Source organism: Clarias gariepinus, chromosome 21 (genome assembly GCF_024256425.1).
Source record: "Clarias gariepinus isolate MV-2021 ecotype Netherlands chromosome 21, CGAR_prim_01v2, whole genome shotgun sequence".
NCBI lineage: Eukaryota > Metazoa > Chordata > Actinopteri > Siluriformes > Clariidae > Clarias > Clarias gariepinus.
Window position 1 is genome coordinate 15,369,257 of NC_071120.1, and position 117,824 is coordinate 15,487,080.

The 117,824-nt window shown below is 39.0% G+C and overlaps 3 protein-coding genes across 4 annotated transcripts; 1 reads left to right on the forward strand and 2 right to left on the reverse strand.

Annotated features, from left to right (window-relative positions):
* Positions 1 to 2,818: 2,818 nt before the first annotated feature.
* serinc5 (serine incorporator 5) lies at positions 2,819 to 28,923 on the reverse strand. Its single transcript, XM_053480682.1, has 12 exons — positions 28,764 to 28,923; positions 20,911 to 21,078; positions 15,242 to 15,420; positions 14,534 to 14,616; positions 13,975 to 14,068; positions 11,805 to 12,016; positions 8,334 to 8,426; positions 8,041 to 8,164; positions 7,153 to 7,222; positions 6,990 to 7,026; positions 6,637 to 6,784; positions 2,819 to 3,289 (listed from the first exon to the last, which is right to left on the reverse strand). The coding sequence occupies exons 1-12, from the start codon at positions 28,788 to 28,790 to the stop codon at positions 3,145 to 3,147; spliced, it is 1,380 nt and encodes a 459-aa protein (XP_053336657.1). The 5' UTR covers positions 28,791 to 28,923; the 3' UTR covers positions 2,819 to 3,144.
* Positions 28,924 to 32,952: 4,029 nt separating this feature from the next.
* Positions 32,953 to 45,969, reverse strand: cdk7 (cyclin-dependent kinase 7). The gene is made up of 12 exons (XM_053481654.1): positions 45,839 to 45,969; positions 44,643 to 44,702; positions 41,092 to 41,125; positions 40,936 to 41,003; positions 39,688 to 39,756; positions 38,195 to 38,305; positions 37,132 to 37,250; positions 36,895 to 36,994; positions 35,478 to 35,564; positions 34,905 to 35,054; positions 33,541 to 33,685; positions 32,953 to 33,192 (listed from the first exon to the last, which is right to left on the reverse strand). The coding sequence occupies exons 1-12, from the start codon at positions 45,902 to 45,904 to the stop codon at positions 33,164 to 33,166; spliced, it is 1,038 nt and encodes a 345-aa protein (XP_053337629.1). The 5' UTR covers positions 45,905 to 45,969; the 3' UTR covers positions 32,953 to 33,163.
* A 9,533-nt stretch (positions 45,970 to 55,502) lies between these two features.
* setbp1 (SET binding protein 1) lies at positions 55,503 to 116,629 on the forward strand. Of its 2 annotated transcripts, XM_053480914.1 has the most exons (5): positions 55,503 to 56,182; positions 65,008 to 65,136; positions 65,518 to 66,163; positions 106,241 to 109,547; positions 112,668 to 116,629. In XM_053480914.1, exons 3-5 carry the CDS (start codon positions 65,693 to 65,695, stop codon positions 113,159 to 113,161), a joined length of 4,272 nt encoding a protein of 1,423 aa, XP_053336889.1. In that variant the 5' UTR covers positions 55,503 to 56,182; positions 65,008 to 65,136; positions 65,518 to 65,692; the 3' UTR covers positions 113,162 to 116,629. The 2 variants fall into 2 exon arrangements, with proteins under 2 accessions (XP_053336889.1, XP_053336888.1); XM_053480913.1 differs by lacking the exon at positions 65,008 to 65,136.
* Positions 116,630 to 117,824: the final 1,195 nt, after the last annotated feature.

Below are 117,824 nucleotides of genomic sequence, written 5' to 3' on the forward strand. Positions count from 1 at the left end.
TTTAAACCTACATAGAAGATAATATTAAATACAGTGTTTATGTAGTTTTTAGGTCAGAAAAGGTAGAAGTTTGAGCTGTATTGACTGTTGCATTGTGTTTAAGGCGAACAGCATAAAATCTTCACAAGTTTTTATTTTCTTTTGATTGTTGGAGGCAATGCCAATGTTTAAATCCGAACCAATATGCTGAATATGTATAGATAAAAATAAGCGAAATATTATAATTTCAAAAAAAGTAAATAAAAAAAACACACAACATTTAAAAGAAATCCAGTTCAGTATTTTGTTTCACATGTTTCTCTCCCCAATGACAAACACATCATAAACAAATATTTCAGCTTCCCTATTTAAATAATTTCTCACCAATTACAAATGACCAAAAGTGACAAAACTCACAAATTTGGATCGTTTAACTTAAAACTAACTTTACATGGCAGTGTAACGTTAACTGTAATGTAAAATGTGACTTATTTACACTGAGATGACACCATGCAAGTCTTGAGCATGAGTACGGCTCTAATAAATTCAAATAATTTAGAGCATCCAAGGCACATTTGGATGTAATAATAAAAATATATATAGCAATAATAATAATAATAAAATAATAAAGCAACGGAATTACCTCGGTTACCACCAAGCTGACTGTACCTGTTGGAACCTTTTGTTTGTTTGTTTTTTGTTTAATGTACAGAGCATTTTTCCCCGATTTTAGCAAACAAAAAGAGATTTAAAGAAAAAAAATCTAATGTGCAGACCTACCTGCTCGAGTCTGTGTACAGTGTACTTCAAAACTGTGGCAATGGAGTAGCTATGTGTAAAGCTTGTAAAAGTCACTTAACTAGTGACATAATTTTCTTTGCCGAACGAGAACAAGTGAAACAATCAGGTAATTATAATCAGGTAATTCTTTCCTGATTGCTATCACATTTTCCACTACACAGCAATTTTGACCTGCAAAAATTATACAGGATGGAAAATGTGATACAAATCAGGAAATAATTACCCGAGGTGCTAGATACCTTCCAACATGATTGTGAAATTTGTCTAAAACTTGTCTGCTACAAGCTGCTTTATCTTCGGGTTCATAGTTATTACTTAAAGTGATAAATATTAAATGTCTTTAAAACTGGACTATTTTAGAAATTGTAAAGGTGTTGCAAAGACTTGTTAGCAGGAACTGCTCAACACTGTGCTATGGATTTGGGTCTATGCTTTGGTTTGATCCTCTAAGGAAGGACAAACGTCTCTCTTTAAAAGAGGGGAAAGCTGTAGGTGCACAATGTATAGACACGTTCATAGAGCGGGTCTGAATACCCACAGCACAGCACGCACATCGTCATGCATGATCTGAGAGAGAGCATGACCTCTGTACACATTGGATGAGGGAAATTCCTGCAGTGAGTGTTAACGCAGATGTGTGCTGAGCATGTGAGAGGCGCTCTGGTCTAGCTGACAACTAAAGATGTCAATTTGGTACTTTTCGGAATCGAGAGAGAAGAGGACAAATTTCTTCAAACAAGGATTAGTATAATTTAATGATATCATCGTTGCTTACTTAGTGCATCATACCAGCTTGAAAGCCAGTTTATATTTCAAGTCAGATAAGTAGATTTCGTTAAGTCTGATACTGAAATCTGAAACTAAATACATATTTAACCTTCGGCTGTTTCTCACTAGTCTTAGGAGAGCTTAAGACTAAAATGATATTTACTTTATATTATAGCCTTTCAGTTTTAATACAGAGGGGGATTGTAAATCTGGCACCTTCACACATGCATGTAATTTAAATCTAAATCTTTGCCATCGTTTTGATGCAAAACTGCTGTCTAGACGAATTATAACTCAGACAGAGCAGAATTGTCAAAAAACTCAGCATCAGAACTAGGCAGGTTAATGACTGGAGACGTGAGAGTACATCCAGCAAAATGGCCCATCGACAAAAATAATGTGAAAATGTTACACAGCTTCACAAACTTTATATAATTACTGTCCAAAAGACCTCAGATTGTGTACAGATTGACTGGATTGAAACAAAAAACACCTACTATAACAACATCTTGGGATGTTCGTCAACAGCAGCAATCCTCATCGCTCGACCCACTTAACATTCAAATCAACACGGCTGACTTGGAAACTTTCAGCTTTCTGTTCATAAGTCTGCTTCAGGTGTTCTGTTTAAATGGGCCACCACACAATGGTTTGACTTTTTGCAGGTACACCCTGGTTAAGCTGCACAGCATTGCATCAATCTTATTTTAATTGCATCTTTTTCCACTTTCACATCATGATCTTAGGGCAGACCCTTGGGGCAGGAAAACAAATTGAAGGATTCTGAAGGGCAAAGGTTAAAGAAGGTAGCGAGAAAATAATGTTGAATAACAATCCAATAAACAAAAATTCTACTGTATTTTTGGACTGACGAAAAAACAAAAACAGTTTCAAAAGCTGTAGTAACCATGTTTAGATTTGAACATAAAATCGCCACAGAAAGTCATACAATCTGCACAAGAATCGTACAAGTAGGCAGGTCTGAATATGAATTGGTCATATCATTTTAACTGAAATACATATTCAGAAGCTGAAATTTATCCAAACATAAAATTAAAGGGAGAGTGCTCCAGGAATGTTTGCTTTCCCAAACAAATTATTTTATTCGTTCAAGCTAAAAAAAAAAAAAACCTTTGAAATCATGTTCTTCATAGCTATCTATTATTTTGGTGTGAATAGTGTATAAAAATTTAAATGTAACAAACACAAAACACCAGGTACTGTAAACAAGCAAACCAAAAAAGTTGTAATGAAAAAAACATGCTCGAGGTTGACTTGCATAGAATACTTTATCTATCAAAAGATGCAATGTAACACATGAGACAGTAACAGTAAAATGAGCCTGAGCAATGCTTTGTTTTCATACCTTCATGGTTTCTACTTGCCTAATAATAATGAAAAAAAGATGCCGTCCTGATTACCAAGTAATCAAATGAACAAAAACATGTAACCAAAAAAAATGTAACAAATCTCCACTGATCTGATACTGAAGGTGTCAGGCAAGTAAAACTTTTAAAATGAAACTGTTAAGAAAAGTAACACAATCTACAAAATGTTTTAGTGACAGGGTGGATGTGATGTATTCGAAGATGGTCTTTATGCTTCAAACCTCTTTGGGAAGAGCATGGGGGCTACCAGAGTCCACATGTAGAGGAAGAGACAAACCCAACAAGATGCCATCTTGATCCAGAACACTGACCAGCTCCCTTCCAACAATCTCTCAATCTTAGCATTGTCATAACTGCAGGGAAGAGCAGATTGCACAGGAAATCAACACACGTGTCAGACAGGAATTAGCAACTGTAACTGTTTATTAAATGTAATGACTGGGGACATGATCGACTACCATGAATACGGTACTGGCCTTGGCTGATGTGCAGACAGCTGTTCTGAGTACTTGTGACTGCAGTTGCTCCTGCTCAATTCAGGACTAGAATTTCCTACAGTCTACCTAGGCCTCCAATAACGGTTTGGACTCCATATTAACTTAAAGACATCCAGCCACCTAACACACAGTTTGCCTGCCAAACATGCTCCGCTATCCATTATCACCCAAGTGAGGATGGGTTCCCTGTCAATCTGGTTCTTCTGAAGGTTTCTGTCCCCATCTCAGGGAGTTTTTCCCTTTGCCACCATCGCCCTCAGCTTGTTCATCAGGGACAATCTGATTATTTTGGTTTATACACATTTTTCACAAATTTCCATAAATTTCTTTTGATTCTGCAAAGCTGCTTTGCGACAATGACCATTGTTAAAATCTTCATACAAATAAAATTTAATTGAATCATCGTAAAACATACTGCAGATCAAATTAAATAATATTGTAAAATGAAAAGCAGATTTTGGAAAAAAACAATTATTTGTTACTTGTTGGTTGTTAAAAAGGAACTTGTTATTTGCATGTCTAAAACAAATGCCAAGACCAGGACCAGTCAAATCAAATTTCCCCACTCAAGTATGATGTAGGGCTGCATGTCAGGTATAGCATAGATGGCGATCATTACCTCGACAGTCGCTGCACAGACATATATTGAAATTCAAAAAATTTCTTATTACACTGATAGAAAATGGGTATGCAGATTAAATAATTTTTCAGGATGATAATGTGTCTTGCCACAGAGCCAACAGTGTTAAAGCTTTTCTTCAACTCAGTCCCATAACCAGGAGTCTCAAACTGACTGAAATTTTATGGTATTACTTAAAAAAAAAGAAAAGTAAAGTCAGGCCCACAAAAGTAAAGTCAGTGCTGCAAAGACTCTAGGACATCATAAAAAGTAATAAATAAATAAATACTAATTTTAATTTTTCCTCTTAAAAACTCCATTTGACCAACAGTTATACCATTAATTATATAACAGCCTAAATTAACTTGTTAGAAGAATGTCTCATGAAGCCAGAATTTTCAGCTATTAAATAAAAAATGTTTTGTGACATATCTGTGATTTGTGCCTGTGTGATAATGTAAAAAACCTGGAAGAATTTTATCAGAGTGTAGTCATTCTTTCTTTTTTAATGCCATGCCAGCTTCTATGGCTATATTCGTAGCGGGAGTCAGTTATGTTATTCAATATTAAAACTAGATGGGATGTTTAAAATTTATTTTTTCTAAAAACTTTAAAACTGCATTTGGATTTACTTGTTCTTTTTTAAGTGTCAACAAAATAAAAGAAGTTCCTTTAAGGAGTGAAAGAGTTACAATCAAATAAAAGTTTAATGGACAGCTGGGTTCTGCATGATAGATATTGTGGTGGCTTTTCTGTAGACAGTAAAAATGTGCGTAGCTTTTGAGTGACCTATCCTGCATTTTGTATAAGTCACTTGAACCAACATCGGGATTTACTTCATATTGTTTATTATTTAAGCATTGGTCTCATTCTGTTTGCCATTAAATTTTTGATGTATTCATTTAAAATTGTTTTTTGCAAAAGTTTGGGCACCCCTTGATAAATTACAAATTTGGTGATTTTTTTATTTAAGAGATGACACAATATTTTCAGCCAACACTGATGCATAGTTACTTTTTGTGCCATAAATTGAAAAAAAAAAAAAAAAAAAATAATAATAATAATTCAAACATTACTATGGCACTGTGCAAAAGTTTGGGCACCCTAAGAGTTCCAGAGTCTCAGATTCTTTAACAAGGTTTTAGACCGTAATCAGCTCGTTAGATCTGATGCATGGCAACAGCTGTCATTAGTAAATGCTAAGTTCAAAGCTTTACAAATACTTTGACTCCTCAAACCTTGTGCACACACTTGCAGACACTCAACAACCATAGGCTCCTCTAAGAAGCTGTGTAAGACTTTGCTATCTTCTTGTAGTCTTTCCCTGCATTGTGGGCATCAATAACTTATATTTTCAAAGTGTTGTCAGCTTGCAGTTTCCACAGTGAAAAATGCAATTAAGAGAGAAAATGCTGGTAAAAAAAAAAAAAAAGACAAATCAAAACCCCCATTTGACTGCAAAAAACCTGCAGGAAGATTTAGCAGACTCAGGAGTCGTGGTGCAGCGTTCCACAAGACCTTCATGGAAGAGTCAGCAGAAGAAGACCTTACCTGCGTCCCCATCATAAAACCCAACGTCAGGAGTATGCAACAGAACATCTACAGATGCCTGATGCGTTTTAGAAACAAGTGCTGTGGACTGATGAATTTCAAATAGAACTCCTTGGCCACAATCAGCAAAGGCATGTTTGGGGGAAAAAGGGAGCGGCATTTAAAAGAACACCTTGCCAACTATTAAGCATGGGGGTGATTTTATCATACTTTGGGGTTGTGTTGCAGCCAGTGGCACAGGAAACATTGCACAGGTGGAGGGAAGAATGAATTCCACTAAATAAAAGCAAATTCTGGAAGCAAAAATTACAAAGCTGAAGCTAAAAATAGCATAGCTTCTTTAACAGTACAATGATCCTTAATATACCTCGAAAACCACTATGAAATACCTCAAGAGCTGATGGTTTTGAAATGGCCATCATAGTCCCCTGATTTAAACATCATTGAAAATTTGTGGGTAGGTCCTAAAAGAACTGTGCATGCTAGATGACCAAATAATATTACAGAACTAAAACTTTTGCAAGGAAGAATGGGAGAAAATCTCAAGTACAAGAACTGAAGGACTTTTAGCTGACTATAAAAAGCGTTTGCAAGCTGTGATATATGCCAGAGGAGGTGTTACCAAGTACTGATTACGTAGTGGCCAAACTTTTGCACAGTGCCACAATAATGTTTTTATTTTATATCTTATATATCTGTTCAATTTATGACACAGAAAGCAACTATGCATCAATGTTTGCTCAAAACATTTGCATTTTTCCATTTCCAAGAGAGACTGTGTTAACATCTTTTCAATTAAAAACTCACCAAAATCTGTTATTTATCAAGGGGTGCCCAAACTTTTGAGTAGGACTATAAAGCATTTGACTGTTTTTTTATTTTTTATTTTATGGTGATTCCATAATTTGTGCCCGTTTACTTCAGTGTAAAAAGTAAAACCTAAAAAAACAAAAAAGTTGAAAGTTTAAAAAAGTTTTTCAAAGTCACACAGCATTGTGATAATCAGTCTGTAGTGAACTGGTGAAGGACTTACTGGAACCAGTTTGTGACCGTCATCATGACATAAAGTGAGCCAAGGAAGAAGACAAAATGGAAGTAGGCATAGCTGTAGACAGTGCCCTCGTTCTCATCATAAAATACATTCTGTCCTCCCACAGTCTTCTCCTCCCCATCATAATCCTCTGCAACAAATTAGAACAGTTTATTGAGCATTCACTTAAGCATGCAGTGTCCTACATGAACACCAGGAGGCACCATCAAGCTTTCTGGCACAGACTGTTAAAGGCTCAAAGTTTTTAAAATGGCATACCCTTTTTTTTTTTCTTTTTTTTAGAAGAAACAAAACTCAAAAGTAAGTGAATAAATCACGAACCAATTTATTCTTACCTGCAAAGTCAGTGCAGCAAAAGCAGCAACGTGCCCTCTGAAAGAATAATGAAAAACTCTTTAGTTAGTTAATAGATTTTCTCTTTTATTTCATTTTAATGAATCCAAAGCTTAATTCTAATATTTATGCACAGATTAATTTTTTTAGGTAAAAAGTTTAGACCTCATTTTCTTGCACTGAGTTTCTGTACACTCGTAATGCCGCTGAGCTCCTCTTTGTTGTGGAGGTCAAGCTGTACACAAAGACCAAAAAAAAAAAGTCTCATACACTTAGATAAATACAAGCCATGTCCAAGTAACTTGTAATACTGTCTTTTGAGTCCTCTTTAGGGTTTCTTCATTGCTACTTCTGACTTGATCATTTGGCAAATTTGCACTTTATTAAATGTTCTATTTCTGTAAAGCCAATATCCATCATAAAAAGCAAGCTACGAATAAAATAAAATTATCTTTTATTCTGCAGAAAATTACGTAGGTCTGGAAGAGTTTTCTTGAAATTTCTTCTGAATTTTTATCTTTTACACTCAATTTTTAGCTATGAACTCTTTATAATGGCACTAAGTTGAAAGTGCTCCTTCTGTTGAAGTAGATTTTTCTCTGCATTTTCCGTGTGGAAAAAAAAACCTGGAAACACATTGGGAAAACCATTTCAAGTTGAGCTGAGAATATAAGGCTGTCTCCATAAATACGGGCTGTGTGTAAATAGAACCTCAGGCCTTAGAGACATCTTGAATAGACATGTCTGCTTTTAATGGGAAACACATGTGAGCCTCCTCCATTTTGCATGAGCTAAATGAAGAAGGCTTTAATCTGTGCCTCGGCTTCGGCGGGGATACCCGTTTTTATGTCCAAATGAACACACGATCATAACCAGATAATTGCATGTTTATGGTGCTTTTGGAACTGGTCTCTTTACACACCCTGTTAAATGATCTGGTATTTCTGTTAAGGGAGATGCTGGGCAACTGAAATACATGGGTGGTACTATTGGGCAAAAAAATGACAGAGACATGAGAAATTAAAAGGAAGGAAAAGATTCAAATGTTAATACCATGAATAAAGCACGCAGCCGAACAAAATGGTCGTTCCTACTCCAGTCGCTATTTTCCTGTCACCTTCTGTTCCAGAGAAAGGAAAGACGCAGACAGTTTGGTTCTTTCCATCAAGCTCCATCACTAAGTGAAAGAAAGACAGACAGAAGAGATGAGATGGAAGGATGTGGTGAGAAAGATTCTATAAAATGCCATTTAGGACTACATTTCTTCAGCCACATGAACTTGTAAAGTGATACCAGCGCTAAACAATACACAAAAAATAAAAAGAGATATTCAAAGCATGACTCACCTTCAATGGGTTTGCTAGACAGGGCTGAGAAGGTGAGATACATGACATAGACACTGATGACAGCTGGCTGAAGCAGGCCTGAGGCGGGCTGGACTGCAAGGACAACACACACATGAAACACATTTTGCTTCAAATGCTTTGCTAGAAACAAACCAACCATCAGCTACACTATGGGTTTCTAAAATAAATAAATAAATAAATAAATAAAACACCTTAACTTCCTTTGATTTTAAAGGGTTTGTAATTTCACAAAAGTAGCCATTATGTTTACAACACTGTTTCTACAGCAATAATCAGCAAATTAAAAAACGGGAAAGCAGCACCTCATAGGCTACTATTCAAATTTTGTAGTCTTTTCTAATCGGGTTTATTATTTGCTCATTGTGTTTTGTGAATAAAAATTGATTGTGTGTGGTTGGCACTGCATGACCCAGCCTGGTGCCAAGTTGTTGCTTGCAGTATAAGAATTTCCTCAATTAATTAATAAAAGGAGGAGAAAGAAGGGAGACTACAATCTTATTGGAATGCTACCGCACCACACACATGTCATTATGAGTCATAGGGATGTGGGTATTTTTGTATTTGTGCCATTAGCTTCTTTTTCTGCTCTGTGCTGTTCCCCACATTGCCATGTAATTCCAAAAATGTTCATGTGTGCTGTATGAAGCAGTGATTGATAGCCTTAAACTTCATCAAATATAAACCAGCCATGTGGGTTGTGGCTTTGGAATAACAAAGAAAAATATTTTCTTTTTAGATTTAGTACAGTGCAAGCTACTAAAACTGATGAAAATACCTATGAGTTTAACCAATGAACTGCTCAAGGCATCATGGGAAACAAAAACTCATCAAAACACAAGAGAGAGCACTGAATTAAGATCAACATTAATTCTACTGTACAAAGTTTTATATGGGGTGGCGCAAGATTTTGAGGGTGATATACAAGTTATAGTAATATAAGTTTGGACACCTTCTAATTCCATGGTCTTTTCTGATTTTTTTTACATTGTAAAACAATGCTAAAGGTGTCCAAAATACGCCATAATCTCCTTTAAACAGTTGATATTGACATGTTTCTGCTACTTATACTCTGTAAAGGCTTCATAATGGCTCTAATCCGAGGTGCTTTTTATTTGGTGATTTTTGAGGCAACCTTAAATGAATTTGCAGCAGAGGTAAGTCTTGGTCTTTATTTCCAGTGATGGTCTTTATGAGAGCCAGTTTCATCAGGGTTTTGACAATGTGATTAATCCTTAAATACTGCTCTTGCAAGAACTATTCCACAACAGTTGACCTTATGTCATAAAATAACAACGGATTTTGCAGTTACAGTGGAACCTTGGATTACGAGCATAATTTGTTTAAGAAGGGGACTAATTTTTCCATAAGAAATAATGGAAACTCTAATTATTCTTTCCACAGCCCTAAAAAATAAATACATAAAAATAATTAACACAAAATATTAAGTAAAAATAAAACAAATTAACTTGCACTTTACCTTCAAAAGTAAAAAATAAATCCCGACAGATAAGTGTTTACGTCTGGGCGCGCAGGCGCTGTGTATGTGTGTGTGAATCTAAAGTAGGCTCCCCTCTCACCCTTCTCGACCCTCCCTCCACTCTTCTCACACATGCGCGAACACAACGGAAACACTGGTTTATTGGAAAAATTAACAAAAAATCTCTCTGACACTCGATTGAGCGACACATAAACGGAATCACTGCTGTAAAGTAAAAATAAAACAAATTAACCTGCACGTTACCTTTGAAAAGAATCACGACAGAGCAGTGTTTCTGTGTAGAGCAGAGAGAAAGAGTGTGTGCGTCAGTGAAGGCGAAATTAGGAGGGGTCTGTGTGTCTGTGTGACACACACAGCAGGCAAAGAACAGGCAAAGCCTTGAGCAGAGAGAGAAAATGGATTTTTAACCTCTCTAATGAGACTTGCGTTTGCTTTACACGTGCACTGTACACACACGCATACAGACACAAAATAAATTATGTTTTACTTAAACACATGTGGTCACAGTGTTATAGTAAACAGTACACGCGTGCAAGGATGTTGATTATACCAGTAAGAAACGTGCACTAAGACCCAGCAGGGGAGACGATTACCCACAATTCCTCGGCACACAAAAGCGAAAAAACTTTGGCTCAGTTGTGATCACGTGACGCTCTTCGTCAAAACAAGAAGCGTATGCGTGACAAATGATACTTGGTACTCGTAAACCAAGACATGGAAAATTGTTTTCCAAGTCAAAATGTATTCAAAATCTTTGCTCGTCTTGCGGAACACTCGCAAACCGCGTTACTCGCAATCTGAGGTTTCACTGTATTATTAATTACCTAACATCATGTATCTAGTATTGTTCTAAAATGTAGAAAATAAATCCTTGTGTCCAAACCTTTGAGTGGTATTGTATGTGTATGTATTTTATTTATAGCATGTACTGTATTTATTGATTACCAATTTCATGTCCCTCCACACACATCCATCAATAAATCTAAAATGTTAAGTTCCTCAGTGAAATGTATGTAACTGCACTGCAATTTATATTATTAGGGAATAAACTCATACCATTATGTCCAACTGCAGCAATAGCAGGATGCTCTGTCTCCCTGTCTCCACCTGTCTCATCAGCCCCTGCTACTGCCCCTTGCTCTGAGTCAGCTGGACCCTCATCTTCATGTTTCACATTCATTTCTACTTCTTTCTCTTCTCTCATTTCCTCATATCCTTCCTCTGGGTCCTTCTTTCTCTCCTGGTCTTTACTGTCTGGTTCTGTATATCTCCTCATATCTTTCTCTGCTGCCAATATTTTAAAATAAAATTCATCTCTTTTTCATTTAATTTTCTTTTTACTATGAAAGTGTCTCGTGCTTAAAATACACATATTTCATAAATGTACACAGAGGGAAAATGAGGTTTACACATTATAATAAAACTATAAGTCTAATAATGATGTAACACAGATTGTGGTGACGGCTCATGGTCATGTGTCTTTCTGTGACGCGAGCGACAGTCAGGTGAGTGCCATGGAACAAGCATGTGATAAAAATATATCCAATCCAAGTTAAATTTTGTCTGTGCCAGTTGGCAAGCACTATAAAGAGTAAGGAGAGAGAGGTAAACAGGTACGTCTCTTTTTTTTGCATTGTGGTTCTAAAGTGTTTAAATAAAAAAAATATTTATTAGAAGTGTGAGAACACATCTTAACCAAAGGTGCCAATAATTGTGAAGGGCGCTGTAGTATCTTCTTTTGGTTGTGTCCAATGAGTAAAGAGTCTTAGTTTTACAAGAAGAACAAAACATTTTATATGTCTGATCCCAGCCAAGTCTAAAATAAAATCCCAAAAAGAAATAAAACTTGTATGAAAAAAATTCAATGTATACCTTTTTAAACAGGCAAACTTCTAAATAAATGAAAAAGTAAAAGAAATAAATGCTAGGGAGTTGTAGTCATGCTGACTCACATGTCTGAATGCAGGGAGAAATGGCCAGCAGTGAGACGATGAAGCATAGACCCGAGTTCACCCCCAGGAAGATCTTGTTGAGAAAGCAGGCCTCAGGATGTGTGTAGTATAAGGCCATAAACACAAGAGCGCCCACTGCCACAGAAAAGAGCACCAATGTGACCAGGGCCAGCGCTGCATACCACAGCTTGTTGTGGTCTACTCCTGAACTCCTACAGAGGAGGAAAAAAAAAATGCTTAATTACCTGGTCATGAAACCTTTTAGCAGAAATTCTTACTTTTTTGTAGATTATTTTCTTGTGTGGTAAAATATTCTCCTTTTAATTACATGCATTTTTATGACCAATTATGCTTATACAGCAAATATGTGCTATTAAATTTGTTCACTGGAGCCATTAAATTTTTTTTTCTGATAATCACACAGACAGAAATCAAACCAGTTACAGCATGTTAAACCATACGGTCAGCTTTAGGAACGCTGTGGGTGAAGAAATCAGTTTCAGTTTTTATGTTACATGAAGTAAAGAAGTGCGCTCTCTTCCTGTTCACTCAACAGTGCCTGCTTTATTTCACAACACATCCACACACTCGTTTCCTCACAGGGTGAATCAGAGTATAGCTTTCGTCTAACACAATCGCAGGATTTACTTTTGTCCACTGTCTTAATTATTGTGAGCTTTATTCTGCTGTTTAGTTTTATAACGCATTTTCCATTGCATTGTTTCACCACTGTCAGTTTGGCTTTTACTAGCCGTCCTTCTGCCTTCTCTTCTGGAAGCCAGAGGTATTAAAACAATCCTATCTAGGCCATGTATGTTTATATATACTAAAATTAAACAGAGGTTACCCAGAAGCAGTTGGTACTGCTGCAAAAGTCTGAATAGAAAACCACGCCTTGATTAACAAAAACATGTTTAATCGTTCTAGTGGACTTTACACTTCTTTAAAACAATTAGAAAACTGATATCTGAGGATTGTGTAGTTAACATCCCTATCTCTGTATTTTAGTTGCCTGGAAACCTAACTGATTACAAACAAGTACAAAAATTCCCATGTTGGAGATGACTCCACAGACTAGAAATGTCTTTGATACAGAAAGTTGAAGGTTTGCATTAGGGTTGTAACTTTTACACATTTTTTAGCGGATAGTTGAACAGGTTAATGATGAATAACTGATTATTTATTATTATAAAAAAAAATTTAAAAAAAATCTTAAAAGTTTTAGTTAATTAGTTTAAGAAGCACAATTCCAAATAACTGGTTACATAGACAAAATTAATGAACCAAATATAAACTATAAATAATATCATAAAAAGGATGTCGAAAATCCTGTTATCTCTCTGTCTAACTCTCTCTGCTAAAATTACATCAAATCATGCACATCACCCGAACTGTAAGCGCACCATCTTGTACAAGTTAACAGATATGTGAGAAGAAACATTTTGCACAACAAACATAACCAGTTAGTAAATTTTTGTTCAAAAAATATTCAAATCTTAACTGCAAATAAGCGTTTAATTGTTAACGCCCTAAAAATGTATTATCCATGGCTTGGAAGAATCTTAATTAACTCTTGGTGATATGTTTGACAGTGAAGTGGTTGCAATCAGGGGCGTCTGTGAGCTCGCGCACGCGGAAGGACCGGCTAGCGCTTTTCTCCGAGTGTGTTACTTCGCCCCTAATGGTGCGTGAACAAGCAGTTCGAAAAGATGCGGTGGGCTGACATCATGCGGTTCGGAGGAAACACGGGATAGTCTTCTCCCTCCCGACTGGAAGTGGTAGTAGTAGCCTTAATGTGGGAGCCCCCTAGCTACGGGGAGGAATTGGCTACGACTAATATTGGGGAGAAAATTTTTGGGGGGGGGAACAACAAAAAAAAAAAAACATATTGTATAGAAACACCAGACCACCCAGATTCCTCGACTACACACCATTTCTCACTATGGAAATTATGACTGGACAGATTAAACTACCCTCCCTTAACTCTATGTAATGGATTCCAGTTGTGCTTACTTGTTTCTCAGGAAGAAAAAAAAATTGGACACAGAGATGGAAACAAAAATGTAATCATGCACATTTTTCCTGTGAATGATTTTCCTTCACTGAGCATTTCTGAGAGAGAATTAGAAGAACAATGGCTATAATTGGTAGTGCCAAAAAGTCATTTTACCAGTTCTGGTTCCATCTGTGAGCAAACTGCACCAGGAGCATAAGCTGTATTAGGAGGAAGAGGAAGCCCCCGGCAGCTCCGACATAACGCCACACTGCAGAGAGAGAGAGAGAGAGAGATAGAGGAGAGAGCACATTGAGCCATCATTATCAACAGTTCCTTTATTTCTTGACTCCCATAAACAGTCATCTTTCCGTGCTGACGACAGCTCTCCAGACTGCTGCTCAGTTCCACTGACAACTACACGATTCAAAGTTCAAATGGCTACATAGCACAGAAAAAAAAAAAACAAGCGCAGTAAATTGATTAACTTCTAAGAGCAGGACAGACTTTAATTCCACATTATATATAAAAACTTGCACAATAACAAACAACAAAGCCCTGTACATGGATTTCCTGTGTTGAAAAACAGCTGACACAGGACAATGATAATGTCACTAAACAACATGGTAAAAGCTCAGGAAATGTACATGTGGTTCTTAATAGCTACAAATAACAGGGAGTGAACAAGGGTGTTCAATAGAACAACAAAAAGTAAAGAAAATAATCTATCCTTTACCTTCAAGAAACTTTTCTTCACCAGGTAAGAAAAAGCCTCCTGCACAGCAGGCTAGCAAAGCCAAAAACTTCAAGAACCAGAATCTGTAACGATAAGAAGATAACATAACATAAAAAAAATAAAAAGAAAGAAAAAAAATTAAGAAAGAATAAAAGACCATATTTTTAAAGACCAGCTGCTTTGCTGTTCTTGCCAATCATACACAAAGCTATAACATAAGTCTTATAACTTATGCACATTATTCCCGCAAGAGAAAATGTTTTGAAGTGAAAAATATATCTTAATTGTTAACTTTAGCAAAGGCAGGTAATTCACACTGTGCATTCCTGCACTCTAACCACTTCCTCTTCCCTGTCACACCATTTGCATACAAAACAAAGATCTGATTATTGCTTAGTGAAGAGATCTTGTCAGGACATAAACCATTTCATTTGAGGAGAACAAAGCTTGCCTCCTAATAAAATTTTCTCTTGACATGGCTTTTAATTAATGCAACTATTAAGTGCAGTGGGAGTGAGTGGAAAATGTCATTTAACGAGAAGCATGAAACGAAACAGAACAGAGCCCATGGGGAGTAAAAAAAAAAAAAAAAAAAAAAAAGTCAAATGTTACATGGCCTTTTGGACCTCTGTTGAATCCAAGATGCCTGCAGGGGGTAAGAGTAAAAGAAGGGAAGCTTGTAGAGAAAACAGTACTATACTGCTTTACCCGTTGTGTACGGCTGCCCGACATCCTGTGCTGCTCCGTATTCGGATCGTGAACACGGAAAAGAAGAAGAAGAAGCACGCCATGCCAAAACAGACTTTGTAGACTGCCGAGTAACCGACCAGAGCGCTGCAGTTCTCTCCGGCATTCAGCTTTTTACAAATCTCTGAGTAAAATGGAAACTGAAACAAAATGATAAATTATTGTTTGTACGAAAAAACAAACACATTGTGTACATAAAAACAACTCTGTATGAAGAAAGAAATTACATAGTAATAAAGCATAATTGCCACTCTAAAATATCTTCATAAAAGATTCTATTTACATCAAATTATCAGTTTAAATGTCTATAAAACTAACTACAACAAACTATATACAGTGAGGTCAATAAGTATTTGATCACCCTGCAAGTTCTCTTACTTAAAAATCATGGAGGCGCTAAAATTTTCAGCATAGGTGCATTTCCACTGTGAGAGACAGAATCTAAAAAGAAAAATCCGGAAATCACATTGATTTTTTTTACAATTTATTTGTGAATTACTGTGTCAAATAAGTATTTGATCACTTGAGTAAAAAAAAAAATATATATTTGGTACAGAAGCCTATGTTAACAATTACAGAGGTCAAACAGTTCCTGTAGTTCTTCATCAGGTTTGCACACACTGCAGGAGGGATTTTGGCCCACTCCTTCATACAGATCTTCTCTAGATCTGTCAGGTACGGGGCTGTAGCTGAGCAACACAGAATTTCAGCTCCCTCCAAAGATTTTCTATTGGATTTAGGTCTGGAGACTGGCCAGGCCACTCCAGAACCTTGATATGCTTTTTACGGAGCCACTCCTTGGTTTTCCTGACTGTGTGCTTTGGGTCATTGTCTTGTTGGAAGACCCAGCCATGACCCATCTTTAATGCTTTGACTGAGGGAAGGAGGTTTTTGCCCAATATGTCACAATACATGGCCCCGTTCATCCTCTTCTTAATACAGTGCAGTCGTCCTGTCCCCTGTGCAGAAAAACACCCCAGAGCATGATGCTTCCAGCCCCATGCTTCACTGTAGGTATGGTATTATTGGGATGATACTCATCATTCTTCTTCCTTCAAACATGGCGAATGGAGTTCAGACCAAAAAGTTCTACTTCGGTCTCATCTGACCATAGGACTTTTTCCCATGACTCCTCTAGATCATCCAGATGGTCCCTGGCAAACTTCAGACGGGCCTGGACATGGGCTAACTTAAGCAGGGGAACCTTCTGTGCGATGCAAGATTTAAAACCATAATGACCTTGTCGTGTATTACTGATATTAGCCTTGGAAACTATGGTCCCAGCTTTCTTAATGTCATTGGCCAGCTCCTTCCGTGTAGTTCTGGGTTGATTCTTCACCATTCTTAGCATTATTGATACCCCACGAGGAGAGAGCTTCCGTGGGGCCCCAGTCCGTGGGACCTCTTCCATTTTCTGACAATTGCTCCAACAACAACCAAGCAGCTTGGCAATTGCCCTGTGGCACTTTCCAGCTTTGTGAAGGTCAACAATTTTGTCTCTTGTATCTTTTGACAGCTTTTTGGTTTTGCCCATGTTGGTGCACAGGTGTCTTTTTGACCGCTAACGACCTCAAACAGGTGCTACTAATTTAGAATCATGAGCAGAGTGTAGCTGGACTATGTAAAAGCAAAATAACAGGTCTTTGAGGGTCAAAAATCTGGCTCATAAGCAAGTGATCAAATACTTATTAAACACAGTAATTCACAAATAAATTGTTAAAAAAAAAAAATCATACAATGTGATTTCTGGAGTTTTTTTTTTAGATTCGGTTTCTCACAGTGAAAATGCACTGAAAATTGTAGACCCCTCCATGATTTCTAAGTAAGAGAACTTGGGTGAACAAATACTTATTGACCTCACTGTGTGTGTGTGTGTGTGTGTGTGTGTGTGTGTGTGTGTGTATATATATATATATATATATATATATATATATATATATATATATATATATATATATATATATATATTTTTTTTTATTTTTTTTTTTTTTTTTAACCATTGCCTGGTTAAAAAATAAAAAATAAACAATAAATCACCATTTCATAAGGGTCAAATTATTGACCTGCATTTAGCAAATCAAACAGCTAATAAGATTTTAAATTGGTGGAACTGTCCAGCACTGTAAATCCTTTGAAGAATAATCTAAAGAATAAATTTAAACCATCAACTTTGTTGAAAAGAAAACAATTCATGGAGATGGAGATGACTTAAATGCTTGAAGTAGCAACAGGTAGAAAGTACAACTATGTTTAATATTGAAAGTATGAGTATTTCCACACACAAAATTTCGACAAGAACTCAAAGGATTGAGACTTGGAAAAGGGGGCTTTAATTTGCTATGGAGGGATTTATATATGGAGAAATGTTAAAAGGGGAGGACATGAAGCGAGGCACCCATGATGCATAGTGCGCGCTGTACAAGCCTCTGGAGATAGTGTTAGGATCTGGAGTTGATTCAGTCGGTCAGGTCTAGGCTCAGCAACATTATATGTCAATAAAATTAACAAGTCAGCCGACAAACTGAATGTACTGAATAAACAGGTTGACACCCTAATTTTCTTCCATGGTAACAAAGGCATATTCCCGGACTTAAACTGTGAAAACATGGTTCTGGGAGCATGAGGAATCATTTTGAACCATACACTGAACACCACATTGCACACTGTAAGCAAAGCTCATTGTAATCAAATCAAATAAGAAAAGGTTATAAAAAATACTTAAAAGATAACAGGACACTAATACTGAATAAACAGAACTGGGTCTTTGAATATAGCGTTGTACTAAAGTGAAGTTAAACTAAAATTCTGAATTCACATCTGTGTCAAAACAATAAAAAAAAACTCTAATGTGGAGCATATGTTTAAAATATGATCTTTTTATTTAGTAATTTACATTTTTTAATAATAATAAAAATAAATTGGATGGGGAGAGGAAAGAAAAAAAAAAAAGGTTGTCTACCACCCAAAGCAACTGTTCTACACAAAGCAACCACATGAGCCAGACATGCTCACTTGCAGAGAATAAATGATGAATGATTAATGAACGAGAATGAATAAATTATGATCTTTTCTTTGATCAGATGCATCCATTAACATTGAGAAGCATGGGTAAATTAAAAAGTTAGAAATCCCAATACAGGTGGCCTCTTTGTAGTGTCAGGTCTTTTGAGATAACAAGTACATGAATCATTCTTGTCTAAAAAAATTAATGAATTAGGTTTAGTTCTTTATTTTAGCTTCTTACCAGCTAAAATGTGTCCGTGAAATCAGGAAAATTTCTATAAACTCATACAAAACAAGCATTTCTATGACGCTTTATTTGTACAGTTAGTGTTATGAATATTCCTAAGGGCAAAAAAAAACATTCAGAAGATCTATTTCACTTTCCTTCATCACTTTGAGGTATCAATTTAATGGTTTATACAAATGTCAGCCTTTGGCTAAGCTCGACTTTTTTTGGCTCCTGTTCATGCTTGGCATTTACACAGCAGGCAGTCAAAGGGCGAGTGGATGGACAAAAAGGAAGGTTTGGCTAGAAGATAATGGCCGGGTCCACGTTACACAGTGCTATAACATTCATGTTTGAGCACAGCATGGATTCATTACAATTTTAGGGCAGAGAGAAGAAAATAAGAAGCAGTCAGTTTTTATGTACTTTGTAACAAAAAAAATAAAAATACAAGCTCAGAGTGTTATGTTGACAGCTCAGCGAGCTCTGCCATGCCTTTTAGTCTCCTGCAGAGCTGTACAGTCATATGCACTGCTGTGGTTTGGACTGGAGTCCTGGGTGACTGCAGATAAATACTTCATGTGTCTAAAGCTAGACTTCCCCATGAGTGAATGTCTTAAAGGCTAGAGCAAAAACTTTGTAAGTTTGTTCTCATTCTTTTCAGGAAAAAAAGGGGTTAGTAATCTTTGCTTTTGCAAAGTGATAGATTTTGTGCACTTGCAAGTACAGTAAAACCTTGAATTGTGAGAAACGCAGTCTGCGAATGTTATGCAAGACGAGCAAAGATTTTTAATAAATTTTGACTTAAAAACGAGAAAGTCTTGGTTTACGAGTACCGAGTATCATGTACCATGCGTGCGTTTTTTTGTTTTGACGCTGCGGAATTGTGGGTAATCGTTTCCCTTGCTTGGTCTTAATGCGCGACTCTTACTGGAATAATCAACATCCGTGCGCATGTACTGTTACCTATAACACTGTGACTATGTGTGTGCATGTAAAACATTTTGTTTTGTGTTTGTAAGTGTGTGTACTGGTTATTATAACATGTTTGCGCGCGCCTTTCAAGCAAAAGAAAGTCTCATTACAGAGGTTAAAGATCTATTTTATCTCTCTCCCTGGGTCAGCATGCTGTTGTGTGTGCGCGCGTGTAACTTGACACCGTGCCCCCCCCCACCCCCCGCTTCACACATACACACTCTCTACACAGAAACACTGCTTTGTCGTGATCCTTTTAAAAGGTAAAGTGCAGGTTCATTTGTTTTACTTTACAGCCATGATTCTGGTTAATATGCGCTCACGGGAGTGTCATTAGCGATGTTCCTTGCTAATTTTTCCAATAAAACAGTATTTCCGTTAATGTGTGTGTGTGTGTGTGTGTGTGAGAAACGCAAATAAGAGAGGAAGAAGGTTTACTGTGTAAGATGAGAAGGGGAAGAGGGGGAGGGGCTGATTCCTCCTCTCCTCTTACTTTAGCTTCACACACATACAGCGCCTGCATGCATAAACGGAAACACTTAGCTGTTAGAATTAATTTTTTTCCTTTTTTTTTAAGGTAAAGTACAGGTTAATTTGTTTTATTTTTACTTTATATTTTGTTTTAATTATTATTATGTATTTTTGGGGGGCTGGAGAACGAACAATTTGAGTTTCAATTATTTATTATGGGAAAATATCTGATTTACGAGTGTTTTGAAATACGAGCCCACTTCTATTATGCTCGTAGTCCAAGGTTCCACTGTACATGCAATGAATAGAAATTAGTGTTTTAAGGAGAAACAGACAATCAATTTAAATGGCTTCAATTGGCTTAGATAGGCAAGTGTGTATACACAAATATATCTCACACACACTAAAGCAGTGAAAAGATAAAGAGTGTTTTAAAGGAAAGACTATCTGTAGCCCTGTTCATGGTCACATACTGAAAGATCTAAAGTGCATATAAGGTCTGAGTTTGTATGAGGTGAATTGAAGATGACAATTTGGCAACAATATAAATTTTATACAGTCAGTTCATGAAGATCTCTGTAAAAAGTTCTTGAGGTGATTCTCATTTCCCTGGAAGTTAGAAGGTCTAAAATCAGACCTGAGCACTAAGCTAGGGAGCTACAGGATCGTATTCTACTTGGCTTATTTCAATTAGGTACAAAATATTCATTCCTGTGAATTTTTATGGCCAAAAAATAAAAATGCATTCAAATAACGCTATGACACTAAAAACCAAAAAAGAAATGTTGGGATAACAGATACCAGATAGACATTGGGACAGGTGCAATTTTCATGGTGATCTACATTCAGAGATCAGAGATAAGGCTACTATATGTTGAAAGAGTAATTGGTGGCAGAATGAAAAGGCAGTTAAAAAACAAACAAACAAACAAACAAACAAACAAAAAAAACTCACATTATCCCGCACTTGCGCTTCCACTGTGGGTGACATCATGATCACACATGTGACTGTGACCAGCATGAAGTAGAGCGCGTACATGAAGCGTGTTCCTGTGGACTGCTTGATCTTGGGACAGCAGGAGCAGCACAGTGAGCAGGCTGCCGAGCCGCAGCAGCAGGCCAGCTATGGAAACACAGACATGGACAGCTTTTGATTCAGGCATAATGAAATTTTATGAAAATTAATTCCAAATGGTTAAATCATAGAGTTAAACCTGCTTAGAATTCAACAAAGTGTAATATGAAGAGGCTAGTCTGGAACAGCTGACATCTTGTGCGATATATTTTCTCTCAAAGGACAGACTATCCCTTTTCTATTGTCTAGTGACCAAATTTAGCAGACATATAATATACTAAGAACACACACAGACACACACACAGAGACACACACAGACACACACAGACACACACAGACACACACAGACACACACAGACACACACAGACACACCTTATTGGTCGTTTTTCCTCCTAGCAGCAAAAACAGTGAGCTGCTATTGGACAGCTGAGCTACGCTAAGACAAGGCTGTTACTATGAATCTAAGATTATTTGTGCAGAGTGTTTCACTCACAATGTAGCACACTCTTAGCGTGCATATGCGATTGGTATACACACAGCTCAGGAGCATCAATCTGCTTATCTCCTGTCTGCAGACAGGGGGAGGCCCAGACAAAGCAACTATGAGAACTAGGAGCTGATAGGAGATTAGCTAGTGATGCAGCTACAGTATGGACATCTTAATCATATCTAATCACTAACCATATTAGTCAACTTAGCTAAATTTAGCTAATTAGTCAATGAGAGAACCACATTCAATTTTGCCCGTAAGGTTTTGTAGTTAACACCTGGAAAAAAATCTATAGATGCAGAAAAGCTTCAAGAAATACTTAACATGATTCATGCTGTTTATTCAAAGATTTGAATTGAAAATAAACAGTTTTAAAGTTTTTCAATATTTTTCTAAAAATGGAAATAACTGTTTGTTGGATCTATAATTACTTCCTTTTCACTTATTCAAGACATCATCTTGTTAGGGAGATTGCAGGGAAAATCTGTTAAAAGCAGGGGAACATATCTCTCAACAGTAGAACAGCAGCTTAAATTAGCAGTGTGCAGGTTTACACTTGTTACTGTTCCCTTTGTGCCCTCCATTATAGTGCATGTTTGCAATGTTTTGTCATTTAAAAAAAAAAAAAAAAAAAAAAATGCAGATTTGATTTGAAAATCATTAAAACATTTTTTTTATTCCTCCTGATTATCCTCCTAAATCAGGAACATACAACGAAGAACAAAGAGCTTGATCATGTGCATACTCAAGTCAAAAGCACTGGTATATGCAAAACTTTGTATATAGTCCAGTCAGTTCCTGTTATCATGTACTTTATATCTATAAACAGTTGTTCCTTCATCAGCCCCTTTTCCTTTTTTTAAAGTTAACAAGACACAACATTGCAGCTTGTTATGAAAGAGAGTAACTGCAATGTGTAACCTCCTGAACAAGCGAAAAACTGAATCAGATTGTATCAGACCTGACTAAAATCACTTCGGTGTAAAGCCTTCAGAATTTTACTAGTGAAAGAAACAAATACTATTACAGGTTTGTTTGTGTGGTAAAGAGCTAAACCATACGAGACAGAAATCTAGTGGGTTCCACAAAGAACAAAAACGGGTCCAAAGTAACGTGACCCAGACAACGTTAGTAAATCTGATAGTGACTCCCTTTGCTAACAACAGCAGGTGGCCAGTCTGAAAGACCTCACTCAGTCTCAGCTTCATTCCTCTGTGGTCCTTCAATAGTAGGGAGAAACACAGCCAGCGTTTAAGCTCAGAAGTGGTTTGTTCGTCCTTGAGCCCATCCCCCGCAGCCTCCAACTGAGAGACAGTAATAAAACCCATACAAAGGCCATTCCCAAACCCTCTCAAGTTGGCCTTTTGTGCTTTCCAGCTGTCCAAAGAGGTCTGGGTTAAAGGTGACAGAACTGATAACCTGCTCACTGGCTTCTACACAATAAAGTCTGAAAGCTTCTCAGGTCCACAAGTCCTCTTGGATTTATAGCATTTGTTTGAGTGTTGGGAAACCAACCTGTGGTGGAAAAGAGCATGGGGGAATTTTTACAACTAGACAAAGAAAGAAAAAAAAACTTCACACTAAAACCATGCTTCCACTCTGAATGTTCTACTCTCATCTGAGCTTTCTGCTTTAAGGGTTTACATTCCCTGAAAAGGCCCACTGATTGGTGAAAAAATTCATCTTTGTAGTAGTAATAAAATAGCAGCACTAGCCTTTACCACAAAGATGATTTCCACTGCTTATGAGCTGCTTGTCATCAAAAAGATGTAGACGTTTTGCTTTTTAGCAGCAAATAACACCCTGAAAGAAGTTGCTACTTACAATATATCAGAAATATGAAAAATCATAAATTCACCAAACAAGCAATAAATCCTTCACTGTTCTGCCCAGTCCCATGTGTTTATTCACTCAGGAAATTAATCGGAAAGCTAAAATAGTAGTAGCTAATAGAATTGTACAGTTTAATTAATCAATGGGTTTCAATGCAGAACCAATTCACACTTTTTACAATTATTTAGGTCAATTTGCAAATGTTAAATGGTCAAAAACTGATTCATTCCTTAAAAATATATAACTTTAGTTATAGATCACTTTAAAAAACAACAACACGGACATCACTTCCTCTATGTGTTACCTTGGTAAGGTAAGCACTTCAGATAGCTGCTTTCAAAATTTCATACTACTGGAAAAAATATGGATTATTTATTAAAACAAACACTGTTAAATCACATACTACTGAAGTGTATATACCTTGTAAATTAATCAGATCATATTCATTAATAAGATGGATGCTGTCATTTCTAAAGAGATTTATAGTTGGTAGATTACTAGCCTGTATAAGTTCATATTTACAAATTATTGCTTAACATATATATATAGAATTATATGTAGAATACATTTATAGCATTTGTATGTCATCCTTGATAATAATGAATAGTGCATGAAATAAAAAAAATAATTTAAAATAAATAAATTTAAAAAAAAATGGTCTCATGCGAGCTCTGTTTTTTGTGCATCAGCAAGCCACAGTGACTGATGAGTAATTTTCCTTGTTCACTTCTGGCAAGTGATGAACCATTGTTCACTTTTTCCCTATACCTTTCACAATTCCATATGAACTGAGCACTTTCACTCCCTACAGTTTAGAACCTCACTTTAGACGGCTGCATGCTCTCATATTAGCTAATAGCTAACATAATCTGATAATATAGCAAGGAAACAAACTTTAATTATATATCACATCATAGAGTATCTAATGTAAGCCATTCCAAACACACTGAAAAAAAAATCATCAAGTTATTGGTGAATGTTTCGACTATAAGCTATGGCAGCATCTACTTTATTTCACAGAATACAGAAAAACTAAAAGATTTGGTTATGCAGCATGAGTCTTTTGTGTGGCAATTCTGGTATTGTAAAACTGACTCTAAAATCGATTTTTACATTTTTCTCGTTTATACACACAGTTGAATTTGGAAAGGTACAGTGGCTTAGCGGTTAGCATTGTCGCCTTGCACCTTCAAGGTCGATGATACAATTCTCGACCGTCGGGTCTGTGTGCATGTTCTCCCGATTCTGGGTGGGTTTCCAAATGTTTACACATTGGCAGGCAACACAGCCTCCTGTGTAGCAGGAAGGAATTATTATATCTATGTTATTATTGTTGTTATGTCTGTGTTATTATTTTGTGTAGAATTGTTTTTTTTTTTATTAATTAATAATAAAATTGGAATTTTTTTATTGAACTGAATGTTGCTTAGGACCCCAACCTCATGCTCATATGAGTAGCTCACACATTTTATTTAAACATATATGCTAAATTTAAGTTCTTGCCTTGCAAAATTCAAAAATGAAAAGAAGCGTTCTTCTGGCTGTTGATTCTGTGTATTGCTGGGCAGATTTTTGTATTTATACAAGCCTGGGACAATGATCTGAGTTCATTAAGAATTTGTAATCTCACAGGACTTACAAGAAGAAGAATCAAACAATAAAGCATGTATGCCTGAGATGTCATTTCATGGTCTTGATTATCGCTATACATGAGAACGACACGAGGACTTTGCTGTGTTTAATATTCATCATGAGTCTAACTGCGTGACTAGAAACCCAACTGCCTCCTTGAGTTAAGCTAAACGTTAAGCTAATCAGAAAAAACCGTTATAGCGTGTACATTTCCTGTGGATAACAGTCAGCAGCAGGAGCAGTCATGACACAAGATGTATTATTTCGCCTAATTATGTAAGACACTCTATTCCATAAAACAATCTTTTCATAATGTTAACAGTGCTATTTTTATATAATTTTATATTATAAATCTTGATCTAATTTTCTTAAGGTATAATGCACTATTATTGCAATGATTTGATTTTTTGTCATTACAAATTAAAAGTACTTATATATAGTAGCAGTCAAATTTTTAGAAACATGTTTGAATTTATTTGGATTGTTTAAAAATATATGAAATAACATATGGCATTAGGTACTGAACTAACAAAACAAATTACAGTGGTGGCTCAAATGGTTAAAGCTGTGGGTTACTGATTGGAAGGTTGGGGGTTCAAGACCCAGCACTGGCAAGTTGGCACTGCTGAGCCCCTAAGCAAGGCCCTTAACCCTCCCTACCTGTCAAGGGGCGATGTAACCTGGTTGACCCTGTGCTCTGACCCCAGCTTCCTAAGCAGTTCTGGAACAGTCCTTGCAAATATGGTATTAATAATTATTTAAAAATAAGTGCATTTGCAAAACCTATTTTGGCTCTCATGAAGACCTCAGATTAGAGTCATTATTAAGGTTTTACATTTTATGTTTTACATCATATTTTGGGCGCCTTCAGCATTATTTAACAATGTAGAAAAAAAATAAAATCAGGGAAGCCAATGGAGTTAGAAAGTGCATTTAAACGCATGCCCGGTAGTGTGTGTAAATATAAAATCTTGTGAATAATATATCAAGATACAGCTCTTTTTGATTTACGCATCATCTCATGCCTTGAAGGTGACAAATGAGTAAAAACCATCACTTACTTGCCATTCAAGACAGCATGCTACTCATTAAACAAAGCCTTGGAAAGAATGTCCAAAAGACAAAACACATGGAAAGAGAAATTAATTTATAAGTAACCGTCTCTAAATACACTATCCTTACTGTCAAAAGATGGAAACGTTTAATGTTGTATTAAATTATGAAAACTTTCCTGACATGTTATCTGAGAGAGCATAAAGCTAGACTAAAACGTATTACTTCACTGTTTACACACACAACACACACTCTTTTCTCTGTTTCAGAGACCATAGTTACACCAAACATTCAAACATCCAACTTCAGCCTCCAGATCAATGGGTTAAGGACGTTGATGGATGAACGGAGTTTGTCCTGAAATCGTTTAGTCTGATGAACGAAATGGCTTTTTCAGTTGCAAATGGGGCGCATGAGGGAGCTAAGACAGTACAAGAGTAAACGGTTTTCCTTCAGCAGCAGCACAGTTCAGTCTATGGCCTCTTGCATAAATGAGAGGTGATAGTGTGTGTGAAAGTCACAGCAGGCTAACAAGAGATAGCACTTCCCACAATGCTTTCCCACACCACTGCTGCAAAAGTGCTATGACTCTTACTACTACTGTAAGGATCATACTGTAATGATCAATCTCATGTATATAAAAAAACTAAGTAATCTAAGTATTTAGAATTAATTAAATTTTATTTGTATAGCGCTTTTAACAATTGTCATTGTCGCAAAGCAGCTGTATACATACATACACTTGTGACCAGTGACATCGGTCCCTAAAATATACTGCAAAACATATAAAAAAAGTGTGTGTAAAATAAAATTATTTAATAAAACTATTTATCAAATATTACAACTATCTGTTGTTTAACTAAAGGGAGAATTGCTAACTGTAATAGTTAAACATCTAAAAATGGCAGTTGACTGAAGTAAGTACTAGAAGAGATTTGTCTATGCAAAAATAAAAAAAAGTCATAGTTCAGTGGCACCTGACTAAATACAATTAGGCAGAAAAGTGATAAATTTGTTCTCTGCTTCAAGTCTGAAAACAAAGTGTCTTATTTATCGCCCTGCAGTCATGTTTGTCACATATTCGAACGCCTGGCCTTGCAAACAAGACTTTCCAGTTGATTACAAAGAGTCTTATTTATCACCATTCAGTCATATTTGTCACATATCCAAGCTCCTGGCCTTGTAAACAAAACTTTGTATTTAATTAATATTATGCTATATGATTAAAAGTAGAAGTTAAAACAAATGAAAAAAGGAAAAAAAAATAGCCAGTGAGATCTCTTAGTTGCACACGGATTACATCACAATTTTGAATCATGAAGCAGACTCACCAGCAGAGCAACAATCCAGGCACACTACTTACAACAATTTAAAACAAAAATCTCAAGAACACAGCAAGAACAGACTATTTGTCTAGACGCAGGAATGTATGCACCTTATAGAATACATCTATAAGTCTAATCTAAATGACTCGCAGTGCCACGTTGTTAACTGCTATCCATTATATCACATGATATAGCCAGGGATTTGTTTTGTTCTTGTACTCTGTGGCTTTAAACATTCATCTGATTCTGACTAATCATCCTTTGTAGCTCCTCAGGATCTGAAATTCCCTCATTCCACACAGCGAAGTGCCTCAGAGAGATCAGAAAAATGGGACCGGAAGGTGCGGGTGGGTGATCCTATCTCGCATTGTAGAGAGGCGTCTCGGGCGTCTGTGGGCCAGTGACTCCTGACAGGCTTAGGCTGTAATGAGCCAGCACTGCCAGCCCGCTGGTCTCCACAGCTAATCTTATGCAAACAAGCAGCCTCATGGATCCAACAGGGAAATGAAAAGACCACCCGTGGACAACGCCGCACACAAAAGGGGGCTACAAGGAAATGTGGGCCACTCAAGGCAGAAATTAGCACATTGAGAATGTCTTAGAGACCATGTTGACAAATGTTTTGTCCTAGTTTTCTGTAGATTAGTTGCATCGTACCTTAAATGCCGCCTAAGCGTGCTTCTTGTGACCAAATCTGTGTTGAACAGGAAACTGAAATACAGCTAAATGAAAGCATGAAAGTGTGAAGGATATTTCAAGTCATCATATCTGATTTTAGCAGCAGACAGTGAAGAATTCAAAGAGACAGTAATTATGTCTAATTAGAAGGGGGAGTCAGATTAAAAAGTAAGGTTTTAATGAATAATAAGGGGTTGATTTCTTGATAATAACAGACGGTGTTGTTTATAATGATGATCATGATGATGAAGTATTTGGGACAGCAGCAGTCACAGCTGGTTGTAAACACTTACAGTGAACATAATGGTGGCGCTAGAGCCCTGACTCTTACTGTAGCTTGGCAAAACACAGTTCCCACACAGTGCAGATGAAAAAAAAACGGCATAAAATACTAAATGACGGCTTTGTTAAAACCCACCGTACGAACGCCTCATGCTAGCCTGTTAGCTAACAACCAGAACAACTCCATCTTTTCTTCACATACGAACAAAAGACTCGAGTGACAAGATAACTTTCGACGCCTGAGGTGGTTTCCAACCTTGACACCACGTTAAATACAATAACAATAAACAAATAGTAACACTCGTTTCATTAACGCGTCTAAAAAATAAAGAAATACAATTTGACAGAGAACTAAAATAAATAAATAAAAGCCAGCAAACGTGAGCTCGCGCTCTTAACCGAATCCGCACGCGCACGTTTAAACATCTGTGACACTCACCTGAGATAAACAGCACGGGATACACATGTTTAACTCCTAATCCCGCTTTCACATCAACACTTAGTGAGAGTTAGATGGTCTCCTCAGAGAGAGAGAAAAAATCCCCTGCACACTACACGAAACAAACGGCGTACAAGCACACGCACCCACACGTACGCACGCACGCACGCAAGTAACGACCGGTGAGCCGCGGGCTCGATTTCAAACGCACGCGTGCTCCCTATGTAGGCGCACTATGAATGTAATACAAAAATGTTTTCTGCACCCTATCTAGTGCGCACTACATACTACGCTGAGACAATAGGTCTCAGCCCCAGAGCTTAGGCAGGGAATGGACTACGCAAATGGCAAGTTATACTACACCAGGGGTTCCCGGACCCAGCACACTCACCTCAAAAATCAATGCAATAATACAGTTGAATAAAGTCTATGTTTCCTACTTTGAAGCAATAACATGTTATACCAATCAATACATTGTCAGTTTCTTTGTCTGTTTTGCAGATCTCTACCACAATCCTGGCCAGATATTAGGGTTAAACTTAATAATTTACCTGTTCGACATCGTTGCTATGGCAACGTTTAGGCGGGAAAAAGTTGTAGCTTCCCAAATCGTGACCCTGTGTACAGAGTAAAGCGGTATACAAGATGAATGTATGAAGTAGCTGTTTAGGTTTTATAAGCAAATAAAATGCAGACAAACTGTGCCATTACTTTTGCACTAACTTGGAATGTTAACAGTAACATATTCCGGCAAATATATTTTGTCTTATGCTGCCTTAAACGTAAATGATCTCTTATGTTGCTTGTAAGTTATAAGCAAGCTTAATAAAAATACATTTGCTTATCACCAGTCATTCTGGACCTTTAACCCTAAATAGAGATTAGATCTGAATATTTTAATATTATGTTTGAGAAACCCTGTACTATGCTGAAGGGACAAAACAGCACAATGTAGATGTTTTCTTCTTTTAATTGTATGCTTCACAAAATGAAAACCTGGTTATCAGGTTTCAAAGACATTGGAAATACAGTGGAATCTCATATTACGAGCATAATTCGTTCAGGAATTGGACTCGTATTCCAAAACACTCGTAAACCAAATTTAATTTTGACATTATAAATAATGAAAAGTTTAATTATTCGTTCCACAGCCCAAAAACAAAACAAAATGAATTAACACAAAATATAAAGTAAAAAAAAAAAAATAAAATCTGCACTTACCCTTTAAAAAAAAAGTTAAAATAAATCCTGACACATAAGTGTTTCCGTTCATGCACGCAGGCATTGTGTGTGTGTGTTTGAGTCTGTCGTGATGTGCGTGTGCTATGACCGTGCCAGTTCACAAATACACACACGCTAAAGGTGAGAGAGTGAGTGTGTGAACCAGCATGGTGTCAAATTACGCACGCGCACAGGCTGAGGGAGAAAATGGATGTTTAATGTTCTAATGAGACTTTATTTTGCTTTTGATTTTTACGTGTGCACACGTGTGTTATAAGAAACAGTACAAGCGCACTGTAAACACAGAATAAAATATGTTTTACACACACACACACGGTTACAGTGTTATAGTAAACAGTATACGCGTGCACGGATGTTGATTATACCAGTAAGAGCCAGGCACTAAGATCAAGCAGGGGAGACGATTACCCACAGTTTTGCAGCACAAGAGAGAGAAAAACCATTGGCTCAGTTGTGATCACGTGACGCTCGACGTCAAAACAAGAAGCGCGTGCATGATACATGATACTCGGTGCTCATAAACCAAGACAATGCTAATTTTTAAAGTCAAAATTTATTAAAAATCCTTGCTCGTCTTGCGAAACACTCGCAAACCGTGTTACTCGCAATTTGAGGTTTCGAACATTGCACATTTAATAACCCGTGATCAAACTGACCACTAAACAAAATCAGATAAAGGACATAAGACTTAAAGGTTTAATATAAACATGAAAGCAGTGATGTCTTTTTTCAGAAAACACTTGACACGTCTATTCCCAATCTATCATCTGGAATCACAATGCCAGCCACATTAATATGTACGCTTCAAGGCACTCTCACCAGTATAATGAAAAAAATTCATCAAGGACAACACTTAACTGGAAATCAAGTGGCATCTGCTGCATAATAGCATAAAAGTCATGAATCAGTGTGGAAATGATTACATGACTAGCAGCAACAAATGTTCATGAGTGACAGGTGACAAGCATTTCAGGAAGCACTACAGATAAGAAATGTCCAGAGAACTGAACCTTGAACAACTAAAAATGGCTTAAACAAGTGCTGAACTGAGTATCATGCTGTGCACTTATACCCAAGAGGGGCTGCTGTGATTATAGAGACGGCCCTGTTTTCATACCAGGACTGTTACTCTCAAAAACAAAGGGTATTAAAATCAAACCGGACCTTGTGTTTACAAGAGACTTCAAGCATGGTACGGTGATGAGACTTTTATAAACAATGATGATCCTGGCTGAGGTGGATTGGAGCCACCATCGCAGTCGTTCCTGTTTACCAAATTGAATGCCTGATTAAAAAAAAAATAAAATAATAAAAAAAAATCAATGGATTACTCATCGCACAACTTTTAGAAGTGGTGCATCTTTCAGTGGAAATTGCACACACAATCATTCAAATGCACATTACAAGAACTAAGTAGGAAATTATTGCTACATCCCCTATACAGGTCTGACCTCAGTCCAGGGAGTTCCCGAGAGGCCAGCATTTCAGAAACAAGGCAGGTAGTCTGATCATGGCTCCTGCATACTGAGAAAACTTTCTATTTTGATGGTATCCAAGCACTAGTGAAATGCTGGGTAAGTGCATTAGTGTAGCAGGAGATTATATATAGTGAAATAATGCTGGTTTTTAGCCTTACATCTGTGTTCTGTTATTTGGCATAATCAAAAGTCCCAGTTAGACTTAAACACCCCTCATATTTATACTGACCAACCTTTTAATACACATTTAAGCATGCTAAAAAGTAGTGGTTTATTATCTTACTATCCTGTCTCCCCCAGCAGAGGATGGGTTCAATTTTGAGTCTGGCTCCTCTCAAGGCTTTTTGCTTGAACATTTCCTTAGCACTGTCTCCTTTGGCTTACTCATTAGGAACTCAAAAGTACACCAAGAAGGCGCTTAAAAATTTAACAAACAAAATTTAAATGGGTTTGAGTTCTATTTGAGAAGATAATTACCTACAGAGGACTACAGCATTTAATTCTACAAATCTACTAGTAGCTCTTTTTTCTTCAGACATTACTAGGCCACTGATCTGAAGGCTGAATATTAAAATCTTTGAGAAACATTATTAACCCTTAACCACTGAAAATTATTTCAGATAAAACATTGAAGTCAATTAATTATTCTTAAAATAAACACTGTGCATGACTAGTTTTCTGAACATAATCTGCATTAGGAATCATGCAAGATGCAAAAGACAAAATAAAATTTGAGATTAAATTTCATATCTGAAGAAAAACAAATTATGAACAAATCACAGTAAAAAGAACAAAGATAATGAAAGAATTTCTTGAAAACTATGAATTTAAATTTGCCAAATGGAAGCCAAGTTAAAGAACCAGATGAAGGATTTCTATCTAGTTAATCTTTAAAGGGGACCTATTATTTAAAATATATTTTTAATGATTTGCAGACATTCAGATGGGTCTCTAGTCAAACACCACAAGAAAAATACATTCCCTGCTGCATGTCCTCTGCCATTTTTTGTATTGCCTGGGGCTTAAACAAGCAAACTTTCTCACATTGTTAGCTGCTGTTCTCTAGCTGCAATATTTGAAAGCTAGATTAATTAAGACTAGGCAAGGCTAGTGGGTAGGTAATTGCTAATGGCTAACATAGTCTTTTTCAGTTCTTAATCGCCTTAGATTTTTTTGGTAGGAAAAAGCCTGAAAGACCAATGAAATGCTTGAAAAGGTCTTAAACATGGATGCATTCAGTCTCTGTGTTATAATTGGCTCAGAAAAAGCTCTCCCGCAGAGTACTATTTAAAGCTACAGACATTGAACCATGGCTGAAAAAAAGGAAATCAAGCATGCCAGAATGCAGACATATTTGGGAGACCTCGAGTTACAATAAAACAACTTATTGTTTAAAAACAACTATGCAAGTAAAATTTACTAACACTTGTGCTGTCAAACTTTTAAATTTAAATAATACACAAAGCCACCACGTTACCACCATAATTTAATTACATACCATGTGTATAAAAATAACAAAAAATATGATCAATCTAATCAACATAAATATGCCCGTTCCAGCAGTCACAATTAGCTCTTATATGAAAGGTTGACCAATTCATTATTTATAAGGGGGTTATCTGTAGCAGCACTAGAGGTGACATGGCTCAAAAACAGGCAAGAGTCTCCAAACCACATCACCTAAAACACCAACTTTTTCTTCAGGGTTCCTATGAAATGAATAAGAACATTAATCAGTTACTGTTTGAGCAACAATGCACTTCTAAAAAGTGTCATTTTGTTCTTAAAATTACTTGAATATTGCATTTGCATATTATTACAACACATGCTCCGGAAACTCTCTTCCTGAAATGTTAAGCAAATGTGTCCTTATGAAACCCTCACAGGCTTTACAAATTTTCATAAATGTTCATTATATAACAATATATTTATTTTTGTGTTTTTATGTTACTTGACATAGAGATACCTGACAAACAAAAATACACACAGTTCTAAAACTGCTCTAATTCTTCTATTACAGACAGACGAACCTTTAATAAGTGACTATGTATTTTCACCTTGTTCAATAGCATCTCGTTTTCTTTTAATCCCGATCGTGAGATTTTCTTTTTCTTTAAGAGCTTCTGCTGAACAGTTTGGTCGGGGAAGCTGAGGGCCTGGGGTGGGAGCTGGTTTTTGGCTAAAATATGGCATCTTCAATGCCTACAACAGACATTCACAAAGACTGTGTAAACACTTATGCACACAATCAGCAGGATACAATCCTGCAGCGAAACAATACAAAAACACATGCTGAACTTAAACACCACCTTTTATTGTACAAAACCATCTAAAAGATTCATTTATAAAACAGCACACTCACTGGAATGTGTCACTATTAATGTTAGAGACTTGTGAACGTGTTAAGCTAGAAAGGTGTTAATTTAAAGCCACTGCATAATGATGTGGCATAAATGGATCCCCCTTCTAATTTTGGAGAATCTACATTCTTTTAGAGAGAGAGTGATCTTAGGTGTGAACTCGTACCCATCAGTGACACTTTCACTCAGTGTGAGCGGTAATCATTTAATCTCATTACCCAGAGTTGCTTCTTCACTCAGTGAGCATTTCATGTCTTAGCTGCTTAATTGCTTCTACACAAAACTATTAAAAGAAATTTTTTATAAAAGAATTGTACCCATTACTATGAGTGTCAGCATGTTTCTTCTATGGAGTTTAATAGTCGGCACATCACAACAATTTTTTTTAAATAAGATTTTTCGTTAAATAACTACAAACTGATTGGAAGCACCTTATTAAAAAAATTTAATTTGTTACAGAGTTTTCCCCCTTTAATTTTTGTGTTATTTATTGTCAGACATAGAAAATTGGCACTGTTTCAACAACCTTACAAAATGCCATAACATTTATTTCCATCCAGAGTTGCATTCAGTTTGTTTCTACTGTGTACACTGCAACATTCAACTCTTATTGCAAGCATTTAGAATCATGTAGCGTGAACAGGTGAGCGATTCAAATGAGCAGAATTGTCTGGTTTGAAGTTTGATTGGCCATAAGCAGTGATCAGCCGATCAGTTTTAGATATGAATGTTTCTGTTCCGAGTGGCGCAATGAAAATGCATTTGTATTGTGTTAAATGATCAAAAGCCCAACGTGTTAAAAGCCTTCGATCTGCCTTTATTTCCAAACTCTATGAGCGAATTAGTCTTAAAGCCATTAATTACACAAGTCTTAAAACACAGCGAGCACTAATCAGTCGAAAAATTGTGTGCGTTAGAAGACGCAAGAGTCATAGAATCACAAATTAACTTGACTCGGCATCTAGGTCTATCGTATTGGGTGATGACTGGCGTTTCCCACCCCTACAGTTTAAAGCCTTAATCTAATCTAAGGTTGAAAAAAGCAGCTCTGTACTGGTTACCTTTGTGGCTGTGAGGCGGGTGCAGGGGTTAAAGGTAAACATGCCCTTCAGGAGCTCCAAAAGGTCATCGCTCGCTGCGCTAAAAATGTGCTCCAATGGTGTGCCAGGAAACAGTTTAAACGAGACGTAATCTGGAAGACTAGTCATCCCCTTAAAACAAACCAACGGTTAGTCTGTGTTTGATATTTCTTGAGAGAAATACAGTATATGGTCAGAAGTTTGTAGACACCATACCATTGTGCTTGTTAAACATCCTATTCAATATTTATTCTCCTTTTGCTTTTATAACAAGATCCATGTTTCTGGGAAGGCTTTCTACTAGATTTTACTAGATAGTCATGGCTGATTTGTGCTATTTTTGAATCAGAAACATCTTATATTTATTTCAAAGACAAAGTTCTATAACTGCAATCATGGCAAACCATATCTTCATAAATATATTAAAGAGAATGGTGTGCTTATAAGTATGTGGCAGTTCAGGGGGAAACACCACAAATGTGTTTTGATGGTCAGGTGTCCACAAACTTTCGGTCATTTAGTGATGCACAGTACTAAATGTCTAAATGTATTTACAGGCCATGTTTCTTCGGTTGGAGTTCCCAGAGTTTCAAATATCTTTGTTAGCTGATCCAGGTCAGAATCTCCAGCCAGAAAGGGGACCTTGCAAAATAAAAGAGAAATGTAATTTAATACTCTCAATGAAACACCTGTTAAGGAAAGTACTTAGCACATTAGCACATGTTGTTAAATTTGTCAACTCGTAAATGAGACCTATTTTTACCGTATAGTTTTAAATTCTACTGTTCTTTATGTCTGAATAATTCATTAAACCCACATATACATTAACGAGGAGCGTTCAAGTCTAACTTGAACTTTTGATTGTGTAGAACAACAGAACACAGATATGGGAGTAAAAACTTCCTTTACTTCTCTAAATAATCTCCTGCTAGACTAATGCACTCGTCCCAGTGTTTCAGTAGTGCTTGGATTCCATCAAAGTAGAAAGTTTTCTCAGTACACCAGAGCCATAAACCGCTGCCTGCTGTACGACTGAAACGCTAGCCTCAGAGGAATTTCCTTTCCTTTAAGGGAAAAAAAAAGTAATGGTTTAATCACCAAGAGTGTTGTGTATTACAGAACTATGCACAACCTCCCACTGGTCACCGAACCACTTTCACAGTAAAGAAACTCGGCTGGGAGGTATTGTCAACCCCCCTGCACAGTCCAGACATTACTCCAAGCCATTTTCACATGGTTTGTGCCATTGATGGAGTTCCTGGGAGGCCATGGTTTTAGATATGAGGCAGGCAGTCTGATCATGGCTCTAGTGTATAGAGAAAAATTTTGATAATATCCATGCCCTAGTGAAATGGATTATTCCAGGGAATTAGATCAAAAAATAAAACTAGTTTTAAAATTCTCATAACCATGTTCTGTTATTCTACACAATTAAGAGTCTCAAAGTTCCTGAATCCTTATGATCAAAACAATACATATATATATATATATTAAAAATACTTTTAAAAAATCTGCTTATTTAAAAGCTCTGTCTATTTTATTTTAATTACTGTACTCAAAATCCTCATCTTACAATGCTGTCCAGTCTGAATGGAATCATCATACTTTGGTTTCACCACGCATTTTAGTCATTATCGATTAAGTCACATCAGGATTCAATTAACATTGTTATCCCAATTAATTATTAAATATCACAAGTTGTTCCAGATGTAATTATATAATCCTTATGGAAAATACAGGCTCTAAATGTAAACATCCATCATGTTAAGACATAATGTGTTGTAATTCGGTTTCCATGACACTGTTTCTTTATAATTTAATTATCCTTTATGTCTATTATAAATACATTTAATGAAAAAGTAACCATCTGTTTAATACTTGTCTGTTTGTTACAAATGAGAACTCATCACAAATATTTGTAATGAGTCACATGGAGAAGAACAATGACGACCTTGAATGCTCTGTGACTTACTCGGAGTAGGAGTTCAGCTAAGATGCAACCTACTGCCCACATGTCCACTCCCACCCCATACATCCTGGCCCCGAAGAGCAGCTCTGGAGAACGGTACCACCTGAAACAAGATTTTAATGTGATTGATGTGATTCTGTTTAGCTTTACTGGCAGTATAGACATCTATACAGCTTTTATGTGGAAGTATTTATAAAATAAATAGTTAATTTGATAAACCTAACTTGGCCAAGTACATACCTGGTTACTACTTGATGTGTATAAACTCTGTTAGGACTTCCAAAGGCTTTGGCCAATCCAAAATCAGCAAGTTTCAGTACCCCAAATTCATCGAGCAGCAAATTATTTGGCTTCAAATCCTGGAAAAGCAGACAGAAGTAATTACAATTTGACAAACTATAAAGTGTGTGGTAACTGGGAGATCATAACATAAAAACAACCAACTAAGTAATAAACAGGACAGAGTACACCGTTATTGGGAGAGGAAAAAAAAAGAAAAGAAAAATCTATGAGGGGTGATGCAATGTGGGCCAACATGAAACAGCGAGTTACCATCCTGATCGTCATATAACTTAACAGCAAGTCCCAGTGCATCTTATTACTTTTATACTAAAGAGCTTCATTCCAAAGATTACAATAACATTTGTAAACAATTTTTTTTAGCCATTTGATGTTGTGGAATGTCTGTGAAACAAGTTAGTCCTGTCTTTCCCACAGCAGCCACTTCTGTATGTTCTCTCTCAAAGGTGCCATATTGTGTGTCTTTTACAAGGCAACACAGGTCTCAGAGCTCCCACAATGTGTTATCGCTCCAGCAGAAATAATCCACACATACTGCATTTTTATATCTTAAACTTCTGTGTAACTCCTCGTCCGAACACACTGCTTCAGTGTCCATGTAAATAGCTTAAAAAATTTAAAACCAGAAGAAGAAAAAAAAAAGACATACAGTAGTTTATTTTTCTCATGTGTTTCTGGAGATTCATCTTTAAAAATTACCAAAATTCAAATTTAGTTAGTAATCCAAACACAGACCGTCACTGAGAAACCATAAAGCTCAAGCTCCTCTGTCCTGTGGACTTAACTTAAATAAAGAGCCTTACCTTTGACTAAGCAAACATTTCAAAGCTTCACTATATCACTCACTTTGTAAGGAATAACATGACAGGTGTATTAATATATGAAACACAGTAGGGGCTGTTATAACAGACTAAATAACATATTAAAACGAGCGCAGTAATATTAATCCATCACTCAGTGGTATACAGTATAATCAGGGGTTTTAGTGAACTTTTGGACTGACCCTGTGCAGGATCCAGTGATGGTGTAAGTACTCCAGACCCTGAAGTGTCATCAGGATGTAGGCTTTAATATTGGCTGGTGTCAATACAAGACTTGTGTCTTTTATGATGACCTGAAAGAGAAAAGCATCACATGACATTTTGCACATTTATTGTTTGAAATGAAGAGAAATGCACTGATCAGCCACAACACCACCGTCAGGTAAATTAAACAATGATGATTAAGTAATATTAAACTCATTATGGAATCATGGGCACCCAAGGGCCACATATGCCTAGCTCATCCAGTCCCATGAAAAAGCCAATGTAGCACAAAGTGAAATCTTAAATGCTGGCACTGATATAGAATTCTATCAGTGCATCACAGCTTGGTGTGTATGGGGCTGATCAGACAAATAGTTTAAGGTTGTTGATTCAGCCTCCAAACTCCCCAGATCCATGGGACGGCTTTTGGACTCATGCGCCAAGGGGCCAGAGCTGCCCTGCTGGCACAAGGAGAACCTTCACAATATTGATAATGGCTGTTAAGGCTTTGTTAAAGACTTAATAGATTTCTAACCTAGTTTCATTAGTAAACATTTAAATATTATCTTTTGTGAATAAATCTGGTAAAATAAAAGAGAAAGTGGATATTGTTTTTTTTTTCTTTCTTTTTTACCACCTTGCCAGCTTCTACAGCTATATTCATGGCGAGAGTCAGTTTTTGTTATTCAATATTAAAACTAGATAAGATGTTTAAGATACATTTTTTAAAGAACTTTAAAACTGAAAAAAGTAAATCCAAATTTAAAGTGTAAACAGAATAAAACAAGTTTATCAAAGGAGTATAAGAATTACAGACAAATAAAATATGTTTGACGGACAGAAGGGATAAACATTGTGGTGAGTTTTCTAGTAGAAAAAATTATAAAAATTATTGATTATCGAGTGTCCTATTCTGCATCTTGTCCAAATTAATTGATCCCAACGATTACTAAAAGGACTGTTTTTTGCTTTATTTTACAAACATGTACTCTACCCATAATAAAAATAATATTTATCCCCCTCAAACAGATTGTAAAACAAAACATTATTTCAGAGAGTTTCAACAAATGTTAAATATAAAGTATAAAGTCTTCCTTTTGACGGACATAATGCAAAGTGACAAAATTAATCTTTTCCTTACACTAGTTTTCTATCAACAACAGTTTGAACATAAACGTTGTATTCGGCAACCACATCACTTTCCTGCTTTTAGAGTCTGTCCCCTGGATTCATAATAAAGGCTGAGCTGGAGTGATAAAGATGGCTCCATTGATTTTTAAAGTGCTATTAGGAAACAATCTAGCTTTCCTGCCATCCGATTTGGCTTGCAGCTACTAAAATTTAATTAGGACTTGGGCTGATGCCTGAAGTCTCCTTTCTGATAATATGATTATAGAGAAGCAAAAGATATTTAGCATACCTAGGTAGTTGGTATGCAAAAAGAAAATGTTTGAGAAAATCTATTGTTTACCTCTAGGTCAGTCTCCATGTAGTCAAACACGAGGCTAATGTTGGATTTGTGTCCGAAGGCATCGAGGAGCTGCAGAAATAAGAAAGGATTTTTTTTTTTTGTTACAATTTTATGCAGCCAAACTATGAGAGTAAAAACTACCTTTATTTCTCTATATAATCTCCTGCCACACCAACGCACTTATACCAGCGTTTTACTTGCACCTGTATATTATCAAGGTAGAAAGTTCTCTTAGTACACTGGAGCCATGATTAGACTGCCTGTTTCACGTCTAAAACGCTGGCCTTTAAGAAACTCCTTTAATGGCCCAAAAATGTTACAATGGCTGGTTTCAACAGACAAGTTATCTTGTGATTTTCAAGGATCAGGTGTTTTAATCCCCGAATGCTCATGGAAACGATTGCAGTGGGGTCTAAGTCACCACAGCCGGGATCGCCATTCGCAGATGTTTGACCTTCTTGAAAACGTTTGCAGTTCTATAAATGCCAATTGGTTTACAACTTCAGTCATGGACATTTCAAGTCCCGGTTTCATTCATCTCTTACATCTTCAAAATACCTACAAGCTTTGATCTGATATATTTACACCACAGAACTGTAAAATTTATGATTCTACCAGTATAGCTTTACCAGAATAATAAATGTAACATTAATGTTTTAACATTAACATTATTATTTCTATACGAACGACTCATTCCCAGGTAATATATATGATGATCCAAGTAATCTAAGGATCATTTTAAACAGTTTTATTTATTAAAACAACATTCTTAATCTGCTAAGAGATATTTATACCATTTTTATGAAAGGCGTCTGCATGGTAGAGAAGACTACACAGTCCAATTAGACAATTTCAGAAAGACAGATAGTCTTCAACTTTAAGAGAGAGGATAAAAGAGAGGGCTGATGAGAGAACGACTCTTTATTGCTGCAGTAATGAAAGTGATAACAGGATGTAACTTGTCATGCAGAACTTCAATAACATTAAATTAGACCGTTAAAAAGCTTGAAATGAAGCTCTAAACTTAACCGCTGGCAAATCGCTGAGTTATAGGACGTGATAAAGACTTTTTGACATGACATTATGGGAAAACTATCATTTGAGGAGTAGTAACAGTAACTCTGCCTCATCGCCGTCTGCATCACACCGCCAGGGTGTGGATTATAGTCCTACAACGACACGCTCTGTGGGTTTTATTCATTATATGCAGTAGTTTGGGTGGTATCGAATATTTATCCAGGCACTTACTCCAATAATATTTGGATGACTCAACTCCTGCAGCAGCTTGATTTCTCTGAGGGCTGTTCTGTTGATTCCTGAAAGTCCAAAAGTAAGATAAAATTATAGGAGGGGAAAACAAACCGAGGAGATTAATATTTTAATAATTTAGCTCTGTACACAAACCATCTTTTGCCTCTGTTCTGTGTCCGACTTTAATCTGTGAGGGAAGAAAAAAATTATAATTTTTTTTAAATCACCGCTTACCTTACCCATGGACTATTAACTAGAATTATCACTAATCCTGGTGTGTTTTTACACATCATCCTGTATCATCATATGTAAAATAAAAGCTTAATATGTAAAGATAATATATTAACAATAGACCAACTGAATAAACAGCGCTGTTTATTCGCACTTTCTTTCTGAATTTTTTAACTTCCTAATGTTTCTTTAAAACTAGTGGGCGTCCCATGTGATCGTTTTTGGCCAGGTACAAAGCGGTCAACTGCTGATTGTGACTCCCTGTAAGTTTAAGGATCATGTTTATTTAACTATCCTACTGAATAGACCAGGGTGTGTATTCAAAGATGATACAATAAAAAACTCCAATCTTTGAGATTGACAGTGACGAGTAAAATTTTAATTTGACAGTAATTACTGACTTTATTATTCTCTCATTGTCAGTAGAAGTAACGCGTGGTCTATTGTTTGCAGGATTGTTTGGATCTTTTTTATGTCTCATCCACTATTTTCCAGTCAGTGTTTATAAGCGGAATATTAGAGTCCACGTTATCAGAATAAAAATGCATTATGCAAACACCTGAATCAGATCAGTCCGACCCAAACCAGCCAATTCAATAGGTAAACATTAGCCATGAAAACACTTGATCTGATCATTTTTCTCTTGTCACAATTAGTTTATCCTTGTCGTGCTAGTTTGCCCCATGTGGGGGTAAAATTAGGCGATTTGACGAATTTCATGGAAAGAAAATTTGCGTCAATTCCTGATCAGTAAACAACACTTTCTCTAACCTGTCTTTATTTTTATCCAGTAGGTCTCTGGCTAAAAAAGGAGCGATGACCATTTCATATGTAGTAAATGATCTAACCAATCATAAAGCAGAAAGCAGGATCGGAAAAGATAAAAGGGAAGCATAACCTCAACCTCAAAGCTGTAAAAAAAATATATATTTTTCTTCTTCTTGTGTAATATTTACAGAAGATTAAACATCACAGCCATCAGATGTCGAAAACGTTTGAATCTATAACCGAAATGATTCGGATTGGATTGAAGAAACGCTGCCCATGTAGGCATAGCTAGTGTTAGGTCCACAGTGGCTTAAAAGGGTCTCTGTGGCTCAAAACCCTCAGCACCTGCAAACTTAAATACCCATAAGGCAGTGCGTGTAAACATTAACTATTTACTCTCTAACACGCATGTACACCGAGGTTTCTGCATAGCAACATACTGTATGTAAGGTCTGTTAATTGCATATAATATATAAACCTTACTGCATATAATGGCAACAAAATATCTTGTAGGGATGAGAATATGGTTATACAACCCAAGATTGTCTAAGATGAAACATGAATAATTAGAGAGCTTTCCTTTATCAGCACTAAGCCACGAACATTTGTGGAGCAAAACAAATAGCTAAGTGTTTAGCGCTAAAAGGAGGTGGAAGAACCTCTTTCAAAAATCCATTTGGGCCCTCAACTTGCTTACACACACACCTGACATTCTTATTCATGCACCATCATTAGAATGTTGTACATTTCTTTCTTTGTACACTTTCTCACATGGACAGTCACCCTGCTTCTGACAGACTGCTTTCAGCATTTTTATATCACTTATTATTAAAAACAAATAAAATAGCTGCTCTTATTTTATTATATTCCATATTATATTGTTATACTTTTCACATTTTATTTTATAATTTTTTTACTGTGTAATAATTAAAATAGAAATTTATATTATGAATATATATTTTATTTCGTAAATTAAAGTTTCACTTAAATGTTAATTTATTCCAAGTTCTATCTTTAGCTTAATTGCAAAAAACAATAATTTTAAGGGCAAGGAAAATCGCAATAACACCAAAAAGAATATAAGAACCTTATACAATATTTAAAAAACTCCAATAACATTATTTGATGATGTGATTAAATAATGTGACCATGTATAATGTGCAATAATTGTGCACTTATTTCAAATCTGGTTGCTGTAACATCCAAAAGAGTTAGGACAGGGGCAGATTAGGACTAATAATACTCTTAACCCATAGAGATCACAAGGTGATGAAAAATATGTGCTGGTAATGGAACATGCAAAACAGTTGTCTTATGTTATAGTATACAAGAAGTTTCAACGAAAGGGTTAATGCTTCTAGAGAAAGAATGGGCAAAGCAAACAGCAAATTATACAATACTTTCAATGTTAGTACACAATAACATTGTCAAGAAATTCAAAGAAAGCCATTAAATCTCAGTGCGTAAAGGATTCTGAATCTTTAACGCCTCAGACATCTATACCTTACAAAGCATTATGCTTTTGTAGTGGATGTTATGATACGGTACCTTTATCCAATAAAACCACTAATTGCCGCATTTACAAATGATACTTAAGCCTTAGGAAAGCCATACTGTACATCAATACTGTCCAGAAGCATCTCATCTCATGAAGGTCTCATCTGAGATGGACAGTGGCACACTGGAAATGTGTTTTGGGTCAAAGAGTACAAAGACCAGGCCCAAAGGCAACATCAGTTATAGTATGGGGGTGTGTCAGTGCCCGTGCATACTCTCAATATGGGTAGCTGGGAGGAACCAGTTACCCGTAACAGGACGAATACACATACCCCTGCCTGTGGTAAACCAGTTATGGCAGGGGTGAACCGCATACCTTGGGCAGGGGTTAATAAAATGCAAAGTATGGCAACGAAGACCCCATACAACTGTACAGCTGAAGACCTGCATAATAGAAGAATGGGGGAAAACGCTTGCTAGCTAAACTTGACCAATTTGTGTTTTCAGTACGAAAATGCTTAAAATGTGTTATTATTAACAGAAATAGTGACATTACAAACTGGTAAACAGTCAACTGTTCCAACTTTTTAAAGGGTGTCGCAGCAACAGGATTTTACATAAGTGCATATTTTCAACAAGCAATTAAATTCACATGGCAAATCATCAATTAACATGCTAAGTAAATTTTTGATGAAGTGACTGTCCCAACTTCTTTGGAATTGTGGTTGCAGTATTTAGTGTAAAATTTTCATTTATAGTCTAATTTTATGTTCAGTGAAATTTTTCTATTTAAAGGCTACAGACATTCATATACAGTAAGCATTTCACTGCACATGGCCGCGTATGTGACAAATAAAAAATTTATTTGTATTTGACATGAAATGTTGCACCCCATTTGGTCAGGTCATAAGATTCTCATCTTGACTATCAGGACAAGTTCTACAGCTTTACGAAGGACACGATTTTTTCTGTTCATAAGACATTAAAAGAAGGTACTCGATGTAACCATGGTTCTACAAGTAATTGGAGGACCAAGGACCTGGTCACATAGTGATGCCTTGCTAGTGTACTCTTGCAAAACATGTTTTGGTCCAAGTCTTACCTAGAGTGCTTACTGAGGATTTAAACCTGACTAAAGCTTTTATAATAGCAATGAGACTTAAGGTAGACATACATGTACCCATTAACGTTATTGTTAATCATCTTACCTTTTTAATTGCAACAATGGTATTTGTAGTTTTGTCTCTTGCCTTGTAAACTGTAGCGAACTGCAAAGACACACAACATGTAAGGCAAAAACAAACTGACAGAAAGCAAGCTTTTTCAGATCAGGGGAATTTGGGTGCGAGGCAGGGTACACCCTGGACATGGTGTCAATCCATGGCAGGGTACACACAGACACAAACACTACAGGAAATTTGGAACGCCAGTGAACGTAATCTGCATGTCTTTGGACTATTCGAGGAAACCAGAGGAAACCCACAGGGAGAACATGCAAACTCCACAAGACAGGACTCTAACCCGGACCTGAAGGTGCAGGGCGACAGAGCTAAGCACTAAGCGACCATACCACTTGTTCATATACAGCACCAGTCAAAAGTTTTGGTACACCTTCTAATTCACTGTTTATGGTCTTTATGCTCTAAAGCCTTCATAACGGTTTCAATCTGAGGTGCTGTTAATTGGTAATGTTTGAGGCTGGTAACTTTAAATGAACTTGTTCCCTGCAGCAGAGGTAAGTCTTGATCTTACTTTCCTGGGAAGATCTTCATGAGAGCCAGTTTTATCTTGGTGCTTGTTGGGTTTTGCAAATGCACTTGACAATAGTGTTCTTGCAAGGACTGTTCCAGAACAGATCTCCTTTGTGCCTTGATAGAACAAATGACTGTTGTTGTTGATTTAGAATCAAGAGAAGATCATTTAGAGTTACCAGACTCAAAAATCACCAACCTACAGAAACAGACCCAAGACGAGAATCATACCCTCGACCCTGGGGGTGCAAGGCCACATTATTAATGAATGATACGTAAATAAATAAGACGTTAAACAAAGATCTGCAAAGACACTTCCATCACTACTTCTATTATTGTCTCTTTATTTGCATGACCAGCCTTTGGGTTTTTAACTGATCCACTAATAACGTGATATCTTGAGACGTGTAGGTAGGTATTTTTCACTCCTAACATTCCCATCAGTTGGAAAGTTGCTCTGTTTTTGGACAGATAACATCAAATTAAACTGCAAGACTTACAGAATGATCTTCATCAAGAGCTGATCTCTGTAACTCTATCAGAGCTAACGTTACACCGCTAAGCTAATGCTGTTAAACTGGCCAGATTTCACTGCTATATTCACACCTGCATGACATTTGAAAGCTCGTATTTCTGCTAACGGCGTAAGTTACCTGACCCTCTCCGAGAAAGTTTAGTTTTTCATATCGTTTAGCTCTGGACTTGACATCCAAAGCCATGTTTTCGGTTTCAAACGGCTCTTTGTTGGACGCGGACCTGCTGCTGAGTTAAAGTCCCCCAAGTACTTCCGGGTAAAACAAGAGTCCCCAGGAAGAGGAATATGGGATATATATATATATATATATATATATATATATATACACACACACACACACACACACATCCAGGTGTCTTGTTTATTTTAAGTCTATGCAGTATTTTTATTTGCTTGTTATATAATACGTATTATGGTTATATTAATGAATAATATAACCATTGTGTTATTATTGACGTAATGTTTAAAGTTACATTAAGTTACATTATATTTGGAAAATGTATTATTAAAAAAAAAACATATTATAAAAAATTTGTTTTCCCCTTATATCCATTAGCCTCCATAGTCCCTAGTTGGACCTCAAATTTTTTAGCCGTCTTTTAAAAACATTTAAATCAATTGCTTTTAAAATGTAAAGCAATGTGCAATTGTCATTTTGTGGAAGTAATTTCAACTTATTTATAATCTTTTACTGTCCATTTACGAAAACAACTCATCTCATTAAACTCTATTAATCTATATTTTGAAAGATAAAGAAAGATTTCATACATGTTGTATAAATGTTGTATGAATGTATACATGTTACAACCATGACCACCCTGTTAATGCTTTGTTACAAGGTTGACATTACACTACTGTATGTGTTATTGTTGTAAAAGAGACTATAAGAGGTAGACAATTAATTTCTAATGAAATTGTTGAGGTAAATATATCAGATGTAGCATATGTTAAACATAACATTAACATATCTCTTAAAAAAGACATCCCTTATTAGTAAGAGTTATATACAATATCTACTAGGGTGAAGATTAGTAAAATGGGACAATTTTAAAAATCCAATGTCCTCTTGTCAGATTTTACTATAATACTGTATTACATATGCTTTATGTAATATTAATGCTGCATTTAACAATATTACATAATTTTAGAAAGCTTAGGTTGTCGGACAATAAAAAAATGAAAATGGAAAAATATGTCCCTACAAACCTCTATTTAGAGGAGACTGGTAAAGTGGGACCCCATACTGTTAAAGTGGGAAAGTTAAACTTTTTTTTTGTTTCGTCTATCCTTTACAGTTTTGTATTCAGAGATTTAATCAGTTGTTAAACAACTCAGACAGCTTCCATGTCCTCCATCAGACCAGTAGGGGGAAATAGGATTGGTTGTCAGAGCAATTATTTACTTTACTGGTACAACATTTTTTATTGTTCAATGTAATGTAGTGAATAAAAAGTTAACCTGTAAAGAAAGAGGTGTTCAAGCTTCTGACCTTTTTCTGGCTGCAAGAGATTTAATGTAAAGCTATTATGTATACTTTTATATATATATATATATATATATATATATATATATATATATATATATATATATATATACTGAATATATAAGTGGATGTTGAATGCCGAATGTTGTGTTAGTTTATGACTTCTGATGTTGCCTTTTGCTGTCATTAGTATAAAGACTTAGTTCTTTGTTAATTTATGGTGTTAATTTCTTTTGTCTTTGCTAGTCAGCTAATTAAGTGTCTTAGTTAGGTAGTTTGTGTTTATTAATTTTAGTTTGTTCATTTATGTTGTATGGGTGCAACAACATGGGCCAGGAGGAACATTGTTTCATTTCATTGTGCACTGTGTGAAATAGTTAAATTGACAATAAAGACCGTATTGACTTACAGTACTTGCCTTGATGAAGTCCTTTATTCTCCAAAACTTGCTGGGTCTGGCAGAGCATAGACTCAAAAAGACATCCACACTACTCTGGTGTCACTCGTTCAGTCCTTGCCTGCTTGATTGCTTCCTGAAGATTAGCCATGTTTCCCATTAGCTTTGTGAATCCCCTAGTTTTAGCCATTTTTTCACAGCTTCTGAAAATAAGTCCTGCCAACTGTTTATTCCATCTTCTTCCTAAACCAGTTGATCCTAATTAGCACATCTCTTTAGCCAGACCAATTGGTGACATATTCCATGGTGACATGATACAGGTTTTGTTAAATCTTTAGGCCACCACTGTATGCATATTAGTAGTGTATATCTTAATAATAAGGTGATCTAACTGTATTGTAATTTTGAAATGGTTTCAGCTCTTACCTTGTGCAGGGATGAGAGCTGTCCTAGACAATTTAGACAGGAGGTTTTAATTATATGACTAAATGTTGTATTTGTTATAGTGAATATCCATTGCGTTCAGCTATTTACATTAAAATTAGCACACTCTTAAATTAAGCCATTCTTTATGCTGGTAACTTTATGTTTTAGCTTTATTACAGCCAAATTCATAAAAATTAAATTTTACCAAAATGGCTTGGTTCAATGACATGGTTGCTTAGTGGTTAACACTGTCGCCTTGCACCTCCAGGGTCTGGGTTCAATTCCTGCCTCAGGGTCTGTGTGCATGGAATTTGCACCTTAGCTTCATGCTTGGTGGGTTTCCTCCGGGTACTAAGGTTTCCTCCAACAGACCAAAGCCAGCAGATTAGGCTTAAAGGCATTCCCAAACTGCATGTAGTGTGTAAATGTGTATGTGTGTGTGTGCCCTGCAGTTGGCACCCTGTCCAGGATGCACTCCGCCCTAAGACTGGTGATCTGTGTTTTTCATACATCCTTTGTGAAATTTGCTGAATCTTTTTACAACATTTGGCTGTAACTTCTTATTTGCCTTGTCTATAATAAAGATTTTGAATGATGTTTTAACATTTTTTTTGAGAAAAATCAAAGTTTTCTTTGATGGGATAACTAGTGGTTTTCATTTCTTATCTCAGGTTTTAAGGGTTGTAGAGTTAGTGGTATAATGCAATACATCTGCATTTAAATGTAAAAAAAAAAGTACTAAACTGTACATTGCTTTGCAACGGTTAGGAGGCATTTTTTGTACTAAGAGTTCATCTATTACACTAAATAAATAAATGTGGTGCACATTTGAAAACATATAGAGGTACAAACTGGGGTTTAGTGGTTAGCACTGTCACCTTGCACTTCCAGGGTCCAGGTTTGATTCCCACCATGGGTCTGTGTGCATGGAGTTTGTCCTCCCCGTGCTTGGTGGGTTTCCTCAGGGTTCCTCAGTTTCCTCCCACAGTCCAACTACATGCAGATTGATTAACATTCCCAAATTGCGCGTATTGTGCGTGTATAGTGTCCAGGATGTACTCTGCCTCGTGCCCTATGTCTCCTGGGATAGGCTCAAGGCCCCACTCTACTCTGTACACAGGATACAGATACAACATGTGACTCAAGGTACATTTAATGCTTTACTCTAAAAGCTAATTAAAGGTCCACTACAGGCATGTATTGGTAAAAGATACTGAAAATCCAGGAATTAAAAAAAAAAAAAAAAATGGAAATAAACAGAATGTCTAAACTGTCAATAATGCAAAATAAGATTCAACATTTCACTTGGGTTGAGGCTGATAATATATATGTGTAATGAAAACCATGGTGTTAAAACCAAACACCACATTTTCACTAGTGCTCTCAAGCTTTTAGACTCCACTGTACATACAACAGGAACAAAACCCTTGATGGTGTCACTACAGCAACATGGAAAAGTACACTTTGGTCCTGTTATTTCTGAGTGCACAACAAAGGGTTCCTCTTCTAGAGAAAAAAAATGCTCAAGAAAAAGAAGAAGGAGAAAGAGGAGGGGGTTGGGGGGATTATAAAAAGGAGTCATTTAGTGTGGTTGGGATGTTTAATTCTTCATTCCTGCAGATGGTGCTAGTGTACTTCTGAAAATAAGCATACATTTTACATAGAAATTATTAGGCACTCAATATAGATAGATAGATAGATAGATAGATAGATAGATTTTCATCATGCCAATCCAGCATTTGGCATGAAACTTGAAGCTTTCATGTATTGCTGAAATTTCATCAAGAACATGTGATGTTTGTTTTTGTGTGTAATAAGCATAAAGTGTGAACTTGCAGAATAATCGCACCTTGTTAAATAGTGTTAGAAGCCATATTTTATATGTTAGGATTTAACATTTAACCATCTCAATCGAAATGTGCTGTCTCAGTCACAAGTCAAATGAATAACATGACAACATTACATTACATAATCAATATGGCATAAAACTATTTAACAACCTGACAGGCCCTAACTATGTTTTTGTTTTGTTGACTTTTTTTTTTTAACACACTGATTGTATGCATTAATACAGTATATATCAGATTTAATGTTATTACTCTTTGAAATACAATTCTATCTGCAATAAACCATTTCTAAAGGTTCAATACCTTTTTTGTTTGACTTGTTTACTGTACACTTTATAACACCATCAGAAGTTTCCCATCTTAACAGGAAGTGGTTGGCCCTGGCTCTTTTCTTTAGAGACCGCCCACTTCCTCTGACTTTGATAAACACATTTGTGGTTTAGTGCACTAACCCCATCAGATAAATTTCCCCAACTGCAGTTCGATCCTGCGTCCTCAAATTACAAAATGATTTTTCTGTGTGGTTTCATGACACAAATGCATTTTGCAACCACCTAATTGTAACAGATTGGTTGAACTAAACCTAAATGCAATGTTTCATTTTCATATACAGTACGCCAAAAAACTACACCGCACCAAAACAAGTATTAGATGCAAAATGATGCAATTACTTGGTTTCGTGCTTAAACAAAAGGGCTCCAACGTTTTCTTTTTCATCTTTTTTGTTAGCGTGCAATAACAAAAATCTCAAACCGACTAAATGAAACAATTTGCACTGTAAAACCTGTGCTTGTTTGCATGTTTGTCATATCAATTGAATCTCTACTTTGTGTGCTTGCTGCATAAAGATGGGTTAACAAAGCTTTGGTACAGACCACACGACACAGATCAGTCTACATGGATGTAGGTTTTAGTCATTTCACTCCCTGTTGAGCTTCGCAATGATTCATTCCATGACTGTTAGGTTTGCTAGTGAGTGAGTAGATGATAATCTGTGAAACCAAATCGACACACAAGGCTCTGCACATTCATTTCGATGATGAGTAAGCAGTGCCTTCTAAAAGCTGACTGCTGCCAAACAGCTGTCTTGTTTAGACATCACCATCATTATTTCTCTGATCAAAGTTGCATAGTTTCACCCAGATTGATTAACATGTCATCATGCAGTGTCGTCTATGAAAACGGGGTTATATAAATTCATTCATCCCTTTAGTAATTTAGAAACCACTGACATTTTCACTTCAAGGTTTAAAACCTCTGTTTTGCATACGGAGAAATTTTAATTGCATCCTATTGTTTTAAGTAAATTAATAGTCACTTTAATGTTTTTTTATTCTATATTCACCAAAAACGGAGTGATAATCTGGAAAAATTACAGATACAAATGCTTGCACTGCCTTTAGACTCAGATGTCTGGACACAAAATATTGTCTACCCTTCTAATGAACTACTTACATTCATTGCAATGTCTGGTTCATACTGTATGACTCACCCAAGAACTTTTTTTTCTTTTAACAAAGGAATCATACTGTATGGTTTAAATAAGGAAACACACTGCTAAAATCAATATGTCTCTTTGTGTTGCTAGAATTAAAAATGTATAGTCTTATGCAGAGCACTAGAGTCTCTGAACTCCTTGGATGCAGTATCCATGGCAACATTTGCAGAGGAGAGAAAGAAAAAAAAAGAATTGGTGGACCTCTTTGCATCGCTGCCAGTCTCAGTGATTTCCTGGGTTTGACCTATGAGGATTATTTACTAAGGTAGCCAACACATTGATTGGCTGTCAAGGGAACAGCAGCTGACCTCTATATTGAAGAGGTCTGAGTGTATCATTACAAAACCCCTCCTAATCAATACACATCTCAGGTATAAGCCCATATGAGGTCTGCAGGGTGAGAGAGGTGATGCATGTAGGCTGGCATGAAAATAGACGATAGAAGAAAATTAATTAACCTGTCAGCGTTAATTCTTTTCTCATGAACCTCTATTACTCTTGTTAAGTGCCTTAAATTGTGTTTGTATCCACACGGCAATAGTTCTGCAGTCATGGCCTTCCTCATGAATAGATGTAAAGCAATATTATTGACTAGCTTTTGAAAGAATATATTGTGCAATAAGCATTTTACACAAAGAGCATAATAAGAATAATTAATATCTTTTAAAGATAATAAATCTGCGGGTAAATGTTTGTGTTTCGTATAACCATACCTTTATGTCTGTAAAAGTTATTAATGGAAAACTCCACACCGGAACACATTAAATATACTGTCTGACCATGAAGCAACCCCAGATTATAACACTGCCTACAGAGGCCTGTACAGTGGGCGGTATACATGAAGGTGCATTGCTTTATGTGTTTCACTTCTTACCTTGATGCACCCATCATTCTAGAATAGGGTTGATCTAGACTCATTTCTTATGGCTACACAGCAGTTTAGTCCTGATCCTGTGATTTCTCATCACATTATGTCTGCGGAAATGCCCTTACTTTCACTATTAAACATAGCTGTGATTTCTACTCTCGATTTTTTATGATGCAGCTTCACCAAGTGTTTAATTGAGCTCCATTTATCTATCTATTCATCTATCCAGCCATCCATCCATCGATCTATCTCTTCTTAACTGTTGTTACCCGGTGTTGATTTGACCAGAGATCACTGCCCAAGCATCAACAACTTTCCTCCAAGTCTCAATTTCTTAGCATACAAAAGGTGGTTCTCTCGCCGTATTTCCTTGTATTGTGTCATTCCCTTCTTTCAGTTTCAACCAGATGCCCTTTCTACAGAATAAAAAACATTGTGCCACCACCAAACATTATTGAAAGAATGTTGTTTCTTCAAAGATGAGGACTGCGCCACACAAAGTACTTTGATTTTTGGCCAAGATGCTTTATCTTGGTATGATTTGACTACAACAAATTTTTGCACATTGTAGATAGGTCACGCTCTCAGACTTACTTTCAGACACACTCCAGATGTACTTTTGCATGATTCTTTTTGAGTAATGGCCTTTTCCTGGCACCCTCCCACACAGGCCAGTTTCATAAAAGAATCTTTTACTTTTGACTGGTGTACCTTTACTCCGCTTTCAACCACTGAAATTACTCTAGCTTCTCCAAAATGATTGTTGGCATGTCTGTGGTTTCCCTCAGGCGCGGACACTGAGTTTTGTTGGGTGTCTTTTTCTAGACAGTCTCTGTGTGGTGAGATAGCATACTGTTTTTGCTTCCAAGATTATTGATTCAAAAAAGCTGTACTTTTTTTTTTTACACTTGGGTTGTAGAGTATGTTCTTTTCTCTCTCACATAATGGTCCAATGGTAGACCCCAATTAGTATATGTTCAGTAGCATCCTTGTTAAAGACTTTTTTATCAGTATAAACATAGAGCTTGGGGTTTAAGCAACTAAGCAGTTTATTCCACTTTTTCAAATTCTATATAGTAAAATAAAGCTTTGGCCAATAATAGTGCATATTAATTCACAAAAGTACTAATTCATGAGTCAAAGAATATTCATAATGTTCAAGGACTTTAAATAGTCTAAATAGGGCTTAGATAGCTTTCGAAATAGTTGTCTCAACAAGGGGAACTCTTTATATATAGTACCATTAAAGTCTCCCCTTTGGGGGGACAAGCCAAGGAACCCTTTATGTTGAAAGATGATTATCTTTTCCAAGTGTGAATGTGTAATGAATGACATTCATTACATTCACATTTTCAGCAACTGCTTTATCCTGGTCATGGTTTTGATGGATTTAAGACAATGGACAAGGTGGGAGAATTTACCACGGATAGGGGTAGTCAGGGAACTACTTTTTTTTTTTTACAATCTCTAATGGATGACTCAGAGAAAAGGCATTTCAAACCTAAAATGTTAAAAAGATTGCACATGTTAATGCAAAACCAGTATCATTTGTAATGACTATGTTTTTAAATATACAGTATTGGAGGTAAAGTGGGCTGGGTCAGTATTGTAGACAGGATTTTATTAAGGTTTGCATTATTTATCTGAAATCTTCTAATAAGTTATGAAATACACATTGTCTATGTTTAAAAAATATTTTACCTTAACTTGCATATATATTTGTAAATGCACAAATTCGTCAAAACCAAATACCACTCCAATCATGGAATCGGCCATATCATGATCATATTGACTCAGAGCTGAGCACTTAGGGCTCATACTATTGTAGTAAAAAAATTCAGATTTACTTTTACATTACGTTTTTTCTATAAAACTACATGTGTATTTGCATAAGGTTTTCTCTTAGTATTTTTCATCAAAGATTAGCATATAGGTTTGGATCTTATTTTGAACTTTCTGGTTTATGAATCTGACTCATGCAGCAGAGTGTGCATGTGTGTGTATCCCTTTTGTTCATGTCTAAGGACAACTTTCTGTTTGCAACAAATAAGGTGTGGTGTTTAAGGGACAGCGCCATTTGTCAATCAACTCAGAAGACCTTTTTCGTCAGCCTGTCTGCTGATGTTACACCCATCTTTGGCACCTTTACCAGTGCTGCAATAATGGCCTGGTGCCAGAGATAGAAATAACAAGGCAAGGAGCCATAAAATGTTATGCACTATAGCCTCTTTATAAAAGGGCAGAACGACAAAGCAAATTCTTGTAACAAGCAAGCAGTGAGACTTTTTTTTTGCCAGTGTTTATGTCTTGTTATCTCTTCCCACACTCCCCCTTTAAACATGTTTATAGTGCTTGTGACACTTTAAGTATAACAATAATAGCAAGCAGATATTGAATAGAGAATAATTTTACAGGGTCTGTTAATTCACTGTGTAATTTAGTTCAGTTATCAAATTACTATTGAAATATCTTTAGTAAGAAAAACAGCTTGTAGCTGATGTGTAGTCTACTAACTACACTACACAGAAAAAATATTTGGCCAAATCTGTTGATTACTGAATTCGGGTGATTTACTTAGGCCCCCAACCCATAGTGAAAGGGCAATCTTAATGCTTCAGCATACCAAGACATCATGGACATGCTATGCTTTCAACTTTGTGGCAACAGTTTGGGGAAGACCCTTTTCTATTTGAGTATGACTGTGCAAGCACTATAAAGACATGGTTTGATTAATTCTGTGTGGAGGAACTTGACTGGCCCTAGCACAGAGCCCTGACTTCAACCCCATCAAGCACCTCTGGGGTGAAGAAAGGAGATTGCCAGCTTTAGTGTCCAACATCAGTGCCTGACCTCATAATGCCCACAGAATGAATGGTCACGAATTCCCACAGAAACACTCCAAAATCTTGTGGACAGCCTTACAAGAAAATATATATAGGCAACTCCATATTGATGTGTATGTATTTGGATACAGGTTTAGTCAAATGCGTTTTTTTCTCATATAGTATAGCTACTAATCTTAGTCAGTGATACCCATTAATTAAGTAATACACAACTGGTCTGCAGGACTGCTTAATACTTAGGAAAAAATAATAATGAAAGATTGGTTGCTATTTTATTTGTGTCGTTAAACAGGTAATTAATGGTTTATTTCTTAGCGTTAGGATTTCATTAGCCTCAGGCTAACGCTGTGCTCCAGAGCGGACAGGAAGTGGCGCCAGTGAGCAGCGCGCGCGAGGACGACTCGCGCTTCAAACAGAATCCCAGCGCGTGTTTCTGCAAGATCATTATCAGAAGAAAAAAAAAACTGCTGCGGGACTCGACACGCACTCTCTCTCCCTCTCTCTCTCTCTCACACACACACACACACGCACGCACAGAGTCCAGAGGAGCTAGACGCGGTAGCGGAGTCTGATCGAACTCGAATAGAAACCGAGGAAATACCAAAACTGGATTTTTTTTTTGCACGGCGCTATCCGAGCGGGACTTTGGATATTACGTTGTTTTTTCCCCACCGCAGTGGAAAAGGATCCACTCGAGTCGAGTCGATCCACCCCCGAGTGTATATGATTCGCGCGAGAAGCGGAGCAGTGCAGTAGGACGGTGGTGGTGGTGCGGTGGTGGTGGTGGTGTTTTCCCCCTGCAGATGAACTCTCGGTCCAGCTCAGTCAAAAAAACCCTGCAGCGCGCACAGCTTTCTGCTTCACTCTCTGCTTTCTTGCAGCATCCGACTTTCGATTTGCAATCCTCTCCGTCTCTGGTAATCGATTGGTCATCTGTCGTTTCGGGTTTTTTTCTCCCTCCGTTTGACGCCATTTTACCCTCATAAACACCGTTCTTTAAGAAAAAAAAAAAATCCGATTGCGAAGTTGTCAGTGATCACATTCATGTCACCGGATGGATTTGCTCTTAAGGACGTGACCGAGCGCTTCGGAAATAATGGGTAAGTTCCCGCACATCAGATCTGTGAACATGTCTAATCGATCCGGTCCGAGAGTGATCAGAGTCAGAGCCCGAATCTGGAACAAAAGTTTATTTAAAAAATATATATTATTAATAAAAAACAAAATAGAGTTTTTAATTGTAGACTCGATTAGATCAGTGTTACAGTGTATCTTTGTGCGCGAGCTGTTTGTGCATGCGTGTTTAATATGTAACAAGGAAATGCTACAATGTAACACTTTGCATTGGAGCGATACAAAGCGATGATCTTTGCCTTGGTTCTGGAGGAGGAGGAGGAGGACGGGGTTTTGCAGCATGGTGTGCGCAGGGCTCCAGTGTTTACAGGCTGCACAGGATCTCTTCGTAATTTACTGTCATTACGCGTAGGCGCGCAAATACCACACCGAGTGTCATTTCCACTAGAAGCCTCAATTTCCACTAGAAGCCTCAGTGTGGGCTAAATTTCCACACCGTCCTCCTCAACTAGTGGCATTCATGTTTTTGTTTGGTTTAAAGCGGAGAGAAATTGCATGGAAGGATATTTTTATAGTCTATTAATTATAGCTGACCCAATGGAATAATTCACTATGAAGATGGCTAACATCTTTCTTATTTATTTAGAATATGTACACACTGTATATAATAACAAATAGCTAGACTGTCATAATGTTACCTTTAAACCCCGCCCATTTTTAATACTAAAAGGGGAGGAGTCACACCCAGGTGTGCAAAACCCAAAGTCTGCAAATATAACTGTGGAATCTTTGTCCTATCAAAAACACATGTAGTAGTGATGTAGGTTTGAAGACTGAACATGTGTCCGATTTCATCAGGATAACCGCTTACCCTGGTCAGGGTCATGGTGTCATGATGGAACACACCCTAAATAGGATGCCAGTCACATGATGCCATGCATACATATTCACACTGAGGGGAAATTTAAAACAGCCAATCCAAATCCGGTGGCATCACACCGCCAGGATCAGGGTTTGATTCCCCTCTCTGGTCTGTGTGCATGTTCTCCCTGTGCTTGGTGGGGTTTCCTGCCATGCAGGTTAGGTTGGTTGGTGTTCCCAAATTGCTTATAGTGTGTGAATGAGCGTGTGAGTGTGTGTGCCCTGCCATGGATTGGCACTCCGTCCTTGGTGTACCCTCATTTCCTAAGTCTTCTGGGACAGACTCTAGGACCCCTGCTACCCTCTATACAGAATAAAGCGGTATAGAAGATGAGTGAGTGACTGAGTATTGTTATAATGTTTTATTTAGACCCCATCTATTTTTAATAATAAAAGGGAAGCAGTCACAACAAGGTGTGCAAAACCTGCAAAGTCGGCAAAAAGTAACTGTGGAATCTTTGTCCTATCAAAAACACATGTAGTAATGTGTAGGTTGGAAGACTAAACATGTGTCCGATTTCATCAGGATAACCGCTTACCCTGATCAGGGCCATGGAGTCTTTACAGATCCAGGGAACACACCCTAAATGGGATGCCAGTCACAAGATGCCATGCATACACATTGACACTAAGGGGAGATTTAGAACAGCCAATCCCAATCTGGTGGCATGGTGGCATAGTGCTGGAGGTGCACAGCACTGTCGCTGTGCACCTCCAGGATCAAAGTTCAGGTCTGTGTGCATGGAGTTTGCATGTTCTTCCTGTGCTTGGTGGGTTTCCTCCGCGTACTGTGGTTTCTGCCCACACAGATTAGGTTAAATTCCCACATTGCCCATGGTGTGTGAATGACAATCGGGCATACTGCCACAGAAATGACTGTATATCTCTAGGGTGGGGAGTATCTGTCGCCCCATGTGCTGGATGGCATGTGGATGGACCAGGGAGGTGTTGGAGGAAACCTGAGAACTCAAAGGCCTCCCAGAGAACACATGAGAAACATGCAAATCTCATCAGATCACTTACATTTTAATTCCAATGATAAAAAATAGGAGGAGTCAAGGATCAGTGCTTTGATTTATAGTGGCTTTTGCATACAAGTAACATCTGATAATCTGATATGCTGCCTGAAATATGAAATATCTCTCGCTTAATATAAATGTTTGGTATTTTGGTGGGTCCACCTGCCATCAGGCACATCGGGCGAGAGATACTCCCCACCCTCGAGATATAGCCATCGTTTCTATGGCATTTACTCAAGGGGTCGGGTTGCCAGCCTGACACCCAATGGTCATTCACACACTTAAGGCAATTTGGAAACGCAAAGCAACCGGAGGAAACCCACCAAGCACAGGGGAAAACATCCATGCACACAGATCAGAGTCAGGGATCGAACACCGACTCTGGAGGTTTAAGACGACAGTGCTAAGCAAGCAAGGCAAATATTTAAGTATAAATTGATATTGAGTGTCAGTATCAGGGATAGCACTAGCTTGAAATGCTGGATTAGTGTCTGTTCTTCACCTGATCCACCAAGACACCTGTGAAGTTATCTGACATGACATTGATCTCAGACATAAACAGAGGACAGCAGTTTGTTTAAATGCACACTTCCATCGGTTGAGGTTTCACATAACCAAGCAACGGAAGCTTGCAGATGTAATGTCTACCCAGAGCTGTTGAAAGACAAATTTGGAATAATGGCATCCTTACAACATGGTTCAGAGGAAAATGCAGTAGTGTATAAAAAAATAGATGAATAGAAAAACACAGCTATTACATGTGCATTAATATATCCTTGTAGTAATAAAGTCTTTAAAGCATCGAATACATTTATTGGAGTAGCAGGACTGCGTAAAATATGATGTAGTACATGAACATCTGGTTCAATATTCACTCATTGACTTACAGTAGTGTTCAGGGGATATTGTTAATTAAGCTTGTGGTTAATGATAGGAAGGTTTTTTTTTTTTTTGCCCCTGAGTTTGCCCCCGAGCAGTGAGAGTCCTGCTGAGATGATTCATCCAGTTCAAGTAACTGGAGTTTTATAAGCTATGGTTGCTATAGCCTTGGAGATGGAGACTAATGTTATGTATTAGCCCGGGGCAGGACTGAGGCATGCATGAAAATGATTTACATTGTTTGCCGTAATTGTAGTTGCCATGACAACCTGATTTTTCTGCAGTACACGAGCATGAGGTTTTGCATGACTGGAACATGTGGGGGCCATTAGTAAAGGTGATGGAGACCCTCATATTGCTGTTTGAGGAAGGAAGAGGAGTGTTGAGTGCACTGTGATAATTTGGCGGCAAGGTGGGCGTTAACCGCCTTCTTATGACTATGTGAAAAGAGCTCATGAGCAGGTGTTTAAACCCAAAGTGAAAGAGGTTCCATGAAGTTGATTTTTATTATGGATGTGAGCAAATATGAAAATATTGTTGGAAATGAATGATAAGGCTTAAATATGAATGATGAAGATGAGGTTAAAGACATATCAGAGCCAGAATTCACAGGTGATACTTACAACACTGGCATTCCTAACTCTGTTTTTTTTCCCCTCGAAGTGTTCCAGAGGCATAGTGGTAAGGTTCTTTCCTTCCTTCCTTCCTTCCATCCTTTGTTAATTTATTAAATTTTTCCATCCTACTGCTTATCTTGTGTAGGTTTGCAGGAGTCTTGGAACCTATCCCAGGAAGCTCAGGGCCACCCTGGATTGGGTGCCAACCACAAACTCACACATTTAATCATACACTGCAATACAATTTCGAAAAACCAATCAGCCAAGCGAAGCACCCAAAGGAAACCCATAATGCGCAGGGAGAACACCACGCACACAGCTGTAAGGAAAACCCCCAACCCTGGAGGTGTGAGGGTACAGTGCTAGCCCTCTGAGACACTACCTCTGAGGGCGTTCATATTTAATTATTGATAAAATCTAAAATATGGAAAAAGCTTGTCCTTTGCCTATTGTAGGTTGAAATCTTCATACAGATAGGGATATTTGGAGCACTAAACAGATGCAGATACAGGCATCGCGTTACTACCGTAACTCCTGGAGGTCAGGCCGCCTGCTAAAAGACCTTATTTCCACATATAGCATGTTTGATTTGCACTACAGGAATGCAGCACTGTTTGACTAAAGCACAAATCCAAGTGATGTTTATATGTGTGGATAGATCTCCCTCTTTCTTGGCTGGGATGAGTTTTGCTGGAGGACGTCCAAGTCCTGACAAGAGACAAAGGAAAAGCGGGAGATATCCAAGGACAAATCTCATTTTTGGCAGCCGCTCCAAATAGACTATCAGAGCAAGAACACCTTTTGGCAGCGAGACGCGGGGGAGGAGGGGGAGGAGGACGTTTTTTTTTTTTTTTTTGTCTTTTTTTTCTCAAGCCATTTTGTTTTCCACACTGTGGTTGGAATTCTTTTCTCATCACATAAGAAAATCTAGCTTAACAACAGTGCATTAGTTATGCTGCTAAATGAAAAGTAGACCACAAAGGCTTTTAGATAATGGCACGAGAAGAGAAAAATAATGGCACTCGCGCATTGCCGGATTTATGGGGAATGTGTGGATTGTTCTGCATCACTGGATTATTATGGGATGGTTTTTCTTAAACGACAAATTGATTGAAAGGGTTGAAAGTGGTATTATATTTTAACTTCTGTGTACTGTAAATCATTTACTTTATGTAAATGATTTACAAATGTAGGTTTGACCCTGAATCATATTTTTCTTTGATTAAATCGATTATAGGCGGCACGGTGGTGTAGTGGTTAGCACTGTCGCCTTGCATCTCCAGGGTCCGGGTTCGATTCCTGTCTCTGTGTGCATGGAGTATGTTCTTCCCGTGCTTGGTGGGTTTCCTCTGGGTACAAAGATATGCAGGTTAGGCTAAATGGCGTTCCCAAATTGCCCGTAGTGTGTGAGTAAGTGTGTGTGTGCCCTGCGATGGATTGGCACCCTGTCCAGGCTGTACCCTGCCTCGTGCCCTAAGCCTCCTGGGATAGGCTCCAGGTCCCCGCGACCCTGAATACAGGATAAAGCGGTATAGAAGATGAGTGAGTGAGTAAATCGATTACCATTGTTGTTTTCACCAATAGAGTCAGATGAGCTTTCCTTTTTAGGAAGATTTCCCAGCTGTTTTTCGCGTTTGTTGACCGGCATTTTTGCTGAGTTAGCTTTTTTTGAGCAATGCTTTAGTCATTTATATTCAGCACTCAGATTCCATTCCAGCACCATAAGCCTCTGAATCATCCAGATTTGCCAGACTGGACAGAACGTCATTTCCCTGTCCACGGCTTTCGTCTGTCCGAGCTCCAAAAACAAAAGGATGTAATCACGGACAGCTACGATGGTGCATGGTAGTCAGGTCTTAACCGACCAACGTCATCCGGCCATGCAAGCCGAGATGGATTATATGTTACGCTTCGACCTCTGACGCATTGTGTACTGTATTTAGCTGGTCTAAGCTGCAGTTTTGCATCTGCAGTGCATTGCCTCGATGGCTATTGAGGTCTGCCTTGAACAACTGTGGCTAAGAGGGATGAATTGGGTATTTAGAAGAGGCGTTTATTTGGCTTCTCTGAGCGAACTGTCGCTCCACAGAAGCCGATCTCTATACAGGCCAATGCGGTCACTTCTCCCTAGGTGGTGAGCTGCGTATTCTCAAGAAAGTTCTCGCCAAAAAGCTTTTGAATATGTCATCAGGCTTGTGGTTGACAAGGGTTCGAACGCTTGCCCATTGACGCTGCTTGCGATGAATAGACTGTAACGAGACAAGCCTTGACTTGACGGTTGTAAGAGAGAGCTTCCTGTGTTATATCATCTCCTAGTCTTGTTAATAGCTAGCAGTGGTATTCATGGATTTGTATTGTCTGCTAGTGAAATGTGAGCGTTTCACTGAGCAGTACAAAAAAGTGTTTTAAATAGGTCTTCTGCCTGTTCGGCTCTGGAAACGGCTTCCTTTGGCATCTCCTGTTCAAAGGAGATGGTGTTACACCTTGAAGATTTCCCCAGTATTTATGACTGCACCGGAGCAAAGTGTGAACATGTCGACTTTTTTGGCAGAGCCGCTTTGTTTTGCGAGGCTCTCTTAGCGTTCTCTGTGCATTGCCTTAAAAGGGGCTGAGTTACTGGATGGAATCTTTTCACACTCACAGTATGAGTGATAGCCAGGCCCAAGGAGGAGCAAACACTGTTAGTCTGCTTACTTAATCAGCCCCATTCTCATCTTCACGCCTTTATTTACCATCAAATATTTTCCAAAGCTTAGCAGAGGGTTCAACATGCTATTTCGTCTCTTTCCTAATGCGGATTTTCACATAGCTCGAATATTGCTCTATGCTTCTTTAACGCTTATTTAACTCGCTAAAGCGTCCACGGCATAGCTAAACCGGGTACGTCACGATCGTGCCAATTAAGGGCTGTTTTCTTCGTGGCGGGTGCACCGAATGTATGTTCGGATAATTGCAACACAAAGCTGTGATCGTCCTAATTGAGATGCGCCCAGAAAGAGGATAGAGCAGATCAGTGCACAAAAGCCCTGAAGGACAAGCGTCTGAATGTGTTCCCTTTAGAAGCAGCCAGAGGCGACACTGCTGACACAGAACTCTTTCGTGCAATTAGCAGGAAATCCAGCATATGCCGCTGGCATATTTGTGAAAATAATAAACCTATTTTTGAACAGACTGTAGTCTTGGACAATTAGCTCACAGTCGGTTTGCCTGCAGGGCCAGATAGGGGTTATTGTTATATAAGCTTTGGGCTCAGATCTGATTGATATTATGGTTATTAGAAAAAAAGGACGATTCCAAGGCTAGTTTGCACTCTGAGTTGTTCTAAGAGATATAGCCCTCCGTCTATACAGTAGAAGGGTTTTTAGCTATCTATAAAAAAAACAAATGTAACTAACGTTTCCATGTTCTGTCTGTGTCCTTACATCTTGTGTCGTATTTGCGTTTAGATCCAGTTAATGCCTAGTCCAATCCAGTCCAGTCCAGTTAAGTAAAAGTTTACTGTGTTCCCTGGATGGGGCAGGTGTGGCTCAGTGGTTAGAGTGTTAGCCTAGTGATCAGAAGGTCACTGGTTCAAACACCAGCTCCACAGTTGCCACCCTTGAGCACGGCCCTTAACCCTGAACTGCTCGGACGTGTAGTGGAATAAAATGTAAGTCGCCCTTGGTAGGGGTGTCCGCCAAATGCTGTAAATGTAAACAGATGGGAGGGATGTCTCTGAGCTAACGCGTGTAGAAGAGGTTAGGTAGCAGTTGCCTCCTGCTGTGTATCTATATTCTGCGAGCAGAAGTTTAGAAATTCAGACATGCGGTAGCTTCAAGTAAAATGCAAAAAATGCAATGATTGTTTTTCGACACGTCAAACACCTCCACCTGAACTTTAGATGACAAACAACAGGCTACATGCATTATGCTTTTCTCGATATATAAACCTACCCGAACACCCATGACTCCACAGGAAGCTCCGCAGTAACAGACTTCTAATGATGCATCGCGGCATGAACGATTTATTAATGGTCGTGTTTGACTCATGGTGGATTGGACCAAGCGTTACACCATTACGACTGTCATGACGGGACGGATAAACGAAGATGTTTAGTCTAGTGTGGATTCAGGCACTCAGGTGATGGCTGTTGTTTTCAGTAGCCTCTCGTCTGTCACTTGTCAGACAGCTGAAAGGGAAAATGACGCTAGAGCTGTCAGACACTTGGCCAGCAGCAGTTAGGCGGGATGAAAGATTGAGCTCTGCCAGCGAGACGAGTCAAGTCCTTAGTTCTTGGTCAATACCTATCAATGATCACACAACATGGGCTCCACTAACGGAATCACTTGGTTCATGAAAAAGAGAACCGTGGGGGCTGTTCCTTCAACGGTTCATTGCAATTAATCGAGCTGTCATTAAAGTGAACTGCCATGACATGCTTTGACTTGTTGTTTGGTTTAACTCCGAACATTTCAAGATGTTGTCCTTTTTTGTTGTTGTTGTTGTTGTTGCAGATTTAACACTAATAGATTACAGAAAGAAAGAAGAAGATGTCATTTAAGCACTATTATACTATCTTCTGTTTTAGACCCTTAAAACATAACATGCATAAATGTATTATTTATGTATTGTATATGTGCAGTATCTTTAGGGTATGGGTTTGAATCTCATCTCTGATCTGCGTGTATGTGTGGGGATTTTCCATGTTCTCCCCATGCTTTGTGGGTTTCCTCTGATTACTCCCACAGCCCATGTTCCAAGACATGCGGTGTAGACAGATTGGCGTTTAAAATTGGCCATAATGTAGAAATGGATGTGCGTTTGTGTGTGTAATGAGTTTGCACCCCATCTATATTGTTCCCTGCCTTGTTGCCTGAGCTTCCTGGAATATACTCCAGACGTCCGATGACCCCCCACACATGCATGCATAAATATCATACCATATATAAACAATTTAATATAATATATCCATGTTTCCATTTGAAAGATACATATTAAACATGCAGGGAAGGTTTTTCTCCCAGAACCTATTGTATATATTAAAGATTAAAGATCATAATATCCCAATAAACATGATGAACAGATTGGACACACACACACACACACACACACACACACACACACACACACATGTTAATGAATTTCACAGGGCTTCAGCATGTTCTGCACCAGTCCTCTTCCTCATCCTCCAGACATATTCAGACATGGTGTTTTCTCCGGAAAACACCTTGAGAAATCTCTATCCGTACTTCCATGTTTCTTAGCGTGTCTGGCCATTCGTGGCCCAGCGAGCTCATGGTTTGTATCTGTCCCATCACTCACACTATAATTGGCCCCAAGGAAATGAGTGAAGCTCATTTATGCTTCCCTTTTGATGCTTAGCAGCCTGCAGCGGACATGTTGTGTTCAGGCCTAATTGGTTTTTTTTTTTTTCAGGTCTCTGACTGTGCAGGTTGTGGTCTGTCTGATGTCTGAGAGGTGTTTATCACTGGGCTAGAGGCCTCATTTGTTCACTTTCACACCACGACTGGGGTTACTCAACTGACCACCAAAGCAAATGAGCTGGTCAGTGATGTAATTATGGGGTCTGTGAGTTTGCCTGGGGTGAATGATGTTCACTGTTCCAGTCATTCCAGCGTAAGGTAGAAGCTAAAACCGGCATTTAGATTAATTTGTTGTTTTAACACAGGGACATTTGTCTTATTAGACTAACTGATGTTGCCTGGTTAATGGGAAATGATTATACAGTGGGGCGTTTTCATGGCTGCACTTCCTAAAGCTCTATTCACCAATGAAGTCTGGTGTGTTATTAATTGCACTCATTACAGAATTGATGAAGATCTAGTCCAGTGTCTTTGATTACTGTGGATTCCTCTTAGCCTGTTTTTTTTTTCCTTTTTCTTTTAATGGAAAGGCACGCTTAAACTGTTTTTCTTTTCTTCACAGTCTTACGCCAGGAAATGCATACATTTGCAAGATTTGTACGATTCAAGGAGCAATAGAGTCGAGATCCATCACATCCCTTTCTGACTGAAGACGATCCACTGTCACCGGCACCCCCTGCGTGTCATCTTGGCTCCCTCCTGGTTCCTACGTCTTGAAGCAAGTCTTGGAATCATTGATGGAGCAAAGGGACCTAGTTCGCACTGCAAGGCCCAAAGGGAATGAGGAGTTCTTCTCCACCGTGACCACCATCAACAGGGCCGATCTTACCGAGGTGGGCCTTCTGACCACCCCGGTAAAGGGGCTTGGTCTGGCTGGCGAGCAGCAGGAGCACGAGGAGGATGAAGACCTCGGCCTGGGTAAAGACGTGGACGCCGCTTCCAACGCGGACAGCGAGAAGTGGGTGCAGGGAGACAGCCTCGAGGAGCAGGAGTTCTCCATCAAAGAGGCGAGCTTTTCAGAAGGCAGCCTCAAATTGAAGATCCAAACCACCAAGCGGGCCAAAAAGCCACCTAAGAGCCTAGAGAACTACATCTGTCCACCGGAGATCCGTGTCACCATTAAACAACCGGGCGGCCAGAAGACGTCGAAGCATGGCAAGTCCAGTAAAGGTGGAAAGGAAGAAGAAATCGGACCCCCTAGAAAGAGGGTGAGTGTTGGTTAGCAAAAGTGGAGGAGAAATGTCTCTCATATGCCTGTTTGCTCTCATATTATCACTGGGGATGCATCAGATACCAGTTTTCAGACAGAGTACATATATGACTACATGTTTTTTAATACACGTCATAATGTTTTTTTAGTACATCATACCGATACTGATACCGGAAAAAGTAACAATATTAAGCAATCAGGAATGTCTTAGAGGAGTTATTGCGGCGTTTTAAAGATGCCATGGCATGTAAACAGTATCTGTGATAAAAAGCATGGGGGGATTCGATAATTCATTCAATACTCAGTTGTGAAATGCATCCAGATCACATTTCATTCGCGTTGTCTGTTCATTAGCATGGCTACATACACTAAGATTACACTGCCATGTAAATGACTGATACACGATACCAGTATAGATATGGACGCGCCCCTAATTACCGCCTCCGTAACCAGTATGATAAGACGTTACATTTAACGCTTGAGTAAAATGTAAATTTTTCCGTAGTTAGCAAGTGTATTTGTAGGAGAACATTGCAAGCTGTTCTCGTTTTGTGCGCTTTTATCCCTCCGCACTGCTCTGACCCTCCGCTGTGGCAGAACTCATTATAGAACGGTAGAACGATTGGCCTGTTGCCAAGGCACAAACCACTGTTTTCTGCATGCTGTCATAGTGTCTGTAACTGTTCAGCTGGCTGCGTGTCAAATGAAGGGTGTCCAGCTCTGCTGTGGCGCAATGCAACTCTGCCGTTAACCTTTCGTGGCATTTAGACTCAATGAGTTCATTGACTTACATGTGGATTAAGTAACTGCAGGCAGGCTCTTTTCTGGGGGATTTTAGCCTTTTGAAACATTCATGATGTCATGAGATATGATTTAAAATATGCATAGTCGAGTTTCACTGTCTCGATAATAATAACTAGGTTACACATCAGGGTTTACATGTTTTAAAAAAGTTGGACACATTTAAGTGGAATTTAGTCTAAGAATAAAACCAACCCTGGATTACTCATGGATTACACAACACTTAGTCTTAAATTATTCTTGGGAATATTATTATTCTTTCGCATTATTCTGGGGCAATTTTTTATTCTTAAATCATCCATTGTAATGTTGGTCAGTGGAATATTTTATAAGACAATATTTCCATATAGCACATGATTCCCTTTCGTCTCAAATTTAAAAAAAAAAAATTTTTTTCCAAACCAAAAGCCCAATTTAGTGCACCGCAGTGCGCTTGTACAATTTTCCAAAACATACATCTCGTCGACTCGTCCTTGCCAACTTCATGGCAGTAAAATGGCAAGAGTGAAGAATTCTGGGACAGAAGGGGAGGAGTAGCTGGTGCTCCCACAGTCGGAGCCTGTAATTTGACCATAATTAGGAAGAAATTGCATGCTTACTGAATGAAAGTCAAAGTGCAGGCATCAGCATCTTTCAGTGAGCTTACCGCAAGCTCAAATTGATTGCCTTCTTTTTATTCGATAACGCTGAGGTACTGCTGGTGTACAAATGCCCTCCAATGGTGTATTTCGAAAAAAAAAAAAAAAAAGGCTTCCTGTTCACTTATACATATGTATCAGCTGATGCAAATCTATACCCGGGTTTTGAGGTTTCGGAGGTTTCAATATATGTGTGTGTGTTTGTGTGTGTGTGTGTTTAGTATATTGTTTGCTAGTGGATGAGCACTATGGATGAGTAGGTATTGCACTAAGCACTGTATAGGGACACATATATACAGGACCAGTCAAAAGTTTGGATACAAGAATGGATTTATTTCCTACATTCTAGAACTATAAAATAATAAGTAACAATAACAACAGTCGGTTGTTATTTCAAGACATGAAAGTCAGCTGTTCTGAAACAGTCCTTGCAAGAACAGTATTGTCAAGTGCATTTGCGAAACCCAGCAAGCACCATGATGAAACTGGCTCTCATGAAGACCTTCCCAGGAAATCAAAACCAAAACTTAAAAGTTCATTGAGTTACCAGCCTTAAAAATCACTTATTAACCACACCTCAGATTAGAGCCGTTATTAAGGTTTTATAGAGCATAAGTAGCAGACACATCTCAACTCAATATCAACTGTTCAAAGGAGGTTGTTGCATATTTTAGACGCCTTCAGCATTGTTTTGCAATGTATAAAGAATTAAAATCAGAAAAGGCCATGGAATTAGAAGGTGTGTCCAGACTTTTGACTGGCAGAGTAGGGTTTACCATAGAGATGTAACCGCCAACGAAACCTTGGTGGTCAGTTTTGCCTTCAAAGCTTTTGATGCGCTTGGAGGGGGAGGGAAAGAGAGTGACCAAAGAGGGAGAGAGGGCATTAAAAAAGAGAGAAAAGCTCTAGGAGCAACAGGGGCTGGAGGCGGGAAGCCTGAAGTGCAGCTGTCTCTTTTTGGCAATCTCCACATTGACCAGAGACAGAAGGTCAAAAAGGGCAGAAGGAGGAACAGAGGAGATGTTCCCTCTAAAGGAGTGCCGTGTCTATAGAAAAGCCTTCCAAGGAGGTGTGAAAATGCCAAACCCCAGCCCCCTTTTACACACACACACACACACACACGTAAACCCCCACTCTCACGGTAGAGATGAAACCCAATTTACTCCAGTGACAGACAGTGAAATAAATTCCTCATTTGGAAGCGCCCTGAGTCCCATGCTGGTCTTTTCAGTTTCATGGGCTTACGGTGTAGAGGCCAGCACCTCCTCACATCTCACAGTTCCAAGCTGCGTGGGGTCAGGGGTTAGTACGTAATTGAAACCGGCAAAGGCTTGCTGAGAATAGGGCTTTACCTCAGCTCGCTTGGCGCGTGACAGCTGCTACCCGGAACAGCCTCCTTTCCCTCCCCTTGCTAATGAAATCATGTTGCTGAGGCCCGCGACCGTTACAACAAAACTGGCCCTTTTGATGAATTAGCCCGATTCGTTTTTACAGGGATTATCGGTGGCAATGCTACACTCCTCTCGATGCTTTGGAGAGTTGCTGTGCATTAGGGTAGCTTGGAAAATGAGCAGAATTTGACAGTAAGGTTCTTTGCTCACACAAAGGTACCCTGTGACTGCAAAGCCAGAAATAGCGCTCTGTTCTTGTTGCTGGCCTTGTGAAAAGGCCCGCGCCTGGCCATGCAATTAGGGATTTCGGAAAATGCAGAGGTCGGGGTGCTCTCTGTTCGGCGTTTTCATTAGCTGTTCACAGGGTGTTACAAATGGCCTGTTTTGTATTTTTATTTCTTTTTTTTAAATTTATTTCATCGGTCAGTGACTGCTCCTGTTTGCTTTAGCTTTTTTTTTACTTTTTAAAAATATCGTACAGCATCAGAATCACAGATCAGGTTAATAAAAAATGGATGCGGATGTCCAGCGAGACTCACTTGTGTTGAAGTGTATCTTGTATTAGTCTCCAGTATCACCCCTGTGGTTTAACACTGTAGAGGGTTCATTGCGATGACAAGCCGGATAGAAACCAGATCGATGTGTGTGTGTGTGCTCACTATATATAAGGCAGACGGGGGGATGTTAGCCCCAGTGCTGCTCCGTGTTTGACGACAGCGCTTTGATTGTCAGTCGTTTCTGCCGCACTGCCCGTGCTCAGTGGTGCGCATTTGTCAAGGGGAGGGTGAGATTGAGGCCAACTGACCTAACACTCCCAGGGCATTTTGATAAGAAACCCGAGTGGGTCATTTCCTCTTTCCTGTCTGTCACTTGTGGGAAATGTAGGGCTATATCATGCTTCTGAGTCAAGTGTAGCGCTTACACCAGGCAATTTCATGGGAAATATTGATGGAATTGTTGACCAATTAATAAACGTCTAAGGTGCCCACAACGGACACTTAGCTTGCATGGTAAAGTCGTATTGATTGTTCGGTGCACAAAAATCTATGGTCTGTGGTTAATCCATCAAATGGTGTATTCCAGTGAAAGAAAGGTGGTTCTGAGCCACACACTGACCCAATCATCTGACTAGCAAGCGACAAAGCAAAAGAAGACCATTTCTTTTTATGTACATGTACCATGTGGGGCTGAGCAAACATGTGTGCCAAACATGTTTCTCAATTCTACACGAATAAAGGATGTCATAGTATGGCAACCAATCAAACTGTTGGCTCAGATGACCATAGTGCACCAATCCTATGGTGTGTATGGTCCAACAGCTCCCTATTCACAACCTTCAGTAGTTCCCAAACAGTTCCTATTTCGTAGACTTTTTGATTCAATTCAGTTTCTGATTTGATTCTGTTCATTGTTTGATTTGTCTGAAGCAGCTGTTTTGAAGCACTTAAATCTACTTAAAGTATTTAATAAGCATTCAAATGCTGTGTAACTTGTTTGGCGAGAGTTTAAAGTCATTTACATCTTAAGGCCCTGGGTTCACTTGATCCCAAAATCTGGTTCATTTTGATCAGTGAGAACACAATTGTTCCAGGATTGTGATCCGTGCTCAGGTCCGCTGGAAAAGGTGATCTCGGGCACAGTACAGCATACTCAGGCATGGCTAGAATCAGGTATGACATTGTACCTGAGAATGGAAGTAATTTATGGCCTTTCTCTCTCGTTCTCTTTTTCTCACAAACGAAGTGGGTGCATACTGCCACTCACTGTATCTGAGATTGTAAATACACAAGTGTACCCACGAACTCGGAACAAAAACAACGTGAATGCTGACTAGTGGGGGATGAGGGAGGGGAGCAATCATCCCTGGTCACTGTACAAATCAGTCGTGCCTGAAGTAAACCCACCCCCCCCAAATGTCATGTATCTCTTTTCCCGCCAATCTTCTGCACCAGTCCAGTAGGTGGCAGTGCCTGTAAACGCAAAAGAAAAAAAAGTGATAATCTTGCAAAATGAGAGTATCTTTCAAATGGAACTTTGTGGAAGATGCAAACGCTTTGTATTTTTAGCCGAAGCTTTTATATATGTTTGAGGAATTCTGCTAATTTTATTTTACTACAGCTTGCAGCCGTTTTAATCGCACAGCTGTGTTTATGAGCGGTTTAGCTAGAACAGTTAGCATGCTTTGCTAATCTGGAAATAAAGCCTAGCATGATGCCTAGTATGTAATATGCAAATAAAAATTCCCAAACTGTTTTAGAAGCCATACAGTACACAAATGCTAATAGTGTTACTAATGTAGACAGAGAGTGAGGCAAATAAAAATCCAGACAGATTCCTTCCTCGCGTTACTAATATGAAGCTTCTGCTGGCTTCAGTGTGTGGTTACCCAATTTAGCGTTTTCAGGTCAGCATTCTCACGTAAAGCATTCCTTTAAGATTACGATGGTATACGGTTACACCTACATGGTTAGACTTACAAACAGCAGCCTAGACCCAGGTGAAGGTAGCGGACAGAAACAAGTTAAAGAAATCTTTTTTTTTTTTTGCTACTGGGTTAAATGTTGCTTTTGTGTAATAATGATTGGGGAGTCTGGCAGGGAGCAGATGGGCTAGCTCTCTCTCATTGTGTCTGGCTCTCTCTGTCCTCTCTCTCTCTCTCTCTCTCTCATTCTCTATCTCTCTTTTTTTCATTTTGGCTGAACTAATATGCCAGATGGTGGCAAAGAGGAAAGGCCAACAAGTGAGCCTGGGCATATGGGGAGCCTGGTTAAAATGGGACCCCACTGTGGTGGGGGATGGGCAGGAGACGTGTGATACAATAGCAGGTAATTAAGGGAGGGACTTGACTTCACAGCCGAGCCTTTGTGCATGGAAAATATTTTTCGGAGAACCCGCCGTCAGTATCAGACAACACTGCTGTACGTTAAACGATTTCACTGATTTTGCCCAGTCGAGCATGATTACTTTCTCAACGCTCACATCTGTGTTTGTCTCCTCATTATAGAGGTACCCTACTGAACCGAAAAGAAGTCAAACGCTTGACAGTACCACGTGTACTGGTCAATTCGAACTGTCTGATTTATTTTTTTCACTCGATTTTGTAACATGATACATATGGCATCCTTCTGCTGTGAAGCGCTTTAGTGGTATATTAGCTACGTTTGATTTACTGTGATAGGTAGCCATATGTTTACTAGACTGGCTGGCTGGGTTTGAGTGATTCACCACAGTGAGGATGTGAGAGAGATGGATTTCGTGTGTGAAAGCACAGATATGAACACCCCGGAGATGACAATGTAACATCAATATTGTTTAAAACTGCATTACTGTACAGTTTATTTTTTATTGTTTTTATACTGTTATTATTTTTTTAACACTTACTGAAACTACAGTTGTTCCCGCAGTTCATAGTAGCAAGTTGCTGATCGGGCGAATACTGAATGATTAGTTAATTTGTCTTGTCAATTCTTTATCTGTGTGCATGGCCCATAAAAGTATTGACTTTATCCACAATATGCTCTTTTTTTCTAGTTGCTATCTAAGCAAATCTAAATACTGTGATATGTGTCTTGTATCACCAAATGTAAATAGTTAAATATTGTGTATATCTTTAGCACAAAGAAAAAAAAATCTCTAATATCTAATAACTATGTAAAAATGACTGACATTACAGTAAGGATAAAGGGAACAGAATTTGTGTATGTTGATTCCGAGGTCAAAACCTTACAGCATGTTTGCAGTTTTTACCTTAAAGGTCCCATTTTTTTTTACTATTTCTCAAACAACTTAACACATGCCTCAGAGCTCCCTCAAAGTGTGCACTTGCATTTTTTCATTCCCCAAACTCCCTCTGTGTCACTCCTCCTCTAAACACACTGTTTCAGTGTCAAGCCGCGCTCTGAGAGAACAGCAGAGCTGAACAGCAAACCAGGGGAAAGTTTCCCTTATATGATGTCACATTAGGGAATATCTAATTGGCTCATTGAAGGACTGGCCTGTACAACAACAAAAAAACGGTAAAAAAACAAAAAAAAAATGTATTTATACGCACCCTGGAGACCCATCAAAATGTTTAAAATTGTCTTTAAAGACAAAAATGACTCGATGTTGAATTGAATTTCTTAATGTGCATGTTAGTTATTTTACAATTATTTGATGGTTTACTATATTTCCCATAATGCCATGCAACTTTCTGAAGATTTTTGTGGCAATGCGATTTAGCCATCCTTTAAGAAAAGTGATGCAGCAGCGCTTTAGTCTTTTAGTCCCGTAGTCTGTCCAGCTCTCTCTTCATCTCATGTCGCCCCACTGCTCAAACAGATAAGGTTGAAAAGCTTTAACATGGATGCTAACACTGTTATCTGCCCCATTGTGCTTGTCATTTTGTAGACTGATACCCAGCCGTCTTCCAAAACACCACTCTATAGCTGCAATGCATTCTGGAAGTTCAAAGCCATTGTTTTCTGTTTTCACTACTTCTTTGCTGAATTTCTCATTAGTGCAGCACTGAATGTCTATCATACAACAGATTACATTCTAAATGATATCTATGATGCCTTATCATAAGCATTGACTTTCTTATGTGCACAAGCTGTTTCTCAGTAGTTATGTCTACATGCAGTCTAATAATCCCTTAATAATCGGCCTGATAACTGAAAACATGAACCTATGCTCCTCAGTCAGAAATAATGGTGTTTCTGTGTAATTGATTGAGGCCAATAATTGTTTTAACGAATTAAAGAACAAGAAGAAACTTTTTATCTTAATACTTTCAGCTATAAAAATGTTTGTGTATTAAACTCTCCTGGAGCAGTAAAGCAGACTTGTGAGGGGAAAAAAAACACAACACATTTCATGTTACACTTTTTAAAATCAGTTTTAAATAACTGCGAGGCTGGATGAGCACTGAGATGGATGTCATGCTAACATTTTGAGGCAGATGTGGGACACATCTCAGTAAACTTGGCTCGGCATCAACATTCATGGGGGGAAAAAATAAATAACGTTTATTAAAGCCTGCATTTTTTTGTGCATTTATTCCCAGACTGTTGCTTTTAATGCTGTTAAAATTAGTATAACGTGTGCATTTTTGATATTATTTTCAACAACCAAAGCATCCTCATCAGGAAAATATGAACCATCGAGAAGGTCACAAATTCTTCTTCCTGTTATCTGTTTGATATCACACTTGAATAGGGTTTGTGCTGAGACATTAAATTTCAGACTTGTTAAAAACATTACTCGTGCGATTAAAAAGCTAAACTTGCTGACTTGACACGTTTTCTCTCATACTTGATATGGTGACATTGAGACTAAATCTTGTTCCTAGCATGTGCTTTGCTTTAAATCTGGATTGATACAGTACAGCGTACATGCATATGCCTGTACAAAATCCTTAAACCATCCCTCATTTCTTTCTATTTTGCTTTCAAAGGGCCAGACTTGCTTTACTTTTAATGTAGGCTTGAGGAATACTTTTCCAGGCTTCCTGAAGGACTTTTCGACTCTCATTTTCAGTCCAGTCCTGAGCAGCTTCAGCTAAAGCTCCAGTTTAAATAAGGCATAAATAAAAAAATCAGCATCTTACTTGAGGCATGAACCAGTAAGAATCAGATGCAGGTGATGAGAGATGATCAGACTGGTGATTCGTATACTGGTGATGCTGAATACTGAGTGGTTGCAACAGACGAGAGGGGAAATGAGATTGCTGCTGATGTTTTCTATTTCTTTAATTGGAACTACATTATTTAATTACATTTAATATAAAGAAATGAAGGGGTGGCCAAGACTTTTGCATAGTCATGTACATCCAGGTAAGGATACATGTGAACAGTTCTTTTCAAATCTGTGCAATCATTCAGATTGATGAATAGGCTACATCCTTTGAGTAATCTTCCGACCGATGTGCTGATCTGCCTGACGTATGTATCCGAATTTCTTCTCACCTTATCCAGACCATAACTAGCAGTAATACAGTCATCAGCAACTACAGACAAAGTTTCCTAAGCGTCTATATGAATACAATATTTTCCCCAATTACTTCTGATTTAAGCTTAAGGAGCTCGCTTTTTTATTCGTTTTACTTCCTCATTACATGTTCATCTACCTCTCCATCAGTGGGAGCCAAATTTGAAATCCGTTTAAGCGCGTGCAAGGTGTGATAAGGAAATCCCCTTTCTAAGTTTGTCGTATCCCTGCTGCCCTTATAGGCCGGCTGTTTTTTTTTCCCGTCTGTGCACCGATGGCGTGTGGCCATGTGCTTATCTCTCTGTCGCACAACCCCTGCTCCTGAAGCGGCACTCCGCGTCCTATAATAAATGCAGTGTAATCATTAAGAGCTTGTCTGTTGTAGTCAACGGAATATTAATGCAGCCACGCTCGCCAGAGTCGATACGGGACTCCCACAGGCCCCGGATTCGTGGTATTTATAACAAGCTATTTGTCTTTGAGGGAGCAGCGTTGGTGACTGGGGAGGAAATTGTAGGCAGTTGAGGGGTCAAAAAAGTGACCTTTGTGTGGAGGAGAGTTACCGAGCAGGGCAGTGGAATGATCTGAACAAGGCCTTGCCACGCTTATTTATTACTTCCCACGGTTTTAAGTCAGTACATTTGGAATCATCTGTAAGAGAGGGGGAGAGTGTGATTTGTTTTATGTCTGGCTAGTGTAGCACAGTCTTCTAAACCTGTTTTAATCAGCTTAAAGGAATATTGCCATGCTGCACGGATTTAAAATAGCTCCGAAAGGATTTTTCATTTGGTAAAATCATTACTCCTAGATGCCGGACGTTGATTATATACATTGGTGTTTTAAAGATCTTCCAGTTAAAACCGTTTTTTTAAGTAGATATATAACCATTTAAATGTAGCTAAACATAACTACAGGGCATGAATGAGATCCATTACTAAGTCCTTGTCTTTAAGCTGAATTAAGTAAATGAGTCAGACCAGGCTGCGATGGATTGGCACCCTGTCCAGGGTGTACCCCGCCTCGTCTCCTGGGATAGGCTCCAGGCTCGGTGACCTTTTATACAGGACTAATGCAGGATAGATGATGAGTGAGCGAGTGAGTCAGAGCAAGTATATATGGTATATAGTTAAAGTCAGTTTAACAAATGTTTGTTCTAGCATATTTTACCTTTTGGAAATTAAAACACCTGAGAAACATTACAATACTGTACTTTAAAACATCCTAGTGGTAGCATGGTGGCTGGGTGGTGAGGACTGCGTTCAATTCCCACCTCAGGTCCACTCCGGGTTCCTCCCACAGTCCAAAATCATGCAGATTATATTAATCGGTGTTCCCGAAATTTCCAGTAGAGTGTGAATGAGTATTGTGTCCTGCAATAAATTGGCACCCTGTGCAAGGTGTACCCCCTTGTGCCTAAAGTCTCCTGGGATAGGCTCCAGGCCACCGCACCCCTGGACCGAATAAGCACCATTGGAAAATGAATGAATGATGAAACATCCTAAACACAAAATAATGCAGGTCATAATAATAATAAAAATTATAATAATTTTTAAATAACAAATGACATTTCATCTCTTTAGGATCTCTATATTATTTTATTATTTCCATGTCATGATTGCTTTTCTTGGCTTCGCTGTTTTACCAGCACTTGCCTTCAGAAAAGCATGGCTCCAAGGACCCGCTGAACTCGTGCATCGTTTTCACCGGTGCCAAAAGTAGCAAGAGAACATTAGAAAGAACACAAAACTCCTAACTTATGTGTGAATTTTGGCACATTTAATAAAAATAAATCCGTGAGGTAAATAATCATTCAAATGTCCAGTCTTGTCTTCCACTGATAAAAGTGAGCATTTAGTAGCTAGTTAACTACAATGTCTAGATCATTTGAATCGCAGGACAGTTTAAGGTCGTCATCTATCAGGACATAAGGTTGTCTCATTATAAATGTAGACATTTATAATAATGTGGAATGGCATTTCTTGGCCATTCAAAAAAGTATTATTTCCCATGTATGATTTTAAATGGTTTAAAACGACTGTGTGTTCGCTAGTTAGCTAGTCATATTTTCCTGTGAGACTGATAAAGGCAGCTGCCTGTTTGTTGTCCTCCTTGCTTGCCTGGGTTTTAGCAGAGCCTGGCTTTATTTTTTGGGCCACTGAACTGGAAGGAGGCATTTTCTTTCTCTTTTCCTCTCTGAAATATGGGGTTAGGAAGCAAGAGCGAGAGAGAGAGCGAGAGAGAGAGAGAGAGAGAGAGAGAGGGATTTGAGAGAAATGGGGGTGTAGCAAAGGCTGCGTCTGTATGATTTACTACCGCTGAAAGACCAGCTGTCCCCCTGTGTCTGTCCAGCCTAAAACCCCCCTCCACACACACACACACACACACATGCACACACACCACACACACGGCCTGCCCAGGCACCCTGCCATTCCATGTGTTCCTCCCACTTGAGGAGACACTACCATTGCTCTCTAATAAAGCCATATCTATCAAGCCTGTTCATTACCATTGGCGAAGATGCTGAGCTTTGTGCATGGATGTTAACACAGTCTCAGTGACTTATAATGGTTAGGCTGACACACACACAAATTAAATGTCATATAATATAAAAACACCTTACTGTCACGTAAATACATTTTCACCTTAAAAATAAATTAATTTAATTAATCAAAACAGCTAACCAACCAAGCAAAAAAACAAAACAACAACAACAACCAACCACGCCTAACTAATAAGAATTGGGTGTACACTAGTGCACTTTGTGATTTCCTGTTAAAGCCTGGAGTGTCTTAAACATAAAAAAACACATATATAAACATGTGAACACGATGTGTGTGAGATTGTTGTGCTTTGCTTATTAGAACAAAATTAGGGACAGAAATGTATTACGCAGCCAACTAAACTACATTAACTAAACAACCAAGCGTGTAAGCTTTATAAACAAAAATGTAATTCAGCAGTAATTTTTAAATGGCTATAAATTATATCGTATTGCATTGTAGATTCGGTATAAACAAGATATTCAGCCAGTAATAAACATAAAGGTTGGAACTGGACTACTTACATATTTATGTTTTTTTATGTTTTTATTTATTTATAACCTTGCCCCTGCCATGAATATAGCCATCCATGCAGGCATGGCGTTAAACATTAAACACCTAACCTTAACTACATCCATGCTATATAATTTCTCCGACGTATAATTGCTTATTTTTGTGTTTATTTATATGTAATTTAAAAGTATGTTAAAAAAAAATATGACAGACATATACTCTATATGACAGGTTTATTCCAAGACATTTGGCTCATTATTAAAAAAAAATGAATATAAATTGAATAAAGTAGAATTTTATAGTGTTAAGGTGTCTTTCACTGCCAAGCGTGTACTGTACCGGAAAACATCTTTCTTTAGCCCCTTTCACACAGGCAGTTGCGGGACTCTGGTGCCTTCATTGAGTCTCGCCGTTTTCGGTGAAAGCCATGGAGATGGAATGGGGGGAGGGGGAGGTCGTTATTTCTGCACCTTTAAGCCGAAAGAGGAGGTAGTCACAGAGGCGAAACGAGATCTGTGTAAAGCCCTTTTCACACTGAAATCGCGCTGTAAAGGCGATAAAAAGACGCCCTTGATATTGCTCTTTCCTTCATGTTTTGCAATTCACATAGAACCCACAAATTTGGTGTTAAGCCCCAAGCTTTCAAGGAGCACTCAGCTTTTCGTTATCAGAGGGGTGTGGCGTTTACCACATCAGAGGCGGCATTTAGGGTGCCATGTACAATATGCATCGAAAATACCGCATATGTCATTGCTTTTAGAACAACAAGGGCAGGTGAATCGAGTTTTTGGTGCTGTCAGTACACATTTACATCAGTGTGCTTGTGCTTGGAGCTCAATTTCTCTCAAATTCTCTCTTATTCCTCATTGACTCTTACCTAAGCTCCCTTCAATGACGTTTTTAGTTTAGGGCCCCGGGATGGTTTTTAAGAACACTTGACTGCAAAGTCTGGTTAATTTTGATCAGTAAGAACGCAATCGTTCCGTGTTTGCCTAAGTCCGATGGAAACGGTGGTCTCAGGCGTGGTACAGCGTACTCGGGCACGGATTTAGTGGTCAGTCGTACCTATGAATTTAAGTATATTGCTGTTTTGATGCAAAATCATCAGTGCCATCTGTCTTCTCCAAAATCTCAGTGTGCACATAGCACATGCCAATCTTTTTTTTTTTTTTAAGAAATATCAATAATATTGGGCACAATGCGAAATTAACCTCCTTGTTCTCTTCTTTTATTGTGCTTAATGGCAGCTACAACCCAAGTAGGTGCATACTGCCACCTGCTGTATCGGAGAGTGTAAATACTAAAGTGTACCCAAGAGCTGACAGAAAAATTTATGTGAACGCTGGCCTTAGGGGAGCGGGGAGGGGGATAGCGGTCGTTCCTGGGCATAAGAGAAATCAATGGTGCTTAATGTGAAAACGCCGTTAGTCCTGTCTTGGCTCCTATTTCAGAGCTCTGGTGACCTAACCAAATCATAGACAAATTTGAATTCTTGTAAACAATCATAATGAATAAGGCAGGATTTTTGTAAATATATCATTAACATGCTGACTGGTCTCTTAGAAACACTTAAATGTTTTAAATGCAAACCCCCCAAAAACCTGGCACTGCTGATGAGTCTCAGTTGATCCTACAGTTTATTTTTGTTGATGCTGCAGTTCAGCTTTAGCACTAATGAGGTGCAGTGGGGACGTCTGATCTACTCTTTATAACAGTTAACTGTTGTTTAAACCTGCAGCCGGCTTGTCACAAACATCAAACCTAATATTATTTCAGGTCTCCGTTCCGTAATTCTCCCATTTCACCCATATGTCGTCTTGCCCAATCAATACTTCTGCTTCCAGATTAAAGTCATTGTGTCCCCGGTTCCGCTTTCATACAGAACACCAAGGCGCAACAACGGCCCAACATTCCCACCTTGTACGGGCTGTGTGAATGGGCTAGAGAGGCGAATTAAGATCTAATCATATGGAAATTAGACAAAGCAAAACCTGTAATGATCTTAGATGAAAGCGAGCTGGAAAGAAAGCAAGGTTTGGAGGCACTTTAACTTCAGAGCAGAGGATCAATCTTCATATTAACCATCATATAACAGTTATGTAATTGTCCACGGCTAGCAAAAGCACCTCAATACCAAGTTCACTTGCCATTATTGTGTTGGAATCGATGGCATGTCGGTCATGTCCAACACATACACTAGACTCCATCTACTCTAGTACACGTCATATTCCTTTTGATTCTGGCTCACAGGCATTGTTCCCTGAAGGCGACTTTACAGTATGACAGATGTGTTTCGGTGTTAATTACCTAAAGCGGGCGAAGGTGGCATGTTGAGCCAGCAAAATGAGCGATATGTGTTATTGGTGTTGTTCTTTGGATATCGCTGGTCTTGTTAATGTTGGCTGTGTTTGACCATACTGCAGTCTTGATGCCCGTATACAGTTGATGATTTTTTTTGTTGATGTGGAAGTGTGTTTGGCTTATAGTCTGATTGAAAGCTGTATTTTTTTTTATACAGTATCCATTACCTCATATGTTTAGGTCCACCAACATCTGTCTCTTGCCCAAACAAATGGTTGCACATGTGCAACCAAACATGATAAAATCGGACTGTAACCATTCTACATATGGTGTAAAAGTACAAGCTTTTTCCTTTAACTGAGCTGTCCATCTGATTATTAACTGAGTATTAGGTTGCATTTAAACATGGAATGTCCAAAAGTATGAGGACATCTGAACATGATACCCATATGTGATGTTTGAACATTTTATTTGCAAATATAATACCCTCCATTCCCCTCAGATGGCTTTCTGTTAGATTCTGGAGTGTGGTTATGGGGGGGATTTTTGCTCATTCAGCCAAAAAAAGAATTAGTGAGGTCAGCTACTGATGTTGGATATGAAGTCCCGCGGGGCAGTCTACATTCCCGTTGTGGTTCAGTAATGTTTAGGTCATGGCTCTGTGAAGGACACAGAAGTTTTCCATTCCAACGCTGATACACTTTTGTCTTCATGGAGCTTGCTTCGACAAAGACGTCTTTGCGACAATTATGTGCTACTAACATTTTGACAAGAGATGGTCACAAACTTTTGTGTGCACTTTCTTGTAGTATGCGAGTGCAAAAAAATTGGAATTGTTGTGTGTAATGTATCTTTTATAAAAGATTCACTATTTTTATAATGCGAAGAGACCAGAATTTTCCCTTAACAGAAATGACACTAGCGTGCTTACGGTACCTTAGGTCTGTTAACACTTCTTTCATGTCTTCGGATGTATCAATGAAAATACTGACACACACACTGTATTTATGTACTGTACACTGCACAATGATTTCCATTGAACTGTTTTTTTTTTTTGTGCCCTCCGAGCAGTATTAGCTCAGAAGGAGTTAGCAGTGGGCTTATGTTGTTTATTATCTGTGCTCCACAGAGCAAAAAAAAAAAAAGCCTGTTTGGCCAAAGTTTCAGCTAATACTGCACAGATGTCAAATTACAGTTCTGGTACCGGAGAGATGCCTGAGGAATGTGGGAGGTTCACAAGATTGTGGAATGTGATGTTATTGGTGTTTTCAAGAGGAGTGGACATAGACATTTTTTTTTTCTCATTTCCAGAAAACACATCACGTCTTGTTTTCTTTTTCAGCATGAGAAATAGTGTTCAAATCATTAGTATCCAGGGAGTAAACCATGCTTCAATCAGATAAGGCCGAACACCACTTCAAAGTATGGTAGCTTGTTTATAATGAAAAACTTACTCTGCCAGAACTGTCTTAAGCAATCTGTTCTTTAAATATTCATCCAGTCATTCTTCTTCTTACTCACTCCAGTGCCTGATATGGCTATGACTTGAGTATGAGCCGTTTGTTGCCTGATCCGTTATGAACTGTAAGTTGTAAGAGAGCACTTTAGACCCTCAAAGCTCCCGTACTCAAAAGCTCGTCGCACACTTTTGTGTCGGAGACGGCTTAAGTCTCTCCTCATTGGTCTTGATCCCGTCTCAAATCCTGTAATCTCCTGATGTCGGACGGCTTACCAGGCTTTCCAAATTGGACCTTGCTCTGAGGGACACTCGCATGAGCGATGTGCGGGTCACACAGCAGTCAGCGTTTGGGAAAAAACGATGGCACTCAAAAGCCGTCCTGAATTGCTCAAGAAAGGGAGTAAAGCCAGCTTACAGCTACTAGAGTTGTCTGATTTGAGAGCTTTCTAAAATCTATCCAGGTAAAAAGAGTGTGATGGCCTGCTCTGAGATATTGTGAGGATTTCTTTGAACTTTATAGTCCTGAAAGCTTTTTAGCCTCAGAGCACAGCACAATGCTTCCCAAAATATATTCTGTTTCAGACCTATTTTTTATTTTTATCAAAACCTTTTTATCGAAAACTACTGCATTAAACCATTTAAAGAGTATGGATCATGCTTAGGGATGGGAATCACAAGGGGCCATCTGATACGATATTATCATAAGACCTAGGTGTCGATTCGATCTGTATTTTAATTCTGTATGTAGCACGATTTTATAAATATCCTGATTCTAATGTATAATTTATTACAAATTTACAAACGTTACAATTTCAAACAAACTTACGCGTGTGTGTTACGTATGTGTGAGTTTGAGTTTGTCACCTGTAGGATTATAGAGGAACTGCAACTTTTTACCAGCTCAAATGGAGAAATATATTAATGCGGTATACCAAATATATATATACCCAGTGTGGGTATGTAAGTTATTTATATAAGTTATCGGATAACTTATATACTAAATGTCGCTGAGTTATTCTTTAAAATAAAATAATAACCTTTATATTAAAATTTTCCATTTCTGGCAATTAATATCCATTCATACAGAGTTCGAACACATCTATGGTCCCTTAAGTTTCTAAGAGTTTAGAATTTCAGTGGGAGATTAAGACGGACACAACAGCTTTCCAGCCTCAGCATGGCTTATACCATGGATCACATCACATTTCATGCGTCTCTTAGTGTTGTAATGTTACCTCTCTGTTTAATTGTCTTTCACAAATATTACCATGAGGTGCATCTGAGCTCCCAAATGATTGCACTGTAATATGGTGTTTGCACAGAGTCCAAACTACATCACGTCTGCTTTCACAGAACAGATCTCAGATGTTAAGCAGGGTTTTTATTAGTCTTCTGGCTGCTTCCCAATTTAACATTACGGTAAATTGCTGTTGTCTGGCATTTCTTTTTCTTTGTGGTGCTCTTTGCACATTTACTACCATCAAGAGTGTGTTTCCCAGTTGTCCAGTGGTAAGCACACAGTGCTATTACTGCGGTGACGGGAGTTTAATATTCCCTCTTAATATTGTTTTGAAGTCATTTTGCGTTCGGGGCATTTGTTAATCATTATCCCATCGTCATGTAGTCACCGTTGATCCTTTAGCTTTCAAAAGCAAGCTAATAACAATGTTGTCCTGTCATTACCATGTTGAAAATCTTCACATTAACATCCACAATGTTGAATTCAGAATGATCAATTTGCCAAAACAAGCTTTCTTTGGTGAAAATTAAAAAACAAATTTGAAAGCTATTTTTTTTTTTTGGATCAGCCAATGTATAAAATTCACATATAGGGATTTTTATTCTGTTTTGTATTAAAATGTATTGTAATTTGTTGTAAATTAGGATTTATATAAATAATATCTCTAGATTATGTAACCTTTGGCTCTTTGTCAAGGTCTGCAATTTCTAGGGACTTGGTCTTGGTTTCTTCAACAGAATAAGAATGAATAAACCCTTGATAAATCTATGGTTGTGTAATTTCCTTTTCTTTACTCACTCAGAAACTTGTATTGGTACTGACAGTGAAATGAATGGCTTAACTGGGAGGCATGTATGCTAAGGAACTTCCTTCCCAGTGCTTGTCAGGTGGGACTATGTCAGGACTATGGCTTGTTAATTGGCTTCCTTTGTAAGTGACAAAGCTTGGCATGTTGTGTAAATGTGCTTCCTGCCTGCGGCGCTGCCTGGTGGCAGAGGTCTTTGTTAACCACATTCTCTCCTGTGAGGTCTTTTAGATTTAGGTGGGGGGATTGATTTGAAACAGCCTTTAATGTACTTAGTTCGGTGCGGTTAGGATTGTATGTCCGGATTTAAGTGTGTGTAACCTCACGTCTAGGTAGCGAAAATAGGGAAGAATAAGTAACAGTTGAGGACTCTTTGTTAATGGGCTTTACTTAATAAAACATTCTTTTATTATCTGTAAATCCATCACATTATGGTTTATACAGTATCCTGCCCATAGGTTCCACAACAGGGAGTGCATTGCTTATTAGCTCTGATAGTTTTGCAACAGCTAATTTTCTATTCACTCAGCAACCAAAACCTGCCGGTTGAGACACGTTGGAAATATAATGAATAAATGAGTGGCATCAGCGAGGCCAGATATCTGGTCACTGCGGATGGACCCAGCAGGCATGGGGACCATGTGGCATATTGACTTTCACTAGATCTCACTTCAAGCGCAATTGTGTTTGTCAGTGAAATGTGATCAGGCCCATCAGCTGTCTCCTGGAGATGCTCCCTGCCGCTGCTGCTGAGATGTCGGCAGACCCAGATACCATTTCACCGGGCTCGTTTCTATCTCATTCCCCAAACGAACCGCCATTGAACAGCGAGTAATTAATTGTAGCAGACACAAAGGACAGTGCCTTCCCAGAGTCAGGATGGTGGGAGTTCTGTTACTGAAATGAAAGCTGGGGGTCACCCAAGGTAGTAAGCAGGTACCTTTAAAGAGGAAAAGTGCTGAAAAAAACGATGATAATAATGGTGAGTTTGGCACTCTGAAGTATTTTATGTACACCTACTGGTCATAATGCTTATTTTAAACTGTTACTTTAGCCAGTTCATATTAAAATAATTACTGGAGCATATTGCTCCTGGATTTATCAGGAGGCAAATGTTGGTGCTGACACTAAAAAGCCCCAAGAGCTTAAGACCTTTTGTACCTCACTGCCATGGGGGATGTTAAGTATCTTAAAATGGTGTCACCAGCACTAATGGAGGAGAATATCTATGGGCTTGATTTGCAGTAAGTGAATACTTTCAGTTGAGCCGAGCCACTTTATATGCAGGATTTGTTCCCGCAGATGATCAATTACTCGCCAACCCTAAGAGGAGGCAAGAGCTTGGTGGACAAATGGAGAGAATTGTGTTTGTGTTGGGCATTGTGTTGGACTGACACCAAGAGTGACCTCCCAGAGTATTCAGTGTCAGTCCAATTGTAAGGATAAGACAGTGAGCGCCAACCAATGCAGTGGCCCTCTCAAACAGCCCAAAGCCATGAATGAGCTCCTTTCTTCAGCAGCCCATACCCTGCTCATGAGAAACTACTACCGTGCCTGGGAATTTAGATCAAAGATTTTAGAGAAGACACAGCGTGTTTTGATTCACAAACTGACAAAGAAGAATATTGTATAACATAGCGTTAAGATGTTATGATGCAATGCAGCATGCAGACGCGTGTTTTGTCTTTTGAGTGCAATCTTGTCTGGCTCACGAGGGAGCTTGACCACACACAAGCACCCAAACACGTTTTAGAAGCCATGAAAGGAAGGTTATCTGTTTATTTAATATTATGGCTTGGTCTGTTCCCGCAAATCCTTCAGTCCATAGGATTAGGGACACCAAGCCCCTTTTCCCTCCTTTTTTTTCTTCTTCACTGTGCTGTGAGCTACAGACTCTGTGGAATGCTACTTTACCATGACCTTTCACCCACACGCTGAATACGAGGAGTGGGGGAGGGAGTGCGTGTCTGTATGATGATGTTCAAAGAAGAGTGTGTGTCTATACAATCCGATTAGCAAACGTGTGTGTATATGTTATATGTGCTGCGAGGTGGGGAGGCAGCGGGTCATAAACCTCAGGGACTCAGGTGAAAGTACAGTTCCCTCCCAGTAGTAACTAACACTGTGCTACCACACCATGTCTTTAAAGACAGACACAAAAGAAATGGAAACATCCCCCTCCCTTCGCCTGACAGCTTATTTAACTCACATATAATAAAAGGATTGACGCATTTTCCATGTAGATGTGTGAACATGTCGAACTGATTTCAGTTTAGACCCGATAAGCGTTTATGTGCATGCTATATGTGTAACCAAATATTAATGGAATTTTGAGTGTTGCATTTCATTCGTTTTAAGCTAATTGCTTTACTTGTGTTTCACATTATCTAGTAATTGCTTTTCACTTTGTTTGTCAGTAAGATAAATAGGCAATGAAACGATTTACATGAGTTATTTATAAATGAGGGAGATTAGCAGGATGTCTCCTCACATAAACCTCAAATGTCTTAACTGGAAGTGATATGGACATTATGGACAAGCACGAGAAACTCCTGTAACACGAATCTACGATTTAGGAGGTCAGGCAGCCATTGGTGACAGAAAGTGGGAAGCTTACCGAGTTATAAATGTGCCAACATCTCCAGATTAGCTTTAGCATTTATAGTTTTTGCTGCATCGCTCTGGTGGATACAAGGGGTGTAATGGAAGGCTTTAGTAAGTCACGGTTTGGTACGTCCGATGGCACAGTTCAGTTGAAGTAAAAAAAACGACATGATTTTTAAAAATTAATTATGAAATGTATTAATTTATTACGAAACTTTTCATTTATTATGACATTCCCTATTGGATAGCGGGCTAGGTGGCTAATTAGGTCTCTAAGTTAGCTAGTGAGTTCTTTGTTAATTTATGTTGTCATGTCAATCTGCCTTGTCTCAGCTAGCCAGCTAATTAGGTTTCTTAGTTAGCTAGTTAGTTTCTGTTGTAAAGTAAATCTTGGTCCTGGAGGAACGTTGTTTCGTTTCACTGTGTACTAACTGTATATGGTTGAAGTGACAATAAAAGCCTACTTGACTTGACTTGAAATTACCTGCAAACTGAACATAATTTTTTCAACACATGCACAAAAAAGGAAAAAGGAAAAAAACTTAACTACTGTATGTGCTGCACTGTCTACAGCAGATAGTGCAAACAGTGGTGATTTGAAGTAAGGAATATTTTTAGAAATTATTTTTACCCACTGGTTCTGTCTCAGCAGAGAGAACATGTCTATCATGACCACTGCAACACAAGTCAATGTAGAGTTCTATTCCCAAATTGAGAATCAAATCAACATGAATGTTCACATCAAAGGAAATAAACAAATAATAAAATGCCTTACCTTTAAATTAATTACTGAATGCATGCATAAGTTAAAGCTTTAGATTAATACACATACAGACAGATTAGCTTGTTAAACCTAAAACACTTATTATACAGTTTGCTGTTTGAGAAAGAAAATATACATTTGAGTTAGCTCTCGAACATCTGGAATGTTCAGTTTTCTTAACGTTTCGAACGTTTAAAGTGATATTTGAACCTTTTCAACTGAATTATTAGAGAAAATTGCCCAGGACTAGTTAAAGCTAGACTGTATACGAATCACAGAAATGAACAACCTGTACTGAACAGTACGTGTGTATTCTTACACCCCTAGCAGATACTTGAACTTCGCCTGGCTGATTCCCTGATGAAGAAAGGATGCCCGATTAGAAAGGTGCACGTTTGTGTCTGGTTGTGGTTACTTACTCTTATTTGTATGGCCATATCACACTAATCAGATTCCACTACCAGAAAACTAGCGATAACTCAAGAGCTTCCATGATGATCAAGCCAATAATTCGAATGGCATTAAGTCAACATCTGATGCTGGCATGAACACAGGGTGTTGTCTGTGTTTTTAGGTGAAACCAGTATATCCAGAAAGCTGCCTAATCTGCTGATTAAGTTAAAACAATCAGTCTGAATCAGGGCTGTACGAAAGCATTTACCTTATGAGGTCATCTCTATGAGTCAGCTGACACCTCATCCAGACTGTGGAAGCGATGTTTGCGTGATGCTACGTGCAGAATGGCCTCTTAGTCATCGTTTGAAGGCACTCAAGCTATGGCGAAGCAGGTTGAGCATCGATCCACCCCCGCATTAGTGCTCAGAGCCTCTCTTTGGAGCAGTCAGTTGTTGATTCAATCATGATTGTGGTTCTTTCATATCTCCTGCACTCAGAACACTTGAGAAACCATTTTATTTTGTGCAACGACGATCACTTTGTGCGGGCACAATACGCACCCTGTGTGTAGAGTTTTTTTTTTTGTTGTTGTTGTTTTTTTTGTTTCTGTCCTCCCTTGCTTCTCCATCACTCTGTATTCCAATGCACAGGTTTTTTTTATCCTGCAGAGTTCTTTTTTAGGTTAGATCGATATCGAGTGGAAAAACAGCTGCCCGTGAGCCAAGTGCTGTCCTTCACAAAGAATCCATTGTTCGGTTACTCAAGGACCAGCTCTGAGCATTCCTTCTTTTTTTAATAGTTTAAGCTATTGTGTCCTGGGTCATCTCATCCTTCAGGTTGAAGCTGGAAAAGTGCATTTTGTTTTTACAATTTTAAGCACGTTGTTATAGCCAGCATGTAACTTGCCATGAGTTGTGTCATGGAGACTAAATGTGAACAGTCGGGAATGGGGATCCAGAACCAGGAAAGACTGATGCAATCTGTCTCAGACCTCTGTTTAAACTGTTAACAGTTGTACTGGTGTTTGCTACCTGCCAATATTGTGATCTTCAATATGTAGAGAAGAGACGTGTTATAAAGAAAGCCTTTAATGTGGATTGTTAGAGCTGTCAGTTATATTGCGTTCAAGATTATAAGAGCAACACGATTAATGTGGTCAAGGGGCAAGATTTAAATTTTTTTTGTACAGCATTTGTATCTGATATTTCCTATTCTACTTGTTATCAGTGAAACTTTGGCTTACGCTTTAAACACGGATTACCGTACCTATTGTTGTCATTCAGTAAGCGATCTAGGGCCATGACTGAATATAATCCTCACTGGAGAATATTTCATTTCACTAATGAGGCATAAAGTGTGATAAACCATGCTCTTAGGGCACATTTACTGTAAAAAATCAATCAATCAATCAATAAATAAATAAGGAATCATTTTGGATGCCCAGATCTGTATAGCTGCCATTCACAGAGTGCTAATAAAAGCTGAAACCTCAGGGAGAGGTTATCATGCTGCTGATTCATAAGATCATCTTTCAGGATGACCAAAATAGATTGCTCTTTCTGTGAAGGGGGTTATTTCCTTCCAAAAATCTGGCCTCTCCGAGTTCTTCAGCTGAAATTAGAACGGCCTCAAATGAATAAAAGTGGCAGCAAGAGGGAAGGAGAGAGAAAAGAGCCCTGACAGTAAATTGCTTCCTGCAGTACTTCTGTAATCACGGTGCTTTAATTACACGGGGTGTTTGGCTTGTGGTGATGCATGCATTCCACTAATACTTTGTTGTGCTTTTTATTATCCTGACATTTCACTGCCTGAAGCATTTCCACAAACTGTGGTGACCCAGGATCTTACAGAGCTTGAATCACTTCCTTTTCTAAAATGGCTGCTTGGCCTTTTCACATTTTTGGCCCTAAGGACATCGTGGCTTGCGGGGGAAAAAAAAAAGGGTTAACCGTTTCAAGTCGAGGTTACGTGATGGTTGCAAGTGTGTAGCATCTCATTCGAATTTTCCATTTTTTTTCCAGGAACATAACTGTATTTTTTTGCATCATTATTGGTGAAAACACTTTTGATTTCGATTCTAACATCTGCCTCGGTCAATTACTTGCACAGCCATTATTGACCAAGGTGAAACCCCTGAATCACTGCGCCAAATGTGTTATTAACAAAAAAAGGAGGTAATTATACATACAAAAGAAATGTAGACTTTCATTGTATGTGCTGCGTTTATCAATCCTGTGGGTGGTTTTGAATAGAGGCTATTTGCACTCATTTGGTGTAAATTGCCATTTGGAGAGCTGCCACTGAAAAGTAATTATAGTTATTCACAGACATGTTCTCCGTGGAGCTTACGTCACTTTATTTTATTTTTTGCGTGCATCATCGAGGCAGACCTCCCGAAATGCGCCGCAAATACGCGTCTGATTTAGGCAGTGGTCACGGAGGCACTGAAGGTTTCCTGAAAAATAAACTTGTCAAGATGCCACGAGCCCCTGAGCCACGTACCATCTCCCTCCTGCAGGCAGCTGTTGAATGGGAGTGTGGGTCTGGAGCAGAGTTGAATGGAGGCCTGTGGGACTGTAGAGGTGTGGTCTGCTGAACACACTCACGCTCTGAGAGGCCCACTACAGACCCAGCGCCATCACCCAGACACACATCAGGCCAGGAACACCTTAAGAGGCTGCCGCTTGCTGGCTTACTCAATGGGCCTCTTTATACTCTCTGGAGCTTAGGGGAGGGGAGACTCACAGGGTGGATTTCAGAAACGGAACAAGTGGCTCAGGAATCAAAACTAGAGTTCCAACCCAAAGTCCCACCACCACCGCCCCCCCATACACCGTCCCACCGTGCACCCCTGCCCATACTGCGACACACCTCGCCTCCCCCTTTAAGTGCCTGCTCGTCGGGAAGCACACACAAAGCCGTGTTAGTATTCATTTTGTTTGTTTGCTCTGGACCTGTCAGTCGGTCACACAAAGCTGGGCCTGATCAGAGAGGGGGAGCTCGCTGCTCAATGGAAGCCGAGGGGGTTAGAGGGGGGAGGGGCACGGAGCAGCGTTCCCACAGGGGAGGGTGGTTCTACACTGAAAAAAAGCGAAAGGGGGAGAAAAGAGGCCAAGGTTTGAGGTGGTGGGGCCACAAGGGCAGGTCCAGGACTTGCTAGGGCAGAAAGGGGGGGGGGGGGGGGAGGGTGAGGGTGAATGTTGTCTCAAAGCCAAGGGAGCTGTGTGGGGATCATATCAATCACTTTGGGTTTTGGAGGGAACAGTTATGAAAGAAAAGTGGGGAGTTTTGAGAAGCTTGCTAGCCCCCACCCCCCCTCCCCCCTCCACACCCTCCCTTTCTTTCTTTCTTTTTTTTCCCTCTCACAATCTCTATCTCTCACTCTCTCTTGTCTTTTTCTTTGTGCCGAAGCCTTCCTGGACATCTGCCCAGACCTATACACAGGGAAGAATGGAACACTCAAACCACCAGGCATCATGCCAAATAAAAAGCTGCAGATAACTATTCGCAGAGTGGTGTGTGTGTGTGTGTGTGTGTGTGTGTGTGTGCAGTCTGTCTGTCTGTCTGTCTTAAGGTTAGACAGTTAGAGGAATAGCGAGAAAGCAAGAAAGACTCCAGAAAGACTTGGTACTGTTAAATGAACAGATTCCAGCTTTTTTTTTTCTAAATAAAGAAATGTCTCTGATTTCCAGTTTGGAACCACAAAGTCAATTAAATTCAACGTTCTGCCTCTTCAACCGAACAAGATGCTTGCCAAAAAACTAAAGCCGGGGAATGTGGTGTGTCGTTTCAGATTTCATTTGTAAATAGGACGGTTTTGCTCCACTAGTATTTTTTGGCACAGATAATTCTCCTGGAGAGCCGGACCTTTTTTTTTTTTTTTTTTCAGATTTGAAGATTAATCTAAAACAATTTGAACCTCCACCAAATTCACATTAGTTTCAAATTACATCAGCCCCTATTCACAGCCATATCTAATTTTTTTGGGGTGGGGGAGTCTTCATATCTCTCCCCAGTCCTCTGGTGTCTATTGTCTGGAAGCTGCAGTGGTTAATTTGCCCTTGCCCCTCTCTCTAATAGGGTTCGGTTTGGCCGGCTGTGCTCATGCAGGTGAGGGGGAGGTGAACCACAGCTGCTCCAGGCGCACTGCACCGGGCAAAGTGTTAGCATTTAACATGGACGTAGCTGTAGCGTCCTCTCACCCTTTTAAACATCACCTTTCATTTCCCAAATCGCAAAAATTCTGATGAAATATGCGTATATAAATCAAAGTCAGACTGTTACTTGATGGTATATTTTGTATTTTGGGAAATATTTTATTTCCTGACCATTAAAAAATGTCACAGTTTAAAATAACTGTGATTTACTAAGTCGGTATGCGAAGAATTTAGCCAGTTTAAACATTTCAGGTCTCTGTTTACGTTCTCTGGCTCTAAAATGATCCCCTGTCTCCAGTCCCTAAAAAAAAAAAAAAAAGAAGTGGGGTCGATTTGAATGCATGGTTTTATTGATTTTTAATAAAACCGTAGTTCACATTATGGACAGCAATGGGCTGAAAAATGTACCAACTGCTCCTTTAAACCCTTTAAAGTTCCAATGGGGAAAGGTATTATTATTATAACCCTGTCTTAAGGGTTCAAACACTGGACAACCAGGGAAAGAGTGGATGAGAGGTCTAGATCATAAAAACGCTTCCAAATAAAATATTGACAGAATCACAGCGATCTTGTTATCACGCCAAAAGCAAAGATAGAGCTGGGCACACAGCGTCTTGTCACCCTTTATGTGCCTCTTATGCACAGTTAGGCAGCGAAAGAAGTATAAAAGGAAAATGGTTGAGGGAAAAGACAACATCATTCATCATTTCACAAGCTTGTCATCCATCTCCGCAGTCCGCTGCACAACACAGTGTGTTTTGACTGTCGGCATTTATCTCGCTTATTATGGGAATTAAAATTCATGCAAATGATCTGATTTCTTTAAGAATCCAAAAAACATTGAATGTCATTTTACTCGTGTTTACTTTTATTTGTACCACTACCTTTTTTGTCACGCTACTTTTACTACACTCGACTTTTCTAAACGTTTATTCGACACATGCAGCCAGTAGATCCATCGCATGACTGTTTAACCAATCGCACGCAGCAACAATAATCATATGTCTCCATTTGACCAATCAGGTCAGGCGGCATATTGGGGAAAAAACTTTCAGCCGGTGTTCTATAAATTCCTCCTACCTGTGAATCCATCCTACATAGGATCACTGCGCATGTGCAAACAAAAGTTTCTGCATCTTTCTCTAATTTTGCGGAACGCCCATAAATCCATGCTGCCACTAGTGGGATGTTGCGGTTAGTGTACAATCTTGCGGTACAGAATTAATCGCCAACACACGTGTTGTATTTGCATTTGCTTCAGGTACTCCGGTTTCCTCCCATAGTTTAAAGAAATACAGGTTAGGCTAATTGGCGCTCCCAAATTGCCCGCAGTGTGTGAATGACAATCTGGCAACCCGACTCTGTAGAAACAGAAGATATACTTCGAGGGTGGAGAATATCTGTCGTCCAATGTGCTGGATGACACGTGAACGGACCAAAAACAAAATAAATTAAAAACTTGCTTTTTCTGGTCATTCGATGCTTTGTTCATTGACTCATCTTTAGTAGCTGCTTTGTACAGAATCACAGTACATCATCCCGAGTCTTCCCCAGGAACACTAGTTATCAGGCAGGAAAACACACTGGATGGGACACCAGGCCACTGTGGGGCAGCATGTGCACACCTATTGACATTCTTTAGGTGCTAGACCAACTTATTATCGCCAATATACCTCATCTGCTTGTTTTAGGAGAAAACGGGGGAACCCAAAAAAGAATTCAAAAGAATCTTACCTAGACACGAGAGAACTTGCGAAAGTCCACACAAACAACAACCAAAGCTCAGGATCAAACTAAAGACGCTCACGCTGTGAAACGGTAATGCCACTCATCATCCTGTGGGGGCAATATTGCAGTCTGTGAGTGTGTGACAGTCCCACAGGTAACGAATGATCAAACTCCCAATGTGAAAATGTGCCAGGAATTAAACCAGGCTTAAATTGTATTGTATCCACTCAGCACTGAAGAGTCCAAAGAAGGATCAGCATTGGATCAGCCAGGAAGAGCAACGCTCAGTTACAATCATGCCTGCTGGTTGTGTAGGAAGGAGGATTTATGAGCAGCCCTTCAACCCAGCGCCTATCCTTGCCCCTCGACTCCCTTTCCCCCTGACACACACCTCAGTGGTACATTCCCCGAATGCTGGAAATGCCAAACGAGCACAGAACTGAATATTCCATTCGGAAGAGGGGCTCAGAGGAATTGATCAATTGCAATCTGTCTCTAGCTGTAACTGATCAGTTTGCTTTAGACACGCTTTGGTATGTGAAAGGTCAGGGGCTACGTGTCACAGCCAGCCGTGACATCATGTGAAAGCAACAGAACGCACGATGTAAAGGCGAAAGGTCTTCCTGGATCAGCTTTGAAGGTCAGAGTGGAATGTTTGCCTACGCACACCCAACACATCTTGAAATATCACTCGTCGTCAGCATCCTCTTTATCTGATTTAGCAGTCATTTCAGTGCAGGAAGGAGTAAAAATTACACTGTAATGGAACTAATGAGTAAATTCTATTTGGTGATAAATTTAGCTGTACAACATCCACCTCCAAAATTGTAGACAGTTGATAGATTGAGCAAATTTCCGCATATGCGCGGGTTACATAATCTGCCAGCACTGATACATGACATGTACTTTGCATTTCCTTTTATGTCTCACGTTTCAAATTACTGATGACATTATTTGAAGGCAGGGAGATAAATGTTGTAATTGGATCTGCAATCTGAAGAGGTTTTCATCACTTAAATGTTTGACTGAGGCTAATGACCCCTGCTGCCTGCCGAGATTAGTGCAGGGGCAAAGACATGCTTTTGCATGGGAACATGTTGACATGGCTTTCTCGAAGCAATTTTCAGCCTGTCACTTTGTGTTAATGTATTCCTGAACCCGTTTTAGCACATTCGTTATTCCGCTATAAACGACAGTAATTTAGTTTCAGCCTCTTTTTTATTTTTTCTTGTGTTTGCAAACAAAGTATTTATTGATGCCCAGTTGCTCAGACCCTGGCTGAGTTTGGCACTTCAGCAAGCCGGCACGCCTGCGAGTTTGGAAAGCAAACATGCTACTTAATGTCTGATTTGAACTGTTAACTTCACAGCAGGATGTGCAGCACTGAGAGAACCTCACTCTGCCAGTTTAACTTAACGATTAGAAAATAGACAGCCATGAGCTGCTAAAGATGTGTCTGCATACCTTAAGATTAGATTCTCTGAAATGAAAAGACTACCTAGAAGCCTTAGAATGTTTTTAAAAAATATGAGTGTGACCACGGTTTTAATATTCGCCAATAGGATGCCGTGCCAAACACCAGACAACTAGAGGCTAAATGTCAAGGGAAATGCAAGTATACAGAAACATCTCCTTATTATTTCAGACCAATATTGAAAAATTAAGTGCCTATTTTAGGAGACTATGGGCATGACATGCCCACCCATTAATTCAATCCATGCCAATCATAAGGACACACACATACACATTTTGGGCGGTTTTTTGGAACGCCAGTTCGCCTAATCTGCTTGCCTTTGCATCGTGGGAGGAATCCCACCAAGCACATAGAGAACATGCATCTAGGCAAGAATTGAACCCTTGACCCTGGAGGTGCGAGGCCACAGTGCTAACCACTACGCCATTGTGTTGTCATCATATATAGATACCGTTTACCATACCAATTCTCTCCACAAAAGTCGATAAAGGTACATCATATAATCTGATATGGAGAACATGTTTTTATGTTACAATTAATAATCGTAAATGACTGCTGAAATCAAATCTTAGATCTAACCACCTGAGATCGGATTCTACTGTTAAAGCGCCTGGTAACCATGTTTTTTTTATCAGTGTCTTACAACAGGAAGAAGTTTGGCAAATTAATTAACCCTAACGGTCCTCAGATGAGGAATGCAGTCCAATATACTTTAAAGTCAGTGTAGCTTATGAGGACATTCATCTCAAGAAGTTCTGTTGGCTTAACATAAAGGTTCTCAAACATTTCATGATTAGGGACTCTTTAAATTCTAAAGGAAATCCTGCAGACCTCCACAGACCATATATAAATATATTTCATGAACATTATATTTGAAGGTGTGCAATACCTATAGATCATGGAGCGTTTTTCTATCTACCAGCAGAACACATCAGACAGTTATTTTTAGACCTGCTTCTTTTTACGTCCTTGAGCTTTGGAATAAAACTCAATTCAATTCAATTGTCCAGTCAAAGAGAACTGGGTAATAAATCTAATACCTTTGATAATGGTGAGGTGTGATTTCTCACTCCTGTAACTACATTAATAACATTAATGCACCGTACCCCACTTTGGGAACCTGCCGATCTAATATACTAACCACTCTCCCTCTGTATTGACAAGTTCCTGAAAAAGGAACCGTTAAAAAACAGAGTCTAGGAACATGGCATTTTCTTTTGTCTCTGCCTCCCTGCCACATGCCAGCTTGGCATCAGACTGCTGCTATTTCCTTTCATGCTCCAGTCGCCCAAGTGCCACAAATGTTTTATTATTCGTGCACACATTCACGTAGCCTCCCTCGTACAATTTGGCCGCTCCATTTTGTTTGTGCCAGACACATTGTCAGAGCAACGACTTTACATTTCCTTAGCTCTCGGCTCAGACGTTTTTAATGGGCTTGAAAGCACAAGCTGCCTCTTTATTTTCTGCCTTCCAACAGCCATCAACCAGATGTGCCTTCATTTGGGAGAACTTGCACATATTGTAACTAGAATGAGCCGTCATGTAAGAAGACGTCTTACTGCAGCAGGCTGCATGATCTGCTGAAGGGTGATGCATCAGAACAAAATATACAGTTTCTTTATCGTCTTTCGAAATCCAGTGGTTCAGTCGTGAGAGTAATTTAACGCAAGTCCTACAGTCTGTTAATTCAGACAATATGGATGAGTTTGTAGGACCTGGCAGGGCAGCTCATTATTAATTAGTCCCGATGGCAACAAACACCCAGCGTGAGTAGAACTTTAAAGCCAATTGTGGCAATTACAGAGTCTAATAGTATAAGGAGCTAATGAATTGTGAAGCAGAGCTTTAGGTGGCGAACCATGAGGGTTCATTTGCATTTTACTCACTTTGCCTTCTTTTCAAATCAGCCAAACACTTTTTGAACTAAGAGAATGGGATATTTTCCCGAAGTAAGTCAAAATCAATTTCTACCCACTAGTTTCCAGTCTGCCTTACTGGATGTCTGCTAATACAGTTTTTTTTTCCCCGAGATGCATGATGCCATCTTGGTCATTAGGATAGGTGAACACACTTAGGAGTGAGCGCTGGTTGTTCTCTTCTGTACGTATAAGCTAATAGGTGACTGGCTAGTGTCGCTTTGATTAAAAAAAAAGAAAAAAAGATGTAAGCCATGCACTTCCCCCTATATAGGACAGGTCCGCCATGCTTCTCTTGATCCAAAGTCACTGTGTGTGTGAAAAGTGAAAAGGATTTTAAAGTCTGTTTGGATGGGAGCATTAGTCAGCCTTCAGTGTGCACTATAGGACCTCCATGGATGGCTACGACCAAACTGGGATTTGATCTCTTGACCATAGAAGGCATGGAGGTATTGTTTAAATGTTTTTTATATGATAAAAAAATCCTATTTGATACTGGCTTCTTGTCTGCCGTGCAAAGGGCCTGGGTTCAATTACCAGTTAGTGCTCAAACCCCAGCCGTTGGATGCAGTACTGGTCCCAAGGCTGCATTAAATGGGAGGCGTCTGTGAGGCGTCCAGAGTAAAACTTGTACAGAATGGTTGGTCCGCAGCTCTGATGCTGATGTGGTGCTGATGATCCCAGTAGAGGTTCATGCTCATGCTATCCCCTTGTTTCAGGGGATATCAGGGTTACAATTGATCACTAAACTCATGATTCGGATCATACCCCATTTTTTGTCCACATAACAGGTTGTTTTTCAGATCAGCCAAAAAGGAAAACAAAAATATAATTTTTCTTTCCAATATGAGCCAGGATGATTCATATTTTTCATTAGTTAATTGACGTGAAATCAATGTCTAATACTGACTCTTTTCCTTTAAATTAAAATGGGCAGCACTTCATTGGGGGATTTTGTCAGTGTGACCTGGCAACACTGACAAACACCTGCATGCAAGAGAGTTAGATCAGACTAAAACTAAAACTCAATTCGCATGTATTCACAAATATTGTGTAGGTTTCCATTGCGCCTCTGGCAGCTCTATCCCCTCAGGGCCGGGACGTCAGCAGCGGATCGTGTGGGTGCTGTGGGTCTCCATGGATCAGACTTGTTTGTCCGGCACGTTCTATGGATGCTCAGTCAGATTCAGAGATCCGGGGGATCTGAAGGCTCTGAGATTGAGTGTTCTGATACCTTTCTATCATAGCCAGGATTGACTTTTTGTTCAATTTGTGTTGGCTTTTCTGTTGGACCGGCTGGCTGCTCCCCACAGGCGTAGATGAGGTTTGGGTGGCCATGATCCTGTCACCACTTATAATTCATAATCAATCTTATTCAATTCACCTGGCGCTGGTGTTCATGTTGTGGTTGATCGCCGTACAGTGATGATTTAGAATTAAGTTAACCGCTGCCATGTTTCCTTTAGAGTCTTGTCCCTCTCAAGGTTTCTCATGTCATCTCTGAAAGATTTTACCTTGTCACTGTCCAATTGGATTGCTCATTAGCTATCGAAATCTCTGTCTTAGGAGTTGAGTAAAGCTGCAATTTGCAATGTGGCGATTTCTATTGTCAAACACTCTTTACAAACATTATTGAATTAACTTTAATAGGAATCAATTTCACAAATCAGCAGTTGATGAAAAGCGGATTATGAAAAGCTTCATTTGAACAATGAAAGACAACTAATACAATAGGTCAGAGCATCAATAACTAATAGGCATAATATGACTTTTGTCACGCCCTAACAATGGCGTAACTGTTTGCACATGTCTCAGCTGTCAGGTCGTCTTAAGCAGAAACCTTTGAAGTTTGCTGCAGTAACTTGTAGTTAATCGAATGCATTCAGGCATCCATGTGGAAGCGGTAATGTGGCGAACGCTGAAATCAAACGTAAATCTCGCTAACGAAAGACTTATTTATATGTGGTAAACACCAGGGTCTCGCATGATGGATGTAGTTAGCTTCTTATCATTAATAAAGATGTCTACGTTAAAGTTTAGAATTTAAAATTCCAAAGAGTGGCATGCATGTACTGTATAAAGCAGCATATAAGATGATTAATTGAGTGTGGTTAAATCTGATTGTGTTTATTGCATTGTAAAAATGCTGGAATAACTCAGACTTTTCTATTCAATCCATGCTTATGTATCCACATTTAGTATAGATAGATATGTGTAGAGATGAAGTAGTATTGATTAGGTGAAAGTTACAAAGATGATTGCATGTCTCTCAGGAGCCTTCGGGCACGAGGCGAGTACATCCTGGACAGGTTACCAATCCATCGCAGGGCACAGCAGTTAATCCAGCCTACATGTCTTTGGACTGTGGGAGGAAACCAGGGTACCCTGAGGAAACCCCACCAAGCATGGGGAGAAAATGCTCACCCAGACCCAAGGAGAGAATCAAACCCCCGAGCCCGGAGGTGTGAGTCCACCATGCTGGCCTCTACACCACTGCGCCGACCTTATACAAATTAGTTAGGTCTATCAAATATTAGTTTTAATTAGGGCTGGTTATGTGGGCATTTGTGGCTCAGTGGTAGGTTTCTTGTCTTGGAGGGGTCAGTCTCCCATCCAAAATCCCTGCCACTGGATGCAGTGCTGGTCCCAAGCTCAGATAAAATGCCAGCGATGCATCATGGATAGGATGGCTTGTTGTGGCAACCCCTCGACGAGAGATTTCAGCTTCGGCTAACAACAGTATAGGGCTATTTATGTATGTGTATAAGTTGCAAACTTGATTCCTGCTCAAGTCAGATCTGGAATGTACCCTCTAATGTAGTCCTATTTTTTGAATTTCAGGCTATAATAAAATAACAAATAATGCAGCTGACGCAGCGTGGATCTGTCTCTCTAGATATTGCAATTGGATCATTGCCATGTTGATCCTCACTGATGAAACTGGTTGGCATTTTGTCCAGAGGCTTAAAATGGTTTTAAACAAATGCCCCAGGTAATTGGAGACAGCATTTCCAGATCAGGTGAGTGACATCCTATCCGGGTGTGTGTTACTGAAGGCGACGCGCTTGCTGAAGTGTAAGGGCTATCGAACAAGTCAGCACTGGCTTTAAGCAGAGCGCGCTCTTGAAATGTTACCAGACACTGCCTTACAAATGCTGTAACTTGAGCAATTAGCTCTGCTTCTTTAAGCCGTGCTGAGACAAAGCTCTGGACATGGGAGCTTGTTTTTGGTCCTACAGATACCATAGGCACATAAAGGTACTCTGATCAGTGCTTGTGCTCATGCATCTTTGTTAATTCAAACCAATTCATTTTTATTTATGTAGCAGTCTTAATAATTCATATTATCAGAAGGCAGCTTTACAGATATCCATATAATCACATAAGGGGAAAAATACCAACTGAGACGACATGAAGGAGAAATCTTGAGGGAAATCAGATTCAAATGCAATCCCATCCTCTGGGTGACATAAACAGTAATACTGTATAACACTGTTGTATTATACAGTAGCTGTATACTGTTGTACTTCAGTTGTATACTGTAAATCCCACCGTATGCGTTATGACTGGTTATGTCTTAAAATGCATACGGTGGGATAATGACATACCTCACACGAGATTTTGCTGCATAGCTCATACACACTTGCACGTATACATATGAAATCCAGTACACATTTAGATCTCACTGAGCTGAACAACTTTCACATTGCATGTCATGGGCTCTAACAGGAAGTCAGTTATTTTAGGTTGTTTGCTAAATGCACCCAGTGCATTTTGTTATAGTCCTCCTAGGGGTTTTTACGATCAATCTCAAGACATTGAGGATGCTAAATGTTGGAGGTATTTTTGATATCTCATAACCTCCTGGCTAATAACCTCCTGTGTGACATTATATTAAGTGACATCATATTAAGTGACTTCATAGAGTGATGCTTTTTTTTCCAGCATCTGGGGCTTTTTCGTCTAAGCATAAAATTCCCTGTTTTCTAAAATTATGTCATAATGGTATTGGTATGTTCCGTTCAAATGCATGTGCCCACAGTGGCCAATGTCCTTCTGGTGTGCTTGGGTGGCGATAGCGCAGGGTGCTTGGGCCCACTTATCATTGCTTTCAACTATATTTATTACTTTTGAGCTATTACTCTGATTATGAGTGGAACATTATGGTCCATGTAAATGCACCTACTGTATATATGCTCTGTACATTCACCCTAATGCTCTAGGCAGCCGTTCTATCATATTCTCATGGATTTTTGCTCAGCTTATTTGGATAGACATATTTGCCCACCATATTCACACTGGTTCTGACTTTTTAACCTTGTATAATATCCATGTAATCTTTTCCATGTGACTTGAGCATAGATTTTAGCATTTGTAATCATAAGTCACGTTTAGCGCAATGTGGTACGGTGCCATCCACAGGAACCTCACAGCACACTTTATACTGTTCATACAAGGCCATCCTCTTAAGTAACAAATGGTTCTTAGCTTAAGGAGGCTTCAAGCAGACCTAGTATATCAGGATAGACCAGGCAGGGCTGGAAGGCAGACAGCAGGAGTAAAATATGCAACTCAGCATTGAGAGACAAAGAGAGAGTGCACGCAGAGCATAGTATTATGTTATAGCGCTTTAGGGGGCTGTACATTGCACACAGAGTGCAAGCAGTGACTCTGGCATGACTAGCTATGACAACATAACTGATACCAAGAGCCAGAAGGTAACACAGGCATGAGGGCATCCTAGGACATAAAGTGGCCTGCCATTCCACCATCAACAGAGTAAATGCATGAGGGTGGAAGAGCCAGAGCATCTAAACACCCTAGTTTTACGAAAACACTTTATCCTACTGAGCCCTCCAGATTGCCTCCTTTACTCAAGAGAAAAATTATTAACAAAAGGCGTTATTAATATAAAAAGCTTATCAGGCTCGACTTAAAAGACTGAGGCTGCGTCTGAGTCCCAAACACCACTGGCCGACTGTTCGGTAATTGTGCGGTTTTGTAAGAAAAAGGTCTGACCCCTGCTGTAGTCCTTGTTATTCCATTTGCTGGCTTTAGATGAAAAAAAAAAGGTTTAAAGAAATGAAAAATACAAGAGAGCGAAAATAGCTCTGAAATGACTAATGATTAAAAGAAATAATATTTTTTTTAAAAGTTACGTTGGGAGAATCTTCCAACAGATGATTGCAAAACAGGTTTTGCTCCACCTTTTATTCCATACTGACTTCCTGTGGGTTTTTTTTTTTTTTTGGGGGGGGGGGGGGGGTTGGGGTTCTTTGTATTGTATCCATGCGTATTTGGAAAAGGTCAGAGCTTGGCCGGGGACATCACGTTATGAAAGCAGACTTGTTGACTGTTCGACTGTCTGTCTGTAATGCAACGAAACAGTGCTTCTCCTAGATAGGATTTAAGCCGAGACAGAGCAATTTTTGGCTGGACTATCGGTTGGGGAGGGCTGTGATGACTGGCTCAGTACATTTCTGGCTATTTCGAGTGGCTCTGACTCATGGTATCCCTTGGTAACCAAACACACAAGAGGCCAATGAGTCTTTGGCCAGCTTTTTTGGCTGGACAGAGAAAGAAAGGGGGGGGGGTGAATAAAGTGAACAACAAAAACTGACAAGAAATGAAGGTTTGCAGGAGCAGTGTGGGGGGGGGGGGGGGTTAGGGGGGCTAAGGAAAGTAGCAACAGCATGCCAAATGCAGCTTATTACCATGAGAGCAACCGTAATCTCAGCCGCCTTTTCTCGGTCTGTTTATGCGCTCTGTGTCTGACTCATCTCCCCGAGATGGGCTTAGAGAGAAGCAGGGGGCCGCTACGATTTTAGCGCACATCGAGCCAAAGCACCCGGTGGCCCTGCCAGAACTGCCCTTCTGTCTACCACAGATAGGAGGTCCTCTTTAGAGAACACAGAAGTCATTTATTTATGACTATACCTTATTGCTGGGAAGAACCTCGGTGTCAACCTATCTGACAGAAAAATGACTTGTAAATGTGCAGGTTCATTACAGTCCGAAATCTGATGCTGCATCTCAAAAAGCATTGGAGAATTTGTTTGAAATTGTTTTTTGGGGAAAACAAAAAGATTTTGTCTTTCTAATTTTCTAGTCTAGTAGTCTGTGTGAGCCATGTTCTTTCATTGTATTATTTATTTCCCATCTGACATGCTTTCTATTTGGTAGGGATTCAATCATAGCAGTGTCAGATTATGAATGAAAAGGATATTGTCAGTAAGAGGAAAGGGAAATCATCATCAGATAATAATGACGACTAGGAGACGGGCTTTAAGAAATCTGCTGTTCTTCATCTTGTGTCATTCTCTTCAAATTGATGCGGTTTAAATGGAGTTTGAATAATAGGCTTGACATCTTCAATGTAGATGTTATGCAATCCTGCTGATATTGCTGTGGAAACGCCGGGTGGGAGGAATATAATGCCATCTTGGCAAATTAAAGGGCAGCCAAGAGACTTGGCATGCTGCAGCCGAGACTGTATCCTGTGGGCCAGGGAGATCACAAATTCCTCGCAGGATTACAGGATTAAGAATCTGAAAGTTGATGCAGTTTCTCACAGATGGGGAAAATAAAAAGGACACGGCTGGCAGAAGGGTGAAGCACCATTCTAGCATGCCCTGCTTTAATTAAAAGCTACTGATTGAATGATATTGGAGAAGATTAGAGCGAACGATGACTCCTGAACACACGCATACACACAAGCCATCCTTGGACCCTTTCCCATACCATGCTGAGTTTATAATAACTGAGCGTGATTGCAGCAGCTGCATAAGGTAGATAAAGGTCCTGTCTGTATTCTTTTGATGAGAGGGAGGATGAGGAGTTGCTTGTGTGCTGATTGCAAATGTGAGGAATGGCAAAGAAAGTAGTTGTAGATAGTGCTAGAAGGTTTACTGCTCGAGTTTTTTTTTTTTCTTTTTTTTTTTTAGGTTTTACAGATGGGCTGCCAAGTTGCCTGTGGATGCCGATGTGGCTCTTTCTTAATACTGCAAAATCTTGGTTTAAAGATACTATCTCTCAGGGTGACATTCACCCCCTTCTTTCAGCTTTTAGTAGTGTTGCAATCTGAAACTGAAATGGACTTCACTGGGATACGAAAAGTGTCTCTCTGTGTGGTCATGGTGGTGGTGAGGAGGGCAATACATCAATGATTAACACATTTTTTTTTTTAAAGAGAGCAGGTAAAAAGGTATTTTGGTGAAAGCTGTGATTGGTATATAATTTTTAAAGGTCCTACCCATATTTTACTCTTTCTTTAACAAGTCAGCACAGGTCTCAGAGCTCCCCAAAGCATGTCTGTTAATGCTCCAGCTGAAAAACTCCTTGGATTAAGCATTTTCTCACACCTCATATTTCCATCTCTCTGTTCTACTCCTTTTCTGAGCGTGCCGTTTCAGTGTCTAATTAAATGAGCTACAAATTGGCTGAACCATGCTATATCAGAGAACAGCAGAGGACACAGCTGAGCAACAAGCTAGGAAGGTGATTTTCTTATATAAGGTCACATTAGGGATGAAATCTAACTGGCTTGCTAATAAAAAAAAAGGAAATTATTGACAAACTGCAGGGAACGTATTTTAATTTGTTGTTTGTTCAAGCACACTGGAGACCGATGTCTTATATCAGAATATTATGTCTAAATATGACTAGGAAGGCAATTTAGGAACACCACTTAGCGTACTGGATATCTTTGGACTGTAAAAAAAAAGGATCAGTCATTCATTGGATATAGAGAATATAGCACTCTGCCTAGATGAGACTGTTCTTTGAGGGGTGTTGTTGTCAAGATGGTTCTCAAGGGTTTCCCAAGCATTGTTTTGCGTCCCAGTAAAGTCTATTTCTGAGTTTGCAAGTAACGGGGTTTGCGAGTGTTCCGCAAGACGAGCAAAAGTTTTTAATTAATTTTGACTTGGAAAACAAACAAGTCTTGGTTTACGAGTACAGAGTATAATGTATTACGCATGCGCTTCTTGTTTTGACGCAGAGATTCACATAATCACAACTGAGCCAATGGTTTTTCTCTCTCTTGTGCTGCGGAATTGTGGGTAATCGTCTCCCCTTCTGGGTCTTAGTGCGCATCTCCTACTGGTATGATTAACATATTTGTGCATGTTTACTGTTTACTATAACACTGTGACCAGGTGTGTGTGCGTAAAACATATTTTATTTCGTGTCTGTTGGCGTGTGTGTACAGCGCGCGTGTAAAGCAAAAGTAAGTCTCATTAGAGAGGTTAAAGAATCATTTTCTGTCTCTGTATCAGTCTGCTCTTTGTGTCTGTGTGCACGCAATTTGTTTTATTTTTACTTTATATTTTGTGTTAATTATTTTTATGTATTTATTTTTTGGGGCTATGGAACGAATAATTTGAGTTTCCATAATTTCTTATGGGAAAATTCGTTTTTAGGTATACAAAAATGTTTTGAAATATGTGCCCGCTTCCGGAACGAATTGTGCTCGTAATCCAAGGTTCCACTGTAATGTATTCATCTTTTCTGGTTGTCAATTCTTATGACTTCTTTCATGTTACTCTTACAAGCATCAGGCTTCAGGCTTATCTGAAATGTTTACAGTGCAGGGACTTAAACACACGAGACTCCAAGATACTAAATGATACTCTTGTGTTGTAATCCGAGTCGTGCCACAAGAGACCGTGCCAAAGATTTTAACCCATGATGTGTGTTTTTACTTCACAAAGAACCTCTTTGTGGAGCAGTTAGTAGCTGGAGAAAGTGAGACACACTTTTGCCTGCATGTTTGTTTTTTCAAGCGCCTTAAATTTTTTAACCTGGAGAGCTAACAAAAGTAAGAAAAATAAAACCCCACTCAAATGTAGAAAACGCGTAGTTTGTTTGAACATGTTTTGAAAGGATACTGTAAGTCTGTGAAACTCATGTGAATCTAGATGTAAACTAATCTGTAACCACAATACAGACTGCTAGATGTCAGCTGCAGTAAAATGGAAGCTGACCCGCTGAAAAACAAAGTTGTGGTTTAACTTCTTTACCGCTTGTAGCTGTTGGCTTTGAAAACAGGATGGCTTCACAGAACTTATCGTTATATCAAGATGCTGATCTTGCAATACCTTATTCAAACCACAAACTCTTAAAGTCTTACACAATTATGCAAAATATGTACATGCTTTTCTCTAGGTGTGTCTCACTAAGGGAGGAATGGGGTCAATACTGTGCTAGATGTTACGGTGTAGATAAAGATAGTGGTTCAATCTGAATATTTCTGTATTATTACACCAAAACCAGCAAACCTTTTTTTGTGCAAACATTAAACTTGTTTGTCATTAAAAAATATTATGTTTTAATGTATTAAAATGTTATTTCTACTAATAATTTTCTCTGTTTCCTTTAGACCTATGAGAGGCCTTTCAGAGTTGTGGCTCAAAATGACAACAACATGATGGATGTCCTTGGGGAGAACCTGAGACCAAAACACGAGCCCAAATCTGACATTCACCAACTGGATTGGACAAAGCCCGTATTAAGAGAATCAACATCCCAAGGGGACCAAGGGAGAGATCCGGAATCAAAACAAGAATCAACATTCAATAACAAGAGCCTTCTGTCAGAGGTCAACACCCCTTTCTCAAAGGCGCAAGTTAAAAAGGTCACAGAAGGTTCATCTGGAAGTCTGTTTGCTACGGAAATGACTTGTCCAGGTTCTGACTCACAGGCTACTTCTCCAGCTGATATAACAATGAGTGCACTAGCAGAATCTAATATGTTGATACATTCCTCTTTAAGTAAAGAAAGAGATTTGCAGGAGGTCACTGAGCAAGTCTTTGGGAACATTAAAAGGAAGTATGGCAGAAGGGCTCTGACCACCCATAATGGAGACCTGCCCTGGGCAAAAAAGACTGACAAAGAAAGTGAGAAAACAGCTCAAGACAATATGAAGAATAAACTGTTTAACTCAGAAAAAAATGAGACTCTGAGGGAGGAGGTAGAAAAATCAATAAAGAGGCCAGAAGAAGATTTCAAAACAATAGCAAACTGTGTTCCACATCACACAGATGAACTTAAAAGCAAAAAGAAGAAAAGCAGAAGATTAACTGATGATGACACCTTTTTGGAGCACGTACAAACCACACAGACAGTAGAAATAAAAGATAAGGCTGACCAAGGTGCTACGAAACCTAAAGAAGCAAACAAAATGGAATTGAGTACAGGAAAGCAATTTGCGCTAGATTCACAGAGGCTAGGGGAAGAGAGTGCATCAGCAGGGGCAACTGTGGAAATTTCTGAGAATAGGCACAAGAAGAAACCAGTCGGGAGACAACAATCATTGATTGATCCAGAGAAGCAAGCAGATGGGAGGCAATCAAAGTTCAAGGACAGATTGGTTTATTTGAAATCTAAGAGCTCTGCTCCCCACACCGACCTTAATCTGGCGATGCCCATTGAAGAGCCACCCTCTGCTTTCCCCATTACACCATCCAGCCCACTATACACCAACACAAACAGTCTGACCGTCATTACACCCATAAAGAAAAAACGGGGTAGACCTAAAAAACAACCACTACTTACTGTTGAGACAATTCATGAAGGAACATCAACCAGTCCTGTTAGTCCGATCAGCCAGGATTCGCCGAGCATGTCAAAGAGGCGGAGGAAGAAACATAATTTATCAAAAATAATGCAGCAGGTCTTAAATGATTCCCCAACATTACCAGGTGGGAAATATAAAAGATCAGGTCAGGCTGGTGTCCTTAAAAAGAAACCGACTAAGAAAGTGAAACTGGTTAAAATGCAGAGCATTTTGAATGAACTTCTGTCCTCTTCAAGCACTAGTAATCTGGCTCTTAAATCTAGTGTTCCGGTTTCCAGTGCCGTGTCAACTGTGGCATCGACAATTGAAGCCCGTTTAGGCAAGCAAATCAACGTCAGCAAACGTGGGACTATTTACATTGGCAAAAAACGAGGGAGGAAGCCTAAAGCTGAGCTTCAGCCTCAGCAAGACGAGCACAAAGCCAATGATGAGCACTTGTTGCCTGTTTCAAGTCCGTTCGAGAACCTTCTAGTGCCTTCTAATTCATTATTAACAACCAGAATGCCTTCTCCCAGGGTCATGCAGTCTCTCTCAGCTCAGTCCTTAGCAGGTGGACTGGCATACCATGCCACCACAGAAACCAGCCAGCATGACCTGAAGACCATGCCAAATCTACAGCCTATCAGTGCTTTGCCCACAAAAACTCAGAAGGGTTTGCTCAGCAGTAGTAACTGGAAACTCTCTCCTCCAAGACTTATGGCCAACTCGCCATCTCATCTGTCTGAAGTGGCATCCATAAAAGAGGTCACCCTGTCTCCAGTTAGCGAGTCCCACAGTGAAGAGACAATCCCAAGCGATAGTGGCATTGGTACTGACAATAACAGCACATCAGATCAGACAGAGAAAGGGCCAGCATCCCGCAGGAGGTACTCTTTTGATCTTTGTGGTTTTGAAGCAGCAGAGGCTGCTGTGCTGGAAGCTGCAAATAAAACAACCAGAGGGCACTATCAAAAGCACGCAACATCAGTGGCTATGGAAAATTTCCTTGCTCAAGAAAGCCTCAAGAAACAGAAACATCGAAGGAAGCGGAAGGGTCTTACAAGCAGGGATGATCTTCAGTTTCTGGCTGACCTTGAGGAACTTATTAACAAGTTCCAGTTCTTCCGAATTTCCCATCGCAAGTTTTACCATGAGAACTCTTACCCCAGTATTTTCCGCCTAAACTTTGACCACTACTACCCTATGTCTTACTACCCATACGATCCTGTGCACTATCTTCGCAGGAGTTCTGAAAAGTCCAAGAGAAGACGTGGCAGGCCAGCCAAATCAGCTGAACCTATAACGAAGATGCCTTTTATTCAAGGGTTCGGCTACTCAGCAGCCAGTGGCAATTACTATGCACCCTACGCAATGCCTTACACAGCCATGCCTCTTGCCACAAGTATGATGAACATGGGGTATTATGGGCAGTATCCTCCTCCTTTGTATTTGTCCCATGCACTTGGATCTTCAGGCACGCATCTCATGCGGCCTCCGGTTCCTCCACCAAAGTTCCACTCCAGTGGGTTATCTAGCCTCTCCACTGGCAACAGGCATAGAATGAAGAACTTACCCCATGAGATGTCTTCTCCCAGGATGGCTGAAACGCATCATCCGTCAAGCAGCTGTTTGGCTAGTGTGTGTCTCCACAAACGCAAACATAAGCATAAGCACAAGCATAAGGAGGATCAGCACACAGTCCCACAGAGAGAGAACCTTGGTGGACTCTTTAGCGGAGCATTACCGCTTTCTAAGATAAAGGACAAGCAGAGGAGCCAGCAAAGTATGGATACTTCATCTAAGCCATCCAGGAACTACTTTGAAGTAGACACACTCTCATCGTTGTCCTTATCTGACTCTCAGAACTGTAAACATCCTCGAGAAGAGCCACTGAACAACTTCCTGAACATGTGCACTAAGCAACCACATGAACGGCTGCGAGCCAATCAGGAGCAGCCACTGGACCCATTCAAGGGCCAGCACTTACAAGATGAGGGTTTGCGCATCAGGAGTAGGAGGCATAGTTTGGAAGAGTTGGCAGCATATAGTGAAGGGGGCATGGCGTCTTTCCAGAACGACACAGAAGACAGGATGAAGCAGATGTACCATTGTGGCAACGCAGCCATCGCAGGTCAGGAGATTTTAGATTTTGTATTTTTTCCATTAGGCATAAAAATCTGTTAAGTTGAAAATAGCATGTGATATTAAAATTGAATTGTAAATTTATGGCTACAACTTTTTTTTTTTTAAGAAATAGACCAAAAATGCTCATTGAGTACTTTGTATATTGTAGTCGGAACATCTGGCAAGGCAAGCGTAATGCATGGATGGAGACAACTATAATTCACAAATTTCTCCTTCCTCCCTTTTCACCTTTGTTACTTGCCAATGGTTTTCTTAGAAATATATTATTCACACATTTTGATTTACTTTCTACTGACATGCAATAAAACCCCTCTCCCCATATAAAAAGAGTTGGCCAGCAGCCAGCGTTTTAATGAATCCAGCCTACTCCAGTAGAGGGGAATTGCAAGCCCAAGGCTCAGCTAGATTACATTTTTGCTCCTTGGGGAAAATAGGAGGATGAGTCACATACTGCCTCGGCTGTACTACTATCCACCTCTATGAATTAATACTAAATTTGAAACACCTTGAAGCCGTAATAGAGCACTAAGGTGCACATCATGCTCAGGTTTACATGCGATTCGGATTCAGGATGTCTTTCAGTGTGTTTTGACAGCACAACCAATTACTAACCCTGCCTTTTGTCTGCCTTGACACCAGCCATACTAAGAGATGTTTAGCAAGTCATTTATGTCAACAAATTTGCTTCACTTAATTACAATTAATTAGTTCTCTTCGCCACAGCTTCGAGACACAACTATACGCTCCCTAGGAAGACGGTCATTCATTTACACTTATGCTTGTAACTTGGTTTTTCTTAACCTAAATTAAAAGCATTGCTGTAGTAAATCAAGTGCCACATTTATTACTTTAGGCTTGAGGAAGCAGGTCATTTTCATGTTTATTATGAGCTGTAATTATACAGAAAACACCTTCAAGCATATTTACTACCTGATGGCCGCATGTTGTTCTGTGCAATGTTCAGCCTGTAACTTGCATTAAAAATGTGATATTCAGCGAGGCACTTAGCAGATGTAGTCATTTCAGTTCAGTGAGAAATACGACCCAGTGGCAAGCTTCTGAAAGCTTTCTTGTGCCTCATGTAGCACTTTTCACATACTGTATGGGCCAGATTGAGCTGATGGAAACTGAATGTAAAGTTCTTGCAGTCCAATAAACCCAACTTACCTAGGGCCTGCTTGCTCTTTTAACTTTATGCATCCTGATTTTCTTGGACATGAATTAAACTCGTGCTTTGCAGTTTTTTTCTAGGTCCTTATGAACAGTTTTCTATGCAATGCATTTTTTAGATAATAATCATATTTCCTAAATCCTCTGCCTTTTTAAAACACATCCTCATAATCATTTCCTATTTCTCTACCACAATGACTGTTAATAAAATTAACAGTGTGCAAGCACAAGCATAGGTGTATATGTTACATTTTGTATTTCTTTTTTTCTTTGTTTTTCGTTTAAAAAAAATGGTTTAGCTTCAAAGAATGAAATTTTGTTAGCGTGCTGATGGGAATGGGGCCTCCACCGAAGTGCCGAGACTGGAGTTGCAGGACAGCAGCAGGGTGAAGCCATAAATTGGTTTCACTAATGAAAACATTGTGTGCAGGATGCAGGTAGAGGTTTCAGGGGATAAATGAGTTGTGACGCTCCCTTTGAAAATGAATGTGGTTTTTTTTTTCCTTTCCTCCCTTCTTGATTTGTCGGCATTCGGAGAGACTCATTGAGGGTCCGAGTGATAAACCTGGGCCAGAGAGGGAGGGCTTTGCCATTCATGCTGGCCGTTTATTACTTTATTGAAACCAAATGAGCAACCTCCTTGCCTCGGGTTATTGACCCAGAAAAAGGTTTTAGCGTTCTGCTCATTTTTGCATGGTTTCTTCATCATCCTTCAACGTGGAGCCTATTTACTAGGCGAAATTTTACCCTCTAATATGCATTTAAAAAATACAATAACAACAGGCTCCAGGCATGCATCTGACATGGTGCTGCTATCTTTCATGTATTCTGTAATGTTCTATGTGTGCACTGTAGAAGTGGGAGTCAAAGTTTTTCAATTTTAACATGGAACTAAATACAGTTGCGCTTATCCTGGTCCAGAAATGCAAACCGCTGTCAAAATATCTTTCACAATTGTCTTATTTGTTTCCTTGGATGCCTAACCAGATGGACTGGCACTCAGCAAGAAGGAAAAGTAAATGAGTGCGCTCTCCAGAGACATAAGGGTCTAGGGGAGATTTTTTGATGCGGAACACACATTTTATGCAGCTTTCCGCTGTCTGAACTCATTTCAGACGAGGCTGCCAGAAACCCAACATTTCCTGTGCTCTGGGCTTCCTTCCAGGGCTCTGACGCAAAGTGGAGAGGCAGTAGATTAATCACTGATGTATCTGAGGCCACCTAGTTTATTACTCACACTTCCAGAGCTGTCTCTTCGGTACAGAGGTGAACTTTGGGTGCTTGCACAGAAAAAGAGAGAGCGGGAGATTAGAGGGATGGCTCCACGTGCGCTAATTAAACGCATGGATGTACGTAGTTATGCGCGAGTCGAGTGTTAAGTGCTTTGTAGCTCCATAATTCTTTCTGCACAAGTCATGTAATTTAAGTGTATCTTTGTGTTTGGTCATTTAGATTAATTCTGGTAGTGAAATACATTTAAATGCTTGTCGAAAATTGATATATAGTTCGAAAAAGCAAGATCTATCTTGGGCGGCATGGTTTGGTAGTGGTCAGCATCGTGGCCTTGCACCTCCAGAGTCGAGGGTTCGATTTCTGCCTCGGTCTGTGAGTGTGGAGTTCAGTTTCCCGTGCTTGGTGGGTATTCCTCCCACAGTCCAGAGACATGCAGATCAGGCTAATTAGCGTTCCCAAATTGCCCATAGTGTGTGCCTCCTGGGATATGGTCCAGGCGCCTCACCACCCTGGATAGGCGGTATAAGAGATGAATGAATGAATACCTATCTTACATGCTATTATTTACATCTGGCAGTGTGGGTGTAACCTGATCTAATATTTAATCTACTATTTCAGTCTTGTTTGACAGATCATCCCATGTTGCACATCATCGTAACTCTCTCATACAATTTGTAACCATTTAAACTCTTTCCTTCAACAGAACTGGGCTCCTACAATAAGAGGTACAAGCAGACAGAGATTGAGGAGATGCAGAGTGACATGAGGAAGAAGCATGCGTTCTCCAAGATCCTCACCAGCAAGAGAAGCCTAGACCACGTCAACAAGATCCTGAAGGTCAAGAGGCTCCAGCGGCAGGCCAAGACAGGCAACAACGTGGTGAAGAGGCGGAGAGGGAGACCGCGAAAGCAGACAATTGTCCCAGACGAAGACTTCTTGGCTCAGATGCCCGTGCTGGAAAAGTGCATGGACTTTCCAGGTAAAAGGAACCTCCCAAGCAGCCCGATGCTCACCCAGCCAGAGTTCTCCAGCCAAGACTCTATCGCAGATGCCATTGAGGCAGTGGTACACCAGGCCCGAGCGCAGCCCAATCCACAGATGGCTAAGCCCTACCCTAAATATCAGCCAGAGGAGCAGGTAGAGCGTCCAGCACGGCGAGGCAGGGCGAGCAGAAGGGACGAACCAGCTTCTCATTAAGAGTTTCATTAACAGTGCACTGTGAGTTTGACTTGCACTCCAACCTTTGGATATTTTCTAGGCATTATGGTTGTCTTTTCTTTTAATCAGCTCTACTGAACTGGGCATTCTGTGAGAATCATGAATGTGGTCTAAAAAGTGCCCCTTTCACTTTGTATATGCCGTCACCGCAAGCTCTTTTTTTTTCTTCTTCTTCTAATTTTTTTTTTTTTTTGTAATGGAATTGTTCTTGTGCTGAGCTTTTTACTTTCCCAAAGCCCATAAGGATTTTAAAACAATGGCTATAGCCATGATCTTACCAGCAAGTGTAAATGAAAATGGAAAAAAAAAGAAAAAAAAAAAAAGTTTTTGAACTTCTAATAGAGTACTGTGCACTTTTGGGGTTTCTTTGCCTTTTTTGGTTCTCTTAAGTCAAAGCACAGTTATTATAATAAAGATCAGTGTCATAAAACTGGTCAGTTCACACACACAAACACACACACACACACACACACTTACATACTTACTTACTTGCCTGCGCTCAGGTTTGTTCCGGGCATGAACTAATGGCAATACCCTTGAATTGAATGAGACTCTTCTACTATCTTCGATGGCTATAGTTTAACTGTACATAGAAACGTAATCTACAAACATTACAAAGTGAAAGTATTTTAGATTTACCTGTACTGTCCTCATATCAGCTAGAAAACTGTACAATATTCAAATAATGTTTTAACCAAATACTAGACATAGATGTGACATACAAAAGCTTGTGTTCAAATGGAAATGAAACCTACAGTATTTATTAATCACAGCCATAACGAAGTGGATGCATCACAGATTGAAGGATTGTATTAGACAATGGCAGTGTGTAAAGTCGAACCTTCAAAAAAAAAAAAAAACATTAGCTATATACATTATATGATATACTCCGTTCATCATGCATGGGAAAAAAAAACAACAAATCCTATTCTTGCATTTAAAAGCAACACAGCACTTACTCCAGTCTCCTTATACGTGTTACAGATTAGTATTACACATCGTCAGTGATTATTTTTTATCTGAATAACCAACAATATCTGGAAAGTATTTTTTAGTAATATCGGTTAATATCGGTCAGTTGCTTGCCAAACACAGTAACTGGGTTGCCTTTTCCAGAGTCTATTTGAAAAACGTGCCTGCTCATAGTAGTAATATTAAAAAAAAAATGATATTACTTTATTACTTATGAAGTAATCGAATATATTGACGTAACAGTCAGTATTAGATATCCACACAACCAAAGCTTCAGTCGTGTCGTAGTTCATATTATAGTTGGATTTTTTTTGTCGTTGTTGTTTTTTTTTTTTTGTTTTAGAAAGTGTAACATGGAAATGTGTGGATCCGAGATGTTAGACTTCATTACTGTATACAGCTTAGCATCTGAATCCAGGCTTCAGTCTAGTGCAGTGTAGAGTGCTACGCTCTCTTTTAGAAAATGTACGTTTAACTGGTCGTGACGCGGAAAGCGCCGTCGTGTGGTTTTTATTTCTCAGCTGTTTCATATATGTGCCTTATGTTTGTCAATAAGTCCATAACATTTCAGCTACAGGGAACAACGAATGGCAAGAAATAACGTTTAACTTACGCATATTCTCTATATTCTCAGTATCCAGACATGATCATGAATGTACATAGCGTCCGCTCTTTCTCCTGCTCCTTAGATCTGAGATTGTTTAGACGCACTTACGCAGATAAGATGAGAAGGGTCTTATTAAAACAATCCGCTCTCTAGGTAGCTACCCGGTCTGGTATCGATTGGAATCGAAGTGTGTGTGTGCGTGTAAAAACGTGACATTCAGGCTGAACAAGGCCGAACACATACAAAAATAATTCAAATTAAATAAATTTTCCAGTGTTTAAGGGTTATCCGACGTTTGCGTTCTAAATTACTATGCATCGGGTTCTACCTGCAAATTGACCGACAAGAAATGACCTATTAATTTTTTTTTTTATCTTTTTAGTTTAATTCATCAAAGTGGTCTTATTGAAAAGAATCCGTATCCTGCATTTAATTTTTTTTCTAGAAATTTTAGTTTTTTCGCAAAAACAAGTGACTATCATTTCTTTTTTTTTCTTTTTTATTAAAATCTTAATGCTGCATAGGGCAGAAAAAAATCAGCCACCGAGCAGCTGGGAGCCTTAATCATGCAGTCAACAAATGAAACCCCGTAAAACATTACAATCAGCTGTCTGTTACTTAACAGCTCACAAAACAAAGTGGACCCTTCTTCTGTTAACCGGAAATTAGAGCGTACCGTAGCCAGAAGTTGAAGATTGCGCAACTCGTTTTTGCCAGAGCAGAACCCGGAGTCAGGCTACGAGCCGAGTTAGATCCGAATCAGATTTGGCAGCTATCCCCCTCTGCCTGTGGTACTACATCGGACACTTCAGCATGTCTCCTGTTCAGGAGACGGCACCTCGAACCGCCTGGAACGTTTTGCCAAAAATAAAGACATCCATCGCTCAGTTGCTATACTGAAAAAAAGAGTAAACCAAATTCTATACAGTAGCAGTATTCCAAATCAGTACCATCAGTCTTTAGTTCATCGAGGAGGAGTTAATAGCAAGGTGTTTGGCAGCTCATGTTTTCTCTACCAGCTGATAAAATGGTGCCTTGTGAAATTAAGGTGTTTATTTTGTTTCCCTGTTCCCCCCGCCTTACATTCAGGCTGTTCAACAATAATCCTAACTCATTGGGCTGTTTTGTGTTATGTAAATATTGTGAAATCAACTTCACGATCATGTTCATGTATTAAGCTCGAAACGCTATTGAAGAAATTCCAGTGCAGGTGAAGAAGTATCAATCGAATGATAATGTACTCAATAAGGGCACAAAATGAGCTAAATTTCTCATGATCTTTTTTTTTGGTTTTTCTTTTTTTTTGGTTTTTCTTTTTAATACGTAAATACGTAACTATGACCATTTTGATAATGCTTTACATTTTCTGAACCTGCATGCCCTAATCGATTGTATGCACACCAATTTTGAAGAATATCGGATTTCAATTTGGAGATCTTATACATCGTTTGATAAGTTTTTTGAATAACTAGTTTTTAATTCATGAAACATTTTTGTAAATTGTATGAATATGAAAAAAAAAGCAATTAAAGGACATATATAGGAAAGAATAAATATTGAGATACGCAAGCATATGCATTGTACATAAATGTATGTAGGAATACGCCCTCATGTTTTTTGTGTACCTGTGTATACAGACGTTTAAAGATATGTATACTGCATTGTACATATGTACATACATTTAAGCTTGCATGTGTTTGGTCATATTTGTTGTTCATGATCTTGTAGAGAGTCCTTTTTTTATTATTTCTCTTTCAACTTCAACTTTTTGTGCAACCATCTCAGTGCAGTATTGAGCACTTAAAGACATTTGATCTCGCTCATGTCATTCATTGTGCAAAAAAAATAATAAAATGAAAAGGAATTTATCAACTTGATACTGATCTGTGTTATTTGTTTATTTATTTATTTATTATTTTTATTTTTTTACAGTTGTCGGCCTTCACAAGCAGATACTGTGTTCAGGCAATTTGCCCCCTCAATTCACAGTTCCCTGGAAAAAAAAGTAGTTTTAACACCTAGATAAAGAAAAAAAAAAACATTCTACTCCTCAGTGACTCTTGAAAAAAACTAAACCTTTCAGTTGGTGTAATTTAGAATGTAATGCACATCACAGTTGTGCAACACACCCTGAATCTGTAACCATATAGTGTTGCTGAATGAATCCCACTGCCGTCTGTACTTCACACATCTGCTGCTTATTGCCAAAACATTTTACTAGATAGTGTGCATGGATGACAAACCTGATTCAGATCTTTTCACAATCAGGAACACAAGGGGAGGTGATGGGGTGATAAAACAAAAAAATTTTTTTATATGCGCATTACAGTATATAATCTCACTGATAAACAAATCAGGAAAGACAAAAAGCACTAACAAGACTTGAATAATATCCTTTATGTGCAATGCAAAAACAGAACCCCTCAAAGCTTAATAAATGTTAGCAAGCAACCTCCTAGTGCAAATATAATCCACTGAAATACACATCTTCTAATTCTATTATTTCTCCCCACATCGTAAAACAATGCTGAAAGAATCAATAATATCCAATAATCTCCTTTGAATAGTTAATATTGAGATGTGTCTGCTACTGATGCAATGTAACGCCTTCATAATCCATCTGAGGATTTTTGAGGCTGGTAACTCTTTAAATGAACTTCTCCTCTGCAGCAGAGGTAGGTTTTGCTTTTGCTTTTCTGTAAAAGTCTTCACGAGAGCCAGTTTCATCATGGTGCTTGATGGGTTTTGCAAATGCACTCGACAATACTGTTCTTGCAAGGACTATTCCCGAACAGCTGACGTTCATGTCTGAAAAATCAAACTATTGCCTTTTGTTAATGTTGTTACTTAATTACCTAATGCCATTTTCTGGTGTCCAAATTTTGACTGTACTTGTTTATTTTTCTTGTTCTGTAATAATACTTAACTAGAAAACTAGAAATCATACAGTATCATGTGCTCTAATATTATTAAAGCTACTGCCTTTTCAATCCAAGTCGGTTCGATTCCTGGGCAGCCAAAATGCGGACGCTCAGAAATTCATGATTTCTACAGTCTTGAATT

Coding starts and splice junctions, on each gene's coding strand:
- serinc5 (XM_053480682.1), bottom strand. CDS start 28,790: ATGTGTATCCCGTGCTGTTTATCTCAG. Junction 8,165..8,333: donor GTCTAGCAAACCCATTGAAG/GTGAGTCATGCT, acceptor TCTTTCACTTAG/TGATGGAGCTTGATGGAAAG. Junction 7,223..8,040: donor GGCTGCGTGCTTTATTCATG/GTATTAACATTT, acceptor CTTTGTGTACAG/CTTGACCTCCACAACAAAGA.
- cdk7 (XM_053481654.1), bottom strand. CDS start 45,904: ATGGCTTTGGATGTCAAGTCCAGAGCTAAACGATATGAAAAACTAAAC. Junction 37,251..38,194: donor ATCACTGGATCCTGCACAGG/GTCAGTCCAAAA, acceptor CTGCTTTTCCAG/GATTTGAAGCCAAATAATTT. Junction 33,193..33,540: donor ACGAGATGCTATTGAACAAG/GTGAAAATACAT, acceptor TTCATTTCATAG/GAACCCTGAAGAAAAAGTTG.
- setbp1 (XM_053480914.1), top strand. CDS start 65,693: ATGGAGCAAAGGGACCTAGTTCGCACTGCAAGGCCCAAAGGGAATGAG. Junction 66,164..106,240: donor TCGGACCCCCTAGAAAGAGG/GTGAGTGTTGGT, acceptor TGTTTCCTTTAG/ACCTATGAGAGGCCTTTCAG. Junction 109,548..112,667: donor TGGCAACGCAGCCATCGCAG/GTCAGGAGATTT, acceptor TTCCTTCAACAG/AACTGGGCTCCTACAATAAG.